This window comes from Salvia splendens, chromosome 2 (genome assembly GCF_004379255.2).
Source record: "Salvia splendens isolate huo1 chromosome 2, SspV2, whole genome shotgun sequence".
Classification (NCBI taxonomy): domain Eukaryota; kingdom Viridiplantae; phylum Streptophyta; class Magnoliopsida; order Lamiales; family Lamiaceae; genus Salvia; species Salvia splendens.
Window position 1 is genome coordinate 17,455,417 of NC_056033.1, and position 125,741 is coordinate 17,581,157.

Genomic DNA, 125,741 nt, shown 5'->3' on the forward strand with positions numbered 1-125,741 from the left:
CATCTTGGACTCGGGATCGATCGTCCCTCCCAAGACCTCAATCTGGTTGAGGTGGCCCATCATCTCGAGGACATGGTCCCTCACAAACGAGCCCTCCTTCATTGTCTTCGTCATGATACTCGGAAAGGCTTGAGACTTAGCCGTTCGATTCTGAGTACCAAAGAGATTCTTGAGATTCTGCATGATCTCAGCGGCTGTTTCCATGGCTGAATGCTGATGCTTAAGCACTGATGACATAGATGCCAACATGTAGCACTTAGCCATCTCATTCGCCTTATGCCACCGTCTGTGTGCATCTCTGACTCCTGCCGCTGCGTTGGCCGGCGGCACTGGAGGTCGCGGGGTTGTGAGTACGAAGGTGTACTCTTCTGCTGTAAGAACGATGTCCAAGTTTTGTTTCCATTCTACGCCCTCAAGTTTGTTTTCTTTAAAAATTGTTGAAAGAGGATTAAACGACATATTGACGATTTGATTTGCATTGCAAAACAGAGTATTTACTATTTGCCATAAACTTATGAAAGAAGTTTGATTAGATTAACCATAAAACTTTTCAAAATCTTACAACTGTTCTTACAACTGCAAGATTAAAATTTTGTATCCTCCACAGGAGGTCAATACGCATTAAAATCGTACTATTTTACTGGTCACAATCATCGACGAATAGCCCAGAGACCACAAGTGTGGCATGTCCGCCTAATGTTGCCTAAGCAAGACCACCAAATTTAGCATTACAGAGTCTCATTCCTACAACACACTAACAATGCCCATGTGCTATCCCATAAATTATGTGTGAACTTCTGAATCTCGTAGTTTCTTAGGATTATTGTCCCTACAGTGCAGGTGTCAATAATATTGGAAACCACATTCTAGTTCATACTATTTATATTTGAGAAGTCCGCCTTATGAACTCGCTATTTCTTAGGATTATTGTCCCCACAGAGCAGGTGGCGATAATATTAGAAAAAAACTTCATAAATTGCAGACCAATTGATGGAGACCATATACAAACTTTGAGTTCGTAATTATAGCTTAGATATTTTGGGTTATGGTTTTTATTTAATTATCCTTAGCCTTGAAGCAGATTCAGGCTTGATTAAATTCTGTTGGTATTTAATATGCTGGATAATTAAATCTTTTATTCATAATTGGCGTCTTCCATTAGGAAAATAATGTTCTAGTATTTAATTCTTATGCATGTCTACTATAAGATATATCTAAAATAATTAAGTTATTTAATTTTTAATAAGACATGAAAAATTAAATTCAAATTATTTCCAAGTTCAAGATTAGGAAGAGAAGATTTATTATTTAATGTATCCATACATATCTATCCTAATTAGGATTTTAGATATATAAATATTATGAAACTATTAAATTATTCTCATCCATATCATCTAGTAATGAAATAAGATTAATTATTTCCATACATATAGATAATAATAAAATATTCCTAAAATCTAGGTAAATCTTCCAAAAAGATTTTATTTCTATTAAATAATAATATTCAATGATATCTTTTAATTAAAAAAATTAAATAATCATTAAAATAATCTTTCACCGTTATCTCACCGCACAAGGTTCGCACGAACGATGAACGACGAAAATCCGACGAGTTCGTCGCCGGATCATCACGGATTCGCCGTCTCGGCCAGCAGCGCGCACGTCGCGCGCCTGCTCTCAGCCAGGTGACGCGTCGGTTGCCTCATTGGGCGTCGCATCCTCTCGGCCAGGAGCGTACACGGTGGTGCCGCTCCACTCAGCCAGTCGCTGTCGCCTGTCTCGGCCGTCTTGGCACGTCGGGTGACGTGGTTGCTTGGCCAGGAGCTTGTGTGGAGGCGCGACTCCTCTCGGCCAGTGGCTCATCGCCCGTCTCAACCTACCGAGACCTGAAGCTCCCACTGCTTCGGCCAGCTGCGCGCACAAGGGTGCGTCGCTCTTAGCCTCCGCCTGGATCCTCGTCTCGGAAACCTTCCACCTAGGGTTCGGGGCGGTGTCTCGCGGGGTCTCAGCGGTTCTCGGATGAGCCACCACGCCGCAACAGCCACCATCGTGTCGAGCCTTTGGGCGAGAGCCACCTAGGGTTAGCGGTCTCGGTCGGCGGCACGCACGAGCCTACACTCGTCTGCGCGTCGCCCCGTGATCATACACCCTTGGCTCCCACTCAATCGACAACCCACTCTCGATCGAGCGTGGTGCGATCCGTCTCGGCGCAAGCGACGACGGATAGTACGTCTCGTACGATCGATAAATTCAAGTTCTTTGATTCGATTGTTCTTGAGTTCTACTATCATAAAATATTAAAAAAAGCAACAAGTATATGCTTCGAAATCAAATAACACATGTATAAATGAATTTCGCGAAATTTAAATCCAAATAATCAAAGCCAAAGACTGGCTCTGATACAAATTGAAGGGGTTGGCAGCGGAAGCGTGCAAGAATAAAACCGATCACATGAATTTGATCTATTTAGCAGATTATTTAGACAAATACTATTCGCGTAATTATCACACGTATCATGCTCATAACTTGAATCATAATCATGCTTTAGAACAAATAAATCCTAAAACATGTATACTACGGTGTTAGCCAGTCAGGGATCTAAGGAAGAGTTTGGACATGGCCTTACCCAATTAGCTTTTACTAATTAAATTGAACCCACAATTTAATATAAGCTTATATTGGAATATTACAAGCAGCCACTACAGAAGTAATATTGCACTGCCTTTCCAAATCCGAAATTACAAGTATTCCGGGTTTCCTTTAATTTGTTTAATTTTATTTCCCGCGCTTAAGATAGAAATATCCATTAATTAATCAATGTCTGCTATGGACTTAATTAATTAAAAAATTTTAATTTCCAAGAGTGGACTTAGCAAGAAACTCTTATTTATTATTCATGGAGTAATCAAACTCCAACTAGCTAGGCTGCGGATAATAAAACCTTGTTTCGAGCTCCGCTTGTGGATGTTATCAAACGAGAGTCTCCTCGCGCACGATTCAACATAATAGCAATCCTAGCACCGCCAGCTAATGATCACCACTACCCAATATACCTGGATCGTTGGGTGACGAAAAACCCGCACCTATGGTAAGTCAAAGTAGTAGATACTCGATATCGTATGCTCAATGCTAACGTACATTGATTAAGAAATTAATTATTAAGACCTCATCTTTCAGTAGATAGCATAAAGACTCGTCTCGCTGTTAGATCCATTCAGTGCTATACCACACCAACATCATCATATTTCAATAAATCTTAGAAATAATCGGACTGACATTGCAACCTTTCACGATAGGTAGTCTAGGCCTATCTAGGTTGTCAAATTCTTATTTTTATTTGTTCAGGACTGACCGCGTACCTTAAATTGAGCGCAGCCCACATCCGGTCTACTAAAACAAAGACTTAGACTTTGTTATGTTCACTTATGCATTTAAATATGCAATAAACATCCATTAAATATAAAACATAACAACATTACGACAAAAATAATATGTTGCATTCATTGGAAAATAATAATTAGAGTTTTACAGTATTCAATCACTCAAAAGGTGATTTCTAGTATACAAACCCTAACACCAGGTTGATCAAGTTAAAAAAAATTGTGTGTAGAGAAAAGTTCGAGAAAAAGCGAGCATGAAAAAGTTGTAACCTGACCCAGGAAATCGAAAGTTAGGAAATAAGCCAAAAGGCTAAAGGTCAAATTTTGACCAAGTATCCAGTAGGAAAATAAATATCCCACTCTGATCCAGCGAGTTTAGTCAAATCTTTAGTCTTTTGACTCATGTTATTTTCTTTTTACAGTTTAAAATATTAATTTTTTAACTTAGAACCCCTATGACCCTACCTCAATACGCTACTACCCTTTATCCCCATTACACCTGAAACAAAGAGCTTAAGGAACTATCTTGTGCAGTCTGATTCGAGGTATTAAAATTGTGGCAATACCGAGAGAGCAGTCCTAACATCTATGGTGATAAATGAGTGACTGAGTGAATCCACAGTGGTTTAAATTGAGCAATCTTGACAAACTGACACCTTGATCAAGAAAACGCGAAAGAGAAGAAACATAAGCTACTGACAAATGGATTGACATCGACCTCGGGTATGATTGTTGGAAATTTATTCGGTCTAATGCATACATGTAAATATGTGTATGTCTTCTTTTCGTTTTCTTTTTTTTACTTTCTTGAAATGATCAAACCGTACCTGAATTTTGCCTTATCTTTTTCTTTCTTTTTTCTTTATACTTGGGGACAAGTATGTTTTAAGTGTGAGCAGTTTGATAAGGCCCATTTCATGCATCGGTTTAAGGGTAAAATGTACGCTACTTGATCGGTTTATCGCGCAAAACAAGTGTTAAATGTGCAGGAATGCCACTTGACCAAGACAACAAGGCCAAACTGATCAAGTTAGTACAAAAGGCGAAAAAGGTTGGATATCGGGGGAGTTGATCAAAGGGGGAGATCAAGCAGTTAGGAGGGGACCGCTGGCTTCTAGAAGAAGAACACGTGAGGAAATGAGTTGGATGTGGCACACCGTTTTGTTATCAAGGACGACGTTCTAGAAGGGGACACGTGCCTACATATGAGACGCAAGGACTAGCTGAGTCATAAATCTGTTACAGAAAAAGCGTCGTCATTCTAGAAGGAAAGCACGTAGCAATCAATGAGTCGCTCACTCTCAGCGTGAGCGAATATTCCCTGCCAAGATCGTTATCCAGTTGGAGGTCATGCTGCGCCTATAAATGGAGGATGTGCCACCACAAGGAGGGGGGATCCTTTACTTTCCATCTTAGTTTATCTTAGTTCAGTTCTCTAGCTTAGTTCAGTTTTCTAGATAGCTTAGCTTAGCTTAGATAAAGTGTTGCTTAGATAGAGAGGGCAATTGAAGAAGCGGTGCAAAATACTTGTTATCTGTCGGCGTATTCTTAAGTTTCCCGCCGAGGATCTTCTCGGTTTACTTGCTTTCTTATTTTCCGAAGTGCTAGCTTAATTTAAATTTCACGCTGTACTGTTCTAGTTTAATCAAAGTTGTTTTCGTTTTCATCCTCGCATTTACTGCTTTAGTTTCAGTTTCGTTACGATGCACTAGACCCAGTAGTTAAAGTTACCTTGATCAAGTTAGCAAGTATAATCCTGCCTAGAGTAAAATCAGTAGTTAAAAACTCCCAAGTTAAAGCGTGGCAGCAGCCAACACCTGTTCACTATTCACACACTTGATACACCAACTTCTCTGTGGGATCGACCCTGAACTTGCCGCTTTACTGTTAAATTAGTGCAAAATTGGGAGTTTACAAATTACATTGGTAGAAAACGAGTGAGAGCGAGTTTGCATCGATCAAGTGGCAATGACATTTGCTAACTGATCCAATCGGTTCGGTTATCTTCAATATAACTTGGTCTGAATTCGCGCCCCTCTCGAGGCCTTCCAGTTAGCATGGAAATCTCTGCAGATCTGATTATACTCTGCTTTGTATCGATTGTATGAGGAAGATGGGTTTGTTAGTAAAGTTTTGCTTTATCGTACGTTTTACAGGGTTCTGACAATTGGTTCGTGGAAGGACTTGGAAAGAGGTCGAAAACACGAATAGAATGCGGATCAAGTTATATGGAATGATAACCGAACCGATTGGATCAGTTAGTAAATGTCGTTGCCACTTAATGAATGCAATCTAGCTCTCGCCCTTTCCGCCATGCCAAAGTAATTTATAACTCTCAATTTTGCACAACTTTAACAGTAAAGCGGCAAGTTCGGGGTCGATACCACAGAGAAGTTGGTGTGTCGAGTGTGTGAGTAGTGAACAGGGGAGTTGGCTGCTGCCACGCTTTAACTTGGGAGTTTTTAACTACTGGTTTTAATCTAGACAGAATTAAACTAGCTAGCTTGATCAATGGAAATTTAACTACTGGATCAAGTGAATTGCAGGTAATAACATAAAAGTAAATGCGCGGATTAAAAGTGAAAATAACTTTGATTAAACTAAAAGCTAAGTACAACGTGAAATTTAAACTACGCTAACACTTTGGAATCTAATAAAGCGATAAAAACTAGTAAAAATCTCAGCGGGAAACTTAAGATAACGCTAACAGAAATGAGTATTCTGCAGCGCTCCCTTTCGGTCGCCCTTTAAACTAAGCTATCTAACTAAGCTAGAGAAGTGAACTAAACTAAGCTAGAGAGCTGAACTACGCTAAATAACTAAGCTAAGCTAAAGTAGATGGAAAGTAAAGTCTCGGATGCCTTCTTGTGGTGGCACACCCTCTATTTATAAGCTCGATTCGGCCGCCAACTGGATAACGATCTTGACAGGGAATATTCGCTCATTCTGAGAGTGAGCGACTCATTGATTGCTACGTGCTGTTCTTCTAAAATGACGATGCTTTTTGACAACAGATTCGTGACTCAGCTCCGTCCTTGCGTCTCATATTCCAGCACGTGTCTCCTTCTAGAACGCCGTCCTTGATAACAGAATGGTGCGCTATATCCAGCTCATTTCCTCATGTGTTCTTCTTCTAGAAGCCAGCGGTCCCCACCTAACTGCTTGATCGCTCCCCCTTGATCAACTCCCCCGATTCTTGGCCTTTTATCGCCTTTTGTACTTGCTTGATCAGTTCGGCCTTGCTGCCTTGGTTAAGTGGTATTTCTGCACATTTAACACTTGTTTTGCGCGATAAACCGATCAAGTAGCATGTATTTCACCCTTAAACCGATGCATGAAATGAGTCTTATCAAGCAGCTCACACTTAAAACATACTTGTCCTCAAGTATAAAGAAAATAAAAGAAAAAGATAAGGCAGATTTCAGGCATGGTTTACTTATTTCACTAGTAAAGGAAAACGAAAAGAAAAACAAAACTTTAAGATAAAAACACGTATTTACATGTATGCATTAGACCGAATAATTTTCCAACAATCATATCCAATGTCGAGGTCAATCCATTTGTCAGTAGCTTATGTTCCTTCTCTTTCGCCTTTGCTTGATCAAGGTGTCAGCTTGTCAAGATTGTTCAATTTAAAAACCACTGTTGGATTCACTCAGTCTCTCCTTTCTCACCAGAGATGTTAGGACTGTTCACTCGGTGTTGCCACAAATTTAATACTTTGAATCGGACTACACAAGATAGTTCCTTAAGGTCTTTGTTTTGGGTTGTAACGGGGCTCAAGGGTAGTAACGTGTTAGGTTAGGGTCCTAGGGGTTCTAAGTTTAAATATAAATTTTTTAAAGAAAAATCACATGAGTCGAAAGGCCAAAGATTTGACTAAACTCACTGGATTAGAATTGGGATATTTATTTCTTGGTGCTCTCTCTTGGTCAGATTTCGACCTTTAGCCTCATAACCTTCGGCTTATTATTATTTTTACTTTTGATTTCCTGGGTCAGGTTACAACTATTTCATGCCCTCTTTTTTTTATTCTTTTCATATGATCAACCTGATTGTCTAACTTGATCAACCCGGCTACCCTTTATTCCGACCATTCTTATTGCTATCCCCCTTTTGTTTCCCTTGACAAACTTCATTTCTTTGATCATCTTTCCTCATGTGATATGAAACTTTGAATTTGGTTTTAAGGCTTTAAAGAAAGGGAAAGAGTGTATGGGCTCGAATTGGCTACTAGGGGGTGCCTTGACTAATGAGGCGGGTTTGTGGAACGAAAGAAGAGCACGGCTCAAATGGTTAAGTCCTAATGCCTTTAGTCATTACTACTTGTGCAATTTTCATCTCAATATTAAAAGTAAGCCTCTCGTAATTTTTTTTTCTTTTGTAAAAATAGTAGAAAGTGTTCTAATTTTGGCTTATAACTCACATATAGAGAGGCTTCACAGTTGGTTTAGAAATTGAGCGTTTCCATCATACTTGCGTCATTCAAATTGATCAAGTTTTTGCAATCAAGTTTTACATGTGAGCATACTGAATCCTTTTTCTAACTCTCCAAAAAAGTAATCAAGTCTTCCATTTATCCAATTTCATGCATATTGTCTATCTATTACTACCTGAAATTTGTTATTTTTGAGAAAAATTTTGGCATGTATGATTTTATTGTAACTAACCCGTCCCCCCTCCCCACTGCATATGAACTCGTCCTCGAGGGACTTGATGCAGTGGAAAGAAGGGTTAGGCACAGGCGATGGCATAACAACAATCAAGGGAACTTCTCACACTTAGACCAGACACTGGGCTAAGTGTGATGTAGTGCCAGCAATCAAAACATGCTAATAACCATACAAAAAATAAAACAGATATAGGCAAAACAGAGAACAACTTCCATAAACTTCTCACACTTAGTCCAGACACAGGACTAAGTGTGAGAAGGGAGTCAAAAACACAATTTACACAAAGAAACAGGGTTAAGGGAGATACTACTGCCTTCTAGATTGTTGAATCAGGGGAATGTTGCGCGTCTTCCTTATCGCCTCCATTACACAGGCCTTCCTTATTGCTTCTAAGGCTTCGTGTTTATCGGAGCTCCTCCTCCTTAGTATATTTTTTATTCTTTTTTTCCTTCGGGGGGGGGGGGGGGAGAAGCATGCTGGCAGCGTTAGCAAGCCTCATACCTTGGTTGGTATGGTGGGCTAGGGTTTTCTATATGGGCTTGTGAGGAGGTTTCTTGGTTATCACTATCAGCACGGGTACTGGAAGAGGAGGATGAAGTCGAGAGTTGTTTAAGAAACATTGTCACTGGTAATGTGGGTAGGTCTTGGTAGAGAAAATGATGTTCTTGAAAAAGGGATTTTAAAATTAGGGAGAATTCTTGATGAGAACAAAAGGACTGATATGTAGGCGGCTTGGGTAAAAGTGATATACGAATCTGAAATCTGCTTTTTATAATGAAATTGCGGCTATTGGGATCTTCTACTGTTGAGATCCTTTCGGCTGTTCAGATCTTTGCGACTCTTCACGTACGGGCACGCCTTTTCAGAGTGCCAGCTGGTAAATCTTTTCTGATATGTTTCGTCCTTTTAATGCAGCAGTTGGCGCTTCCTGGCACCACTTAAGTGACTGCGCACTCCCTTTCATCACCTACCCTGATCAACTCAATCATTGTACCACCAATTAAATTCGAATTGTACAGATCAAGTGGACAATAATTTTTTATGAAAAACTCTAATAGTTTCGCTTGATCAGATTCCTTCCTTACTTTCGACTTTTAATTATAAATTAAGAAAATAAATTAACATGATAAAAACTATTTACACTAGCTACTTAAGAAGTTGATCAGGCTCTCTCAGGATGACACTTGATTAAGTCTTTGTTGCCTGATCAAGCAGACTTCCCATAAGTGCTCAGTCAACCCTTTTTACCTGTCTACTGGAGAGAGTTAGGCATTAGTAGTGGAATATCGTCCACTACAAATGCCTCCATTCCTTCTCTGTATGGTTTAACCCTGTGTCCATTCACTATGAAAGAAGGTGAATCAGGATCGCCTCCTTGGAGTTCGATTGCTCCATTCGCTCGGATGGCGATAATGGTATAAGGACCTATCCACCTAGATCTGAGCTTTCCTGGCATCAATTTCAGTCTGGATTGAAACAACAAAACTTTCTGGCCTATCTTTAGTTCCTTCTTGCGAAGGTTCTTATCATGCCATATTTTTGTCTTTTCTTTGTACCACATGGCAGAGTCATAGACGTCCAGGCGAAGCTCTTCCAGCTCCTGTAACTGCATTCTCCTTTCTGCAGCTCCAACCTCAGTATTCATATTCATATCCATTCGGTATGGGGACATTTCAATAGGCATTTTGAACGTTGTTCTGTAGGCCCAGAGTGCGTCCTCCAGTCGACGGCTCTAGTCTTTCCTCGTGGGATTGACCGTCTTCTCTATAATCGCCTTGATTTCTCTATTAGAGATTTCAGCCTGGCCATTGGATTGTGGGTGATAAGGTGTAGATAGGCGGTGGTGGACTCCATATTTTCGCATCAGAGCTTCGATAGTTCTGTTGACGAAATGAGTCCCTTGGTTAGAGATAATAGCCCATGGCACTCCATATCGGGTAAATATGTTAGATTTCAAAAACTTCGCCACTTCTCTGGACTCACACGTCCTAGTTGCCTTCGCCTCGATCCATTTGGACACATAGTCCACTGCCACCAGTATGTAGAGATTACCTTTAGATGCGGGAAAGGGTCCCATGAAGTCCATTCCCCATACATCGAATATTTCACAGACAATAATGGGGATCTGAGGCATCTCGTCTCTAGTAGATATTCCTCCAGTAAGTTGACATCGAGAGCACTTCTTGCAAAATTCATAAGCATCTCTATGGACAGATGGCCAATAAAACCCACTATCAAGTATTTTCCTTGCTGTTTTCTTTGGCCCAAAATGACCCCCACAAGCTAGTGTGTGACAGTTGATCATTACGTCTTCCTACTCCCATTCTGGTATACCAGCGTCGGATTACTTGATCTGCCCCCATTTTCCATAGGTAAGGATCATCCCAATAGAAGTATCAGGAATCGCTTTTAAGCTTTACCTTCTGTGCTCTTGAAATTTCGTCACTTCTGGGTAACTCTCCCGTTACCAAGTAATTAGCCATGTCCGCGAAAAATGGCTCCTTTCACGTGTTCTGTCCTTTGCTTCCTTGGTTGGCTTGAGCAATTTCTTCCGCTTGGTTGATCCACTGGCGCTCAGGTATTGACTTGATCAGGCAGAGATGCTCTTCAGGGAAAGCATCTGGAATGGCTTCACCATTATCTTCTTGCAGAATTCGACTTAGGTGATCTGCCACCTTATTCTCACATCCTTTCTTATCCACTGCTTTCCAATCAAACTCCTATAGAATGAGTACTCATCTGATCAACTGCGGCTTTGACTCTTTCTTTGCCAAGAGGTATTTGATGGCCGCATGATCTGTATAGACAATCACCTTAGACCAAAGCAGGTAAGGCCTGAACTTCTCAAATGTGAAGACTACTGATAGCATCTCCTTTTCGGTCACATCATAGTTCTTTTGTGCCTGATTTAGAGTTTTGGAGGCGTAAAAAATGACGTAACTTTTCCCTTCGATTTTTTGACCTAATATCGCCCCCACAACATAGTCACTAGCATCGCACATCACCTCAAAGGGGTGATTCCAGTCGGGAGCACGTATTATTGGAGAGCTTATTAATCGGTCCTTCAGAAACTGGAATGCGGCCTTGCAGGCATCTGAGAATTCAAATTCTACATCGTTCTGGAGAAGTCTTGTTAGAGGCTGGACTATCTTTGCGAAATCTTTGATGAATCTTCTGTAGAACCCAGCGTGCCCTAAAAAGGCTCGGATCTCCTTCTAATTGGTAGGATATGGGAGTTTTGCAATGACTGCTACCTTTGCTGGGTCGACCTCTATTCCCCTGCTTGATATTACGTGGCCCAGAACTATTCCTTCAGTAACCATAAAATGGCATTTCTCGAAGTTCAGAACTAAATCCTTCTGGCGGCATCTTTCCAATACCCTGTTCAGACTATGCAGCCCTTGATCAAAATCATCCCCATAGACAGTGAAATCGTCCATGAAGATCTCAATACAATCTTCCAACAGATCCGAGAAAATGCTCATCATACATCTTTGGAAAGTGCCCGGAGCATTGCAGAGGCCAAAGGGCATCCTCCTGTAAGCGTAAGTGCCAAAGGGGCAGGTGAACGTCGTCTTTTCTTGGTCATCTGGGTTTACAGCGATCTGGAAATATCCACTATAACCATCCAAGAAACTGAAGTACTGTTTCCCTGCCAACTTCTCCAGCATTTGATCAATGAACGGCAGAGGGAAGTGATCTTTCTTTGTGGCTTGGTTCAGCTTCCTATAGTCTATGCACATTCTCCACCCAGTAACTGGCCTTGTCGGGATTAATTCATTTTTCTCATTTTTCACCACTTGAATCCCTCCTTTCTTAGGCACCATGTGTACTGGGCTGACCCAATTACTGTCGAGAATGGAATAGATAATTCTGATTGAAACTAGCTTGACAATTTCTTTCAGCACCTCTTCCCACATGTTGGGGTTGAGTTTCCGTTGTTGGTCGCGGTGTTGCTTGGCTCCTTCCTCCAGCCGGATGTGATGCATACACAAATCCGGGCTAATTCCCACCAAGTCTGTCAGCTTCCAGCCGATAGCCTTCTGATTCCTTCGTAATACTTCCAGTAACTTGTCTTCCTGCCCTTGGGTTAATCGACTGTTTATAATGACGGGCATAGTTTTGTCTTCTCCCAGGAAGGCATACTTTAGATGCGCTGGAAGGGGTTTCAACTCCTTCGCGGGTTTTGGCTCTTCGGTGGTCAGAGGGTTTTCTGTAGCTTCATCGCCCAGTGGCTTTCCTTGATCAAGCTGCTTTGCTAGGCTGGATACTTGAGTTGTCTTACCCGACCCAGTTGGCCTTGGACGTTCGCAATATTCTGTTATTGCTTCTGCGACGGCTTGGTCGTTCATTTCTCCAACCTTATTTGTCTCAAACAACTCTTCTACTTCCTTTTCGACCTCTTCATCTACAGCGGAGTCTGTGAACTGCCTATTTAAAAATTCTTCTTCCAAAAACTCCTGTACCAAGGGCTCAGTTACATCCACGGAATACACGTTCTCTCCGTCGGCTGGCCTTTTTATGGCCTCATCGATATTGAATGTATACTGCTCTCCCTTGAAGTCCAGACTGATCGTCCCATTGCGGACGTCTATGATAGTGCTGGCCGTGGACAAGAATGGTCGTTCCAGTAGGACTCCACTCGACTCTTTTGCCGTGGGTTCTGTCATCTTGATTACGAAAAAATCAGTTGGGTATACAAAGTTATTCGCCTTTACAATAACATCTTCCAGAATTCCTTCGGGGTGAATACATGATCTGTCGGCCAACTGTATCATTATATCCGTGTCAACTAGCTTGGCCTCTCCCAGCTTCCGATAGATGGAGTATGGCAGAACGTTGATAGATTCCCCCAAGTCGCACATGTCGTGCTCTACCTGAATGTCTCCAATTGAAATTAGGAGTGTGAACATTCCTGGGTCAGTTCTCTTGGAGGGAAGATCACTAGGTTGGATCATACCGGTCACTTCCTCTGCTTCAACCTTCCTCCTCTTTTCAGCACCCTGTTCACAGATGTTTGACTCTTCTTTCGCTATGACTTGATCAAGGGCTCTGGATTCAAGGCTTTTATTAAGACTTGTCCTGGATGCTAGAAAACTTGCAGTTGAGCTCTGATAAACTCCTTCTGATTTTAGAGAGACTGTGTTGACATTCTCTCACCCTGTTGGAGGTTGCACTGTAGCCGGAATCTTTCCTTCATTACCTCTTAGCTTGCCCAGTGACATGGCGACCTGAGATAACTGCTTCGTAAGCATTTCTAATGCAGGTCTCTGTTCTCTCTGGGCTTCCTGCATTTCTCACACAACATCATGGGACTGGTGTGGAATCATATCCCCTGGACCTTCATTTTGCTGCCTGTTATTTCTCTGATTAAATCGGCCTCCTCCATGGCCTTGCTGGTAAAAACCGGAAGACCCATACTGCTCTGGTTGGTCCTGGGACAGATGATTTTGTTGGTTTCCTTGGAAGTACTATTGGTTCCCTTGGGATTGCTAGTTTCCCCTGTGGTACTGCGGGACATAACTCACCATTTGATTACTTGGTTGCCTACCATGGTTACTATACTGAGGGGCTTGGTGTTGGTACCCCCATTCTCCTTCCTGTTGTTGGCTTCACCAGTTAGGCTCTCCTCCACTTGACCAGTTAGGCTGTCCCCCACTTAACCAGTTCCCTTGAGGTCCACTTGACCAACCTGTCTGACCTCCTTGCATTCTATTCCCTCCAGTGTTTGGTCTATCCAAGATTCGAGCTGGCCAGTTGGACTACCCGTCAGAGGGCTGTACCTGTTGTGGTTGGCTTTGATTCTGATCAGTCCATCTGAAGTTGGGATGGTCCCTCCACGGGGCATCTCTCTGCTTCCCCTGGATCCAGTTGTCAATTGTGTTCCAGTGGCCTACGGCGTTTACTTGCTCTACCTCAGGGGAAAACTCGCAGTAATAGTAATGATGTTCTTCTGGCGGTGGCGGCTGCGGCACATACTGTGTCGCCTTCGGTGCAGGTGGTGGCAGCGGTCTCATTTTTTCTACTGCTTCGAGCAGTTTCTTCTCCATCTGCTCAAATCGAGCCTCCAGCTTTTCATCGTTGCGCGCCTCAGCTGCATGCACTGCTCCTCTTCTGTACTGCCCTCGAGATGTTTCGTACGACCGCTTAGCCTCAATCAGCCTCTCCAAAATATTCTTAGCTTGGCTAAAAAGGGTTTTTGAGAAATCCCCTTGTGCTGCGAGGTTGAGGTCGTTCTTGCTGTCCACCGTGAGTCCGCCATAGAAGATCGAGTAGATCTCCTTCTCTCCCAGCTTGTGGTTAGGGCATGCTTGAAGCAGCCCTTGGAACCTATCCCAGTACTGGCCGAGGGGGCTCGTCATACTCTTGTCTGGCTTCTGTAATTTCCCTTTTTAGGGCACTTGTTTTTTATTTTGGAAAGAAACGATCGAGGAATATCATACGGAACTCAGCCCACGTCCTGATGGATCCTTCCGGCAGCCTTGACAGCCAGACATCCGCATCGCCCTTCAAAACGAAGGGAATAGCCTTAAGCCTGTAATCTTCGGATGTGGATCCAGCTGGCACGAGCTGAATATCACAGTATCTGCAGAATTCTTCCAGGAAAGCATACAGACATTCCTTCGAAAGGCCATAGAAATGGGACAAAACGGCCAGTACTCCTGATTTGATTGCGATGGTCCGCATTCCAGGAGTAGCGGCGCTGGTATGTGTGGGCTCTTTCTCATCATGAGCGTGTAGAGAGCCGTTTCCCGAGTCGTCGGCGACACCGACCATCTCTGCTTCCGTTCGTTCTGGTGGTGGTGGTTGTGTTTTCGGCTCGGTGGCTGCTGCTGCTTCTAATGCGGCTCTGCGACCAGTGATGACAACGCCGGTTTTCTGGACTCTCCACTGAGTGTTAGTTCTTCTGTATATCAAGGGATGATTCCAGTAATCGCCTTGGTGGTACCTTCTCATCAATAGCAGGAAAAACAAAAAAAATGAGAAACAAAATTATATACACCTACGCACTACGCACAAACATAAAGTAACCGAACTGATTGGACCAGTTAGCAAATGTCGTTGCCACTTAATCAATGCAATCTAGCTCTCGTCCTTTCCGCCTTGCCAAAGTAATTTATAACTCCCAATTTTGCACAACTTTAACAGTAAAGCGGCAAGTTCGGGGTCGATCCCCAGAGAAGTTGGTGTGTCGAGTGTGTGAGTAGGGAATAGGGGGGTTGGCTGTTGCCACGCTTTAACTTGGGAGTTTTTAACTACTGGTTTTAATCTAGACAGAATTAAACTAGCTAGCTTGATCAACGGAAATTTAACTACTGGATCAAGTGAATTGCAGGTAATAACAGAAAAGTAAATGCGCGGATTAAAAGCGAAAATAACTTTGATTAAACTAAAAGCTGAGTACAACGTGAAATTTAAACTAAGCTAACACTTTAGAATCTAAGAAAGTGGTAAAAACTGAGAAAAATATTAGCGGGAAACTTAAGTTAACGCTAACAGAAATGAGTATTCTGCAGCGCTCCCTTTCGGTCACCCTTTAAACTAAGCTATCTAACTAAGCTAGAGAACTGAACTAAACTAAGCTAGAGAGCTGAACTACTCTAAATAACTAAGCTAAGCTAAAGTAGACAGAATGTAAAGTCTCGGATGCCTTCTTGTGGTGGCACACCCTCTATTTATAAGCTCGATTCGGCCGCCAGCTGGATAACGATCTTGACAGGGAATATTCGCTCATTCTGAGAGTGAGCGACTCATTGATTGCTACGTGTTGTTCTTCTAGAATGACAACGCTTTTTGGTAACAGATTCGTGACTCAGCTCCGTCCTTGCGTCTCATATTCTAGCACGTGTCTCCTTCTAGAATGTCGTCCTTGATCAACTCCCCCGATTCTTGGCCTTTTATCGCCTTTTGTACTTGCTTGATCAGTTCGGCCTTGCTGCCTTGGTTAAGTGGTATTTCTGCACATTTAACACTTGTTATGTGCGATAAACCGATGCACGAAATGAGCCTTATCAGTTCACTTTTATTCTGTTTGGTCTTTTCAGGAAATTACCGTACAAGTGTCTCAGTTCAAGCAAAATGATCAGTTTGAGTTTACCAATGTAGTCATAGTTTCATGAGTAACTCAGTTTAGTTAGTTAGTCCATCAGTTTACCCAATCAATTAGTTTTAACTTAACCCACTTGAATGCGTGGCAGCAGCCATCTCCATCCTGTCCTCAACAAATGAAGAACACATTGTCTCTGTGGGATTCGACCCTTACTTCTCTTTACTAAATTATACTCCCTCTGTCCCATAGTAGATGTCAAACATTCATTTTTAGTTTATCTCACAAAAGATGTCACATTTCCTCTTTTGGAAAAAGTTCCTTCTCACATCAATTATAAATTTATATTTTCTCTCACCACTTAACACACAAAATAGCATCTCCTAAAATTTTGTGCCATCTCCCAAGTGTGACATCTACTATGGGATGGAGGGAGTATTAATGTGGGTTAAGATTTTGAAAGCCTCTTGAGTTCCTCCGTTCGCATACTCACAGAACAAGAGTAGGTTGAATCGAGTTGATCAGTTAAGGTTTACTACTGGATCAGTTCACGAGGCATTTGCAGGTAACGAAAGATATCGAACAGCTGGATCCGTTCGGTACTTCGACTTGATCAATCCACGACGACCTATTTGCGATTCAATTTACGCGAGGGATTAATAACGACACATCGTGGAGAAACACAAATGAAACACAACAAGCTTTCAGTATACTATGGCACAAGAAGTAGGGGAACATTATGGTCCTCTTGCCTCTATAGTGTTAAATTTTAATTTAATATTACCCATCAGATTAAGATGTTGGACGGCCTAGATGCTGAGGAGTGATCATGGTCCGCGTTACATTATTAGGTGGAATCGGTACATTATAGGGGTAGAAATGTAAACAAAGCATTTATATCACACGTTTAATAACTGTAGGTCCGATAATTAAGCTAGAATTTAAGGAAACCCGATTGACATTCTCTTCCACACTCTCTCTCTGTCATTCCAAATGCCTCCCCCATTTCCAATTTCGATCAAAACCCTTTCCCCCAATTCCACTCTCAGTCTAAAACCTAGCCGCCAGAAAGAGACCACCAAAACGGTTTTCTACGCCGTTTATCTCCATGAAAACCTTTCGACCAAGTGAAACTCTATGTTTCTCAGTCGTTTCAGCCTTCTTCGTCGTTGTACGGTTGCTTTGGCAGTGCAGATCTGGTGGAAACTGAACCAAAGCCGGTGATTTCGGGTAAGTGATGAAGCTTCGACATTTTTAGCAAAGTTATTATGGTGGGTTTTTCTCTAAATCAGCACTTCATGTTCATTGTTGTTAGGTTTTTTCTGTAAATCAGCACTTCTGTCAATTTACAGCTTTCGGTTTGGCGATGGATTTCGATTTTGGTTTGCTACATTGTTTGATTGATGCTCATACATCACTGCTCTATATACATTATTCACAAAAATTGGTACATTGTTTCACTCTAGTGTTGTATATTATTTCTGTTACATCATGTAGCTAGATATGTACATCGTGTTCTATTACATTATTTAGCCAAAGATGTACATTAGATGTTACTGTCACATTATTTTGATAGGAAATGCTACATTATGACGATCTATTTGTACATTACTTCACTATGATGTTCTATCCATTTCCCAAGGGGCAGAAGTTATATCAATTCCCCCAAGGGTTTAGCATTCCATGAGGCTATGATGTAATACTAACCAAGTAGACGTTCACTAAGGGCAGGGAGTTAGAGTCATTCCCGCAGGGTTCAATTATTTCTTGTTTGGTGTAGCAGTCTCTATTGTATTCTTACACATATTAGGTTACGTTATTCAGGTTAATTGTTACATTTTTTGCTACTGATGTACTACATTATATGTGATGACATATTCATTAATTGATGTTGCGTGTACAATATTATGTTATATAGCACTCTAAAATTTTTGAAACCGTCTTCTTTACACAACATCAAATCTGCCAAGGGTAGATTACTAAGAGGTGTTGGACGATGTTGTTCCGATAGCAATTGCCCCGCATTTCTGGCATAGAATGGCAGAACCAAAAGAGGAGCCTCCTAAAGTGCAAGCTGAAGGGCCCAGTAGATCAAAGAAAGGGAACCTCCTTTACTTCAGGAGGGTTTAATTGATTATTTGGTCATTCACCGTTTGTTGTAATTGTATGGTTGTTTTTTATGTGTACATTAATTCTTTATTTAGTTACATTATTAACAGATTAGTATACATTAATTGCTTGATTTTGTACATAATGCATGTCAAAGGATGTATACACTACATTAGATTTTGTACATATTGATACCGTTGTGTACATTACATACTTTGGTACATTATATGTGATGACATATTCATTAAATGATGTTGCATGTACAATATTCTGTTATATAGCACTCTAAATTTTTTGAAAACGTCTTTTACACAACATCAAAGTTGCCAAGGGTAGACTACGAAGAGGTGTTGGATGTAGTTCTGATAGCAATTGCGCAGCGTTTCCGATAGAGAATGGCAGAACAAAAAGAGGAGCTCGCTAAAGTGCAAGCTGAAGTAGGTGAACGGCCTAGTAAATCAAAGAAAGGGAACCTCCTCTTCTTCAGAAGGGTTTAATTGATTTTTTGTCGTTCACCATTTATTGTAATTGTATGGTTGCTGTTTTTTCATGTGTACATTAATTCTTTATTTAGTTACATTATTAACATATTAGTATACATTAATTGCTTGATTTTGTACATTATGCATGTAAAAAGATGTATACACGTAATTAGATTAATTACAAACTAAGTAATGTAGATAAACGATTAAATAATATACACGTGTTATGCTACGGTTGTGTTACAGAGACGGTATTAAAGCATCCGCATCGGCGTCTCGAATCTCTTGATGCAGGCTCGATGTCGTTCAGGCGAGACGAGACCGCATCGAGACGCCGATGTGGAGACTCCGTCTCGTCGCTTAGCCCCGAGGGAAGGGGGGTGGCGGGTTGTCTTGCCACGCGCCAGCGCGACGTGGCGAGCGCTTGCGAGCGGCGTGACGCCCACTCGCCGGCACTCGAGTGGGCGTCGTCAGGCTGACGCAATAAATTTTTTTTTTAAATCAATTTTCTGAAGAAAAAAAAATTAAAAAATTAAAAAAATTAACGTTAATATTACCGTTTCAAATGGTATTATTTTATTTTTTTATTTCATTTTTTTATTCTATAAATACTCCTATTAACCTCTTTCATTTTACACACAAACACACTATCTCTCATCTTTTTTTCTTCTCATCACTATCATATTATCTCTCTTTCCTCTCTATTTCTTCTCCCAAATTTAATCCATTCATGGATCCATTTGAGCAAATGGGTCGAATGATGGAAGAATCGCTAGAAGAAGATCGACTTAGGGAGGAGGAGGAAGCCGCGGCGCGTCAAAAGCGACCCTGGAAATACATCCATCGTGACCGAGAGGAAGCCGCCACATGCTTGGTACGAGATTACTTTTGTGTGAACCCGGTATGGGGAGATACCTATTTCCGTCGCCGTTTTCGCATGCGGCGGGAGCTATTTATGCATATCGCAAATACATTGGCGGCCCAGGAAGAGTACTTCCAAGAAGGGTTCGACGCTACTGGTCGTTCCAGTCTCACGAAGCTCCAGAAATGTACTGCAGCAATCCGTCAGCTTGCTATTAGACAAACGACGGACTTGTTCGACGAGTACATGCACATTGGGAAAGCACTGGGAGACTGTGTTTGATGAACTTCTGCAAAGGCGTCCGGGCAGCATTCACCGACAAATTTCTCCGGAAGCCAAGCACCGCAGATTGTCAGTTTCTGCTCCGACTTCACGAACAAGTGCACGGATTCCCCGGGATGCTTGACAGCGTCGATTGCATGCATTGGCAATGGAAGAATTGCCCTGTGGCGTGGAGGGGATCATACGCGAGCGGCCACAAAGGCACCCACCCCACCGTTATACTCGAGGCCGTTGCCGACTATCGGCTATGGATTTGGCATGCGTTTTTCGGGGTCCCCGGATCGAACAACGATATCAACATGCCTAACCAATCCGACCTCTTCACCGAAGTTTTGAATGGTAAAACGTCGGCCATCAAATTCACCGCTAACAACCACCACTTTAAAATGGGGTACTATCTTGCCGACGGCATCTATCCGAAGTGGCCAACCTTCGTGAAGACATTCAACAAGCCGATAGACAACAAACAGGCTCTTTTTGCACAAAAGCAATAGGCTACTCGCAAGGATGTGGAGAGAGCGTTCGGGGTTTTACAAGCTCAATTCCACATTATCAAATCTCCGTCTCGTACGTGGTTTATGGAGAATATGGTCGACATCATGTATACGTGCATAATCTTGCACAACATGATTTTCGCCGACGAAGGACCTAAGGCGGGAAATTGGTTCGACCCTGAAACCCCGGGAAGCTCTTCCGCAAGTAGTCCGCCTCGTAGTGGAGTGCATCCTTCTTTACAAGAGCGGCTGTGTGTTCGGGCAAGGATATGTAATTCTATGGCCCACGCTCAACTCTAGGAGGATCTAATGGAGCACATTTGGGCAAAATTTGACAACCGTTAGACGATCACCGCATAACTTTCCATGATTATGCGTATTTCAATAAATTGTAATATAAGGATTTCAATTATGTATTTTTGTATTTTCGTATGTTGTAATTTTCATGATTTTTAATAATTTTATGAATTATTAGTGTTAATTTAATATTTCAATGAAATATTAATTGAATTTGTTGGAAATAAAAATAAAAAATGAAATTGAATTAATAGTTAAGGAATGAGATGGTTAAGAGATGGAGGGATGCAGATGTTGTCTCTTAGTTAAGAGATGGGGTAAAAAGTGCAGTGGGGCCCATGAATAGTTAAGAGATGAGACGGTTAAGAGACGGTATTGAGACATGGATGTGGATGGCCTCAAACCCCTAGCCCCAAGGATTGATAAACCCTTGGGGAAAGCATATAACCTCCACCAAACATTCCACAACTGCGAATCTTACATTACTTACTTAACCATCTTACGTGTGAGTATTACACCCTAGCCCCATGGACAACTAAACCCTTGGGGAATGGATGTAAATTTTGGCCCTTAGCAAACCTTAAGATTCATGAATACAGAACACACTAAGTAATATACATCTTTACAGAAAGTAAATCTACATTAAATCACTAAATTCGTACATTATTTATTGCAAACTTTTGAGTTGTCCATGAATCATGTTATCTACATTACGCAAACACAAGATCTACATTATAAACACGAACACATACTTTATAACTGTAAACTTCGTATGTATTCTGCCATAAAACATACATCGCGATAAAAGCTAAACTAACTAATCAATAACCTAATCACATGGTGCTTATACATACAATTATAAATCTGGATGAACATTCAATACATGGAGTCTGTAAAAAATAAGTTCAACTGGAATGAATCCTAGCGACTTACGTTTGATCATTGTGAAATAAAATCAAACTAAAAAACCTTTTTCCATAATTGAAAACACCAAAACCTATGAAGGAAATCGATAGTAACATCTCAAAATTGTGGCAGATGAATGGCATTATTTAGTGATTTGCAGCAATGTAAACCATAAAGATGGATGAGAGAAGAACTAAATATGGAAAATAAATTATAAAATATAATTACCAAACTTAGTGGACAAAATTAAGGAAGTAAAATAACCGCCGCAAAAAACTATCAACTATATTTAGTAATTATTGTTATTTTTCGATATCAAATTATTCACAAAAATCCCTAATTCTCCAATTTCTGAATTGCAAATTTCGTATAGGGCCATTTTTGGGATGTTACATGATACCCGTCCTGCACTGTGTCGAGTATAACATGATACCCGAGTCGGGTATCCTGCACCGACGCTGCGGATACATGACCCGACCATGGTTTTTTTTAAATCTTATTTTTTGAATTTGTACTAATATTTTAGTACTCCCTCCGTCCGCGAATAGGAGTCTTGTTTTTCCATTTTAGTCTGTCCGTAAATAGGAGTCCAGGTTCACTTTTACCATAAATGGTAATAGGGTCTCATCATTAAGTAGCACATTCCACTCACATTTCATTTAAAACAAATATATACAAGTGAGACCCCTATTCCATTAACTTTTTTTCACCCACTTTTTTTAACATTACTTAAAACCGTGCCGCCAAGGAATGAGACTCCTAATAACGGACGGAAGAAGTATATGATTTGAACACTTCCAAAATCCAAAATGTAATCTATCTAAGATTATATGATCAACTATAAATCTATATTCAATCGTTTAAATTTTTAACATAATTTTATCAAATAATATACTTATATGGCAGTATTTAATTTTATCAAATAATATACTTCCTGGGATCTATTATATCTTTTTTGTGAATATAGTTCATTTTCCAACCAAATCTCAGCCCCACGATTTGGAGATCTGATGGCCGAAATAGACGAAGTAGTGATAAAGAGAATCGTAGTGGAAGAGCGCGTACCTTTCGGCGGGATCTTGCGGATGAACTTTCTATGGCCATCCAAGCAAGTTTTGAGACAGCGAGTGATACACCACCAAATAGTCGGGCTAGCAATGATCATGGAGAAAATGCTGATGTTGACTCACTTATTTCACCTCTGGAATCTCTAGGTACCACAGACCCTGAGCTACCATCAAGATACCGACAGGCTGTGTCTCAAAGTTCAATGAGTGGAACATTGGGAGACTCTGCATTTCCTCCTCTTGCAGCGGGCGCAGGGGTAAACCAACAGAGTTCTCAAACCGTTGCTTCCTCTAACAGAACTATGGCTGCTCATTTGCGCCGCCAGAGCAAGAAGCAAGCGAGCTCCTCAAGCTCAGCTCCTGCTTGGCCAGCAGCTAGTCGTACACCTGCACCGCTAGTCAATATTGTTAATTATGGAGCCTAATTTATCTCCTACCATGTTTAGGATTTGTTTCCTTGAAGTATTTTTTCCTTGTGATATATGTTTCATAGTTTGACTAGAATTAGGGCCCTCTAGTTGCTTATAAATAGAGGTGCTCCCTCATTGTTAAATTATGCTTATTCTGAAATTATATAGTGAAATCTCTGGCTTGGCATCGCCCCCAGACGTAGATACACATTGTATCGAACTGGGTAAACAATTTCTTGTGTTCATTCTCTTTCATATTCGTGATTGCCTGTGTTTATTTCCCAACAACTGGTATCAAGAGCCTAGGGTTTAAGAGGCAGAAATCACGATGGGGATCGATGAGAAAATTGTTGTAGAGAAGTTCGACGGATCTGATTTCGGATTTTGGATGATGCAGATTGAGGATTACCTGTAAGGTAAAGATCTCTGGAAGCCTTTAAAAACCAAACCCGAAAAGATGGAACAGGAGGAGTGGGAGCTGCTGGACAGAAAAACGATGAGCGCGATTAGGCTATCGTTGTCCAAGGATGTGGCTTATCACACGACTGCAGCAAAGTCGACAAAGGAGATGATGAAGATCTTGGAGGACATGTATCAGAAATCATCAACGGCAAACAAGGTACATCTGATTAGACGATTGTTTAATTTTAGAATGCAAGAGGGAAAGCTGGTGCAACAACATCTCAACGAGTTCAACATGATTACTTCGCAACTGAACTCGGTTGATATAAAATTCGATGATGAAATTCATGCCCTGATTTTGCTATCATCTCTGCCTGAGAGTTGGGCTGGCACAGTGACAGCAGTTACTGCTGCAGAGACAAACCTAACAGTTGACAGAGTAAGAGATCTGATGATTGGTGAGGAAGTTCGCCGGAGAGAATCAGGATCTTCTACTTCGGGATCAGCACTGAATACAGAACAGAGAGGCAGATCGAAGGGAAAGAAAAATCGTGGAAGATCAAATTCCAGAGGAAGGAGCCAATCCAAGAAGGATTTGGATAAAATTAAATGCTGGAATTGTGATGAGTTTGGGCATTTTAGAAATCAGTGTGAGGCACCGAAGAAGTATAAGAATAAGGATCAGAAGAACAAGAAGACAGCAAACGCTACCATGTCTGATGACGATGGCGAGGCGTTGGTCTTGAGTGTCAGTAGTCCGATGGAATCGTGGGTATTGGATTCTGGAGCGTCGTTCCACTCCTGCAGCAATGTGGAGATAATGGAAGACTACGTTTCTGGCGATTTTGGGAAGGTACATCTGGCTGATGACGAGCCCTTAGATATCGTGGGAAAGGGAAACGTGAAGGTAGTGACGTCCAATGGATCCGTGATAAAACTGAATGGAGTCAGACACATTCTTGGATTGCAGAGAAGTTTGATTTCGATTGGGCAGCTTGATGCAGAAGGGTACACCGTGACGTTTGGCTGCAACAATTGGAAGATTACCAAGGGAGCTACGATAGTAGCTCGAGGTAAGAAGGAGGGTACGTTGTATACCACAACTAACTCCAAAGATTGCATTGATATTGCAAGTGAGGCAAATAATGCAGATTTGTGGCACTGTCGTCTTGGCCACATGAGCGAGAAAGGGATGAAGATAATGTGCTCAAGAGGTTTACTGCCTGGCCTGAAAACTGTTGAAGTTGGCCTGTGCGAGGATTGCGTGTTTGGGAAACAGAAAAGGGTGAGTTTCTCAAGAGGAGGCAGAAAATTGAAGACACAGAAGTTGGAGATGGTCCACACGGATCTATGGGGACCAGCACCTGTGATGTCCCTAGGAGGCTCTGAATATTATATGACTTTCATCGACGACTCTACTCGAAAGCTATGGGTTTATTTTCTGAAGAGTAAATCCGATGCGTTTGACGCTTTTAGGAAGTGGAAAGCCCTTGTTGAAACTGAAATCGGGCTGAAGGTGAAGTGTCTAAGATCCGATAAAGGAGGAGAATATGAACTTGCAAAGTTCAAGGAGTTCTGCGCCGAGAATGGAATCCGCATGGAGAAAACTGTGAAAGGAACTCCACAGCAGAATGGAATCGCAGAGCGCATGAACAGAACGTTGAACGAGCGAGCAAGATGCATGAGATTGAAAAGTGGATTGCCAAAGAGTTTTTGGGCAGATGCAATCAACACAGCTGCATTCCTAATTAATAGAGGTCCATCAGTTCCCTTGGAGTTTCGGATACCCGAGGAGGTTTGGACAGGAAAAGAGGTAAATCTATCTTTCCTACGCATCTTTGGTTGTGTTGATTATGCTCATGTTAGTTCTGTTGAGAGAAGTAAGTTGGATGTTAAATCTATTAAGTGTACGTTCATTGGTTATGGAGGCGATGAGTTCGGTTATAGACTCTGGGATGAGCAGAACCGTAAGGTTATTCGCAGTAGAGATGTCGTTTTCAATGAACAGGTATTGTACAAGGATAGATTGGAGGCGTCGAGTCCCAGCAGTTCTGAGCCACAAGTGGTCGAGCTAGACATCTCAAACTCGAGTGGGAGCAATGAGAGTCAGAATGCTGAAGAGGTGCTTGAAGAAGAACCAAGCACTCCACCACTAACTATTCCGCTGCCTAAATGGACTAGAGAGCGATGTGCACCTGATAGGTACTCGCCCTCTAATTTCTATTTGTTACTTACTAATGGTGGTGAGCCCGAGTGTTATGCAGAGGCTGGAGAAGGCCTTGATAAACGAAGGTGGAAAATTGCCATGGATGATGAGTTTGCCTCTCTTCTCCTGAATGGCACATGGGAGCTTGTGGAACTTCCTAAAGGGAAAAAGGCATTGCATTGCAAGTGGGTCTATCGAATCAAATGTGAAGCTGATGGTAGCAAGCGCTACAAGGCTAGGCTGGTTGTCAAGGGATTTGAGCAACGATACGGTATTGATTATACAGATGTGTTCACTCCTGTTGTGAAACTAACTACTATTCGTTTAGTGTTGAGTATGGTAGTTGCAGAAAATCTATTGTTACATCAGATGGATGTAAAGACGGCATTCCTTCATGGTGATTTGGAGGATGAGTTGTACATGACACAGCCTGAAGGATTCGTAGTAAAAGGAATGGAAAATCTTGTGTGCAAGTTGAAGAAGAGCTTGTATGGTTTAAAGCAAGCTCCAAAGCAGTGGTACAAGAAGTTTGATGGATTCATGATGAAGATTAGCTATAAAAGATGTTACGCTGACCATTGTTGTTACTACAAGAGGTTTGACAAGAGCTATTTTATCCTGTTATTATATGTTGATGATATGTTGATAGCAGGAGGTGATCAAAAGGAGATGGATAAGTTGAAAAGGCAATTGTCTGAACGATTCTCCATGAAAGATCTTGGAGAGGCTAATCAAATTTTGGGCATGAGAATCGAGCGTGACAAGGCGGAAGGAAAATTATATCTTTCGCAAGCTGCTTACATTGGTAAGGTTTTGGAAAGATTCAACATGGATAATTCGAAGCCAGTAAGTGTGCCTTTAGGCAGTCACTTTAAGCTGTCAAAGAAGGAGTCGTCGAGTACAAAAGAAGAACGTGCTGAAATGAAGAAAATTCTTTATGCTTCAGCAATTGGCAGTATTATATATGCAATGGTGTGTACGAGGCTTGATATTGCACAAGCAGTGGGAGTAGTGAGCCTGTTCATGGGTGATCCGGGCAAGCAACATTGGGAAGCAGTTAAATGGATCCTTCGATATTTGAGAGGTACTACAGAAAGTGTCTTATGTTTCAAGGGCAAGAATGTCGAGCTGGCAGGTTATGTGGATGCAGACTTGGCGTCCAATGATCTTGATGGGAGAAGAAGCACAACCGGGTATATATTTACTTATGGTGGTACTGCTATTTCATGGACTTCTAAGTTGCAGAAGACCGTTGCTTTGTCTACTACGGAGGCTGAATATGTAGCTGCGACAGAGGCAAGCAAGGAGATGGTGTGGTTGCAGAGTTTCATAGATGAACTTGAGAAGGAGAACAAGAGTAGCATACTCTACAGTGATAGTCAGAGTGCTATTTTCTTGGCGAAGAATCCAGCGTTTCATTCTAGGACAAAGCATGTGGAGTTGAAGTATCATTACATCCGACATCTAGTGGAGATGAAAATCCTGCAATTTGTGAAGATACTTGGAAGTGAGAATCCTGCAGACATAGCTTCAATTGGCCTTGGAACTTGAAGAGAAGGTTAGGCGATGCTAAGCGGATGAAGGGATGAGATCACGAGGAAATGGTTGTTTAGGAGTTGTTAGTCTCCAAGTGGGAGATTGTTAATTATGGAGCCTAATTTATCTCCTACCATGTTTAGGATTTGTTTCCTTGAAGTATTTTTTCCTTGTGATATATGTTTCCTAGTTTGACTAGAATTAGGGCTCTCTAGTTGCTTATAAATAGAGGTGCTCCCTCATTGTTAAATTATGCTTATTCTGAAATTATATAGTGAAATCCCTGGCTTGGCATCGCCCCCAGACGTAGATACACATTGTATCGAACTGGGTAAACAATTTCTTATGTTAATTCTCTTTCATATTCGTGATTGTTTGTATTTATTTCCCAACAAATACTTCTCACGCGTGGCCTCCAGTAACTTCGATATCCGGATCAGCATCTAGTTCAGGACAGAGCAGAGCAGTTACAGAAATTGTATCTGTGTCTTCTGGTCAATCAACTCCAGCTCAGATTCACCCACCATCAGCTGCTACTACGTCCTTTGCCAGTTCTCTGTTCTTCATCAGCCCCTAGTCTTTCAGATCGCATGCCTTTTGATTCAAGTACCGATTTTCCTCCAGTTTCAGTAGTAGCCCAGTCACGCAAATCCAACCACTGATGACCAATCTGATAGGGTGGAAGGAAATGTTCATACAGCAAACAAATCACTGGTGGAGAAAATGCGTGCTGCTCTAGGATCTGATGAAGACAAATCCTCTGCTTTCAAAGACATTTCTGGTCAATACCGCCTTGGCTTAATGGATGTCGAGACATACCTAACAAACGTAGATCAGTTCGGTTTGTCTCATCTTGTTCTTGAATTGGCCGGACTCCTCCCTAATCCTCAGAAGCAGAAAGAGCTGACAGATGCTTACAATATGCGTATGGTTTCAAGAGAAAATGGATGGAATAATGGCACTAGAAATGTTAACGGCTCCAAAAAAGGGCAAGGGCAAAGGCAAGTATGTAGATTCTAGCAACAGGTCCTCCGTTACGAACAATCTAGCTGAAAATGTTATAAGCACTGTAAGAGCGCTGCAATCGAGCTACAACACCCCGGAGGAAGAGGTCGAAGTGTTGTCAAAAGATGGATATCGAAGTGCAAGGGGGAAACCAGCGGCTACAGTTGGTACTTCACCTTCACAATTAAGTGGACCTGCTGAGGTAACAAAACCTAAGATTCAGATGGAGTCCTTACATGCTAATGGTGGAACTAATCAGAATCCATCCAATGGCGGTGGGAAAGGCAAACAACGGAAGAAGGCATCCAAGTTTATCCGGGGCCGTCTTGGCGATGGCTCTGTCGAAGCTCTGTTGGATTTGAGAAACTCTGACCAGGAGCCAGATCCAGATGACGCTGAACCTTCATCAAATGTGCCGGTTCGTGGTGTGTGGAGAAACGGTGGAGAAGCTACTGTCGACAAAGTTGGGGTGAAAAAGTGAGCGTGGATGGAAGATTTTAGCCAAGACCAAGATCAGTTGTATTGATTGTATGTATTTTGGCCTTTTTTGTGCATCTTCGTTTGTATACTGAGAAAGGTTTTTTTTTTTTGGCACAAAGCTGTTATTTTGCATAGATTTGGACGTAGTTGTTTTTGTGCGAGTGTACTGAGATGCAGGGATGCTCATTCCCAATACACAATAAAATATTGATCATCAAAAGAAATGCTCTTGCTTTTGTCTTAATATTTCATTAGTTAATGAATAACGTCGAATAAGGGAAAATTTTATATGCACGCATTTAATCTATTTATTAATTGTTTAAGAATTATATATATAGGGGGTCATGATCTCCTAAAACAAAAACTAATAAAAACTATGGACTAATCCGATTTTATACGGTAATCTTAATTATTACCTCCGTAAATAGGAATCCCGATTAATTATTATTAAAAATTGTAAGATACCTCGCATTATACTAACTTATTTTACTCACATATTAACTTTCTTCCAGTCACTTTTCTTTACATTTCTTAAAACACGTGCCGAAAAAAAATGAGACTCCTACTTACGGACGGAGGGAGTACAATTGTAGGCGATATGACATGTCATTGTCAGCCATTCTTCTCATGTACTCCCTCCGTCTAATAATATGAGTCTTATTTGGTTTGGGCACGAATTTTAATATGTAAAGAAAAGTGTGTTGAATAAATTAGTGGGATGTGAGTCCTACTTATATATATTAATTTTATAATGAGTTGGTGGTTGAATATAAATTCTATTTACTATTTATAATAAAAGTGAAATAAGATATTTATTATGGAACGGACGAAAATGACAAAGTAGGACTCAGTACCGACCGTGGAATGGAGGGAGTATTTTACTCTTATTTCAAAGCTTCATCATTCATCTACTTAAAAGGCATATTTGTTCCATATAATTTGTACTTTTTTAAAAAAAAATTTATAGGGTGTACGAATATTTATCATACTTCTATTTTGGTTCGAATCTAAATTGCCCATGATGAGGTTTCGTCTCGTGTTCTAATCTATTTGGCACGGTTGGTTTTTAAATTTGATGATGCAAACACAATAGCATAAAAATACATAAACTGCACAGCTTGATGCTTATTATTCTCCATGCAGGAAAAGAAAAGGAAGAGAGTGATTTCACCATAAGAAATCACACCAAAGTAGAGGAGCAAAAAGACATGGCAAGTATCAAGAAGACAACCAATTTCCCAACACTCCTACTTTCCCATCCCCATTCCCGCAATCGAAACCGCACCCACACCGGGGGCACTCCTCGAAATTCTCCACCGGAAAATCCGCAGACTTGAACCCAACAGAGAACTCGAGACTCTCACCGTTGCGCTTGACCTCGACCACATCCAGCCACAGCAACACCACTCTGACGCTCACCCCGCTCAGCTTCTTAAGCCAGCCTCGGGATATCAACCCCTTCATCACCGGCTCGTACCGCAGCTCGTACGAGTTCTCCAGCGTGAAGCTGCACGACCCGTTGAGATGGGCCGAGAACTCGCCGCTGGACTCGTTCAGGGTGTAGCTGGTGACACCCTCCGGCAGCAGCCCCGCCGGAAACTTGTACTGCTGCAGAGCTTCGTAGGGTGAATTGGGCTTGTTTTCGGCTGAAACACACAGCAGAATTGCTGAGAGATAGATGCTCATAATTCTCCAACCCATTTTTGACTCTCTCTCTCTCTCTAAATGTGAAATTTTGTCAAGAGAAACGGTGGAGATTGTTGGGATTGCACAGGTGTTTTAAGAGGTTTTGATTATTTTTTGGTGGAGCTGTACACGTGCTGATAGCTTTACTGTATTATTGCAACATTAATATCAAACTATAATATGAAAAGTAGGTGTCTATTCTAGGGGTGAGAAAAAACCGAAAACTGAATATTCCAACCGAGTCAAACCGAAATTTTGAAATTCGGTTCGATTTTTTTCAGTAAAATTTTGGTTTTTCGGTTCTGATCAGTCCGGTTTACTTATGTGGCGCACAAACCATAAAACAATAATGAAATTTTTATACCAATATGAAACAATGATAAAATTTTTTGTACTAAAATAAACATTTGTACTTCACACAGACACAGAGTTAACGATATCCAAACAAAAATGGAATGTACTAAATTGAAATACGAATGAAACTTTTTGTATAATTTATTTAAACTTCAAGCTAATATGAAACAAAGATGAAGCATTTTGTATGATTAATGTATTTACCCCGTTTTCTGAAGAATGCAATGTACAAAAATAACATGAATGGGTTCAAATTTCACAAGAGAAAGCAATAACTATGCAATCAAAAAGAAACAAGAAATCATCAAAGGCACAAGGAACATACAGCTGCAGAGTGACTTCAGTTAGCATCCTTGAGCCGTTTAATCAACGTATCGAGCGACTTCTTCTTCGGGTTCTGCTTCGCCCCTCTCGTTCCGAACACACGATCCGATTGATCCCTCAGCTTCTCAGAGATCGTAACCACTTTCCTGTAGTCCAGCGCACCGTAACTCCTCTCCCTAATAACAGGATTCAAGAAGTTCTATGGGTGATTGCTGAGAAGCAGATTCACCATCTGCCTCGACTCAACAAGTGCTGATTTCAACTGACTTGCATCTATCTCAGACTGATTCTCTGCAAATGATTCCAATAACCGCACATCAACATCAAGACCCATAACAGCATTCACATTGAATCTCTTAACCGACTCCCCAATTATCATCTCTGATATATGAGACAGGACGTCTTTCATGGTCCGCTTCAGCACCTGCACCGGCAAGATCTGCTGAGCGGTCGAGGCTAAGGTTTCCAAGAAAATGACCACCTCGTTCGCGTATTCATTCCCGCCTTGAGGTGGCTCGTCAGCGACCCAATTCACGTTCTCCATCAAGGTTAGGAACCCGTCAACCTTCTGCTTCAGCAGGCCCGAGAGCGCCTCCTCAGCTTTTGGTCAGAGGAAACTGCCTCTTCCCCCTCTCTGCTGCCCTTAAAGGGACGCCCGAGAGCTGTGCAGCGTGTCGGAAAAAGAAATCACAAGCGCGTTCAAACACTGCCATGTTTGCAGCCATCTGCATAGCCTGAGTGACTCCACCTATCGAGCTGTTGATGACTTTCGACAATGCCCCATCCAACACCTCTGTCAAGAGCCTGTCCAAGTACTTCTTTACGACGTCGTGAAACTCAAGCTGCCCACCGTGGGACATGAAACTCACGGAATCCTCAATGAAAGACCTCACTATTCTACAGCAATCAGGAACAGTAGACGAAAAGGGCGCTACATAAGGAAACGCAGGCATGATGTTTGAAGTCTGTATCTGAAACGAAAGGACGTTCATCGAATATTGATACTCCTTCATGTACATCTGCTCGAATTTATCAGCAGCCAAAGCCTCAGCCATCTGCTTACGACAATCCGACAGCAATAGCTCGTGATACTTATCCCTGTGTTTGCTAATCACATCAAGCAACGCATCAATCGGATACCCAAATCTACGCAACGTAACTCCAAGCAACCTATTGTTGAAAATAATGGGAAGAAATTCTCAAGCCGTGTACAGGCGGTACTCTAACTATTACAATCGAAAGGAAGCTTGCAGCAAATAGAGGAATGAAAATTACAACGAAAATAAAGCAAACCAAATTTATAAGTCGAGTCGAGGAAAGCCCTCTTTCCGCAAGACAAATTACGCCCCGGCTAGTGCTCACGGAATGGCGTATTGCCCCCAAAGATAAAACGACTTCCTCCTAGCGTGTAGAAGCACCTCAAACCCGCTAGGCACCGGCGAACTTGATGGAGTTCCGAGAATCGAGCTATGCAATGCTCCTAGAATGTGAACTAGGATGTAGAGAGCTAGAGAAGAGAGAATGCTTGTTGTAGTGTTCGTCTTTCTCATCTCTCAAACCCACCTATTTATAGGTAAGGAGAGACCACTTCAAAAGTCTTGGCATTAAGGATCCCCATAAACTACATGGAGGTTACCTTAAGATGAAAAGCCAAAAGACTTAAGAAAATGAAAGGCTTTGAGACCCTTCTAATTTCTCACATTTTCCACATGATTCCAACAATCCCCCACATTGGTTAGAGCACTGCAAGCTCAAACCAACACAAGACTTGAATGCATGTATGCAGACCCTTTGCTCAATTCTCGAGAAACAATATTGCATTTGGAATAGTAGCTTGGGGCTTTGAACTTTCCATAGTCAACACTATCGGGCATACCGGCGGCCTGGTGGACGTGATGCCTTGAACCATTCCTCCTTAGTGTATACCGAGACAATAATATTGACACAATATTATTTACAAACTCATCAGTTCTCACGTTTGTGTCCTTTACTGGCCATGGAACACCACTTTGGATTCATAAGTGATTCACATGTTGAAGCGGCCCACACTTCTTCACTTACATAGGTGATTCTTTTCCAGGTATCCTGCAATACCCACCTCCTCGAGGTTTCTCAGAATCATTAAAAGTCAAAACTTAGCCTCTTACCACATGCAGGTAACAACACTCAATGCTTTCTAAAGAATGGGCGAAGATTAAAAATCTTCCGAGTGTTACAACTAGATTCATATAGCTTCGTTTCCCATTGAACCAAGCCCATGGGATCTCCAATCGTATGGTTGGGTTACCACTATAATCATCTTTTAAGATGTGGTTTTCAGTCCCATTCCTTTTAGCAATTTATGCATTTGATCACGGTTTAAACCTTTTGTTAACGGATCCGCTAAGTTATCCACTAACCTTACATAGTCAACTGTGATAACACCACTTGTGATCAATTGCCTGACGGTATTATGTCGCCGACGAATATGTCGAGACTTACCATTGTATAAGCCACTATGTGCTCTCCCTATAGCTGCTTGGCTATCACAGTATATCACTACTGTCGGCACTGGCTTCTTCCAACATGGAATACATTCTAGGAAATTTCTGAGCCACTCGGCTTCTTCCCCTGCTTTATCCAATGCGATAAACTCAGATTCCATGGTGGAACGAGCAATACACGTCTGTTTCGTTGATTTCCACGAAACAGCACCACCCCCCACAATGAACACATAACCACTCGTCGAGAACGAGTCTTTTGAATCAGAGATCCAATTTGCATCACAATACCCTTCAAGTACTTGGGGATATCTTGTGTACTGCAGCTCAAAGTTAAGAGTATACTTCAAGTATCTCAAAACCCTACGCAGAGCTTTCCAATGTTCCTTGCTTGGGTTGCTCGTAAATCGGCTCAGCTTATTCACCGTACACGCAAGATCTGGTCGGGTGCAGTTTGTGATAAACATCAAACTCCCTATGATCCTTGCATATTCTTCTTGAGCTACAGGCTCACCCGTGTGCTTACTCAAATGCACGTTGGGTTCCAATGGAGTCTTAGCTGGCTCACAATCGAATGAGTGAAATTTCTTTAGCACTTTCTCAATATAATGAGATTGTGTCAGAGCAATTCCCTCATGATTCCTTTTAATTTTGATTCCGAGAATCACATCAGCTAAACCCATATCTTTCATGTCGAAATTTCTCTTCAACATGTTTTTGGTTTCGTTGATAATGGCACTATTGCTGCCCGTAATCAACATATCATCTACATAAAGACACACAATAACAAAACCGTTATCTGTGTTCTTAATGTAAACACACTTATCGCACTCATTGATAGTGAAACCATTTGCCAACATCACGTTGTCAAATTTTAAATGCCATTGTAATGGTGCTTGCTTCAACCCATATAATGACTTTACCAGTTTGCATACTTTACGCTCTTGCCCAGGCACAACAAACCCTTCGGGTTATTCCATATATATTTCTTCTTCCAGATCACCATTCAGAAACGCAGTTTTCACATCCATTTGGTGAATCTCAAGATTGTGCAAAGCAGCAATCGCAAGAAGCACCCGAATGGAAGTGATTCTCGTAACAGGTGAATAGGTATCAAAAAAGTCATGCCCTTCTTTCTGCTTAAAGCCTTGGACAACTAGGCGAGCTTTGTACTTATCTATAGTACCATCGGGCTTATATTTCCTTTTCAGAATCCACTTGCACCCTAAAGTCTTACAGCCTTCAGGTAAGTCTACTAACACCCAAGTGTTATTTCTCATGATGGATTCAATCTCACTGTTGATAGCTTCTTGCCACCACGCTGCGTCTGGGCCAGACAAAGCTTCCGCCACTGACTTTTGTTCGTCATCCAACATAAAAGTTATGAAGTCGGGACCAAATGTCTTAGCAACTTTAACTCTTTTACCACGTCTTGGTTCAACATCCTCAGGACTTGACCTCGTCCTTTTTGGAGGATTAGAACTAGTGGATTCATCCATCATTCTTTCACTAGAACGATCCTCTTGCCTCTTACAAGGGTAAACATTCTCAAAGAATATAGCATTCCTTGACTCAATCGTTGTTCCTTCAGCCACGCCAGGCACAGCTGACCTATGGACTAGGAAACGATAGGCACTACTATTAAGTGCATGGCCAATAAAGATGCAATCGACTGTTTTAGGGCCTATTGCAACTTGTTTCGGAGGTGGCACTTCTACCTTCGCTAAACACCCCCACACTTTGAGGTATGAATACGAATTAATCAACAAAGCATTCATCATCTCTTTTAGTGTTCGATTTTTGCGTTCAGCAACACCATTTGATTGAGGAGAATATGGAGCTGTGGTTTGGTGAATTATACCACTTGCATGACATAATTCTGCAAACGGAGCTACATACTCACCACCTCTATCACTTCGAACACACTTAATTCGACAATTAAGTTGATTTTCGGCTTCATTTTTGAAGTCTTTAAACGCTTCAATTGCCTCATCTTTACTTCTTAATAAGTAAAGGTAACAATACCTTGTGCAATCATCTATAAATGTGATGAACTACTTTTTACCACCTCTTGTTTGCACAAATTTCAAATCACATACGTCTGTATGGATCAATTCAAGAGGTTTTGTGCTTCGCTCTACCGAATGGAACGGCAGTTTAGGCATTTTGGCTTCAACACACACTTCACATCTTTCTTGTGAGTTAAACTTATCTACTTTTAGTAAATTAAGATTTACTAATCTTTTTATAGCATTTAGATTTACATGTCCCAATCTATTGTGCTATAAGTCAGAGCTTTCAAGCAAATAAGAGGATGTGTCATTTTCCTTATTGCTTATTCCTTTTCCACGGTGAATGACCGTAACATTCAGCTCAAAAAGCCCATTCACTAGGTGACCTTCACCTATGAACTTTTCATACTTGGTCAATATAACCTTTTCACACTCAAATTCTAGTGAAAATCCATGATTTACTAGAAGTGAGCCTGACACCAAATTATTTCGGATGTCTGGGACATGCAGCACATCCTTAAGGGTAAGAACTTTTCCAGATCCTAATTTTAGGAACACATTACCCACACCAACCACCTTAGAAGAGGCTTGATTTCCCATACGTATTTTTCTACCTCCAACAGATTTGTAGGTAGAAAAAACGCTTCTTTCGGAGCACACATGACATGTGGCACCTGTATCAACAAACCATTCATTTGGATTGTTACCATGGTTCACATCGGAGACCATTGCGATCACCTTGTGATCTTTGTTGTTTATAACAACACGTTCAAATAATTTGCCCAATATTGTCTCCAACAATAAGTACACAATTATATTGAACCATATGTGCATTGGTATATTCAACAACCCATGCATCCCAATTATTACTACCAAGTCAAAATTGGTCTTGCTTGTCAACTGACAAACGATAAACACAATTCTCAAGAGAATAGATCTCAAGGAATTAACCATTTCGTAGCTCATGAACATTGGTACTGTTCGTTTCTTCATTCCAGCTTTGGTGCTCATGTTTCCTCCAACTTCAATTGGTATAATCCTATCTTAGAACAGTACAATAATTTGTCTTGCGATTGTTGAAAATAATGGGAAGAAATTCCCAAGCCGTGTACAGGCGGTACTCTAACTATTACAATCGAAAGGAAACTTGCAGCAAATAGAGGAATGAAAATTACAACGAAAATAAAGCAAACCAAATTTATAAGTCGAGTCGAGGAAAGCCCTCTTTCCGCAAGACAAATTACGCCCCGGCTAGTGCTCACGGAATGGCGTATTGCCCCCAAAGATAAAACGACTTCCTCCTAGCGTGTAGAAGCACCTCAAACCCGCTAGGCACCGGCGAACTTGATGGAGTTCCGAGAATCGAGCTATGCAATGCTCCTAGAATGTGAACTAGGATGTAGAGAGCTAGAGAAGAGAGAATGCTTGTTGTAGTGTTCGTCTTTCTCATCTCTCAAACCCACCTATTTATAGGTAAGGAGAGACCACTTCAAAAGTCTTGGCATTAAGGATCCCCATAAACTACATGGAGGTTACCTTAAGATGAAAAGCCAAAAGACTTAAGAAAATGAAAGGCTTTGAGACCCTTCTAATTTCTCACATTTTCCACATGATTCCAACACCTAACATAATCCTTAATCAGCAACAGATGATTTGCTGTTTGCATCCTAGAAAACTGATCCTCTAACACATAACACATCTTCATCACAGCAGTATCCGATAAACTCTCCACTTCCATCTTCATTATCAGCCCTCCTCCCGTCCTCAAAACCCGATCTACCACTATGAAAAACCCTGCGATTTGCGCGAAAAACGTCTGGTGAGACTCCAGAAAAGGGGTCATCGACGACACTTGGAAATCAGAAGTCAATTGCAACTTCATGTTCTCGAAATAATACTGCCTAAACCTATCGGCAAAATTCCAAGAAAGGACGTCATGGGAGCTCTTATCCGCCATTTCTACCCGCAAAAAAAAATTCCAATGAAGGGAAAGACGCGAGCGCGTCTCGCGTGTATAAATATGATACACACGTCTCTCTCTCGCGTGTATAAACAAACACGCATCACCGTGTCGCGTCGTTGTTTATACACGCATGAGGCTCATGCGTGTATAAAGAAGCAGAGACCTGAGACAGAGAAGGATTGGCAGTTCCTGAGAAAATGCGGAGACGAGTATCGCTTTTAGGAACCAGGATGCCGTCAACGAACTGATTGGAAGTGGTCAAGAAGCTTGGAAGCGCAGCGACTGCCGACCGTTAGAATCGCGGCCGAGGACCACCGGTCTCCCATTGTCCTTGCACTTGAGTGACTCCGACAAATTGTTACAGTGCTGCAAAGACGAGCATAAACAAAACAATCGAGCACATTAATCATAAACAAGCATGAATTGCAGAGAGCGGAGCTTACAATGAAGGCCGTAAAAGCCATTTTTCTCCGACGAAATTCAAGTGTGAGGCAAACACGCATGAGCCTCATGCGTGTATAAACAACGACGCGACACGGTAATGCGTGTTTGTTTATACAAGCGAGAGGGAGACGCGTGTTTCATATTTATACACGCGAGACGCGCTCGCGTCTTTCCCTTCATTGGAAATTTTTTTTTTGCGGGTACAAATGGCGGATAAGAGCTCCCATGACGTCCTTTCTTGGAATTTTGCCTAAACCTATCCCCAATCCCTAGGGTTTGATGTATGTGATTACCCTTGTACAATGGCGTCAAATCGAATCCTAAAATACCATTTCCGCCATTTCCCCCCGTCAATTTCATCACCGTCATCTTCTTCTTCTTCAAGCGCATAAACGCAATCTCTCAAGCTAAGCCGGCTCTGCTCCTCGGCTTGGCGCTGCTTCATCCTCAGCTCTTCTTCCCTCTGTCGCCCCGCCGAGGCTTGTCCGATTGCGAGCTGGCCTAGATTCCGGCTCACGGTTCGGATCTCCACAAGCCAATCACCGAACTCCTTATTCACATGTCTCTCAATATGAGCCCTAATCGCCGGGATCTGCTTCTCCAGCATCCTCTTCAGCGTGATCGACGGCACTTGCTCCTGAAATTCCGTCTCAATCGAGTCCAAACACTGCAACGCTAGGTAGAAATTGTTCTCCGCCAGAAGCCCAGTCGTATTTGGATAGTGATCCTCTTGGGCAGTTACCATGGTGGCATTAACTGGAGGAACTTGCGGTTTACTCTTTTCAATTGCTGACAAAAGTGCCCTCTCGAGCTTGTCAATCCGACTCTCTAATTGATCATTATTTCCTACTGCTGCAGCATTTGCCATACCTCTTCTGGACGGGAGAGTACGTGGATTGTCATAGGCTCTTTTCGCATAGATAAGTCTTTCCATAATTCTCTTAGCCTCACTAACTCGTAGTTTGGAAAAACTTCCTCCACTTGATGAGTTCACTAAGTCCTTGCTCTCCGCATTCATCCTCTCATAGAAAATCGAGTAAATTTCTACTTCCAACATATGGTGGTTTGGGCATGCGTCCAACAGACCCATGTATCTTGACCAGTACTGACTCAGGGTCTCATCATAACCTTGTGTAACTCCTCGGATTTTATCTCTTAGTGCACTTATCCTGGCCGCTGGGAAGAACTGATCCAAGAACATCATCTTGAAGTCAGATCAGGTTCTGATACAATTTGGTGGCAGCCTCTTGAACCAAGTATTCGCCTCCTCTTTAAGGGCAAAGGGAATGACCTTCAGTCTGTAGTCGTCTTCGCTCGACCCCGCTGGCCGCTTTAGAGCCTTGCAGATTTTGCAAAATTCATGCAAGAACTCATATGGGCTGTCACAACTCCTTCCCAAGAACACATGCAAGATGGCCATAATGTGGGGCTCCACGTAGATTGCTTCTTGTCCTAGAGTCGTGACGATTACTTGCGGTGGTTCGCCATCCAAGTGAGCGTACAACGAGCTTATCTCGGGATCATTTTCCTGGTCAGCCATGTTGGCTTTCTCCTCTTCAGGTGCGGATATTGATTCCGATTTACTCTTGATGGCTGTGCTGCGATCCTCCTCACCGCTCGCATCCAAGTCAACAGGCAAGGCAGTGGTTAATTCTGAATAAGTGGTGACTGGATTTACCCCTTCTTCCCTTGGCCAGTTGGACTCAGTTTCATTTAACTGCGGAACACAAAAAATAAAGAAAAGTTTATCTACAATATTCACACCAAAATTCTTAACAAAACTCCTCATAAACTAAGAAACAAAAGAAAAGAAAAACAATTAACTATATGTACACCAAAGTGTCATGCAACAAATGTATGCAAAAACGCCATCCATCCCCGGCAACGGCGCCATTTGATAGAGGGAAAAGATGAGACTATGACTCTGTGTGTACGTGTCAACTGTCCAGGAGGGTACCTAGACCTAGCTGTGTCGTTAGGTCTGTATCTATCTTCCCTATCAACAAAAAAATACCTCAACCCACTTCTACTGGCTAGTATAGTGGAGTAAGGGTCGAATCCCACAGAGATGGATGTAGGTGAGATACACTTGCGATGACATTCTGGGAGCGGTTGGTTAGCTACCATGCTTTTTTTGGGGGTTGAGTTTTACCTAGTCGGAAAATGAAATGGAACCTATACCCCTCCTGACCAGTAGGTCAGGGTGGGCTCTAAATGCTGCGTGCTAAAAGAAATTAAAGTGCGTGTGTAAATTAGGGTACGAGTGTGCTTGTGAGAAGCTACTAGACAAAACTTACTAAAAACGGCTAGACAAAAGGTAAAGAGAATCAAAGGACATGCTGGCAGACTATCTCCTGGATGTGCAGAAAAGCTGAAAAAGTGCAAGTACAAAAGCAAAAAGCAACACAAGTGGTCCCATTCTTTGATTGTGACATTATCTTCTTCACCAAGCTAAACAAACAAGATCTAACAAACTCCATTGATGAATGATCAGGCTTGAAAATTCGTAAATGCTATATTTAACTTGAAATCGAGAACGAAAGCTAAGAAAACTAAGATCTACGCACACTGGTCAGCGGGACAAGGTGACAGAAGCAAGCAGAAACGATTCCCATGCATTTTTTAAGGAACTTAACCCGATTAAAACTTGTAAACACTCCAAGAAAACCTAGATCTAACTAAGCAAAGCAGATTCAAGCACTTAAACAACAGAAATCAACGTAAAACTACCAGATCTAGCAACTAGGCAGAGAGAAATAATAAGCAAGTAGAAACACAAAATAAAACCACAATAAACTTCATTGCATTAAAGATTATCACCCAAAAGATGTTCCAACTAAGTAGCTACTGGAATCCAAGTCAAAGGCAAGCAAAAACAAGTACTTAAACTAAGAAATCTTAAAAACAAAGCAAGTAGAAGATTGTTTGGCTCATCGGAAACTGAAACTGGAGGAATTTCTGGAACTACGACGGCTGGAATGAATCAGGCATGATACTCCTCGCCGGCAGGTGGCCGGAATCTTCAAGTCAGGCTGCTGGATTTAGATGGAACTAAGAGCTAGTGGAGCTATTCTCCTCAAAAGTGATGTAGTAGTGATGATAAGTCCTAAGTGAAGTGGTGTCAAAATTCTCTCTTTTTCTTTATATTCAGCTCCTATTTATAGGGTGGCTTGCCCTAATTTCTAGAGCTTTCTCTTCATGTGGAATGACAATTTTGCCCTTCTTTAGATAGGTGATTATTCCAAGCAAGTCCTTCCTTCTCGTGTCCAGTTCTGTAGCATCCACCCTGGCCAGTTTGCGTATTTTCTGCTCATACTAACCAGTTTGCACACTTTTCGCAGCTTTTTCACTCGAATTCTTTCTGAAGCTTTCCTCCTTATTTAGTACTTCAACCTGCACACTTTAACAACTATTTTGCAGATATTATCCAATAAAGCACTTTATACTGACCAGTAACCAAGGCCGAGAACGAGACTCATCATGTTGTCTCATGGAATCCACGAAACAGACATGTATAGCCCGATCCACTATGGAATCTGATTTCATAGCTTTAGATAAAGCCGCGGAAGAAGCCGAATGGCTTAAAAACTTCCTTGAAGATATTCCATGTTGGTCAAGCCGTGCCTCCAGTGTTAATTCACTGTGATAGCCAAGCCGCTATTGGGAGGGCAAACAGTGGCTTGTACAATGGTAAGTCTCGACACATTCGTCGACGACATAATCTAGCGGATCCGCTAACCAAAAGGTTAAATCGTGATCAAATGAATAAATTGCTAGAGGAAATGAGTTTGAAATCCACAAACTAAAGAATTGTCATAGTGGTAACCCAACCATGATGACTGGAGATCCCAAGAACTTGGTTCAATGGGAAAACTAAGCTATGAGAGTTCGTGTGAAACACTCATCTATATCTATTCCCTAGAGAGCAATAGAGTATTGAAAAAACTTGCCTAGTGGTGAGGTTAAGTCTATAACTTTTAATGATCCCTAAAAGGATCTCGTTGAGATGAAGTTCTCAAGGAGACAAAGTATGGCAAGATACTTGACGAGGAATCACCTATGTAAGTGTGAAGTGGGGCCGCTTCAAATAATACACTTATGATTCCAAAGTGGTGTCCAAGGCCTGAAATGGACACAATAAGTGAGAACGGATGAGGTTGAGGTGTTTAAGTGTTAGCATCATTGTCTCGGTGCACGCCGTGGAGGAATAGTTCAAAGTATCGCGCTACTAGTCCGCCTGTGTATCCGATGGTGTTGACTATGGATGGTTCAAAGCCAAAAACTACCTATCCTTATGCTTACATATCTCTTGAGGGTTGAGCTTGTGTCTGCATACATATGCATTTGGCAATTTCCACTCATGTGGGGGGATTGTTGGAATCGTGCTTGGTAAAATGATTTTTGACTAATAATAAATGTTACAAGACATTTAATTTAGTGAAATTAAATGCAATAACATCGATCTACGTTCCGAGTAGATGACCGTAGTATATTCATTTTCTCAAATCCGATTCCCAGTGAGTGAGAAATAGTATATTAAAGTTGGTCACAATAAAGCTAGAAATGAGCTATGTGAAAAGACTAAGGAATTAATTAACTAAGTGTTAATTATCCCACATCGGGGATGATAAACTTCTTTGAGGAAGTATTTAATTAGATGAATTACTATGTGTAATAATTATCGTGGAATAAGACGGGTGATAGAGTCCACACGCGCGCACACGCGCGCCTCCGCCCACCCGCGAGCCACGCACCGTGACCCGTGTCCCATGACCCGTGCCCCGTGCCCCGTGCACCGGGTGCCTGGTGCCTTGGACCTTGGTTTTTGGTTCTTGGCAATTGGTCTTTGGGTGGTCTTTGGGCTGTTCTTTGGAGCTGGTCGTTGAGCTGGACCCCGACGGTCCATGGTGTATCCCGTCGTGTAGCATGTACAGGTGCATCGTGTCTCTTCAACTCCCACTGGCTAGTGCACCAGTCTGTAATCCCTGGCGGTTACAGTCAAACCATCATGGCACACATGATGGCTGTTGACTCCATCAATGCTCCTGCGGGTGGACTTGGCCTATAAATAGGCAGTCACTTCATGCATTGCATACTATTAGACACACAACAAATTTGCATAGCTCTCTCCCTCCCCTCTCTTTGCATTTTTCTTCCCGTCGAAGCTCTGCCCTCGCTATCATCTAGTTCGCCGGAGCTTGTTCCGTCTGCGGTGCTGCAACAAACAAGACGAAGCCGTTTTATCTTTGGGGATGACACGCCAAACCGAGAGCACTACCGGTGCGTATCTCGTCTTGTGGAAAGAGGAATCCTCGACTCGGCTTACATCTTTACGGTTTATTGTTTCGAATTCTTCTTTGTAATTTCAATTCAGTTTATTCCGTTTAATTTCCCCATTCTTCATTGGGTTGTATTGCCCGGTTAGTGTATCTTTGTATCACAGTTAAACAATCATTTTCGACAACAATCGCAAGACGAGATATACTATCCGTTGAAGAAGGAGATTGGACTTTAAATTGAATCTAAAACTTTTGAAACTAATACCTTAGCGTAGAGATGGAACCCGTCGCTGCGTTCCCCGTCGCTGCTTTTCCCAACTCCAACACCGACGTGCCCACTGTTCCCCGTCGGGTCCCCGCCATGACCACGACTCCCGTGGAGTCCACATCATCACACTTGATTACCCTAGCGCCTTGAGCGCTTACTAACCCATTTGGGTCGACTTGTGCATCCACCTTTGGTGGCACCGATGGTTCCACATTAAGTGGTTCCATGGGATCCTTGATAGGATCGAGTGTTGGACCTTTCGAGGTCAACACGGGTGTTGGGGCCTTCGGGACCAACACGAAGAAAGACGGTTCCACTTTTTGTGATTCCGTGAGATCCCCGAATGGATCGTGTGTTGAGTCCTTTGGGATCAACACGAGTGTTGGGGCCTTCGGGGCCAACACGCAAATTGACGGTTCCACTATTAGTGGTTCCTTGAGATCCTCTAACGGATCAAGTGTTGAGGCCTTCGGGATCAACACGTGTGTGAGACCTTCCGGGTCCAACAAGAGAGTTGATCCCTTTGGGATCAACACGACTGACTCCAATGTGGGGGAGAGACCTTGTGAATGTGAATGGTCGGTAAGTCCTACGGGACATCTCCCGTCGTTCCCATGGATAGGGTCGTTAGGCGTGTCTCATTGGTATCAAGAGACGTCTCCCGTTCGTCGGGAGACGTGGGAGATGTTTTTCTCCCGTTCGTGCCTTAGAAAATGTTCAAAGACATTTGGCACACATTAGTCTCAGGGGACGTCTCCCGTTCGTCGGGAGACATGGGAGACGTTTTGCTCCCGTCCGTGCCTTAAAAAATATTGGAAGACATTTGGCACACGTTAGGTCCCAAGGGACTCTCCCGTTCGTCGGGAGGCATGAGGGATAGTCGACTCCCGTCCGTGGCATGGGAAATGACGGGAGACATTTCTCATCCGTTCTGCCTTCAAAACGTCAGGAGACATGTGGAGACATTTCGCTCCCGTTAGTGCATTAGAATATGTCAGTAGATGTATGGCACACATCTGTGACGTGGGAAATGTCGGGAGCAAATTTTGCACCCGTCGGTCTCCTGATTGTCGGGAGACATGGGCTTCCATCCGTGCCTTAGGAAATGTCAGTAGACGTGTTGCACCCATACATCCCATGTGAGATGTCGGGAGAAATTTTGCACCCGTCAGTCTCCCGGTCGTCGGGAGACATGGGGAGACATTTGGTTCCCGTTCGTGCCTTAGCAAATGTCAGGAGACATAAGACACACGTCGGTTCCTTAGAAAATATCGGGAGACGTTCGACACTCGTTCGTGTCTAGAAAAAATATCGGGAGACATTTGGCCCCGCCCATTCCATGGGAGATGTCGGGAGACATTTGGCACCCGTCCAGATGTCAGGAGAAAGATGAAGCCTCCAACCAAGAAGCTTAGTGTAGCCAAATTTATCAAACATGCCAAAGGCAGCATAGCCACCGTGGTAACTGAAGAAGTCAACCACGTTGAGAACAAAGGTGGTTAGTATATTGACACGGGCGTCACTGCCTACTTGTGTGCCGATAGAAGTAAGTTTTACACTTACAAGACTGTTGAGGGGAGGAAGCTCAACATGGGGAACCAAGCCTCGTCCAAATGTGTCGACTTTGGAGATATGGTCCTCAAGATGACGTCCGACGTGACAATCACTCTAAGAAAGTGCTACATGTCCCGGACATACGCAAGAACATAGTTTCTGGATCAATACTTGTAAATAAGGGTTTTTAACTTGTATTTGAGTCCGATAAGTTCTTTGTATATAAGTTTGGAAAATCCATCGGAAAATGTTATGTAACCGAGGGTCCTTTTTTAAACTAAGTGTATCGGCTATTCGCCGTGTTTGAAAAGCCATTGGCTAATAATGAAAATGCAAATACTTCCTCGTATTTGTAGAATTATAGATTAGGACATGTGAATCCTAATGCTATAAAAGTTTAGTAAACTTGAATTTAATAAAGACAAAAGAAGTCTATACCCAAAATAAATGTGAGATTTTTCTTAAGGTGAAAAATGACTAGATTACCGTGTCATTCTGTTGAACGGAACACGAAACCCCTTGAATTAATTCACACCAATGTATGTGATTTAAAATTCGTGCAAACTAGAAGTGGTATAAAATACTTTATCACGTTCATAGATGATTGCACAAGATGTTGCTATCTTTATTTTTTAAGAAGTAAAGATGAAGCAATTGAAGTGTTAAAAAATTGTAAGAACGAAGTCGGGAATCAACTTGGATTGTAAATCAAAATGATTCAAAGTGATAGAGAAGGCGAACACTTAGCCTCGTTTGGGGAATTATGCAACACAAGTGGTATAATTCTTCAAACGGTTGCACCATATTTACCACAATCTATTGGTGCTACAGAACGCAAGAAACTGAACTCTTAAAGAGATGATAAATGTGTTACTAATTAGTCCAGGGATGCCCAAGAACATGTGGGGGAAAGCTGTCTTGATAGCTAACTACATCGTAAACAAAATCCCACTCAAAAGTACGGATGTCACTCCTTATGAGTTGTGAAAGGGAATGAAGTCATCCTACACATACCTTAAAGTGTGGGGGTGTTTGACAAAGGTGATGGCTCCTTTGCCGAAAGAAGTTACAATCGGTCCTAACACGGTTGATTGCATCTTTATTGGGTATGCACTTAATAGTAGTGCTTATCGATTTGTTGTCCACAAGTCTGAAATACCGACTGTGACCATGAGAACAACAATCGAGTCAAGAAATGTTGTACTTCTTGAAAATATATTTCCTCGCAAAGACAAGGAAAATATTGCACCCAATTCTGAGACGAGAATTGAGGATGAATCCACTAGTTCTAAATCAGTGGATGAAGAGCCAGAATCGCGCAAGCGAACAAGGCATGATCCAAATGATGTGGTACTAAGACGTGGCAGCAGGGTTAAAACACCAATGACATTTGGTCCTGACTATATTGCATTCATGTTGGATGAAGAACCAACATCGATAAAAGTAGCCCTTGATGGCCCAGACGGGCTACATTAAAGAGAAACTGTTTCAAAGCGAAATTGATTCAATTTTGCTACCACACTTGGGTGTTGGTTGATCTACCTGAAGGTGCTAAACCTTTAGGATGCAAATAAGTCCTTAAAAGCAAGTTTAAGGCTGTTAGAACAGTTGATAAGTATAAATGGTGATTTAAGATGAAATCTATATGGAATAACCTTAATGTTTTGTAGTAACTAGACAAGTGAGAAAGGTTTGCAAACTGGTTAAGTCCCTCTATGGATTAAAACAAGCGTCGTTGCAATGACACCTGAAATTTGATAATGTGATATTATCAAATGGATTTAAAATCAACGAATGTGACAAATGTGTCTACATTAAGAACACTGATAATGGATACGTTATAGTGTGTCTCTACGTTGACGATATGTTAATCATGGGTAGTAACACCTAAGTGATTAACTATACGAAAACCATGTTAAAGAGAAACTTTAACATGAAGGATATGGGTCTAGCCGATGTGATTTTTGGAATGAAAAATTCTAATTCAAAGGAATCATCTTGACACGATCTCATTATATTGAGAAAGTACTAAAGAGATTCAACGCCTATGATGGCATCCCGGCTAAGATGCCTATAAAGCTCAAAGTTCACTTGAGCAAGAACAAGGGCAAGCCCGCTGCATAAAAAGATTATGCACGGGGCATTGAGTGCTGAAACGATGGGATTTCTCCTCAGGGTGCTTAGGTGTCGTTCAAGCAAGGATATATCCTACTGGTCAGGATAGAGATCCTAACTAAGCCTAGACCCTGGTTTCAAAAATTCCTCAACCCACTTCTACTGATCAGTATAGTGGTGGTAAGGGTCGAATCCCACAGAGATGGTGCGTTAAAACTATTGTGGTGATATTCTGGATGGTTTGGTTAGCTACCACGCTTGGGTTGAGTCTCTACCTAGGCAAGAACTTAAAGGTAATTTCCTACTGACTAGAATGGGGAAAGGAGTGTAGGGGTGCAGCTGTGTACGTGGAAATAGGGAGACATTTTTGTAACAGGAAATATTTGGAAGGTACGGGATTCTATTTTGGGCTAGACAGAATATTCAGAGGGTAGTGGTAGTCGAGGTGACTGGGCTGACAGATCTGCAGGTTATAACGAAAAGCAAAGGACAAAAAGTAAAAAAAAGCAAAAAGCATCTAAAAAGCAAGTGGTCCCCAACATTTGACAGGACATCATCTTCTTCAGCAACACAAACTGAAATCAGAAAATAATTCCAGATTCAACACGGAAACACAGTTTATCAATTCGCGAACACAGATCCACAAATAAGAACACCAAATCTGAAATCAAAACACAGAAAATGCAACTCCGCGTACTGGTCAGCAGGAAAACGAAAACGAACTCAAACAAGACTTCACATGCAGCGATTCACTCACGATCAATAGTTCCACATTTAACTAAAGGAATTTTGATGGAAACAAGAAAAGGAAAGTTTCAACACTTAAAACACCAAGGAACCTTAGATCTAAGCTAACTAGGCGAAATAGAAAGGAAAAGAAAATGACACAATATACGAAACGGAAATCAACTTCATAGCATAAACACGTTCAGATCTTCAACAAGTACTTCAAAAGCAGCAAATATCCAAAAGCAACAAAAGATCCAACGTAAAGAAAGCAAGCGAATTAAACTACGAAAGCGAGTAAAAGTGTTTTGCCACTCCGGGTGATGATATCTCTAACTACGGTTCTGCTGGGTGGAACGAACGATCTGGAATTCCGGGAACATCTAAATCTTCAAATGACCATGGCAGTGGCGAGAAACGAGATTCTGGACTGGGCTGAAGGACTGAACTCCGAGAGAATTCTACCTAAGAGTGATGATGATGATTCGATTCCTTTCTCTCTCTCCAAGTGGCTTCCTTTTATAGGGAGGCTTACCCTTGATTTTTAGGGTAAGACCTTGCGGTGAGATGACTTCTTTGCCCTTAATTGTGATTGAGCAGTCCCAGCTATCCTCCTTCTCCATCTCGAGCCATATTTGCATGTATACTGGTCAGTACGTAATCGTCCTGACGCCCTTTACACTTGAAGTGCCTGAAACTCTGCCTACTGGCTAGAATGCTTACCATGCACGCTTAAGCAACTAGTTTTTGCAGATATAATTCAATTACGCACATCATACTGACCAGTAACCTAGGCCTAGAATACGACTTATCAAACTGCTCACACTTACCACATGCTTGTCCTCAAGCGTGAAGAACAAACAAAAACGAATAAGTCGAATTCTAGCCTGGTTACTCCCCTGACCGACTCTACCTAAACTAGACTCGACGCAAGGAAAAACACTTGGTCAAACACAGAAAAAAAAAACACACAAACACACAAACACAAAAACACAAAGATTTGGGCTATATTTTCAACCATCCCTTACCTCGGGATCTGGTACAATCCGGCCTTAGACAGCCTTGAACTCCTGCCACCCCCCATTCCTTCCTGGTCAGTACATCCGTTTGTCAAGATCGCCCAAACTCTCGGCCAAACACTAGATTCACTCGGTCTCTCATACCTCACCAGGAATGTTACGACCGCATTCTCTCAATATGCTCAACCACACTTGCTTCGGACTTAGATCTCACGTGCAGCTATTGAAGGACTTAAAGGCTTGTAATGGGGCTATTGGGTTGCAGCATTTTGGGGTAGATGTTCCTAAGGCTCTAAGTTTTCAAAATTTCTATTTTATTAATGCGGGAGAACTGTGTGTTGTAGGCTTTTGATCAGTTGCTTTTTAGCTGGCGCTTCTGGCTTGGGTCTCCAACTGTTCAGTATCATCTTGTGGCTTTGCCACCCTTATTCCTTCTCTTTTTTTGTGGTCAAGTTTCTGACCATTTTTCTCCACATTCTTCTCTCTCTTTTTTTTTTTTTTTTTTTTAAATGTGGCTTCGCCACCCTTATTCCTTCTTCTTCTTCCCCCTTTTTTTTTCTTTTTGTGGACCCGGGATAACTCCCTGGTCGACTTTCTTCCGAACCTTCTTGCCCAGCTGGAGTCTGCTTTCATGTACCTCTTTCTGGCCAGTAGGCTTCATTCGCCTCACGCTTTGCACACACACAGTCCCAGTGGCTAGGGGTATTTATCTGGGTAAAAGAGTTAGGAAGAAAGGTTCTAAGGGTGGTTTTTTTTTTTTTTCAGATGGGGGGTTCCCTACTGCCTTCAGTATTTGCTACCCGTGGTCACTTCATCCTAGGCAATTTGTGGCAGCCTCTCTTTCTTTTCCATATATATGGAAAGTGGTTCCACTTAAAGCTTATAACTCACATTTTAAGAGGGCTTTCGCGCTTGGCTCTAAGTATGGGCTTTTCTCTCATACTTACATCATCTATCCTGACTAGGAGGTACTAGGGAGGGTGGTTTCGGTTTTCCAGCACGTCTTATCTCCCTCAGTTCCCTTCACCGTCAGCTCAAGACGGTTGAGTTTTAAGCTCAATCAACACACAAAAATAAAAAAACTAAACCTAACAGGACACTAACACAAGCACGAACACAAAAACTACACATATACACATACTCATCATACTGGTCATTGCGTCCCCCCTCCCACTTCACAAGTGTCTGCCCTCAGATAGGGCTGTGAAGTGGAAAAGGTAATGGCCAGTATGATGGACACATAGACAAACAGACAAAAACAACAAATTAAAACTAAAACTTCTCACACTTAGACTATGGAATAGGCTAAGTGTGAGATTTTGAAAACCTAAACAGCAACCAACAAAACACATATATATACAAAACTCCTCACACTTAGGCCGTGCAACGGACTAAGTGTGCGTCAATCATGCTTACGAAAAACAGAAAACACAACACATGCGTCAAAAGACAAACCATTAACTTCTCACACTTAGACTATAGAATAGGCTAAGTGTTATGAACGGGGTTTGCGCACAAACAGAAATTATACTACCTAGACACACAAAACACAATTAAAACAAACGAAGAGATAAAAACGAGAAAATAAAAAGAAAAAAAAACTAACTGGTCAGATGGGGGTGGTCTTAGCGAAGTCTCCTGCTCCTCCGTGGGGCAGGTGGTGTAGGCTGCTTTTCCAGGGGTTCCTCTTCCGTTCCAGTGTGATCCTCACTCTCCTTCACCAGTTCCTCGGCTGCTGCCGGCACCTCGGCGTTCTCTTCCTCGGGCTCGTCTATCATTGTCTCTGGTGGATGGGTCTCATCGTCCTGGCCTCCATGGCCGCTTGTTCCTGTAGCTTGTTCTTTCTTCCGGCTGGTCACTTCTTCCAACAACACATCTATCACGGATGCCATCCGGCCCATCTCCGTGATCAATCGTTGGTTTTCCTCTCCCAAAGTAGTCACTAACGTCTCCATAGCGTCTTGCTTTTGAGCCAATGTCTTCTGCTCTGCAGATCTCTCCAACATCCTTTCCATCACTGCCGCTAGCTTGACCATCTCTGCTTTCAATTGCTTATTCTCCTCTCTAACTTCATCCATTTCCTTCTCCATTCTGGCTTGACGCTGTTCCTGGTCCGATGCCAATCCGATCATTTCTGCCCTTATCTGTTTGCTTCCCTCCGCTATCTTCTCTACAATTTTTTCCATCCCCTCTTGTCTCTGGTCGTGTGCCGGTGCTTCATGAGCTGCTGCCAACCGAGCAGTGGGTGTAGCTTCCTCTCCCATCGCGTAGAAGTGTGGCACGCCTTGCCTCATGTATACCGCATTCGTCCGGACGAATAGGGGGGTATCAAACAATCCTGGGGCGTCCACCATCGTCAAGGGGGTTAAGTCTTCGTCCTCTGAAACGGTGACGTTGTTTCTCACAAAGATTCCCAATATATGGCAGAGGGAAATATTCCGTGCTGGGTGGGTAGCGATGAGGTGACATGTGTATGCAGTCCAGAACCCTAAGTGCAACTTCTTGCCTCTCTTGGCACACCACATAAGATACAATTCCGTCATCGATGTCCGGACTGCCGAATTCGACTGTCCTAAAAGGTTGTAACCCAAGAAGAGTTGAACCAGGCGTAGATTAGGATCGTTGAGATGGATAGATTGGGAGATAGTGGACTGAAACTGTCCTGCCCCGGGGTGAGTAAGCTCTTCCCAAGCTACCTGGGGCTCAAAGTCCACATGCCTGCGGCGAATCCCCCGCTCCCTATCTCTCTACTCGGGCCCTATGGCCTCCTCCAAACTGCATATCCCTAGCCGAACAATCCATTCAATCAGATTCATCCTAATCTCTCCTCCAAATACTCTGAAACTGATGCACTCTACATCCAAATCCGTTGTGACCTTGAATCGAAAGGTCGCGAAAAATTCTTTGGCCAAATCGACCGGAACATTCAAATTCTCATTCCTTAACAGCCATTCAAAACCCAATTCGTGGAAAAGGGCGAGAAACGATTCCCGAACCTTCAATTCATCTAATGAGGGGAGATGAATTACCTTTCCACACTTAACCTTCTTGCCTTTTGCGTTCTTGGTGCGATAGATGGATTGGAGCTCCTTGGAGTCAAAAAATTGCATCCCCTCCACCACGTCATCTGTGAGCTCCACCGTCCAACGCTTATATCGGAGTGGTTCTGCAGGTGGATGCAATAGCTCCCGATGATCGTTAGGGAGTTGCTGCTCCTTGTACTCCTCATCTTCCATGGTCGTATCGCTATCGGATTCAGATTCTTCACTGATCTCATATTCACTGTCACTCTGTTTTTGCCGGTTTGATGGGGTCCTCTGGTCAGCCTCAGTGATCACGATGCATGTGTTCACGGTACGCGGTTTTTTGGTACTCGGCTTGTTCTTCACAACGGCTTTTCCTTTCCTTTTTCTTTCTATCTGGTACCTGGCTTCCTTCTCAGCTTCACTCAAGATTTCCACGGGATCTGCCTCTATGTTCGGCTGATCCCTACTAGCTGCCCACCTTCCCAAGCATCTCTGCGAAAATCTCCGCGGTTTGGGCGAGTCTGCCTTGGGGTCTGCTTTCACCACCAGTTTCCGCTTTATGGGCTTGGGCTTCACTACCGGAGGTGCCACCGGTTCTGGTTCATTGGTTTCTGCAGCTGTTTCCTCCTCTCCTACCTGCATTCTACCATCCCCTACTTCTACTCGGGGATCTACTGGCTCTTTTTCTTTACTCGGTGCTTCTCCTTCCCCTCCTACCAACTGGGAAGGGCTGCCTTCCGGTATGTCTCCTGATGTGGCTTTCTCCCTGTTTCCTACTGCCCCCAATGCGAGGTCTAGACCCTCAGCCATTGGTGCAGTGTCCTCTTCTCTCTGGTTGACCCTGTTCAGAATCGAGTCAAATTCTTCGTCTGTCATTAGGCCTTGTTTTCTGGCCGATTCATTCAAATCTATTTCCGGCCTTCTCACTTCTTGAACTACCGGCTCCGCTGCGGGCGTTTTCTCTGTTCCTTCGCTCCCCTCCGGAGTTGTCTTGCCTTAACTCGACTTTTTCGTACGCTCCTCAGAGTCGGAGTCGTAATGTGCGGTGATAGCGTCGAGCTCTGCCGAATTCGGCACTGAATCTGCTGCATGACTGTCCGGCGCAGGCGGGAGTTCACTGGGTGTGGTTCCTACGCCCTCCATTTGATCAAAACCAGTCAATGCCGCCGTCCAGTCCCGAGTAGGGTCCTGTTGACGAAGAAATGCCATCATGGCATCCATGGAAATCATAGGTGGTGGCTGAGCGGTCGGTGCTGGTGGCGGTGGATTTTGCTGTGGTTGCGCCTCCTGGGTTTCTTGGCGGCGCGGTTTGATTTTCCGGGCGAAAGCTTTCTTCCCCATGAGTGGAAATCTGCAATTTAGTGGTGAAAAGGTAGGGTTGAGGGTTGAGAATGATGTTTCCGCGAGAGAGATGGACAAGGATTTCTTGAAAGCGAATTGAAAATGAGGGTTTGTGAGGGAAAAGTGTTGGGACGGTAAGTTTAATTCGGGTGAGAGAGAGTAGTTGCAGGTGGTTGTAACCGGTTATCAGGGGTAGCCGGTCGCGATGTTTCAGACGGGAAGGGCGGTTGAGGTTGCTGGCCTCTGATTGGTCCGCGCGTCTTTTCCCTCTGCTCACGCGCGATTTCTCTTGCTGTCACCCTGCAAAAGCTGCACAAGCTTTAATTCAAATTTTCGTCCTTTCCATAATTCCTCCTCTACTTGCCTAAAAAAGAGACTAATTTAAATGGGCACTTAAATAACATTTTGAAATAGCACCAGATAAGCAATCCTTTAGTCTATGCGCACTTCAAATTAAAATTAAGGCCCGAAAATATTTTTTTGGATTTTTAGGAATTATCTAGCGTGCAAATATTAATTACGTATTTACAATATTTACAACTTTCTTAGGTAATTTGGAATTCAACTTGGCCAGTATATGCATACTACTCAAAGGGAAACTGGCCGCGCGGAATTCCAAATTCCTATCTTACTGATCAGTATGAAACCGATGTAAGTGGCTGTAGTGGAATTTCATCCACTACACCCACCTCGCTGTTATCCCTGAATATTTTCAACCTATGCCCATTTACTATGAAAGGTTCAGAGTTAGAAAAACTCCCTGAAATTTCTACTGCCCCGTTGGACCGGAGTGCAGTTATGATGTAAGGTCCTGTCCATTTGGACTTGAGTTTCCCTGGCATAAGCTTCAATCTTGACTGGAAGAGTAGTACTTTCTGGCCAACATGGAGCTCCTTAGTCCTCAGATTTCGATCATGCCATAATTTAGTTCGTTCTTTGTACCACATGGCGGAATCGAATGACTCCAATCTAAGTTCCTCAAGCTCCTGCAGTTGCAGCTTCCTTTCCTCTTCACAGGCTGTAGCATCCATATTCACTTTCTGTACTGCCCAGTATGCTCGATGCTCGATTCCAACTGGTAAATGGCACATCTTTCCAAAGACAATCCGGTAAGGGGACATGCCTATGGGAGTCTTGTAGGCTGTTCGATACGCCCAGAGAGCATCCTCTAACCTTACACTCCAATCCTTCCTAGAAGTGTTCACCGTCTTCTCCAAAATTTTCTTTATTTCGCGGTTAGAGATTTCTGCTTGACCATTTGCTTGCGGATGGTAAGGGCTGGATAGTCTATGGTGCACACCGTATTTCTTCATTAAAGCTTCAATTGTGCGATTACAGAAGTGTGTACCTTGATCGGATATGATCGCCCTGGGCACACCGAATCGGCTGAAGATATGACTCTTTAAGAATTTGGCCACTTCCTTGGCTTCACACGTGCCTGTGGCCTTGGCTTCCACCCATTTGGAGACGTAGTCTACAGCAACTAGGATATACAGATTCCCATAGGATGAAGGGAAAGGCCCCATGAAATCCATTCCCCATATGTCGAATAACTCGCAAACTATTACGGGTACCTGTGGCATTTCATCCCGGGCAGATATTCCACCGGTCAGTTGGCAACGCTCACAACTTCTGCAAAACTCGTACGCATCTTTGTTGAGGGTTGGCCAATAAAAGCCGCTATCCAAAATCTTCCTAGCCGTCTTCTTGGACCCGAAATGTCCTCCGCATGCTAACGAATGGCAGTGGGTCAAAACATCCCGCTGATCCCAGTCAGGAATGCACCTCCTTATCACTTGATCGGACCCTATCCTCCACAAATAGGGGTCGTCCCAAAAGTAGTATTTCGCTTCACTCTTGATCTTCATTCTTTGGGCTTTGGTAACACTTGGCACTTCTGGAAGCTCTCCAGTTACCAGGTAGTTGGCCAGGTCCGCGTACCAAGGCTCTTGCCCTACTTTCTCTTTTCCTTTTGCTGTATCATTCTGACCAGTAAGCTTGAACACTTCTTCCCAATCAATTTTTCTGGGCACAAAAATCACCTCACACAAATGTTCCTCTAGAAATTTATCATGCACTTCGTCACCGTTTCCATCTTGCACTATTCTGCTCAAATGGTCCGCCACTTTGTTCTCGACTCCTCGCTTATCTTCTACCTCCCAGTCAAATTCTTGTAGCAAGAGTACCCATCGGATCAAGCGTGGTTTGGATTCCTTCTTGGCAATCAGATACTTAATCGCCGCATGGTCAGTATACACTATGACCTTAGATCCCAACAAATATGGCCTGAACTTCTCGAAAGAATACACCACTGCCAGCATCTCCTTTTCAGTGGTATCGTAATTCCGCTGGGCTTGATTTAAAGTCTTGGACGCATAAAAAATTACGTACCTCTTCCCGTCGATCTTCTGACCCAGCACGGCTCCTACCGCAAAATCGCTGGCGTCGCACATTACTTCGAACGGATGGTTCCAGTCAGGAGCCCTTATGATAGGTGCTGATATCAACTTTTCCTTGAGAAGGTTGAAAGCAGCCTTGCATTGCTCATCAAAGATGAATTCCACGTCATTCTGAAGTAATCTAGTAAGGGGCTGGGCGATCTTGGAGAAATCCTTGATAAATCTTCGATAAAATCCGGCGTGCCTCAGAAAACCTCTTATTCCCTTCTGATCAGTAGGGAATGGTAATTTGGATATAACATCTACCTTGGCTCGATCCACTTGGATACCTCTCTCTGAGACCACGTGTCCTAAAACTATCCCTTCGGCGACCATAAAATGGCACTTTTCGAAGTTCAAAACCAAACTCTTTGCTTGACATCTCTCCAAAACTATATCTAAATGGTGAAGGCAAGAGTCGAACGAGTCTCCGTAAACCGTAAAATCGTCCATGAATATCTCTATGCAATCCTCAATCAAATCAGAAAATATGCTCATCATACATCGTTGAAACGTACCTGGAGCGTTGCACAGGCCGAAGGGCATGCGACGGTATGCATAGGTTCCAAACGGGCAAGTGAAAGTAGTCTTGTCCTGGTCCTCAGGATCTACGTAAATTTGGAAATACCCGCTGTACCCATCTAGAAAGCAGAAAAACTTCTTCCCAGCTAATCTCTCCAACATTTGGTCGATGAACGGCAGGGGAAAATGGTCCTTCCTGGTCGCATTGTTCAGCTTACGGTAATCGATGCACATTCGCCAACCCGTGACTAGCCTCGTTGGGATCAGTTCATTCCTCTCATTCTGAACTACTTGGATGCCCGACTTCTTTGGGACCATGTGGATCGGGCTGACCCACTCACTATCCGGTACTGAATAGATAATCCCTAGCGACAACAACTTCAAGATCTCCTTCAATATCTCTTCTCGCATGTTAGGGTTTACCTTCCTTTGAGCATCTCGATGTGCCTTCGCTCCTTCCTCCAACCTAATGTGGTGCATGCAGACGTCGGGGCTAATCCCCACTAAATCTGTAAGACTCCATCCAATTGCCTTCTTGTTCTTGCTCAGCACGGTCAGTAGCCTAGCCTCTTGTTCTTTCGTGAGGCTGCTACTGATGATCACTGGATAAGAGTTCTCCTCTCCAAGGAAGGCATACTTCAAATTTGGTGGCAACTTCTTCAGCTCAACTTGAGGTGGAAGTGTGTCTTCGGGTAGAGGGTTTTTCTCAATCTCTCCTTCTTTTTCTAAACCTCCCTTCGATGGTTCTTCTATACTGGCTGGTAGCTGAACCCCTGCGGCTCCAGTGAACTCCGATTTCTGACAGAATCCCTTGATTGCTGCTTCTATTTCTTCATCAGTCAACCCTTGGCTACTGATCATATCACACCATGCAGTGGCTTCGACGTCAGCCTGCTCATAAGCATCTAATGCTTGGAGTTTCTCCTGCAATAGTTCGGTCTCAAGAAAATCTTGGACAAGTGGGTCAATCACGTCAACATAACACAAATTTTCAGAATCAATCGGTTTCTTCATGGCTTCATTGATATCAAAAGTAAATTTCTCTCCATGGAAATCAATGCAAATTGTCCCCTCGGCCATGTCTACTATTGTCTTAGCCGTTCTCAAAAATGGCCTTCCTAACAACACTCCACTGGATTCCCTAGCTTCATGCTCACTCATTTTGATCACATAAAAATCAGCAGGATAGGTAAAATCATGCACTCTTACTAACACATTTTCTAAAACTCCCTCAGGACTTATGCACGACCTATCAGCCAGTTGGATCAACACCCTAGTATTAGACAATCTAACTCCTATAGTTATAGGCAAAGTGAACATACCTGGATCGGCTCTCTTGGGTGGTAACTTCTCTTGCACTATTGCTGACGCTATTCCTTCCACCATAATCTTGCCATCCTTCTGGGCTCTCCCGGCTATGAAGTCCTTAATGAATTTCCCGAGAGGGGGTAGCTTCACGGCTTGGAGGAATGGTATGGTGACATCCAACTTCCCAAAAATCGACAAGTAGTCAACCGGGTTCTCTTTCTTCCTCTTTGTAACAAATCGGAATGGGAACGGTTTCTCCCCTTTTTTTTCCTCTACTGGTTCTTCAGCAACCTTCTTGGAGTTTTTCTTGGGTAGTTCCTGGGTCTGGGCCTCCATTCTGGGTTCTACCTCTTGAGGGGGTTTCTTCCTGGTCAGTAGGGTGTCGGGTTCACCTCGTAAACTTGGTGTATCATCCAAGAAGAATGGATCCTTCATCCGAGGCATAGTTCTCTCTAATTCATCCACTGAAATGGTATCACCTCCTATCTTCATTCCATTAGATCCTCCACCAGGTTGTTTCGGTTGAGGCGCGTCATAAGTGGTTCCCGACCTCAACGTAACCTTACTCACATTTGCCTTTTCGGGCATTTGGACTGTAGATGGGAGTTTCCCTGCATTTCCCTTCAAATCACCCACCGAACTGGCCAGTTGAGCTAACTGCCTATTCATCATATCCATGTTCGCCTTATGTTCCTTCTGGGCGTTTTGCATCCCCTGCACGACCTCATTATGGGATTGCAATTCTCCTTTGATGCTCTGTTGTGATGCTAGCATTTCACCCATCATGTCTTCAACGGATCTCCTTGACCTGCTCGAGTTTTGGAAGTGACTTGGCCCTTGGTGTTGATAGTTCTGGGAGGTTTGCTGGCCTTGATTAGGCGGGTATTGGTTATACTGGGCAGGAGGGGTGTACTGATCTTGAGGATATTGATTCTGGTGCTGGCCTTGGAATTGATTTTGGTTCTGATGGTTTTGGGGTCCTGGGTTTGGCTGATTTTGGAAGTTTTGGAAGTTTCTCTGGTGGGGTGGCACATAGACAGGGTTCGGGTTCTGTGGGTTTTGGTTTTGGGAATGTTGGTTTCTTCCTGACCAGTTGGGCTGGTAGTCTGGGTTCGCTGGTCCACGGTTAGGGTTTTGGTTCGGATGGGGGTTATACTGGCTCTGACCTTGGTTCTGATTTTGGCTCCCGTCACCCCATCGGAAGTTTGGATGATCCCTCCATGGTGCATCCCGTTGCCTACCTTGAATCCAATGCCCACTAGAGTTGAAGTACCCCGCAGCATTAACTTGCTCCATATTCCCGAAGTCATTAGGCTTATCATAGTTCGGTCCTTGATTTCCCTGCTCTGCACCCTTGTAATTCCCAGCTGGGGGAGGTGGTGGAGTGCTCTTCTCGATCGCACTCAGAAGTGACTTCTTCAGCTCATCCATTTTCAAATCCATTTTCTGCTCCAGTGTATTTTCCTGATCAGTAACCGAGGCAACAGCAGCCCGCTCTCGGTTATATCCTTCCCTTGAATGGTCATACTCTTTCTTTGCATTCAGTAGCTTCCTTAGGACTCTCTTTGCTTCGCTAACCCGCAATTGCGTGAAGCTTCCTCCCGACGATGAATTTGCCAGGTCCTTGGTTACCGCGTTCATGCCTTCGTAGAAAGTATGATGTACTTCAATGTCCGCCATGCGATGGTTGGGACACGATTCCAAAAGACCCATGTATCTTGCCCAATAATCACTCAAGGGCTCATCATACCCTTGCTTCACATTAGTTATTTCCCTCTTCAGCGCGCTTGTCTTGGATGACGGAAAAAACTCGCCCAGAAATGCTGACTTGAAATCGGCCCAAGTCTCGATGGAGTTGGGGGCAGGCGCATGAACCAGGTGTTAGCTTCCCCTTTTAGCACAAATGGCAAAGCCTTCAACCTATAATCATCCTCCGTCGCTCCTGCCGGTCTCCTCTGCGCCCTACAAATTTTGCAAAACTCATGAAGAAACTCATACGGCCCTTCATAGCTCTTCCCACAGTATGTAGGCAGGATTGCGATCACATGAGGCTTCACATCGCAGGCGGTTTGGCCTGGAGTAACGACTATGGCTTGCGGGGGCTCTCCTTCAGTATGCGCGTTCAGCGTCCCGATCTCCGGGTCCTCATCTCCCTGGTTGGCCATTTCCCTTGGGTTGCCTTCCAACAGTGGTATCTCTTCTGGTATCGGTCCCTCTATGGTGCCCTTCTCCTCGTCACTACTCGTCCCTAGGTCAGACAAGGTGGTCGACAAGCCAGAACGAGTGGTTACGAGTATAGACCCTCGCTGAAGTATCTTCGGTCTCCTCTGGTCAGGAGCCGAACTGCTTCTCATAAACTGAAATGGAAAGAAAAGGAAAAGAAGATTATGCACAATATATACGCCAAAGTATCACACACAAAAGTAACTAGTAACGCCATCCATCCCCGGCAACGGCGCCATTTGAAACGATGGGATTTCTCCTCAGGGTGCTTAGGTGTCGTTCAAGCAAGGATATATCCTACTGGTCAGGATAGAGATCCTAACTAAGCCTAGACCCTGGTTTCAAAAATTCCTCAACCCACTTCTACTGATCAGTATAGTGGTGGTAAGGGTCGAATCCCACAGAGATGGTGCGTTAAAACTATTGTGGTGATATTCTGAATGGTTTGGTTAGCTACCACGCTTGGGTTGAGTCTCTACCTAGGCAAGAACTTAAAGGTAATTTCCTACTGACTAGAATGGGGAAAGGAGTGTAGGGGTGCAGCTGTGTACGTGGAAATAGGGAGACATTTTTGTAACAGGAAATATTTGGAAGGTACGGGATTCTATTTTGGGCTAGACAGAATATTCAGAGGGTAGTGGTAGTCGAGGTGACTGGGCTGACAGATCTGCAGGTTATAACGAAAAGCAAAGGACAAAAAGTAAAAAAAAGCAAAAAGCATCTAAAAAGCAAGTGGTCCCCAACATTTGACAGGACATCATCTTCTTCAGCAACACAAACTGAAATCAGAAAATAATTCCAGATTCAACACGGAAACACAGTTTATCTATTCGCGAACACAGATCCACAAATAAGAACACCAAATCTGAAATCAAAACACAGAAAATGCCACTCCGCGTACTGGTCAGCAGGAAAACGAAAACGAACTCAAACAAGACTTCACATGCAGCGATTCACTCACGATCAATAGTTCCACATTTAACTAAAGGAATTTTGATGGAAACAAGAAAAGGAAAGTTTCAACACTTAAAACACCAAGGAACCTTAGATCTAAGCTAACTAGGCGAAATAGAAAGGAAAAGAAAATGACACAATATACGAAACGGAAATGAACTTCATAGCATAAACACGTTCAGATCTTCAACAAGTACTTCAAAAGCAGAAAATATCCAAAAGCAACAAAAGATCCAACGTAAAGAAAGCAAGCGAATTAAACTACGAAAGCGAGTAAAAGTGTTTTGCCACTCCGGGCGATGATATCTCTAACTACGGTTCTGCTGGCTGGAACGAACGATCTGGAATTCCGGGAACATCTAAATCTTCAAGTGACCATGGCAGTGGCGAGAAACGAGATTCTGGACTGGGCTGAAGGACTGAACTCCGAGAGAATTCTACCTAAGAGTGATGATGATGATTCGATTCCTTTCTCTCTCTCCAAGTGGCTTCCTTTTATAGGGAGGCTTACCCTTGATTTTTAGGGTAAGACCTTGCGGTGAGATGACTTCTTTGCCCTTAATTGTGATTGAGCAGTCCCAGCTATCCTCCTTCTCCATCTCGAGCCATATTTGCATGTATACTGGTCAGTACGTAATCGTCCTGACGCCCTTTTCACTTGAAGTGTCTGAAACTCTGCCTACTGGCTAGAATGCTTACCCTGCACGCTTAAGCAACTAGTTTTTGCAGATATAATTCAATTACGCACATCATACTGACCAGTAACCTAGGCCTAGAATACGACTTATCAAGTGCATTATGCATTTGACTAATTGCACTAGACTTGACATTGCTTGCATTGTGAACAAGTTGAGTCGTTACACGAGCAATACAAGCAAAGAGCATTGGAAAGCTCTTGTAAGAGTTTTGAGGTATCTCAAGTATACTGAAACAGTGGCTTGTACAATGGTAAGTCTCGACACATTCGTCGACGACATAATACCGTGAGACATTTGATCACAACAAGGGTGATTACAATTGACTTCGTGAAGTTATTGGATAATCTAGCGGATCCGCTAACCAAAGGGTTAAATCGTGATCAAATGAATAAATTGCTAGAGGGAATGAGTTTGAAATCCACAAACTAAAGAATTGTCATAGTGGTAACCCAACCATGATGACTGGAGATCCCAAGAACTTGGTTCAATGGGAAAACTAAGCTATGAGAGTTCGTGTGAAACACTCATCTATATCTATTCCCTACAGATCAATAGAATGTTGAAAAAACTTGCCTAGTGGTGAGGTTAAGTCTATAACTTTTAATGATCCCTAAAAGGATCTCGTTGAGATGAAGTTCTCAAGGAGACAAAGTATGACAAGATACTTAACGAGGAATCACCTATGTAAGTGTGAAGTGGGGCCGCTTCAAACAATACACTTATGAATCCAAAGTGGTGTCCAAGGCCTGAAATGGACACAATACGTGAGAATGGATCAGGTTGAGGTGTTTAAGTGTTAGCATCATTGTCTCGGTGCACGCCGTGGAGGAATAGTTCAAAGCATCGCCCTACTAGTCCGCCTGTGTATCCGATGGTGTTGACTATGGATGATTCAAAGCCAAAAACTACCTATCCTTATGCTTACATATCTCTTGAGGGTTGAGCTTGTGTCTGCATACATATGCATTTGGCAATTTCTACTCATGTGGGGAGATTGTTGGAATCGTGCTTGGTAAAATGATTTTTGACTAATAATAAATGTCACAAGACATTTAATTTAGTGAAATTAAATGCAATAACATCGATCTACGTTCCGAGTAGATGACCGTAGTATATTCATTTTCTCAAATCCGATTCCCGGTGAGTGAGAAATAATATATAAAATTTGGTCACAATAAAGCTAGAAATGAGCTATGTGAAAAGACTAAGGGATTAATTAACTAAGTGTTAATTATCCCACATCGGGGATGATAAACTTCTTTGATGAAGTATTTAATCAGATGAATTACTATGTGTAATAATTATCGTTGAATAAGACGGGTGACAGAGCACACGCGCGCGCACACGCGCGCGCCGCCGCCCGCCCGCGACCCGTGACCCGGGAGCCACACACCGTTACCCATGTCCCGTACCCCGTGCCCCGTGCACCGGGTGCCTGGTGCCTTGGACCTTGGTTCTTGGTTCTTGGTTCTTAGTAATTGGTCTTTGGGTGGTCTTTGGGCTGTTCTTCGGAGCTGGTCGTTGAGCGTGGTTCGAGCCCCGCTTGTTCATTTTAGACCACTCCAAACTCCACGCTATCCCCGACGGGTCCGGGTCCACTTCATGGTCCCGCTGAACCCCGACGCATAACGGGAGACAAAAGGTCCCCGCTGGACCCCGACTCACAACGGGAGTCAAAAGGTCCCCGCTGGACCCCGACGGTCCATGGTGTATCCCGTCGTGTAGCATGTACAGGTGCATCGTGTCTCTTCAGCTCCCACTGGCTAGTGCACCAGTCAGTAACCCCTGGCGGTTACAGTCAAACCATCATGGCACACATGATGGCTGTTAACTCCATCAATGCTCCTGCGGGTGGACTTGGAATATAAATAGGCAGTCACTTCATGCATTGCATACTGTTAGACACACAACACATTTTCATAGCTCTCTCCCTCCCCTCTCTCGGCATTGTCTTCCCGTTGAAGCTCTGCCCTCGCCATCATCTAGTTCGCCGGAGCTTGTTCCGTCTGCGGTGCTGCAACGAACATGACGAAGCCGTTTTATCTTTGGGGATGACACGCCAAACCGAGAGCACTACCGGTGCGTATCTTGTTTTACGGAAAGAGGACTCCTCGACACGGCTTACATTTTTACGGTTTATTGTTTCGAATTCTTCTTTGTAATTTCAATTCAGTTTATTCCGTTTAATTTTTCCATTCTTCATTAGGTTGTATTGCCCGGTTAGTGTATCTTTGTATCACAGTTAAACAATCATTTTCGACAACAGCTCCATCAGCCAGACGCACGTGTGGAGCGAATCGATCGCATGAGTGATGTTGCCGCACTTGTTCCTGGCCTCGACGTACGAGTCGAGAGAGGTGAGGAGCGGGACGGTGACGTTCTGAAGCTGCGAGTTGGAGCTGGAGGGCGACAATTTGAGCGAATCGATGGCGGTGATGAAGTCCTGGTAGTGAGCGCGGCAGACGTCCTCGATCTCAGACTCCTTCGATTTGGAGAAACGCTTGAGGTGGAGTAGGATTTCCGGTTTACCGGAGGTGAAGACATTCCGGACGAAGGACCCGAGGTCTTCGCCGTTGCAAATGGTGGCGGAGAGGAGGAGCTGGTCCTACTTGTCGGCGGTGTCGCCGTTCTCCACTGCCGGAACTACCTTCCGGCGGGTGGTGATGGCATTCATGGTTTCTCGTCGTTGACAGTAACCGCTAATGTGACGGAGCCGTTAAATCGGAGAGGATTCTGAGAGGTAGAAATTGAAATTAAGTGAAAAATAGATTTTCCTAAAATCATAAACTTTACCTAAAATTTAGTATTTTCCACAAAATTTATAATTGTATATAATATCACAAACTTTATACTTTGTTTGGTATTTCTCATAATATGTCTATTACTATATTTGATTAACTTGAGGCTTTTTTATCACACTTGACACAATTAAATCAACGTGGTTTTCAACGTAACTTTTTATCCTACATATTATGAACTTAAAAAGTGGTTTAAAATATCTTAAAACGCATCACGGTTACTTACGTAAAATAAGATTTTGATAAAAATATCTTATTTCAGTGAGTTTGGGAAACACTAAACAAAATACAAAATTTGTAATATTATAGATCAATTTCAAAGTTAATGGGAAATACCAAATTTTAGGCAAAGTTCATGATTTAGTGACCAATATCCCAAAATAGTATTCCGTCCGTCCTTCTGAGTCGTATTCTGGTTGTCTGAGTCGTTTCCTTTTTTGGAAAAAAGCTAACAATTTTTCTTCTCTTTTATTTTACTCTATCTTACTTTATTTTCTCTATTTTTTTCTTTTCTACTTTATTATTCATTTACTTATCTCACTTAACACATCTTTTCTTAAATTTTATGCCAAAAAACGCCTCGAGAAACCTGGCGGGAGTAATTGAGAGAGACGAATTGACTATTAGAGCATCCACAACGCGCGCCGCCCGCGTTCCGCATTTTGTGCCGGAGGAACGAAATGGGCGCGCGACACGTTGTGGACATGCGTTCCGTGCCCATGTCGTGCCGTGTGCCGTCGTCGCGAGACGCGGCAAGGCCTGCGTCGCCACGCGCTTCGGCGACGTGGCGCGCCCCTGCGTCGTGCGTTACGCCCACTCGCGGGCCGGCGAGTGGGCGTCGTCATTTAAGACGCAATAAATCTTTTTTTAAAAAAAAATCAAATTTATAAAAAAAAATAATTAAAAATGTGTAAACGGTAATATTACCGTTTTATATCCGTTTTTTCTTTTTTAAATTTTTTTATTTTTTTACTCTATAAATACTCCTAATTCATCCTCATTTCACACACAACTACACATATATTTTTCCTAAAATCAACTTCATTTCCTCTCCAATTTTCATCTAACATCTCATCAAAAAATGTCCGGCGACGGCAACTCCGGCGGGTGGGATCTCAACACGTTACCGATTGGGATACCATGTACAACACACTTGGTGGTTCCGGTTCGTCGACGCTGGGTGGGTATCAACACCCACTTTCGACGTGGATGCATATGCTCGACCCTCCGCCCCGCGTTATTCGCATGTATTATCCCCATTGAACCCACTCTGGGAGGAGGCCGAGGCGGGCGAGGAGGAGGATGGGGAGGAGGCCGAGGCTGTGGAAGCTCCAGGGCGGAGTTGGAGGCGGGCAAGGAGGAGAAGGGGGAGGAAGAAGAAGAGGAGGATCTAGGCCGACATTCGTACAACAACGAAACTATGGCGGTGTGCCTATATCACTGTCTCGTACGATCCCATCGTCGGGAATCAACAAGCCCACAAGCGCTTCTGGGAAAAGGTCACCTAGATCTACCATCATATTAAGCCGAAAGGCTCCCGGAAGCGCACATATACAATGCTCCGCTCTCACTTTGGCCGAGTCGACACACATGTCAAAAAATTCTGTGGCATCAACTAGACCGAAACGGCGCACTACCAAAGCGGAGCTTCGAGAGCCGACATTCTGAGGGCGGCTTTGCGCGTCTACAACCAGGACACCGGCAAACAATTCAGATTTGTTGATGTTTGGCAGGCTGTCAAGGATGAGGAATGGTGGGCCGGCGGTGTCCGCTCCAGCTCGGGCTCAACCTCGAAGCGCACGAAGCACACGGCGAGTGGCCAATACTCGTCTGGTGACACCGGTGAGGGCAGCGGCGGACAAGAGGGTGCACCGCAGGAGTTTGCGGGTACGGCCGGCGATGACGGGGGATCCAGCCGTGAGCGCCGTCGGCCGCAAGGGCCGAGGCGAATCAAGCCAGGCGGGCTCGGGGGAGGCTCGAACACCCTTATGGCAGTGTACATGACCGCCACAATGGCAGACACTTCCCGCTTCTCACCCTCCCAATACGCGGCCTGGTGGAACAGAATTGTGCATATGGCAGCACAACTTGGCCTTCCGACTCCCCCTCCACCTCGACCGCCTTCGGGGAATGATTCGCCGACGGAGTAGTTTTTTTATTTTCTTTAAATTTGTATTTTAAATTATGCAACGTTTAATTTTTTAGGATTTTAATTGTGTGTTTTTTATTTTTTAGAATTTTATGTTGTAATTTTTTTATGTTGTGTGTTTTTTAATGAAGTGTGTTTGTTTTAATTGAATTGGGTTGGAAATAAAAATAAAAATGAAATTGAATGAATAGTAATTTAAGGAACGGTTAAGAAACGGATAAGGAACGGAGGGTTGCAGGTTTCGTTCCTTAGTTAAAGAATGGAGTTAAAAAGTGCACTGGGGCCCGCAAATAGTAGTTTAAGGAACGGTGGGGGAACATCTTAGTGGATGCTCTTATGCACAGAATGCATTTGCATACGATATCAAAATTGAGTTTATATATTTATACTTCCGTGCCATATAAATTGGAGAATGTAGTGACAAAATGCAAATTTATATATTGTATAAACTCCAAAGTTTTCAACATAGTGTCAACACAACGTCAACACAGTGTAAAATTTTAAGATTTTGATCAATGTCAATACAATGTCAACACAATATCAATACAATGTCAACCGTTGACACTGTGTTGATATTTTCTGTTGCTATTATTTTGTATCTGTTGACATTTTTTAATGGTCCAGATCATAGTTTGGAGTTTGTACAATATTTAGAGTTTGCATTTGATCACATCCCTATTAGGAGAAGTGATAGAATAAGATAAAGAATTAGAAAAGAGAGATAAATAAAAATAAATACTACTTACGTCTCCAAAGAATATGCACTTTGTGTTCGGCATGACTTTTAATGCAAAATTGGTAAAGTAAGATAGGGGTAAAGAGAAAAAGTAATTAAAGTATTAGTAGTCTGCATGCACATAGTCTGCATGTGCAGTGGCTGTCTTGTCAAACAGAATAGTCTTCATAATTCCATTCTCCTATTTTCTTTCTTCTTTCCCTCCCTATCCGTTTCATTTTCGTCTTTCATATTTCCCTCTATAACATAATAGGCGATTATATTTTGTTCGGCATCTGGTTCGGCATCTGGAAATTTGGGTTTTTCATCTGGATTTCGCTGAATTTATGGTATCCACAAGGGTTTATGTGATTTCAGTTGGAATTTTATTTTGCAATTGGTGGTTGATTTTTTTGTTGTAGGGTTAGCATCTGAAAAACTAATATGCAATTCTTGGTCGAATTTAATGGTTGTAGGGTTACAGTCGGAGCTTGTGGAAAATTTTGCTATTCTTGGTTGAAGTTTATAGTTGGGCGGAAATTTTAGTTTTTGTGCTATATGCTATCTTTTCGGCGAAATTGAATTCAGGTCGTGTTGAATTCTTGCATTGCTGATTTGAATTTTGTACTGTCGAATTGAATTCATGTCGTGTTGCAATGTCTTCTTCTTCTCCTCAATCTTTCGGCTCAAGCTTCAATTGGAATTGGCCTCGTCCCGAAATTATGAAATGTAATCACGATCTTGAGGCTGAGCTTGTGACATCTAGGACGGCTGCTAACCCGGTAGACGTTACTATCGCTGCCCAATATGGAAGGTTAAAACCATGTATTTTGGTCATTTTTCCATTAATTTTGTTGGCATAAAGATTAATGAGGAAGTATTATGCAGGAAGATGATTGCAAGTTTTTTCGATGGGTTGATGCGAGTCTATCCCCAAGCCAAGACAGTTACTTTCATAGAGTGAAACTTGAGCGAGACCAATTCGAATCTGAACTTCGAGCCAAATCGGTACTTGAAGGTGTTCTGCACGAGAAATTGCGCATGAAAACTGTGGAGGTTGATGCCTTGAAGTTACAACTGGGCATGAAAACTGAAGAGTGTGACGATTTGGCGCTAACAATTGGTAAAACGACAAAAACTCTCCGCCGGTTAAAAATCACAATCTTATTCTTATGTATTGTCATTTTTCTACTTTTATAACACAGCTATGTCGTGTTCACTCCGTCGTTATCTTCTGATGTGGATTGATTACGCTTTGCAAAGCTTTGTTTTAATCTATGCCTGAAATCACGCATGAGGTTACTCAACTATGACTGAAATCACGAATATCACGAATGAGGTTACTCAACTATGACCGAAATCACAAACCATGTACACAAATGAATACAAACCGATGAAGTACTCTATCAAATGCCTGATATTGATTGACCATGTTTTGTTTTAATCTATGCCTGAAATCACGAATGAAGTTACCCAACTATGACTGAAATCACAAACCGAACTCTTTCAAATGCCTGATGATGATTGTTTTCTCTATGCCTGAAATCACGAATGAAGTTACCCAACTATGATTGAAATCACATACTATGTAAAAAATGATACAAACCGACGAAGTACTCTATCAAATATCACCAAAATATGTCATGATATCATTTCCACCAAAATACTAGAGTAATTTGTTACAAACTAGTCTGTAACATACATAACATACATCACTGCCACCAAAATATACAAACTCGTAGTTACCATACACATCATTATTTGACGATTCAGGCAAAGTACTCTCACCACGTTCACGCGACCCGTTGTGCTGCAAAGTCTCCCCAACTTGAGAACGGGCATCTGTTCGAGGATCATTGCTGCATGTCCTCCTATTATGACCTTCTTGACCGCACCGCCAACATTTCATCACGAAGGTGCGACGCAATGACTCTCCTCGGTCCGCATGAAGACGAATATGGGGCTCCTCACGTCTCCGTTTCTTCGGCCTACCACGCTATCGTTTTATCTGCGGGGGCGCCAGTTCCAACACACCATCAGAAGTAGACTTGGGCCAATTGTCCACCCCATTGATGGGGTAAAGGACATTCTCGTACAGCATGATCATTGTTGACTTCAAATAATATCGGGAGACGAATCTCGTCACGTCGTCGCCATTCTTGTTGATTGTTGCGATAGCATGCGTGCACGGGATTCCGGTTAGCTGCCACAATCTGCAGGAGCATGTGAAATCACGCATGTTGACAACATATTGGCCAGACGGCCCAGCTACTTGGTACGAAGACTGTCCGTTCCATGTAGCCCTCGCGTACCACTTGTCAACAAGCTCTTTGATAACATGAGGGACTGCATGATCGTAGCTTTTGATCCACTGGCCTCTGATCTGAATTCTTTCCATTTGACTTGTTCGAATGTCCTCCAACATGCTGATAATTGCTTTCTCTCGAGCCAATGCAATCTTCGAATTGAATGTCTCACAAATGTTGTTCAGGAGCACATCACAACAAGTGTGTGGAGAGAAAAATGCCTTGACCCACTTTTCTTTGGGAGCAACTCCAGAAAGCCACTGATGTGCTTGGGGATACTCGGTCTGCAAAGCATCCATCTTGTCCACAGTTCGACGGTGGTACTCGAGGCAATCTCCCACAACCGGTCTTTTAAATTTTCTCCAACAAATCTCTTCTTGAAATTGTTGTATATGTGTTGAACACAAATCTCTTCTTGAAATTGTTGTATATGCTCGCTTTGCGGGAATTCCTCAGCAATCAACTTTGCAAGCCCCTGATGCAACACAACAAAATATTACTACAAAATACCAGTTCCAGTACATAATGTATTGATCAAATCACAGATAAAATAAAATCACATACCACGTACATTATGTAATATTGAAATCACAACGACCATACCTTTTGTTGGTCAGACATAAACACATATCGTGGCCCATTTGCATGCAAGTTTAGGTCATCAGACAAGTACTCCACGAACCACTTCCACCGGACATAACTCTCGGCTTCAGTCACAGCCCAAGCAATCGGCCACCAGCCATTATTGGGATCAATCCACATTGCTGTCACGAGCTGTCCTTTGTACATCCCTCGCAAGAAACAAGCGTCGAAGAAGATAATTGGCCGACATAATTGCATCCATCCATTTTTCAATGGTCCTAGGCAGCAGTAGAACCTCAGGAATCTCGGACCCACGGCGCCAGAATCTCTCGTATTCTCATGATGTATATGAATGCTGGAATCAGGGTGCGTCCGCTCCAATTCGGCTTTGTAGTAGAACAAGTTTCTGTATTGGGCTGCCGTAGAGCCGAATATGCCGTCCAGTGCGTGCTCTCTGGCCCGATATGCCTTCATCCTACCTATCTTCAGGCCAAAATCTTCATCGACACACTGCCGTATAGCTGCAAGTGGAATGTGAGGGTTGACTTTGATCTTCTCCATATAACGCTCACCTAGCCACTTTACCGTCAGCCACTTCGAATCCAACACCTGAGAGCATGTGTGCGCGTGATCGCGTTGCATATTCATCACAACGTAATCATGACCGTTGTGTATTTCATGCTTCCTCAAGTATACATACCACTCACAGCCTTGCCCTTTACAAATGGCTCGAAGTTTGTTGCCGCCATTTCTTTTCACGTGCACCCGCTTTCTGGTCATTATTGCGTACTGTCTCAACACGTCATAGAAGAAATCTCTATGCTTAAAAACATCACCCGGCTTCCACAACGGAAGCTCATTACTCTCGAGCTTGAACGGGGTAAACTTTATGCCGCTCTTCTTCAAACCCTTCAAACCCTCCAAATCCTCGAGGTCATCAACATCTTGTAGCTCGTCCACAGCTTCTTCCTCGAAAAGTGGGTTGTCTGTCATGTTCCTCTTATCCACATAAGACGAATACTTCCTCCGCTGTTTATCCTCTGACCCCGGTTGGTCTTCGCCTTCACCCGGCTGGGCTTCGCCTTGACCCGGTTGGTCTGCATTCTCTGGCTCCTGTCTCGCCTGTTGTTGGAAAATGGATTCGTAATATGAGGTGAAAAGCTGCTCATCTCGGCACATGTGTGCCAACGAGATAAAATGGTCCATCTCATCATCTTCATCATCAGTCGGCGGTCCCTCGTTATGTAGATGGCAGCCGTCCGGAACGTACTCAAACGATGGAATGTATATCTCCTCTTGAGGTTCTACTCCCGGACCATCATGTACTTCCGGAATACCTTGTACCTCGGGTCCAGCTTGCACTTCCGGTCCACCATGCACTTCAGGCCCATCATGCACTTCCTATCCTGCTTGTTCCACATCACGTTCAAGTCCAAACATTAGCAATCCATTCGGAATCTCCTCTATAATGGGAACTTCCGCCTACAGTTGACATTGCGGTTCGGCTGAAAAATCCAGGGTCGGGTTGTACACACTATCGTCAACATGCTGAACATCTTCACTATGAATAGATTGCCCCATCTGATTTAACATAAATCACAAATGAACACCATACATACAATCATAAATCACAACTATATTACAAAAGGTGTGCACTAACCTCTGCCACGCTATCAGGGTCTACAATTGTTTCATCTTCATGCAGGAGAATCTGACTAAAAGATGAATCACATATGAATACCAAACATAAACAACAAATCACAAACATATTCCATAGTGGTGTACTAACCTCTGCATGGTCTATAACTGCTTCAACCTCAACCTTAGGTTGTTTAACGTGTTTACCATTGCTACCTTCATCTCCACCTTCTACCTCAATCTCATCTCCATCTTCGCATTCATGGACATCTCCTTGTCCAATAACTCCATCGACTGCCTCATTCTCTTCAACCTCCACCACAACATCTTATGCTTGGTCTGCACTACATGATGCAAATGCATCCATCAAATTCTTACGTGCTGCCTCCTCTTCACTCTTCCATTCGCGACGTTTGTCTAATAAACTTTTGGTCAAAAACTCTTCAAACTCGACATCCCTGGGGTACCACTCAAGCATCAATAATGGTGCCAATGGTTTCCTCTGCTCCTCGTGTTGATGTTTCTTCCTTTTTGGTTTACTCTTACTCTTCGGCACAATTGGGTCCGGTTCGTCAAGCTCTTCAATGACCACAGAGGGTTTTTTACAAGCGTTCACAAATTTCAGAAACTCCTCCGCTTCTTCCTTCCGCTTCTTGAGCAGGGCGGCTGCCTCTGTCATCTCCACGAGATAAATGTAAACAAGCTTTGTGCTAGTAGCCGCGACTTCGAGAAAATGGGCCAGATGTTGATCGTCCGTAATGGGCAGCAATGGACTTCGTATTTCCACGCCCATACAGCCATAACTGTACATTGGATGAACGTAATAGAACTCACAGATGGTTTTCCTATTGTACCCCAACAGCAACACCATGCTGAAAAGATCTAAGAGCTCGAATTGGCGAATCCAGCAATAGTCAAAGAATGTCAATTGCCCCCCAACATACTTCTTCTGTCCATTGATTTCGAAGATTGGCCTCCGTGATGAAAAGCGACGGAAAACATCCCGACATGGTCCCCTGTTAGGGTTTGTATAGAATTAGAAAACTTCCAAATTTAAACCAACAAATTTCACATATAAAAGTCCTATTTCACATATAAAGTCCTAATTTCCCATCACGCGACGACATCAAAATAATTTCACAAAACAACCAATTTTCGGAGCCCTAAATCACAGTCAAAATCGCTTGCTTCGAATTTTAAATTTGAACTTACTATATTCTTCTTCCGGAACAAAGAAATCCAGCTGAGGATCGCGAATGCTCCACGTTTCTGGGTCTACGTCGATTATCTCCGGTCCTCGAGCCCTTCTACCGTATCTAGGTGATGCCGGAGGTGATGGTGACGAAGACGATGGCGTTGGCGGCTTCTTTTTGCGCCTTGAAGAACTACGGGCGGAGGACGCTCCTGCGGAACTTCGTCTCCGTTTTGGAGGCATTGATGAAAATGGCATGAAAAGCAGCGGCGTTTTCCGAGAATTAGTAGAAAATTGTGGTGAGATACGGGTATGCCAGACGAAAATGATGCAGTTAAAGTGGATTGGAGGAAAAAATGAAAGAGAAGCTACCGCCTAATTGTTTTGGTGAAATGGCTAAAAATTGGAAATTGCAATGCAGGTTCGAGAGTGGGAAAATAATAGGGGACAAGAACCATGCTTTGGTGTCACATCAATTACTTTTCGCAGGTCTCATCAACAGTGCATGCAGCAGTGGCGGCCATACAAAAGGGCGGTTTAGTAAGTCAGATTTTCAATCAAAAATTAAACATGGAGAAAATCCGGCATACCAATATCGAAGCTAACGGCGTTAACATCCACGTTGCCGAGATCGGCGACGGCCCCGCCGTCCTCCTCCTCCACGGCTTTCCGGAGCTCTGGTACTCGTGGCGCCACCAGATGCTCTTCCTCTCCTCCAGGGGCTACCGCGCTATCGCCCCCGACCTCCGCGGCTTCGGTGACTCCGACGCGCCTCCCTCCCCCGCCAGCTACACTGTTTTCCACATAATCGGAGATTTGGTCGCCGTCCTGGACTCCCTAGGGCTCGACAAAGTTTTTCTCGTCGGTCACGATTGGGGAGCGGTTATGGCTTGGCATTTCTGCTTGCTCCGCCCCGATCGAATTAGGGCTTTGGTCAATACCAGCGTTGTTTTCCAGCCGAGGAATCCGCGGCGGAAGCCCCTAGAAACTATGAGAGCTCTTCTCGGCGACGATTACTACATCTGCAGATTTCAGGTATTTCGTTTCGATTCAACTTCCAATTTATTAGTAATTTTTATTTCGTTTCGATTCAACTTCGAATTTATTAATTTTGATATCTATTGATCATTAGCATATCTCTACAGTATGATCGGAGCTGTTGCTGTAAATCTCTCTTATCCTTTTTATTAAAATTTTCAGATGTAAATTTCTGCTTTCCAATAATTTCTGCTTTGTCAAGGTCGCTACCAGTATCTTCATTGCTTTGATCTTAAATGTAGGCTTCAATGCTTTCATTGAAATTGTTCTGGTTAACAATACTCATAGTTTCCTGAAACAGAGCTTTATGATCTTACGATCTATTATGCAGCCTTTAACTGTTAGATGCTGTTATATTACGTGAATTTTCCCGTCTGTTCAATTTTGCTCAGATCACTCAGCTATGTGATGAATTTTGTTCAATTTTAAGAAAATTGTGCCCTCTTGTGGTTGATTATATACTATAGATTCATTTATTTAGGAACCTGGGGAGGCCGAGGAAGAGTTTTCTCGCGTTGACACTGGAAGATTGATCAAGAAATTTTTAATATCAAGGAATCCGGCTCCTCTTCGCGTTCCTAAAACAGTTGGCTTTGGGGGATCGCCTGATAAACCAATCACAATGCCATCTTGGTTGTCAGAAGAGGATGTCTCGTACTATGCTAGCAAATATGACCACAAAGGCTTCACGGGTGGATTGAACTACTATCGAGCTATGGACCTGTAATGCCTGCTTGGTTTTTTGTTGGCTTTGCTTGATTTGCATAGAATAGAATTTATTACATCCAACACAATACATTCATAGTTAGTGGTGTTATCTCCAATACTTTTGATGAGAGATTTTGCTTGCATGGATCTATTCTTGGAGCATGGTGCGGATAAAATGGGGATATGAATTATTATAGAGCATCGGTTCAGTGTGATGGTTTTAAAGTCAAATCTGTGCAGGCAATTCTGACATTTTCTTGTTTACGTAGGAATTGGGAGGTCATGGCTCCATGGACAGGAGTGCAGATAAAGGTGCCAGTAAAGTTCATTGTTGGAGATCTCGACCTAACTTATAATACCCTAGGTGTGAAGGAATATATACACAGCGGAGGCTTCAAGAAACACGTTCCGTATTTGCAAGAATTGGTCATCATGGAAGGAGTGGCTCACTTTCTTAATGAAGAGAAACCGGAGGAGATCAGTCAGCACATCTACGACTTCATACAGAGGTTTTGACATGTTTCCCAATTTTAGGTAAATCTGTTTTAAATTTTTTTTCATCCCAGTTATGAATCAGATATTGTTTGTATATTCTTATAAAGTTGTTCTTGTTGGTGCTGAAGCTCACTGATATAGGTAGAAGGTAAGACACTGTTGTTTAGCCTTTTTTTCCATATATATTATATACATATAGGTATATGAGTTTGATTTGTTAACTATAGATCGCATCGCATGTTTAGTCTTGTATACAGAGGTTGGAGAATTAGTAGCTAAAAAGGTTTCTAAATTGCATTATCCTACTTCTTTTGGCCTTGGTTTTACTTATTTATGGAGCAGAATAAAAAATTCAGGATTATACATTTAAACTGACGAGTCTGATGTGCTTTTTTATTAATAGTGTTGGCCTTTTGCGAAGATTTCATTAGAAACTTTTTGGAATTGTGGGATTTTCGCTGGGAATCTCCCATGTATTTCTTGCCAAAAATGCAAAACTTAGGACAAGAAGAGATCGAAGTTGTGGATTTATTATGCCATTACTCTTCAAAAATGTGCTAAAGACTGCTTCTTACCTTTGTTTCTGTTTTCTGTTGCTCAACTGGTGTAATTGCATTTCGAATCAACAGTTCTATTAGACAATATGTATCAATAATGATCTATCCAGCTGATTAACTATTTTACTTATTTTCAAAATAAATTGTGTAGTTTTGTTACTTTTCTTGAAAACCCATCAGACATCTGTAGACTGTAGTTAGAAGTAGACTCTACTGGCAAAATACACCAGAATTTTTGCTTCCAAGAAGAATCGGAGGCTATACAGTGCTTGGAATTTTGGGTTTTGAATCACTCAAGGGCCCGTTTTTTAGTGTGGATATGGATGGAAAAGCCCATTTATCACTCTATTTCTCCTTGTTTTGTACGATGGATTATGTTTCCTAAGAGCATTAGCAATGGATGGCCGATCTCCCGAGGCCATCATAGGCATGGAGATCGGCCATCAGTGCGGAAAAGGCACCGACGATCGGCCCTCTCTTACCTCCCCCAAAGGGCCATTCCAACGGCCATGGCCGATCTCCACGGGGCCATGATCGGCCCATCATTGCGGTGAGAGGGCAATGAGCCGATCATCGGCCCTATTGAAATATGCATTTTTTTAAATTTTTAAACCTTATATATATACCTCCATACCTCATTATTTTCACTAACCCCTTCATTCTCACTCTATACTTCTTCTTTTTTCTCTATTATATTTGCTAAATGTATGATAGTTTCTTTTTTTAAATTAAGTATGTTTTCTTTTTAATTTTTGTCTTGAATTTATGTTTTGTACTATTTTATCATATTACTTAACAACAATTATAAATGAAATATAGAAATAATGTTGACTTGGAAATGAGATGGTTGTGGGACAAGCCCTGAGCCTAGGCCTTTCCATTGCAGGGAGATATAGGCTCTGTGTATAGTTGTCAATTGGGCGGGCTATCTCGGCGCACCAGTGATATGGAGCGGGCCTGGATTGGGCTCATTAGTTGAGATGGGCTCCTATTGGGCAATTTTGTAAACCCAGGCTCGGGGCCCATCAAAGGCCCACCTTCTATAGTTAGTTTTTTTTTTAAATATAATTAGGTGATTAATCACTAATAATAGTATATTTCTCTATTTATGCATGTCATCTTGTGCATGAGAAATGTTAATTTTGTCTATATCATTTCAATTTTTTGGATGTCTCCGATGGACTCAAATAGTAATAGTTTAATATCAACATAAATTTCCAACTAAATTATGAATGCAACATTCAATCTTGACTATATCTAATTTTGTTCTTATATTTTTTTATTCAAGATGTAAAAAAGATGTTCTGAAGTTTAACTTTAAGAATATTATGTATTCAAACCATAATATTGATTAATAATTATAGAATTCTTTGAATTTGTTAGTTAGTTCATATGCTTGTAGTTTTAAAAATACAACACCAACTCATATGTTATCATCTACTAACAAAACTAACAATATTGGTTATTTCTTTAGTTATACACTTACTTTTAAATAGAATAAAAAAAACATGAAAAATATTGGTAATACAAAGTCAATAAATGAGCTTAAACACAATATTTAAATTTAGATTTAGTTAATGAGATATAGATACAAGTTATATGTTTTATTTAGGATATCTTTAAAACACAAAAATAAAAAATTTAAACAAAGCCAAGCCCAGCCAAGCCCGGTCCAACCCAGCTTGGGACCACATGGCAAGTAGGCCTAGGCCGGACTTAGCAAAATTAGAAAAATCCCAGCCCAGCCCGCCTTAGACATGGGTCTCGGCCGGACCGGGCCTCAATATAGGCAGGCCTCAGAGGGCCAGCTCGGCCGACTTGACAACTTTACGTCTGTGGTAAAATGTTGATGTAGTAGGAAGAAATGGAGATAGGTCTTGAGATAAGCCCTGAGATCCACTGTAAATGCTCTAAGGACCCGGGAATAAAACGTTTTGACTCGTCCTTTTCTAGCAAGGTTTTTAATGATTTGCAATCCATAAAAATGACTAGGTTTAATTTCCTACTTGGGGATGATTGAATGAATTATATTTCAGCATTCTTATCTACCTCCCCGTCGTTTATCCTTTGTGCTGAACCGTGTGGTGTGAGAATGAGCAAATATGCGTTTTTGCGAAGGACCTGACTTGGTTGGACTTGTGGTCATAGACTCTACGGTGCATCTTCATACAATTTTTGCCCAGTTAATACATCACCAAGTATGCAAGCTGATTTATTGTCACCGACGATGCCATTAATGTAAAGTACACTCTGCAATCAACCGCGCAAGAGTAAATAAGAGGTCGTGCCATAAATGACCCACAAAAAGGAAGAATCCTAGAACAAAATGAGAGGTAGCTAACCAACTTCTAGGGGAGACATAATTGACTGCATTAATCTCAGTAGCTACACCACCCACAGAATTTAAAGAGCCTAAAGGAGCATGAGTCATACATTTTGCAACCAACCGCGCAAGAGTAAATATGAGTTACCTCTAGAAATCCAAGTCGATGATATGTCTCCTTGCAGGAATACGCTTGTGGTTGTCTATGAAGTTGGTAAAGTAAGGCATAGAGAGAAAGAAAAAGTGATTGAATGTATTGACTGCATTAATTAGGGTTGTGACTTGTGAGGGTATTTTTGGATTTTCAGTATAATTGAAGGAATACTTTTGTCCACTAAGGGCATGTTCACAACTAGAGATGCCCAAGGTTTACCGAAGCGACGGTTAAAACTGAAACCGCAACCGCCGGTTACGGTTACAAACCGAAACCGCGAGAAATATCCCAATCTGAAATCATGAATTTTTGAACTGTGGTTCGGTTCAGGTTCTAAATTTTTCGAACCGAAACCGTGACCGAACCGCCGGTTCTGGACGGTTCCGAACCGCCGGTTAACCGGCGGTTTCACGGTTCCGAACCGCCAATGCAATGATAAATTTAAACATAGTTAATCCTTAGATTAAAACTATACTCCATTAAATAAAACATTGTTGAATGATCCGGTTTTTGAGTTTTATAATTTTATAAGTAACTTTCATTTTTGGTAATTTGGAAAACATAAGAGAAAAGATATTAAAATAAAAATAAAATCAATTACAAGATGGAGTCTATGGAGTATGGACCATTATGGTAATAACTTTATAATACTATTTCTGATTTTATTAATTAACACAATTTTTTACGTACGGAGTCTATGGAGTATGGATCATTATTTATAAATATTTATCAATATTGTTTAATAATACTTAGAAGAATTAATTACTTTAAATAAAATGTAATACTCTAATTAACATTGGTTAATGAATCTGTAGTCTTCAAAATTGATAGGTTGAGTCTTTAAAATTGATTGTTAGCGGTGGGTGATGGCTGCACTATTCAAAATTGATTGCACAATACATCATTTCTTTAATTTTTATTTATTTATTTTTGTAAATGCTAATTTTAAATTCAAATTGGATCCAATTTCCCCCTATTTTTATCTATAAATACTCTCATATATCCTCACTTACGCTCAACCCATTATTATGTTAACGAGAATTTCTCTCTTCAATCTCTCAATCTCTCTCTTTGCCTCATATTTCTCATTTGTGCAATTGTGCTTACATTTTGAGAATTCAAGTGCTAGTGCTACTATTATTTACGTATTGATTGTTATACTTATATTAGTTACTCTTTCTCTCAATTGAAATATATATATATATATATATATATATATATATATATATATATATATATATATATATATATATAGGGTCATGCTAATGTCCTTTTGTATCATTAGATATATATATATATCTAATGTCCTTTTGTATCATTAGATATATATATATATATATATATATATATATATATATATATATATATATATATATATATATATATAGGGTCATGCTAATGTCCTTTTGTATCATTAGATTTAAGTTCCAATTCGATTAGGGTCATTGGATTAAGGAGATGAACGACCAGGATTTGAGTAGTAATTAAGCACCCCGAAGTTCATTATTTAGACTATTTCGTTCATTACGGGGGTGAATTAGTAATTGTATAGTATGAAATTTTGGAGAACACGAGGGGTCGCGAATTTAGCGGGATACACCCGCTGATTACAATCTGCCGCCTCATTCTTCACAAACCGCATTTACTCCGCTAATCTCTCCACTATCCATCTCAAAATCCATCGGACTTGCAAAACCCTAGCCGCCGTGGACTTTTTTGGCGACGATTACACCGGTTTTTCAGTGGATTTGTATTCTCGTGGTGGTTCCGAACATTACTCCGCCGCGTTCTAAGTAGAGGTAGGGTTTTTCCGATTGGTATTCAACTGCTTCGGCATTTTCGAGTTTCAATAACCCTTTCTCCAATAATCTATAGGAACACAACACCCACACCACAATTAACCCGATTACCACCATTCGACCGGATTTGATATTACAATCTAAATCCCTGTTGTTTGGTTGTATTCAGACGCAGATCTTATAATGCCGAAAAGAGGACGGCCAAGCAATTCGCAGCAAACCCAGCAAGATGGTGAGCTTTTGTGTTTCGCGTTCAACTGTAATTGCCTTGGATGTTTGGATTGTAAAATCAGTCAATGTTGGCTTGTTCCAACATTACTCGATATTAAATCTGCATTATTTGACAAAATAATTACATTATTTTAGCATGTGAATGCAGTTTGGGCATATGTGATTTCAATTGGCAGATAACGAAAGCATGTTTGTATATTCATTTATTCACATGGTCTATGCATTGTTTTAGTATGTGGGTGCATTTTGTTTCCTATATGAGTACATTGTTAATGTTGTTGCTGTGGTCTTAGATTGTGATTAATTAAATTGAAAGTGTGTTTGTTCATTGCAAGATAGGATCTCTTCATTATTTGTAAAATATGCCTACATTATTTGAATATGTGAGTGCATTATTGTGGTTGGTTAGGTGGTTACATGTATATACATATCATGTATGTCGCAGCATGCTTTTGTTATAACTGCATTATTCACCTATATGAGTGCATTATTTGCTGATGTGTTTGAATTATTTGAAAATGTGATTGCTTTATGTTGGTGCCTGTTTTAAATCTGTTTTTGCATTACTTGTTATAATAGCTTCATTATTTTATTATGTCAATGCATTATTTGGATGGTTAATTGGTACATGTATATATATATCTTGTATGCTGCAGCATGCTTGTGTTGTAAGTGAATTATTACACTATGTGATTGCATTATTTGATGATGTGATTGAATTATGTGAAAATGTGATTGCATTTTGTTGGTTCCTGTCGTAAATCTGTTTTTGCATTACTTGTTATAATAGCTTCATTATTTGTTTATGTGAATGCATTATTTGGATGGTTAATAGGTACATGTATATATATCTTGTATGCTACAGGATGCTTGTGTTGTGAGTGAATTATTACATTATGTGATTGCATTATTTGCTGATGGGAATCCATTATTTGAAAATGTAATTGCATTATGTTGTATCCGTTGTAAATGTGTTTTTTCATTACTTGTTATAATATCTTCATTATTTGATAATGTCATTGCATTAATTGGATGGTTAAGTGGTTACATGTATTCATATCTTGTATGCTACAGCATGCTTGTGTTGTCATTGTTAATGTTGTTCCTATAACTTTATGTAGGAAAGAGCTTTATATGAACATCATACTTGTAATTTTAATGAGGTGATCATCTTTGAATTGTGAGTTTATATTACAGAAAATTCAGTCGTGGGTTCAGCTTCCTGATGGTAACTGGGAGCTGGGGACAGTTCTTCAGGCTACTGGTAATGATTCAGTGATAACATCGCCTGAGGGAAAAGGGTGCAAAATTTTGGTTTCCATTATTGTTTTTTCTTGAACTGTTACCTTGTGGCTTTCATTAACAATTTTCCTTGTGTAGGTACTGAAAGTGAGTTCAGAAACTCCGATACCAGCAAATCCTGATATTCTTGATGGTGTATATGATCTCATGGAATTAAGTTACCTGAATGAATCATCGGTATTGTACAATCGCCAGTATAGCTATGATCGTGATTTGATTTATGTAATTTTGTATGTTAGTGATGAAATTTAAATGAGATTTCCTGGTTTTCTAGCTCAAGTTACGGTTCTCACCTTTTTGGAAATCTGTATTGGGTTTTGTAAATTGGTGGATCGGTGAATGTAATATTCTTTTGTGCATTATTTGATTGTTTGTGTACATTATTAATTAATGATTACACATTATTTATCATGTATTATCCATTATTTGACTGCGTGTGTACATGAGTGATTGAGTGAATGCAATATTCATCTGAGCATTATTTGATTGAATCTGTACATTATTTATCTAATAGTATACATTATTCATCATATATTAGGCATTATTGAACTGCTTGTGTTATGTACACTATTTATTAAGTATTATACATTATTTATCAAGTATAAGGCATTATGTGAATTTTGTGTACAAGGGTGAATAGGTGCCAACCAGAACTCCTCAATTTGCATGTATAATATTGTTTTGTGCATTATTTGAATGAATCTATACATTATTAAACTAGTACTATCTATTATGTATCAAATATTATGCTTTTTTTTACTGTTGTGCACATAGGTGAATGGGTGAATGTAATATTGTTTTGTGCATTATTTGATTATTTGTGTACATTATTTATCAAGGATTATACAATATTTATCATGCATTATGCATTATTTGACTGCTTGTGTACATAGGTGGATGAGTGAATGCAATATTCCTTTGTGCATTATTTGACTGCTTGTGTGCATTATTTCATTGCTTCTGTACACTATTTATCAAGTATTATACATTATTTACTAAGTATTATGCATTAATTGACTGCTTGTGTACATGGGTACAACCACCACTGTATAAAATCACAAAAAAAACGTCTCAGCCAACATTTACATTATATATCATAAATGGTCCATTACATAAACTAAAATAATCATTATAGAGTAATATATGTACATTATGTGTATCAGTAAAAACTACTTCCCTACCAGAGATGATATATAAACCCTAGATGAATTATTGAAACACGTGGACTTTGGCGATTGTTTTGTAACTTAATACATACTACACCCTGGCCCCTAGGATTGCTAAACCCTCGGGTAATACATGAAACGTGCTAAGCAAACATTTACATTACAGATCATAAATCCTCCATTACTGAAAAAGTAATATATGTACATTATGTGTATCGGTAAAAACTACTCCCTAGCCGAGATGATATCTGAACCCTAGATGAATGAGTGAAACTCGTGCATTCAATTGGTCATCCTCGTTCGACTTCTTCTTGCCTTCACTATTGCATACAACATAACCACTTTACAAAAACGAAAATAAAAACGGCTCAGCAAACATATATATTACAGCTCATGTCTCGACCATTACTGAACCTAAAACATCCATTATTTAGTATAATATGTACATTATGTATATCAGTCAAAACTACTCCCTAGCCGCGATGATATCTAAACCCTTGTTTAATAACTGAAACTCGTGGACTTTGGTAATGATTTTGTCAATTAGTACATACTACATCTAGCCCCAAGGATTGCTAAACTCTTTGGGAAAACAAGAAACGTGCGGCGAACAATAAAAGATGGCAAAACTTAAATTAAACTGGTCATGAAAAATGTATATTATAGATCACAATTGATGCATTATAGAACCTAAAACAACCATTATATTACAAAATATGTACATTATGTGTATTCTCTGATACTCTATAACCTCTCCATCTAAATCCACAAAACTGGAATATAACAGTAGCCTGAAACAAATCGACGGGTAGGATTGGACCAAAATAAGGACCCCAAGCCCACGCACGTAAATAAAGCTAAGTAGCTAACAAATTCGGCATTATTATAGAATCATCAACACAACATAGCACACAAAGAAAGCAATACCAGAATAACATGATAATATGAAAAACAAGCATCTTTGGACTCTTTATCACCTCTAATCCAAATCCACAAAACTACTCAAATCTAACACAATTAGAAAAGGGAATAACCGCGAAATACAGACGAAAAAAATTCCTAAATAGCCATAAATGCACTGAGAAGAAGTCATCGGTACAAAAACAAATCTACAGTTTTGAGTAAGAAAAAGAACATGCACACTAACTTCTCACACGAAACCGTCTTCACCTAAAATTGTCAGAACCAAATTCTTCAAAAAGAAAACTTACAATTGAAAACTAAACATTCAAGATTGAAACAACTCATACAACAAACTGCTGAGGCGTGGAATTTTAATTTGCAAAGAAAGGACCACTTTCAGATAAATAGAAGCTAAAAAAGCACACCGAAACCTATCAGATAACATATGAAATTGGCAAATCTAAGATTAACAAAACACAACTAATTTAACCCGGACTAATGGAAGAAGAATTCAGCGAAATTTGCATAAAATATTAGGATAAACTGCACAAATCCTCCCCGGCTGAAATCATGGAGCATTCCATAACTAACTCCAATTTTTAATCACTATTATGCCCTTTACACGTTAAAAATTAAGGAAATTAAATAATTTCAGCAAAAGATTTAAACCATTAGATCACTACAAATCCACGGATGAGATTAAGAAGGAGATTGGATTTAATAGGTGAAAAGGATTTGAACACAATCCTATATATATATATATATATATATATATATATATATATATATATATATATAGGGGAGCGTTATTCTCCTTTTCACATCTTAGATCATTTTTCCTTCTTAATATTACGCGTTAGATCTAAGGCATCAACGGATCAGATTGATTCTATAAAACTGGTTCCGTGTTGCATTATAGAAGGTGGTTGTATGCATTACAGGGTTATTATTGACATTTGACGGAAAAGTAACTGCCACATTTTGGTATCTGCGAATAATGCACCACATGGTCACGAGTAATGCATATAATTGACTATATAATGCACAATATGTGAACTGCAATGCATACGAATAAGATGTACCATGTTATGATGTTTGGACACACGTTTCTTGTTTCCCCTAAGGGTTTAATAAGCTTAGGGGCTAGGGTATAGTACGTAGACACGTATGTAATCTTCACATGGTAACAAGTAATGGATATAATTGACTATATAACGCACAATTTGTGAACTGCAATGCATACGAACAAGATGTGCTGTGTTATGATGTTTGACACACGTTTCTTGTTTCCCTTAAGGGTTTAATAAGCTTAGGGGCTAGGGTATAGTACGTACGCATTAATAACAAATTATAAAACGATACGAATAATTCACCAAATTGTCACGAGTAATGGATGTTATTAACTATATAATGCACAATATGTGAACTGCAATGCATACGAATAAGATGTACCATGTTATGATGTTTGACACACGTTTCTTGTTTCCCCTAAAGCTTTAATAAGCTTAGGGGCTAGGGTATAGTACGTAGACATTACTAACAAATTGTTGTTATTGGAATATATGTATGTGCATTATTTGGTTTAGGTAGTGCATTATGTAGCTGTTAATTGTCATTATCTCAGTATATTATGCATTATTAGAGGTATTGTGTATATGGGTTAATCAACGGATTGAAGATTACATACGTGCATTTAGTAATGTCTATGTACTATACCCTAGCCCCTAAGCTTATTAAACCCTTAGGGGAAACAAGAAACGTGTGTCAAACATCATAACATGGTACATCTTATTCGTATGCATTGCAGTTCACATATTGTGCATTATATAGTTAATAACATCCATTACTCGTGATAATTTGGTGAATTATTCGTATCGTTTTATAATTTGTTATTAATGCGTACGTACTATACCCTAGCCCCTAAGCTTATTAATGCCTTAGGGGAAACAAGAAACGTGTGTCAAACATCATAACACAGCACATCTTGTTCGTATGCATTGCAGTTCACAAATTGTGCATTATATAGTCAATTATATCCATTACTCGTTACCATGTGAAGATTACATACATGTCTACGTACTATACCCTAGCCCCTAAGCTTATTAAACCCTTAGGGGAAACAAGAAACGTGTGTCAAACATCATAACACAGCACATCTTGTTCATATGCATTGCAGTTCACATATTGTGCATTATATAGGAAATTATATGCATTACTCGTGACCATGTGGTGCATTATTCGTAGCGGTTTCCAGCCATTATTAGATTACTATTGTACCCTCATAATGCACAAAATAGGACAAATAATGCAACACGGGATTAATTACCCAATGTTGATCTTGACCGTCCATTTCTCTAATCTAATGGCTGATATTAAGAAGGAAAAAGGAGGAAATATAGGAAAAGGAAATGAATACATCCATATATATATATATATATATAATTCTATATTACTATCAAGATGTCTTCATCTCGTGAAGCTCTGTCGATAAGGGAAAAGGAAAATCTAAGACTAAGAGGCCAAGTCGGAAATCCGTGATTGATGAAATTTCCCAAATGAACGTTTGGGAAATTTCATCTCGTCGAGCTTCATCTCGTGAAGCTTGTATTGATGAAATTTGCCTCATATATTTTCATTTGAGAAATTTCATCAATCACGGATTTCTGACTTTGCCTCTTAGTCTTGGATTTTCCTTTTCCCTTATCAACACGAGCTTCACGAGATGAAGATATATTGATAGTAATATAGAATTATATACTATTTTTTTCAATTGAGAGAAAGAGTAACTAATATAAGTATAACAAACAATACATAAATAAAAGTTGCACTAGCACTTGAATTCTCAAAATGTAACACAATTGCACAAATGAGAAATATGAGGCAAAGAGAGAGAATTTGAGAGATTGAAGAGAGAAATTCACAAGAATGGGGTGAGTGTAAGTGAGGATATATGGGAATATTTATAGATAAAAATAGGGGGAAATTGGATCCAATTTTAATTTAAAATCAGCATTTACAAAAATAAAAAAATAAATAAAAATTAAAGAAATGGGGTTTTGTGCAATCAATTTTGAATATTGCAGCCATCACCCACAGCCAACAATCAATTTTGAAGACTACATATTCATTAACTAATGTTAATTAGAGTATTATGCTTTATTTAAAGTAATTAATTCTTCTAAGTTTTATTAAACAATGTTGATAAATATTTATTAATAACAATCCATACTCCATAGACTCCATAAGTTAAAATTGTGTTAATTAATAAAAGAGTGAACTTCTAAAATGATCCCTGGACTATGGGTTTACCTCGTCCATAGTCCTTGGACTTTAAAAATATTGCCAGACATCCCTGGACTAAGGGTTTATCTCGAAATTGGTCCTTTTGCCATGTTTTGATGCGAAAATACCCTTTTGAGGTTTGAGTAATTTGGTCTTTTTACACTTTTAACATTTTAAATCTGATATTATTTGAGTGGTGTATTAAATCTGATATTATTTCAAAATTTTCATTCTTCTTCCCTTTTGCCATCCTTCACTTTGTTTCTTTATTTCAATATTAGATTTAATTTTATAAAATTAAATTTTAAATTTAGAATTTTAAATATCAATAATTTTTTATTAATTAAAAATATTATTTCACGGACACTATAAATATTGATTAAAACTATTAATTTTTGTTATTTAATATAATATTCAGTTGAATCGAAGAAGTACAAAAATAATATTAATCATGATGGAAAAATAAGAGCTATTTGATGGGGTTGGCAGCGGAAGCGTGCATCAGATTGATCACATAATATCTTGATCTATTTAGCAGATTATTTAGACAAAATCTATTCGCGTAATTCACACCTGTATCATGCTCATAACTTGAATTTAATCTTGCTTTAGCGTAATTGAAAACTAAAACATGCTTACTGCGGAATTAGCCAATTTACCTCGTTGATTCTCCAAAAAATCAAAGTTGGCTAGCGCCTTCTCCTCGTGAAGATCTTGAGTACTAAACCACGGATATTCTGACTGGTTCCCGCACCGTAAACTGATATCAGTGTGGGCTGATCTCAACAGAATACTAAGACTTGAATAAAGAAGACGAAAACTGCTCACGGGGGGAGCTGAAAATCGTCCCTCTTCTAGAAAAAGAGGGGGACGAAAATTATGATAATAATTAAGTTTATTTTATGTCTCTTTTATTCTCCTATTTATATTAAGTCACATATTGGGCCCAGTCAGAGATCTATGGAAGAATTTGGATATGGCCTCCCCCAATTAGCTTCTTACTAATTAAATTGAACCCACAATTTAATATAAGCTTATATTGGAATATTATGAGCAGTCACTACAGAAGTAATATTGCGCTGCCCATCCAAATCCGAAAGTACAAGTATTCCCGGTTTCCATTTGTTTGTCGTTCATTTCCCGTGCTTAAGATAGAAACGTCCATTAATTAATTAATATCTGCTATGAACTTAATTATTTAACATATTATTGACTCCAAGAGTGGACTTAGCAAGAAATGCTTATTTATTATTCGTAGAGTAATCAAACTCCAACTAGCTAGGTTCCGAATAATAAAACCTTGTTTCGAGCTCCTCTTATGGACGTTATCACACGAGACTCGGCTCGCGCACGATTCAATATAATAGCAATCCTAGCACCGCTAAATATTAATCACCACTACCCAATATACCAGGATTCTTGGGTTGCGAAAAACCCGCCCCATTTGGTAAGTCAAAGTAGTGCATAATCAATACTGTATGCTCAATGCTAACGTACATTGATTAAGAAATTAATTATCAAGACCTCGTCTTTCAGTAGATAGCATAAAGACTCGTCTTGCTGTTAGATCCAATTCAGTGTTATACCACACCAATGTCATCTTATTTCAGTAAGGCTTAGAAATATGCCGACTGACATTGCAACCTTTCACGATAGGTAGTCTAGGCCTATCTAGGTTGTGAAATTCTTATTTTTCTTTGTTCAAAATTGACCGTGTTACCTTAGAGTCCGCGATGCATTTCTGCTTCACACTCTTCCAAATTACGGCTCCACCTCCTAAGGTTAATACATATCCAGAAGTAGATTTTCTCGAGTCCTAATCAGCTTGAAAATCTGAGTCGGTATATCCCAAAGGACAAAGCTCGGCTGCATTGTAAACTAGACCATAGTCCTTAGTCCATTTAAGGTACTTGAGTATGTTTTTACGGCAGTCGAATGCCCTTGGCCAAGATTCGACTGAGCCACCATGCCAACATCAAAGCAAATATCAGGCTTTGTACAAAGCATATCATACATGAGCCTTCCAACTGCCGAAGCATACGGTATCCTTCTCATCTCTTCTATCTCAGATGGCGTTTTGGGGCACATCTCTTGAGATAGATGGATGCCATGTCTAAAAGGTAAGAAACATTTCTTGGCATCTTGCATGCTAAAGCGACTAAGTATAGTGTCGATGTAATGTTCTTGAGATAAGCACAACGTCCTCTTCTCACGATTCCGAAGAACCTTGATTCCGAGGATGTGTCCCTCGTCACCCATATCCTTCATCTACATATAAAACTAAAAACACAACATTCCCCTTTCAACCTTTTTGTAAGTACAGCTTTCATTTGGGCACTTTTCGAATCCAAACTTATTGACAGTCTGATCGAAACATTGGTTCCATGATCTAGATGCTTGCTTGAGGCCATTAATGGCCTTCTTAAACTTCCAAACCATGTGTTCCTTGCCCTTCAAGACTCCTGTTCAAAAACGCAGTCTTAACGTCCATCTGCCACACATCCCAATCCATGTAAGCTGCTATAGACAAAAGTATCCGGATCGATTTGAGCAAGGCTACCGAGGAGAAGGTCTCGTCGTAATCGACTCCTTCCCTTTAGGTATGCCCCTTGTATATCCACGTTTACGCTTGTATATCCACACATCACAACTAGTCTTGCTTTAAAGACTTTAACTCGTCCATCGGGTCCACGTTTACGCTTGTATATCCACTTGCTCCCAATGACAGTATATCCTTCGGGTAGGACGGACAAATCGTATACGTCTTTGTCTATCATAGATTGTAGTTCCAAATCCATTACTTTTACCCATTCGCAATGATCGACATCCGTTTGCGCCTCTGCAAAGTTCCAGGGATCTAATACATTGCTGTCCGAGGAGTGATCCATAGATTTCCCCAAACCAATGTATCTACCGGGCTCATGAGAGACCCTCCCACTGCGGCGCGTCACTACAATACTTGGAGTAGAAGTTGAAATTTCAGGAATTGTTTGTACACTAGGTACCGGTTCTTGGTTAATGGAACTTGTGACAGAAGTTAGCTCGTCAAGAACCACTTCACTACTGGGTTTATGATTCATTACAAAGTCTTTCTCTAAGAATGTCGCGTGAGTACTCACAATGACTTTCTTGTCCCGGAGACTATAGAATTCATAAGCTTTCGATCCTCTAGGGTACTCAATAAACACACATACCTCCATCCTTGATCCCAGCTTAGTTAGATCATTTTCCAATACATGGGTCGGGTAACCCCAAATCTTGAGATGTGCTAGATAGGGCTTGCGCCCAGTCCACAACTCATAAGGAGTAGTAGGCACGGATTTTGATGGTATGTTGTCTAAAATATGACTTGGAGAAAGCAAGTCATGTCCAAAAAATGAAATAGGTAGTCGTGCATAACTCATCATCGATCGGACCATGTTTAACAAGGTCATATTTCTTTTTCAGCCACGCCGTTCTGTAGGGGCGTGTGGTGGGTTGCGAAACGAGAGGCGCGAATGGATCAAGTTATATGGAAGATAACCGAACCGGTTGGATCAGTTAGCAAATGTCGTTGCCACTTGATCAATGCAATCTCGCTCTCACTCGATTCCTACCAAAGTAATTTATAACTCCCAATTTTGCACTATTATAACAGTAAAGCGGCAAGTTCGGGGTTGATCCCACAGAGAAGTTGGTGTATCAAGTGTGTGAGTAGTGAACAGGGGGTTGGCTGCTGCCACGCTTTAACTTTGGGAGTTTTTTTAACTACTGGTTTCACTCTAGAAAGAATTTAACTTACTAACTTGATCAAGGAAATTTTAACTACCGGGTCAAGTGCATTTCAGACTGGAATGAAAATTAACTACGCGAAACAGTAAACACCATGATGAAAATGAAAGCAACTTTGATTAAACTTTAAACTCAGAACATTACAGCGTGAAATTTAAACTAAGCTAACACTTCGGAAAATATGAAAGCAAGTAAAACCGAGGAGATCCTCGGCGGGAGACTTAAGAATACACCGATAGAAATCAAGTATTCTGCAGCGCTTCTTCGATCACCCTTTCTAACTAAGCACTACTTTATCTAAGCTAAGCTATCTAGAGAACTGAACTAAGCTAGAAAACTAAACTAAACTAAGACGGAAAGTAAAGGATCTCATCGTCTTTGTGTGGTGGCGCATCCTCTATTTATAGGCTCGGCACGACCTCCAGCTGGATAAAGATCTTGGCAGAGAATATTCGCTCATTCTGAGAGTGAGCGACTCATTGATTGCTACGTGTTTTCCTTCTAGAACGACGACGCTTTTCTGTAACAGATTCGTGACTCAGCTCCGTCCTTGCGTCTCATATATCAGCATGTGTCCACTTCTAGAACGTTGTCCTTGATAACAGAATGTTGCGCACCATCCAGCTCATAGCCTCGCATGTCCTTCTTCTGGAAGCCTGTGGTCCCCTCCTTGTCTGCTTGGTTACTCCCCTTGATCAACTCCCCCGATTTCTGGCCTCTTTTCGCCTATTGTACTTGCTTGATCAGTTTGGCCTTGTTGCCTTAGTCAAGCGGCATTCCTGCACATTTAACACTTGCTTTACGCGATAAACCGATCAAGTAGCGTACATTTTACCCCTAAACCAATGCATGAAATGAGCCTTATCAGCATGCCCGGCACGGTCAGTTGGGATTCAATTCCCGCCACCTGTAAGTAGTCCAAAAACTCGGCACTGAGGTACTCGCCTCCGCGATCAGATCGCTGGCTTTGATACTCTTTCATTGATATGTCTCCACATATGGCTTAAACTCTTTGACTTTCAAAAGATTCAGACTTGTGGCGCATTAAATAGACATATCCAATTTTCGAGAAGTCATCAATAAAGGTGATGAAGTAACGAAAACCACCTCTTGCCTTGGTTGACATTGGTCCACACACATCGGTATGAACTAGCTCAAGTACTTCCTTGGCCCTATTGCCCTTGCCCTTAAAAGGCCTCTTGGTCATCTTGCCTTCTAAGCAGGATTCGCACGTATGAAACGGCTCCTTCTCTAGACCTTTTGATAAGGTCTTGGTCCACAAGAGAATGGATCCTTCTTTCATTGGCATGACCAAGTCTAAGGTGTCATAAGTACGTTTCGTTCATTGAACTTGAAGGTTCTTTTCTTTTCCTTGAAATTTTCGATGTTGTATTGAGTTCTGATTTGCGATTATTAAACTGTGTAGATGTGATTGTGTACAGATTGTTTTCCATGATACCACGCCAGATATAAGAACCATCTTTCTTAACAACGCAATTGTCATTAAAAGAAATCGAATATCCATAAAAAATCAATTTAGAAACTGAAATTAAATTTCTTCTAAACGAAGGTATCAACAAAACATTCTTCAAAATAAAAAATTTATCACTACTAAAACGCAAATAAACGTCTCTCAATGCAACGACCACCACTTTAGTAGCCCCCCAGCTGGACCTCAATCTCACCATCATATAGCCGTCTTGTCACCTGCATTAAGTCGGGATCAAAACAAATATGATCAATAGCTATAGTGTCAATAACCCAAGTATGAGTAGATGTCGAAGCCAAACATGACTCGACCACTAGAGCTTGGTGCATACCTGTAGCCTTGCCCTTTTTAGGACAGTCTGGCTTCCAATGCCCCTTCTCTCTACACTTGAAACACTTCCCCGAAGGCTTCTTGTTAGCCTTCTTCTTCTATCCCTTAGCATTCTTAGCCGCAACCGCGTTCGGTGCCCACTTCTTTCCTACGCCAGGCTTAGAGCCAGAGTAATGATGCGCCATACTTGAACCATAAGGTCCTCCGCCGACTGAAGTTCAGTCAACAATTCTGCCAAGGTGTAATTCCTTTTGTTCATCTCGAAGTTGAGCTTGAACTGCTGGAAGCTAGGGGGAAGACTCTGAAGGATAATAGTCACTTGGGACTCGGGATCGATCGTCCCTCCCAAAACCTCAATTTGGTTGAGGTGGCACAGACGTGCCTTCCTTCATTGTCTTCGTCATGATACTCCGAAAGGCTTGAGACTTAGCCGCTCGATTCTGAGTACCAAAAAGATTTGTGAGATTTTGCATAATCTCAGTGCAGTCGCCATGGCAGAATGCTGATGCTTGAGCACTGAAGACATAGAAGCCAACATATAGCACTAAAGACATAGAAGCCAACATATAGCATTTAGCCATCTCATTCGCCTTATGCCACCGTTTATGTGCATCTCTAACTCCTACCGCGACATTTTCCGCCGGCACCGGAAGCTGTGGAGTAGTGAGCACAAACTTGTACTCTTCAGCTGTGAGAACGATGTCCAAATTTAGTTGCCATTCTATGTAATTTTGGCCCTCGAGTTTGTTTTCTTTAAGAATTGCAGAAAGAGGATTGAATGACATTTTGACGATTTAGTTTGCACTGCAAAACGGAAGATTTACTATTTTTCATAAACTTATGTAAGAAATTTGAGTAGATTAACCATAAAACTTTTCAAAATCTTACAACTGTAAAATTATAATTTTGTACCCTCCATAAGAGGACAATACGCATTAAAATTTTAGCATTTTACTGGTCACAACACCGACGAATAGTCCAGAGACCACATAATGGCATGGCCGCCTAATGTTGCCTAAGCAACACCACCAGATTTAGCATTACAGAATCTCATTTCTACATCAAACTCTCATAACAATGTTCATGTGCTGCTAATAAAATCAAGCTATCTCATAAATTATGTGTGAACTCCTGAATCTCATAGTTTCTTGGGATTATTGTCCCCACATAATGGGTGGCTATAATATTAGAAACCACATTCTAGTTCATACTATTTATATTTGAGAAGTCCGCCCTCATGAACTTACTATTTCTTCGGATTATTGTCCCCACATAATGGGTGGCGATAATATTAGAAATTAGCTTCATAAATTGCAAACCAAACGATAGAGACCATATACAAACATTAAGTTCGTAATTATAGCTTAGATATTTTTGTTATGGTTTTTCTTTAATTATCCTTAGCCTTAAGGCAGAAAAAGGCTTAATTAAATTTTGTTGACATTTAATTAACTGGATAATTAAACCTTTATTATCTTTTAGTATCTTATTTTAGGAAATTAATTATTCTAGAATTTAATTCTTATTCACGTCTACTATAAGATGTTTCTAAAATAAACGAATTATTTAAATCTTAATTAGACATGAAAAATTAAATTCAAATTATTTCCATGTTCAATATTAGGAAGAGAAATTATATTATTTAATGTATTCCTACATATCTATCCTTATTAGGATTCCAGATACATAATAATTAGGAAACTATTAAATTATTCTTGTCCATATCATCTAGGAATCAAAATAATATTATTTATTTCCATAGATATAGTCAATAATTTAAATATTCCAAAATTCGAGGGAATTTTTCCCAAAATATTTTATTTCCATTAAATAATAAAACTTTAATGATATCTTTTAATTAAAGAATTAAATAATCATTAAAATAATCCATCATCGATATCTCATCGTACGAGGTTTGCACGAACGATGAATGACGAAAATCCGATGAGTTCTTCGTCGGAACCCAACGCACCTAGCCGCACGCGCATCTCGGCCAGCGGCGTGCGCACAGGGTGTCGCTGCTCTTGGCCACGCATCGCGCCTGCCTGATTCAACGTCTCGGCACGTCTGGCATCCGCGCATCTCGGCCAGGAGCACGCACGGTGGCGTGACTCCTCTCGGCCAGTGAGGCGCCTGACGTCTCGCCTCCCAGCCGCTCCCACTGCACCAGCCAGCACCCGCGCTTGGGCACGGTGTTCTCGGCCGCCGCTGGAAGCTGCTGCCGGGACTTACGCCTGGGTTCGGGACACGCTGGTTCAGCGTCTCGGTGGCTCTCGGTAGAGCCACCACGCCTAGCATGCTCCCTCCGTCGATCTTGTTCGAGGGTTTCGTCTAGGGCGTGCGGTCTCGGCCAGCGGCGCACACGAGCCCACGCTCGTCAGCGCTTCGCCCCATGATCGTGAGCCCTCGGCTCCCACTCAATTCGACAACCCTTCCTTGATCGCGCATGGCGCGATCCGTCTCGGCACGAGCACTGACGGATCGCACGTCTCGTACAATCGAAAAATTCAAGTTCTTTGATTCGATAGTTCTTGAGTTCATCATGGATAAAATATAAACAAAAACACAGAGAACGTGCTTCGCAATCTAATAACACATGCATACATGAATTTCGCGAAATTTAAATCCAAATAATTAGAGGCAAAGACTGGCTCCGATACCAATTGATGGGATTGGCAGCGGAAGCGTGCATCAGATTGATCACATAATATCTTGATCTATTTAGCAGATTATTTAGACAAGATCTATTGCGTAATTGTAATAGCCAAGACTTAGATTCTCGAGGATTCGAAATTAATACTAGATTTTATTTAATGAATGGAGGAACACTTGTTTATTTCTTGAGTGACAAAAAAAAAACACAAGAATTTAGTATTGCAAGTTAAGCTTCAAATTACAATTTGTTGACAGAAGAAAAGTTCTGGAAATAAGCCAACTAAGTAGACTTTTCCTACACTATTACAATAGTAGAAGTGCCGAGCTAAGGGCCCTTCTGTAGGCCCAGACCGCGGTCCCATCAACGGCTCGTTGGGCCGAGACATCAAGGCGGCAGCCGACTGAAACCAACTCCCTTAACCCCTGCGGAACACAAACAAAACAAGCTAAATTAAACAAGAAGAACACATGAAATAAGGGCAAGCTAACACCCCATACTAGAAAGGGAGAGAGAGCCTTAACCTTTCAGAAAGGGGGGAGAGGTTGGGCCGAATGAGGCAAGCTCCAGCCAGCAAGCTCCCCTCCAACTACTGCACTGCAAAGCTGCAGGTAGCAGCCTTACCACCCCCATCCAGATCCTCCTTGGTCAAGGAAATTAGCCACAAATGCCATTCATTTTTCCACCTGCAATAAGGGACAACAACTCATAAATTCTCCAAGTACTAAACCCCCACATAGAGCCAATTACAGTTAATATGTGCAGCAATGGGGCATTGAAATAAAGCGCCAAATTCAGTTAACTATCAGAGCATGCCCAGGAGCTGTAGGCTCAAATAAATGCACGAGTACACCCTGCGAATTTTCTGCAGAGTGCAGCCACTGCCATGAAACACCAGAAACAGCCACCAGAGGAGTCAAGGGACTCAGAGTACATGCTCTGCAGAGCTGCAGAGTAAGGCAGCCAGCTGCACAGCCATGAATCCCTTTTCTCAGCCAAGTACACCAGCCTTAACAGTTACAGAACCTCTATAAATGCCATCCCTCGGTTCCATTTTTCCTCCCACCACCACATAATCGCTCAGCCTTATAGCAAGCTGTGAGGTGAAAGGAGATCGAAGCTAAGGAGGGGGAGGAGCCGAGTTGGGGATCAAGGCCAGAAGTAGAGAGCGACATAACAGTAGCAATGAAGGTAACCTCTTTCACTCTCGAGACAAATTAGCATCTCATGTCATCATATAGTTAGAATCCAACATAGAAACCTTAGGAAGCATGCTCACACTAAGGCTTCCACCTAAAGAATGACAGTAACACAAGCATGCTAGGATATCATAGTTAGAGCTCAAGTACGGTAATCACATCAGAATAATGATGCATGGAAATGAGATTTGTAGAATACAAACCGAAGACGAACTGAATAAAAGCCGAAGACGAACTCAAATAGAATAAAAGCCGAAGCCGAGAATGAGATTAATAGAATAAAAGCCGAGGACGAGCTGAAACAGAATAAAAGCCGAAGACGAGCTGAAAGCCGAAGACGAGCTGAAATAACACGTAAAGGCCGAAGACGAGCTGTCATGACATGTGTGCACTCGAGGGAAGCGGAGAGAAGATTGACACGTGGCATGAAGATTAGTTAGGAATGAGTTAGTTATAACTGCCAATTCAAGTTAGTTAGCTAGCTCATAGCTTTATAATCTGTAACTTCTTCAATTTGTAGGGCATCATCGAAATTAATGCAAAACACTACTTCTTCTTCATCCTACTCTCCTTCTCGAGGTTCTGTACAAGTAGGTGCAATTCCGGTCACTATTCCGATCATCGGTGACCCCAATTCCGCACCAAGTGGTATCAGTTGTCAAGTTCGATCACCAGCGATGGTCGAAACACGTTCTGGCGACATGCGTCGCTGGGAAGAGATGCTGACGGCCGCTTTGGCCGAATTCTCGACAAAAATCTCGGAATCCGATCGTCGACGTGGAGAACTCGACGCAATTCGAGACAATGCTGATCAGACGCGCGATACGTCGATGAAGGAACTACGCGAAGCAATCCTTGCTCTGCAACTTCAACATACTGAGATTATCAATCGATTCGTGCCAAATTCTAATGCATCTACTGGAAATCAATTTGGAGGTGGCATTCCTCATACTCAATTCGCCGGGAATGGCCTCCAACGTCAACCGTATTTTGCTACTCGCCAATCTAAGGTCGGCTTTCCAATTTTCTCTGGTGAGGACCTAGCCGGCTGGATTCTCAGATGTGATCATTTTTTTACGGTGGATCTAACCCCCGAGGAAACCAAAGTGCGATTAGCTGTGATTAATTTTGAAGGACGCGCATTGCAATGGTTTCAAAATTGGTCTAAGTACCAGGAACGAGCAATGGCTACACCTTGGCCACTATTCCTTCAAGCACTCGAAGGAAGATTTGGAGATCAGCTTCTCGGTGATCCAATGACAGAGTTACTCACCTTAAAACAAACAGGTTCCTTCTCTGACTATCATGACCATTTTGAACTACTCTTAGGCCGTGTCTCTATATCAGAATCCTATGCTGTTAGTCATTTTATCAACGGCTTGAAACCTTATGTGCAAAAAGCTGTACGCATGTTTATGCCGCAAACTCTTGTGCATGCCTATGCTTTAGCTCGCTTACAAGATATGTCTACACCTGTTAAAGAAGGAACAACTCAACCTAGTAGACGATTTAACACATATGAGGCTAAACCTGCACATACACATACCTCTGCTCCATTACTCCCTACTCCTATCACACCTGTTTTTAAATCTAGACGACTTCTTACTGAAGAGGAAATGGCTGACTTGAGAGCTAAGGGTTTATGTTATGGATGTAAGGAAAAATTTGAAAGGGGACACAGATGTGCAAGGAAACAAATCTACTTACTTGAGATAGATGATGAGTTGCAGGCTGTTAATGATGAATCTGAGTTCATTCCTGAAGAATTAGGTGAAGATGATAATCCATTAATCTCTATTCATGCTATACATGGCTCTGCTACTAGAGGCTTTCGTACCATGAGAGTCACTGGTCGAATTGGGAAGAAAGATCTGCACATCTTGATAGATTCGGGTAGTACTCATAACTTCCTTGATTTGCAAACAGCTAAGAAACTAGGATTGACACTCACTGGGGTGAATCCTGTATCAGTGGATGTAGCGGATGGTAATAGATTAGAATGTAAATGGCTGTGTAAAGGCTTAAAGTGGTCACTGAGGGGTACTACCTTTGTTACTGATGTACTTCTCTTACCATTGGGAAGTTGTGATATGGTTTTGGGAATCCAATGGCTAGAAACTCTGGGTGACATTCAGTGGAATTTCAAAAACTTAACCATGGAATTCACATTGAATGGAAGAAGACATGGGCTGAGAGGGGGGCATAATGAACAACGGGTACAAGCTGCTTCAGAAAAAGCTATGAACAAAATTCTGAGTCAGAGTGATGGAGTCCAGTTATGCTGCATACAGATGAATAATGAAGGCCATTCTGAGCTGTTTGCTGTGCAAAGTAATGAAGTACAACAGCAAAACCCTCAAGCTATTCAATCATTCTTAGATGAGCATCACTCTGTTTTTGCAGAACCAACCACACTGCCTCCTATGAGATCTCATAACCATAAGATATCCTTAGTCCCTGATGCGTCCCCAGTAAACTCCAGACCATATAGACACTCGGCCATCCAGAAGAATATTATTGAAAAGCAAGTAGCTGACCTATTGAAGCAAGGTTTCATTCAACATAGCTCCAGTCCCTTCTCCTCTCCAGTAGTGCTGGTAAAGAAAAAAGATGGCACATGGAGAATGTGTGTGCACTACAGGAGGCTCAACAAGCTCACTATTAAAGATAAGTACCCCATTCCTCTCATTGATGAATTATTAGAAGAACTTAGAGGAGCTACAATATTCTCAAAAATCGATTTAAGAGCTGGGTATCACCAGATTAGAATGGAGACTCAAGACATCCCTAAAACTGCCTTTAAGACACATGATGGACACTATGAATTTGCTGTCATGCCTTTTGGTCTCACAAATGCCCCAGCTACTTTTCAGAGCTTGATGAATGACATATTTAGACCATTTTTGAGGCAATTTGTGCTGGTCTTCTTCGATGATATCTTAGTCTATAGCAGAGACTTGGATTCTCATCTGCAACAGCTTCGGTTAGTCTTCCAAAAGTTGCATGAGAACTCCTTATTTGCTAAAGCTAGCAAATGTGAGTTTGCCAAACCCCAGATAGAATATTTGGGGCATATAATTTCTAAAGAAGGAGTCTCTACTGATCCAAAAAAGGTCCAAGCTATGCAAGAATGGCCCACTCCTACAGATGTCTCTAAATTAAGGGGTTTCCTTGGTTTAACTGGATATTACAGGAAGTTTGTGAGGAATTATGGCATCATATGTAAACCCTTGACGGATCTCCTACGCAAAGATGCATTTCACTGGGATGCAACTGCTGATAAGGCTTTTCTAGCATTAAAACAAGCCATGGTCTCTCCACCAGTGTTGGCCCTCCCTGATTTCTCTAAACCATTTGTGATAGAAACTGATGCTTGTAGCTACGGTATTGGTGCAGTACTCATGCAAGATAAACATCCCATTGCTTTCATAAGCAAGGCACTCTCACCAAGAAATAGAGGCCTCTCTGTCTATGATAAAGAACTCTTAGCTATTGTGTTTGCTGTGACTTACTGGAGTCACTACCTGAGTCTAATGCCTTTTGAAGTTAGAACGGATCATAAGACATTGAGCCATCTGATGCGGCAGAAGCTAACTACCCCGGGTCAACTCAATTGGCTCTCTAAACTCATGGCTTTTGATTTTGAAATCACCTACAAGAAAGGTGCAGAAAATGTGGTGGCTGATGCATTATCTAGGGTGCATTCCTCTGAAATTTTGTGTATGGCTATCACTACAGTGGATACTGATATCTACCCTATGATCAAAACCTTATGGGAAACTGATCCAGCTTTACAACTCCTTATTAAAGAAATGCAGCTAAATCCTACATCAGCTTCAAAATACTCTTGGGTAGGAGGCCAACTACGAAGGAAAGGGCGTTTGGTGGTAGGCAATGATGAGGTTCTCCGCTTAAAAATCATCAACCTATTCCATAACTCAAGCAGTGGCGGACACTCTGGAGTCCTTGCTACATATAAAAGGCTATCTTCTCTGTTCTATTGGTCTAATATGGAGAAACAAATCAGAAATTACATCCGGGAGTGTGATATATGCCAACGTTTCAAGTATGATAACAGTGCTTCTCCAGGGTTGCTACAACCACTACCCATTCCTGAAGCAGCATGGTCACAAGTCAGCCTCGACTTCATTGAAGGCCTCCCTCTATCTCAAGGGAAATCAACTATACTTGTAGTGGTAGATCGGCTAACCAAATATGCTCATTTTATGCCACTCACTCACCCATATTCAGCTCTATCCGTAGCTCAAGCCTTCCTTGATCAGGTGTTCAAGCTCCATGGTCTTCCCACCATTCTCATCAGTGATAGAGATAAAGTTTTCCTCAGCCAATTCTGGTCTGATTTCTTTAAATTGCAGGGTGTGGAACTCCATATGTCTACAGCCTACCACCCTCAATCCGACGGCCAAACCGAAGTAGTAAATCGATGTCTTGAAACTTATTTGAGATGTATGTGTGGAGATCAACCGACACACTGGAGTAAATGGTTAAGTCTAGCCGAGTTCTGGTACAACACCTCCTTCCACTCAGCTATTGAGAGCACTCCCTTTGAAGCTTTATACGGGTATCCACCTCCACTCCACATTCCCTATTTCAGGGGTGATTCAACGGTACATGATGTGAATGAGAGCCTTTTAGCCAGAGAAGCTATGATGGAGGTGCTTAAATTTCACTTGACCCGAGCCCAACGTCGCATGAAACAGCAGCACGATAAACACAGATCAGACCGACGTTTTGCTATTGGAGATTGGGTATATTTGAAGCTCCAACCCTATCGTCAAAACACCTTGCGCGATAGACAATTCCATAAACTTAGTCCTCGCTTCTTTGGACCCTTCAAGATCGTCGACAAGTTTGGTGAAGTGGCTTATAAACTAGCTTTACCGGCTGATGCAAAGATTCACCCTGTTTTTCATGTATCTCAATTAAAGAAGAAAGCAGGTCCTTTATCTCAACTCCACGGCACGCTCCCAGCCGTGGGTAACTCCACCTTTCTCGAACCAGTACAAATCCTTGAGCGACGCCTGGTTAAACGGGGTAACAAACCAGCAACGCAAGTCCTAATCCATTGGGCCAACTCCTTCCCGGAGGATGCTACATGGGAATTTCTTCATGATATCCAAGAACGCTTTCCGCATTTTCAACCTTGAGGACAAGGTTAATTGAAGGGGGGGAGATTTGATGCATGGAAATGAGATTTGTAGAATACAAACCGAAGACGAACTGAATAAAAGCCGAAGACGAACTCAAATAGAATAAAAGCCGAAGCCGAGAATGAGATTAATAGAATAAAAGCCGAGGACGAGCTGAAACAGAATAAAAGCCGAAGACGAGCTGAAAGCCGAAGACGAGCTGAAATAACACGTAAAGGCCGAAGACGAGCTGTCATGACATGTGTGCACTCGAGGGAAGCGGAGAGAAGATTGACACGTGGCATGAAGATTAGTTAGGAATGAGTTAGTTATAACTGCCAATTCAAGTTAGTTAGCTAGCTCATAGCTTTATAATCTGTAACTTCTTCAATTTGTAGGGCATCATCGAAATTAATGCAAAACACTACTTCTTCTTCATCCTACTCTCCTTCTCGAGGTTCTGTACAAGTAGGTGCAATTCCGGTCACTATTCCGATCATCGGTGACCCCAATTCCGCACCAAATAACGAGGATGAACAGTAGCCACAACAACTGAAATTTTTTCGAACTTAAACTTGGGGAAGAACCCCTAACCAACAAAACACAACTACAATGAAAGCCAAGTAAACATAGCAAGTTTATCCGTTTAAACTGAGCCGAGGGAGAAAACTTAGCTGAGGCCGCAGAGGCAGTCGCAGAGCTGTCAACGACGGCGCTGACCATCAAGAGGCACCGGCGTCAGTGAATGGAGCGACAGAGGTGTACGCCGAGCCTCGTTCGGCGGAGTCCGAGGCAGAGGCCTCACGGGTTGGCATCAGACCCTGTGCTCGAAGGCCGTTCGCGAGGGGACGGCGAGCCCTGACCACGCGGAACTCGCGGACGACAGGCGGTGATACACCGTAACGGCCGCGATGGAGGGTGACGCCGGAGGCGGCGCTGCTTGAAGGCGGTGTCGGAACGAAATGGAGGAGAAAGGACCGGCAAGTCTAGGGCTCGACACTTCCGATTTAGGGAAAATGTGAAACAGGGAAATAGCGGACTAATTGATGGATGATGCCACCGGAGCCTCGACGCTCACCGAGGGAGACGATGGAGCTGTCGTCGAAAGGGGTGGCGAAAGGGGGGGTAGGGTTTCCCGTTTCCAGTTGTTTCTTCAATTTGGGGGAAAGTTGTGAAAATGAAAGATAAAGATGGAGGGGGTGCCGATGCAGAAAGGGAGAGTAATTGGGCCATGCCCAATTTATTTCCTTTGGGCCTAGTGAGTAAATGGTCCAAACTGGATCAGTCATCTATTTTGGGCCGATTTTAATTAAGGAAGAAATGTTCTGTGCCCGAGAATAATTTTTAGGACCATTAATTTGGTTGAAGTATAATGAGATTTATTTCCTAAGCCACGGAAGAAAAAAATATTAAGCCGTGTGAAAGATAATTAAAACGGACTTTATTAGTCACATAAAGTATTTTAATATACTTAAGATAATTCGGGAATTTAGTATACCCGCACAATTCAGCCAAATCTCCGAATAATTTAAATCGCCGATTTAATTAAAGAATTTAGATTTCTAATTTTTTAGAAAGATGGAAATAAATGAGAAGCACACGTTTAGGCATGCATTCATGCAGGATAACTAATTACTTAAAGCCTAATTTAAGTATATTATTTCTGTAAAGGAACGTCGTCGCTCGACGCGTAATCTCAGGACAGGAAAGCACCGTTTGCAAGAGTTTAAGCAATCGAGGTGTGCTTCTCTTTTTTTTTAAAGCATCTTTTATGTGAAAACATGATTTATTTTGAATGAGTTGTCATGTCATGTTTTGTTTTATGATTGCCTATCTGTTGACTATGCCAACCAGATAAATCGAATTCGGGTCCCAGTAGGGCCGCAAACCCTGCTCGGACTAGTGTACACATAGGGACCGTGTGCTAGCGTCAGGTTGGCCGGTCCGGTGATTGTGGAATGTGGCAACATTCCCGGTTCACACAAATTAGATATGGTATATCATCAGAAGTTTAAATGACTGCAGTCTATTGTCAGAAAGAAATAACAGTTTTAGAGACCGGGACTTGTTTTCAGAAAAACCCCGCGTTCACTCAGCTTGGATGACAACTAAAAGAGAAAATATTTTCGGTATGAGCCCACTGAGTGCATCAAGTACTCAGCCCTGCATATTGTTTTCCTTAATGTGCAGGTCGATCGATATCAAAGCCGAGGAGGTGTTGGGACAGAAGATTGAATAAGTAGGAATATAGTTGATGGAGTATGTCTTCATACATATTACATTTGTCTTGATACTCTTCCGTTGCGCAAAGAGTTAGAACTTGTTTTTAGCAAAGACAATTGTCCCATAACTACTCTGATTCAGTATGATTTGTACCCTCAACACATTTCAGACAATATTTCCTTTGAATTAAGCATCTTATGATGAGTTGAGACAGTTTCAGTAAGATTTAGTCGCGATATAGCTACACTTTCTTTGACTATGGAGATGTGGTCGTGACAGTAATTTTCACATGTATCATGCTCATAACTTGAATTTAATCATGCTTTAGCGTAATTGAAAACCAAAATATGATTACTGCGGAATTAGCCAATTTACCTCGTTGATTCTCCAAAGAATCGAAGTTGGCTAGCGCCTTCTCCTCATAAAGATCTTGAGTACTAAACCACGGATCTTCTAACTGTTTCTCGCATTGTAAACTGAAATCAGTGTGGGCTGATCTCACCAAAATACTAGGACTTGAATAAAGAAGACGGAAACTGCTCACGAAGGGAGCTGAAAATCTTCCCTCTTCCAGAAAGAGAGGGAGACGAAAATTATGATAATAATTAAGTCTATTTTCTGTCTCCTTTATCATCCTATTTATATTAAGTCACATATTGGGCCCAGTCATGGATATATGGAAGAATTTGGATATGGCCTCCCCCAATTAGCTTCTTACTAATTAAATTGAACCCATAATTTAATATAAGTTTATATTGGAATATTACGAGCAGCCACTACAGAAGTAATATTGCGCAGTCCATCCAAATCTGAAATTACAAGTATTCTGAGTTTCCATTTGTTTGTCGTTCATTTCCCGTGCTTAAGATAGAAACGTCCATTAATTAATTAATGTCTGCTATGAACTTAATTAATTAACATATTATTGACTCCAATAGTGGACTTAGCAAGAAACGCTTATTTATTATTTATAGAGTAATCAAACTCCAACTAGCTAGGTTCCGAATAATAAAACCTTGTTTCGAGCTCCACTTGTGGACGTTATCACACGAGACTCACCTTGCGCACGATTCAATATAATAGCAATCCTAGCACCGCTAGATATTAATCACCACTACCCAATATACCAGGATTCTTGGGTTGCGAAAAACCCGCACCATTTGGTAAGTCAAAGTAGTGCATAATCAATGTCGTATGCTCAATGCTAACGTACATTGATTAAGAAGTTAATTATCAAGACCTCGTCTTTCAGTAGATAGCATAAAGACTCGTCTTCCTGTTAGATCTAATTCAGTGCTATACCACACCAATGTCATCTTATTTCAGTAAGGCTTAGAAAGATGCGGACTGACATTGCAACCTTTCACGATAGGTAGTCTAGGCCTATCTAGGTTGTGAAATTCTTATTTTTCTTTGTTCAGAAACTGACCGTGTTACCTTAAAGTGGACGACGCCCACAACCGGTCTACTACATTATGACAAAAATAATCTGTTGCATCCATTGGAAAATAAAATATAGAGTTTACAGTATTCAATCACTCGAAAGGTGATTTCTAGTATACAAACTCTAACACTCTTCTACTTAGCCTCCGTTTGATTGTTGTAATTGTTTGTGATTATATTTATGAAGTTTACTAAAAATTTGATACTACTAAGAATTTTATATAGGAGTATTTTGTTTAAATTTTCTAGTTAATTTTGATTGTTTTCAAATAAATAAATGAAAATTATATTTATCTTACATTAGTTGCATATTTATTTCAGAATAATCGTGTTATGTGATCTATTTATGATTAAAACTATTAAATATTGACTAAAACTAAGTTGGCGTCGGCATACCTTATTGATTAAATATTAGACACTATCAAATATTGATTAAAACTATTAATTTTTGTTATTTAATAATTTTAATAATTAATAAAAATTTATTGATATTTAAAAATCTAAATTTAAAATTTAATTTTATAAAATTAAATCTACTATTGAAATAATATCAGATTTAGTACATCACTGAAATAATACTCCCTATGTCCCACTTTAGGAGTCCCAGTCACTTTTGCACACCTGTTTTGTAAAAATCATAATAAATAGATAAAGTGGAGAAATGGTAAGGTAAGAGAGAGAATAATGCAGACAAAACTCTTCTTCTCTACCTTAATCTCTCTCTTACTTTTTCATTTATTCACTTTAACTATTTATTATGATTTTTACAAAACGGGTGTGCAAAAGTGACCGGGACTCCTAAAGTGGGACGGAGGGAGTATCAGATTTAAAATGTTAAAAGTGTACAAAAACCAAATTGCCCGAACCCTCAAAAGGGTATTTTCGTATCAAAAAATGGCAAAAATGACCAATTTCGAGATAAACCCTTAGTCCAGGGATGTCTAACGATATTTTTAAAGTTCAGGGACTATGGGCGAGATAAACCCATAGTCCAGGGACCATTTTTGAAGTTTACTCTTAATAAAATCGAAAATAGTATCATAAAGTTATTACCATAATGGCCCATACTCCATAGACTCCATCTTGTAATTTAGTTTATTTTTATTTTATTATCTTTTCTTATGTTTTCCAAATTACCAAAAATGAAAGTTACTTATAAAAGTGTAAAACTAAAAAACCAGATCATTCAACAATGTTTTATTTAATGGAGTAGTTTTAATATAATGATTAATTATGTTTAAATTTATCATTGCATTGGCGGTTCGAAACCGACGGTTCGGTCGCGGTTTTGGTTCGAAAAATTTGGAAACTGAACCGAACCACGGTTCTAAAATTCACGGTTTCGGTTCGGAACCGTAACCGGTGGTTACTGTTTCGGTTTTAACCACCGGTTTGGTAAACCTTGGGCAACTCTAGATATGGTGATGGTAGTAATGCTCCCAACGACTATTATGAACAATCAATCTCAACCGTGGTGAATTTTGATGATGATGATGATGATGAAGAGGAGGAGGAAGAGGAGGAAGATGAACAACAAGAAATGCCGCCGCCACCACCACCAACAAAAAAAACCGCGAAATCGAACTGAAACCGCTACGAACCGTCTGAAAACCAACGGTTCAAAAACCGGCGAAACCGAAACCGAAACCGTGAAACAGTTAAATATTTTGGGCTTGCACGAATAATATTCTTTGGCATGATAAATTCTTTTAGTTCTTTGTGAACTTTGTGAAATACGAAATCTTGATTTATTAATCAAGTGGATATCGAGGAATGATTATAGTACTTGACGAGGCTGGGCGAGGGCAGCTCGGTGCCGGCTTCGTGCAGACATCAGCGTTGGCGAGGAAGCGAACCAGCCACCGAAGGTGGCGCTGAATTGAACGGAGGAGGAGTGAATTTTGGAAGAAGGCGGCGGTGACGGAACGGTGTGATGATGTAACGCCGGCGGCGTGTAGTCGCGAGGAGGAGGGCGACGGTGAATTAGGGATTTTGGCGATTTGGGGATCTCAATTTTGTTGAAGAAGGGAGAACGAGGGAGAGGGAGAGGGAGAGACGGTTGACCGAGAAGGAGAAGTGGGTATATTTGTTTTCTGTGGACTTTGATTGTCATGCCGTATTTTGGATTTTGTGGAATGCCTATCTGCCTGGCGTTTTGTTGGTTGTCTGGCTCTGCCAGATGTTAATCGAATTCGGGTTTAAGTGTGGGCCGCAAACCTCGCTTAGACTAGTGTACACCATGTGGGGACCGTGTGCTATTTATTTGGCCGGTCCAGTGACCGTCGTGGAATGTGGCCACATTCCCGGTTCACGAGGATATTTCAGATAGTGTATGGAAAACGGAAAAAGGTTGTGCGACTGACTTTTATAGAAAAGAAATACTTTTTGTATACTTGGGTTATTTTGAAAGCTAAAACCCCAAGGTCACTCGAAATGGGCTTGACAATTATTTTTATGCAAATATTTTCGGCAACAGCCCACTGAGTATCTTTTCAAGTACTCAGTCTTGCATGTGTTTTCCCTATGTGCAGGTTGAGCTATGACGAGTCGTGGTGGGTGTTGAGTGGAGCCTCTGAAGTATGCTTGCTATCTTGTACCGAATGAATCATGTCTTCATACATGAAGTCATTCTTTTACTCTTGTTTGCTTCCGCTAAGACAATTTACTATTTTGAATAATGCGTTGTGCGCCGAGATACTTTAAACTCGATCACTCTAATACATCTTTTGATGATTTAAATAAATTGTTATTCGGTCTATTTCTGTCCAAGTATGATATTGCTTCTCCCCCTTTCTTCCCCGCTTCTTATATCCCTCCCCAGTCGCGATAAACTGTTCTTTCTATCCTTATAAAGGGCGGGCGTGACAATTTCACAATTGCCCCTATTGGATGTGAATTTTTATTTTGGATGAGGGCATTTTAGTCATACTACTTATAGGACCCCTTTAATTGAATGATAAATAATTCATGGAATTCTAATGCTTGGATGATGAACAGCAGAGACTCTTAAAAAATAACTTGGCTGAACAGCAACTAATGTGATCAAGATTTATTTATGGGCTTCCCATATCAATTAAAATGGACACACCCTAAAAGTTAATCCATTTTACCTACCACGATACAAAATATTGTATAGGAAACTTATATATTTAATCCTCCCTACAAAACATCCAAGCCATATGTTAATTAACATTCTTAATTTACGTAAATGATACTCCCTTCGTCCGCCAAAACATGACACGTTTTGATATTTTGAGGTATCCGAATTTTAAAGACGCATTTACCTTTCTTTCACTTTTAGTAAATGAGCATCATACTCCACTATCTCATTTCACTCAAATTCTAATACTCCCTCCATTTTATAGTAACAGAATCATTTTGTCATTTTGGTACGTTCCATGGTAATAGAGTCATTTCATTTTTTAGTAAAAAAAATCAACACATTTTTCCACACCTACTTTACTCTCTCTTACTTTATTCTCTCTTCATCTCTCTACCTTTTTCATTTTCCACTTTATTCTCCATTTACTTAACTCACCTAACACAATTTTTCTTAATCTCCAAGCCGAAAAGAAATGCATCCATTACTATGGAACGAAGGGAGTATAAAATTAAGAATAAAGGTCAATTTTAGTCCTAAACATATGACCGAAATACAAATTTGGTACAAAACATTTACTTTTAGAAAACAGGTCCATGATAAATGAAATCCTTGTCGGAGTGGTCCTTGTTTGACGATTCCGTCAAAAAACTAACGGTCGTGCCACTGTGCAGTTAGTGTTGACCGTTAGTTTTTTGACGATTTTGTAAAAAAAATGACTACTTAATCGACATTTTCATTTGTTATGGACCTATTTTTCAAAAAGTGAATATTTTTGTAGCACCCCGGAAAATTGTGACTTTTTTAATTATTATTATTTTTATTTGATGGCTTATTTTATTTTAATTAATGGGGATGTTGAATGAGAATTTCTTTTGTGGAAATTGAGTTTCTATGTGTTTGAGTTAATTATGTGAAATTAGTTGTTGTGAGTTATGTGAGTTAATGTGATTAACCTTCCAGTGTGTGAATTAAATTAAATGGGATAATGCATAATCATTCTAGCAATTTTATTTGAAATTTTCGGCCCTTTCTATCTATTGGAAGAAAAATTCTCTTTCTTGAATTTAATTAATTGTTTTGGGATATTTATCCAAATTAAATCCTACCATACCTTGCCAAATCTTTTCTTATCCTGTTTAAATTAGGATTTAAATTATTTTCTTGTGGAAATAATCCTCAAAATTTGACCCCTCCCTATTTTCTAAAGGGATTAATATTTTGTTCCTATTTTGAGGGATTCTTTCTCTCCAAATAATTTTATTTGAACCATATCTCCATTTAATTAGTCAAAAATCCCACAACCCCTTTTTCTCTCTAAAATACACGCCTACCTTTCCTATTTTTCTTCCACAAATTTTTATTGTTTTATTTAAGTGGGGGAATAAATCCTTGAATATAAATAGAAAACCTTAACCCTAATCCCTCATTCACACGCCTCCCACTCTTCCTCTCCTCCCCCACGTTTTTCTCCTCCCCCCCATCTCTCTCAAGTGATCCAAATCAATTCTTCATTCTTGCTTCGATTTGGAGTTTGAAACTCAAGATTCGTTGAGGAATCGAACCACTCGTCGTTTCTACCGATTGTTTTCAAGAGAAAGGTATACTTTGAATCATCCTTCTCATTCTTATCATTGAATCCATAAATTTTGAACCTCTCATCATATAGTGAGTGTAGAGATCATAGATCTCAAAGTTAATCGGTTGGGATTGAGGGTTACATGAGAAAATATATGTGTATGCATTTATTGATGTGGATGATTCGTTGTTGAATGATATGTGAATATATGAGAACATGGTGGTGAGATCTTTTTAAAGCATGATTATGTGTTGGAAGCATGAATATATGTGTTTGGATGAATGATAGATAAACCCTAATTCGAATTTGTGAAGTATGAAAACTGTGGTGTTCGGACAGTAGATTCCGACGTGTGTTTGACCAACCAAACGATCTTATTTTGGCACGAATTTTTTCTGTGTTGTGTGTAAATTTCAGCCTCTTTTGACGAAATATGAATTTTAAATGAATTTTTAAAGTTAACTGCGCAGTTTTGTCAGAAATTATATTCTCGTCCAGTGAGTTTCGTTTTTGATTTGACCGACCTAAAGATGTGATTTTGATGTGAAATTGTAATTGGATAATCTTTGATGTGTCTACTGTATCGTGGTAAAATTTCAGCCCCAACGGAGGTCGGATGGATTTTCAATGATTTTTACAAAACGACCGCGCAGTTCTGCCAGATTTCTGTCATGTTAAAATAATACTTGTTGTCAAGTTTTGAGTGAATAAATGATAAATGTGTGATTAAGGAACGTATCTTATGGCGTGGTTATGTGTTATACGCTGAGGTATACTATGGGGTGTTTCCTTATGTTGGTGAACGTTTGGGATGTGTAATTTAAGAAAACGATGAAAGGAACGATATGACATGCATGATAAATTATATTGATGGAAGGCTGATTGTGTTGTATTATGTGGTTATGATGTTGATAAGGGTTGTTGAGTGTACGTGGGTACGAAGAGCATGGATTTCAATAATGTTGTGAACCGTGTTTGTAAGCAATCGAGGTGGGCTTTCTTTTACTAAAATTCTTTTATGTTTCGAAATATGATTGTGGAGCTATAAGGGTGGCTTAAAGTGTTATGTCATGCCATGATTGTTTTAATGTTGAGATTGTTGTCTGATGCCTAGTTCGTTTGAGCTTGCTCCGTTAGGCTATAGGGCTATGTTGAGATTGTGCTTGATGCCTAGTTTGTGAGTTCGCTCCATTAGGCTATAGGGCTATGATAAACGAATTCGGGTCTGAGTAGGGCCGCAAACCCTATCAGGCTATGTACACAGAGGGGATCGTGAGCCGTCCTTGCTAGTCGGCCGGTCTCGTGGGCGAATAGTGTGACCACACTTTCGTCGCACTATAGTAAGAGGATGTGATTGATTGATGAGAAAGTGGGGAGATTGTTTTGTCTGGCCAAACTATGAAAATGTTTTTGTGTTCTCGATAATATTTCTTAACTATATGTAAAACTCGAGTTCACTGGTATGGATGACATAACTGTTATAAAATATTTTCGGCATGAGCCCATTGAGTACAACAAGTACTCAGCCCTGCATTTCTTTTTAAAATTTTGCAGGTTGAGCGGGATGTTGCGATGGATGTTGAGTGAGCTTTAGGAATTCCCGGAAGCGTCGTGTCTTCATACATGAGCGTCATCCTATGACTCTCCTTTGATACTTGTTTTTCCGCTGCCTTGTTTCGATCGTTCTTGATAAAGTCTTTCATTTTTCCCACACTACGTTATGACATTATTTACCTTGAGACATTAATCCGTTGTTTAACTATTCGATAGACCAAAATATTTCTTTTTGAAGTTAATTGGGTTGTCATATTCAATCTCGTCCTTTATTGTTGTCTTTCATTGCGTCCCCCTTTTCTTCCCCGCTCCTTAATCCCCCCCCTCGTCACGTTTTCCCCGTCTTCACTATCCTTAGTAAGGGCGGTCGTGACAGTTTTGGACCTAATTTGTATTTTGGTCATATGTTTAGGACCAAAATTGACCTTTACTCTGAAATTAATATACTATAAAAATGGGACCACCATTCTACTAGTAACTTTTTTTCTTTATAAAGTCAAACAATTTATTTAAACCTGTCATGAGTAAAAATTGTGACTTTAATTGGTGGATGGATAAAGTAATTGCACTAGGGGTGTGCATTCGGGTTTCAGATCGGTTTTTCACCCTAACCGAACCGAACCTGAAAAACTGAATTTCGCCAAAAACTAAAACCGAACCGAAACCGAAAAACTGAACTTAAAAACCCGAACTAAACCGAAAAACTGAAATTATATAAAAAACTGAAAAATCGAAAAACCTTAAACCGAAAACCGGCGACGGCTGGAGGGGCGACCGACGACGGAGGACGATGGAGTTAGTGGAGGGATTTAGGGTTAGAGGGAGAGGAGAGCCGAGAGCGGCGGATCTGATTCAGAATTCAGAAACGTGAGTTTCCAATTAGGGCTTTTACTTTTAGTTATAATTAAATAATAGTAACATATATATAATAAAATAAATAATTAAATAAATTCGGTTATTCAGTTTTTTTCTTCACCCGAACCGAACCGAACCGAAAAACAGAAATTTTTTTATTTTCAAAACCGAACCGAACCGAATTTCAAAATTTCGGTTTGGTTCGGTTCGGATATTCGATTTCCAGTTTTTTTGCTCACCCCTAAATTGCACGAATTCACTCCAACTTAATCGAATCCTCTCTAAAATAAATGACCCTAAAATTATAGATAATATGAATTTGGCCCTGACCTAAACGCTTTCTTAGGTCTAGTGGCAGATACTGGGATTCCTAATTCGGGATACTATTTATATTGATTTAGAGCTTTAAAATTCGATCAATCATTTTTCTTTCATTTTGTTAATGGTAAAATGTCTTATATATAGACATGCAAGAGAGTACTATGGTGACACTATAATTTAAATGATAACCTAGACAAATAATCTGTTATAAATAAGCAAACAATCTGCGGTAGAAATCAGAGCACTATGGTGTCTTAAAATGACAACCTGTGTAAGAAATCTGCTATACATAAGCAAGAAATATGCGATGCATAGGTAAGCAACTCGCCATATGGTAGCGATCTGCGATACGGAATTAGAGATAATCAAGCAATTTGCGATATATGGGCAAGCAAGTCAGCTACATGACAGACTAAGGTTGAATCTGCTCTTAAATCTAAGAGTTCTTATTAATGGTACATTGTTATTTTAATTATGGTTGTCATTTCAGTATAACCCTATCAATCCAAATATAATAACTATAAAATAAATAGAAATAAAATAGCTATGAAATAGAAAGAAGAAAAAACAAAATATAGCAAAATACTCGGCAATCTCATATAAATAAGAAGTGTAATAGCTATGAAATGGAATACAGAAAAAATTAAATGCATCAAAATACTTGGCAATCTCTTATAGACTATAACTATAAAATTTTGAGTGAACTACAAAAATGGTCCCTGGACTATGGGCTTACCTCGCCCATAGTCCCTGGACTTAAAATATCGTCAGACATCCTTGGACTAAGGTTTATCTCGAAATTAGTCCTTTTGCCATTTTTTATACGAAAAATACCCTTTTAGGGTTTAGGTAATTTGGTCTTTTTACACTTTTAACATTTTAAATCTGATATTATTTCAGTGATATATTCAACCTAATATTATTTCAAAATTATCATTCTTTTTCCCTTTTGCCATCCTTCACTTTATTTCTTTATTTCAATATTAGTTTTACTTTTATAAAATGAAATTTTAAATTTAGATTTTTAAATATCAATAAATTTTTATTAATTAAAATTATTAGTTCATGGACACTATAAATATTGATTAAAACTATTAGTTTTTGTTATTTAGTATAATGTTTAGTTGAATCAAAGAAGTATAAAAAAATAATATCAATGATGATGGAAAAATAAGAGCTATTCTACTTAGCATTCGTTCGATTGTTATAATTGTTTGTGATTATATATTATGAAGTTACTAAAAAATTGATACTACTAAAAATTTTATATAGGAGTATTTTGTAAATTTTCTAGTTAATTTTTATTGTTTTCAAATAAATAAATGAAAATTATATTAGTCTTGTATTAGATGCATATTTATTTTAGAATAATCGTGTTATATAATCTATTTATGATTAAAACTATTAAATATTGATTAAATCTAAGTTGGCGTCGGCATACCTTATTGATTAAATATTAGACACTATCAAATATTGATTAAAACTATTAATTTTTGTTATTTAATAATTTGAATAATTAATAATAATTTATTGATATTTATAAATCTAAAAATTTAAAATTTAATTTTATAAAATTAAATCTAATATTGAAATAAAGAAACAAAGTGAAGGATTATAAAAGGAAAAAGGAAAGAAGAAGAATAATTTAGAAATAATATCAGATTTAATACATCACTGAAATAATATCAGATTTAATACATCACTGAAATAATATCATGTTTAAAATGTTAAAAGTGTAAAAGACCAAATTGTCCAAACCCTCAAAAGGGTATTTTCGTATAAAAAATGGCAAAAGGACTAATTTCAAGATAAACCCTTAGTCCATGGATGTCTGGCGATATTTTTAAAGTATAGGGGCTATGGGCAAGATAAACCCATAGTCTAGGGACCATTTTTATAGTTCACTCTAAAATTTTACTCCATTTATTAAAAAAAAATTAGTCTCACCTGCCTCTCTGATGTGTTCATAAAAATAGTCTCATTTTAAATGGAAACTTTCTCTCATACTCCAAACTTAAAAGACAATATTGCAGTTGGGATTCAAACTTATGTCAATGACCCCACGAAGTAGCTTTCTACTGCTGGGCTAGTATAATGTTATTTTCATTAACGCAACAATATATAGTAAAGAACTCAATTTTTGAGGGTACTACACTAGATTGACCAATGCTTAGGCTATCTCCAATTATATACCAAACCTCATTTTTGACGTAGAAAAATTTTCCAATCATAATGCAAATCTGAATCCGTTTTTGCATTTTTCAACGGAATAACACCAAATATGGTTATGTACTGTAGCTACTGCAAAAGCTTTGTGAGGTATACACAAAAAATTGGTGTAAAATTTGAGTTTAGTGTAAATGATTGTAGTAAAATTATTTTTCGGTGTGATTTATACTAAAAATGAGTTTGAATTTGATGTAAATGAACTTAAAGTGAAATTCTCTTTGTTTTCTCACCAGCTTCAGCTCTTTGTTTTCTCACCAACTTCTGAAGCCTGCCTCATTTATTGTTCGTTTCTATTTGGGCAAACCATCAGATTTTCGTTTCAAAGAAATGATTTCCTTGTCATTTTCAATGAAATAAAATCCTCAATATTTCTCAACCCTTTATCGTTGATAGTGGCCAAAATCTAGATTGAGATGTATCGCCATACACATCACCAATTAAACTTTATTAACATCGTAAAAAATTTTAAGGTTCCATTTATTCTTGGCAAAATACATTTGTGATGCCGAAGCTAGCAACGCAATATTATCCAAATTTGCAAAATATGCATGAAATGCTCATAGGACAAAAATTGGACTTTAGTCCAGTGTTTAATTAATACTCCTTTGTCCAATATTAAATCCTATCTCCTATTATCATTTTGGGATATCTATCATTAATTATCTCATTTTTGCGTTTACTAATTTTAGTGAATTTCAATAACTCATTCTACACACATTTTGATGTACTAATACTTTTGCATGAACCAACATTTCAATAACATTTTGCACTCATTTTTCATTATATTTCTTAAAACATATGACGATTTAGAGACAAGTGCATCGGTATGCAGTAACATTTCAATAACCTTTTGCATACCGATGCACTTGTCGTCCTCGGCGCCGCGGGCATAAATTCGGGCGTCGACGGTGTGGTGGGCGGCGAAGGGATGGTGGAGCCACTTGGAGGGCTCGGTGGAGATGGAATCGAGGCGGCGACGCCTCTGGACGAATCCCGAGCGACGGTGAGCAAAGTGTGAGCAAGCGGTGGTGATTTGCGCCTCGTCGGAAATTGGGAAGACCGACTGACACGAGATAGAGTGAGAGTGGAACGGTGAAGTCGGAAGTGAGAGTGGTGGCGATGGTAGGGATAGGAAAAGGAGGACCATGGCAGCAGAGAATATGTTTTGTATTTTTAAAATCAATAAATGATTGAATAAATTAATGAATAATGTTTTGTATTGGGTTAAAATAGCTTTACAGCCCGCTGACTCTTTATTTTTCACGGCGTCATCTATTATGGACTCAGTCCAACCCGAGTTCAAGTGTGTAGGATGCAACAATTAAAAACATAATATTTAAAATCAAAATTGTCATATGTTTAGGATCACATTTAGCTTTATTCTTATAAATTTGTTAATGTATGTCTCACTGTTTATACATGGTGCAATTGATTTGGATTTACAAAATTCATAAGTTTCTAATTCGAATCACACATTTTTTGATTGAATCAAGATTCGAAATTGTTTTCTTCATTTTCGTTTTCATTCCAATCTTTGTATTTTATTCTCTAGATTATGTATTATTTATTTTGTGGATTATTATAGCTGGAAAGTTTTGGGGCATTTTCCATTTTCAAGTTTTTAATATTTTATTTAAATTGTTTTATTTTCAGTAAAGCCGATAAACTTTTGAGAGAATTTTTTTAAAATTAGTTAGAAAAAAGTATCTACGTTGAAGGTTGGTGATTGATGTTGGGATGAAATGGACTCCATGATGTAAATGTCGTTCTATAATTGTTTGAGTTTGACAATGTTTGGTTTGCAATATTATATCCGTGATTAAAAGTGTGTTTGGTTTATGAGATTCAATTCCACAACTCAATCCTAGATGAACAATTATGGATAATTAGTCATAGCTAACCATCTATGACTAAAATAATCTCACAATTAAATCCTACTATATCACATTTTAGTATTATTTTATCTTGGAAATTGAACACTACCTAGGTGGATTTAACCATTCCACATGACATGACATTTTGATTGATTTGAAACGGGAAATTATGATTCCACAATACCCGTTTCCTAGATTCATAATTATGTTTATGAAAAAAAATAACTTTAATCTATCTAGATATTTATGTACTAGGGAGATGATCAAAGAATAATTAATATTAAGTGTATAACTAGAGAACAAATCTCAGCTACACATTATCTTAATCCAATGACTAAAATAAGTAAACATTTTTAGTTAATAAAAACTGCACGAGGGTATTTTAGAAAATCAACTTTGTTCTCATATTTAGATTGACGAAAATCCTCTGTGAAGACGTTGGATTGATGAATCGATTATCTTTCGCATAATATCTTCTTCTATCTGAATTGTCTGAATTGATTAAACCCTAGCGCGACGGCGAGCTTTGTGTGTTGTGAACGCGGAATTCACGGTTGACGTCGGGGAAGGCGATTGCGACGCCGTCGATTTCTTCGTATTGTTGTGGAGTTCTACTTCCTCGTCGATCCACATTTCGATTGTTTTGTAGTACTTGAAATTATTTGTGATTGATTTTTTCCGGTGTCGGAGTTGATTGGCTGCGACAGAGATGATGGCGAAGGGCGGTTGGTGGTGGGAGAAGGTGAGGAGAGGAGTGAGGACGGTTTATTTCATGGTGGCGATGGTTTCGTCGTTGGTGGTGGTGGCGTTGCCGGTGGTGGTAGCGATCGAAACTTGGGTATAGGACTGGTGGTCGCCGAGAATTCCAAATTTTGGGTGAATTGGATTTGTGATGATGTTGTGCTTAGTGAAAGAACATTTCTGAGAAGTTGTGCAATTGGGAGAAAGAATGATGTGGAGTATGAAGATGAATTTCTGAATTTAAAAAAAATATCAGAAGGAAGTGGATTGGTGTTATTGGAAGGAGACATGGATGTGAGAATAAGGAAAAAAGGAAAAAAAAATCGGCAAGCAAGTGATGTAAAAATGAAAGAGTCGCTCAGCAGATCAAATCTCATAGTTTAATTATATTACTTAAGCATTCGTGTTTTGTTCGATAAGGTTAATGAAGGCCAGCTCCACATTGATTTTTAATCGAAAGCCAGAAGATGCATGAATATGTAATGTAGATATGTTTTTCAATTTCAATGTATTTTGTTAACATCAGTGAAGTAAGTACATGCTTATAGTGATGTGTTCCAATGCTAGAGCAAAGTCTCTGTGATATATTCATATATGCTTATAGACATGGATTTTTACTTCACTATTAGAATGATTTTACTTCACGGTTGTTAAAAAAAACATCACTATTAGCATGATTTTACTTCACTTTTGTTAACAAAACACATCACTATTAGTATGATTTTACTTCACTGTTGTTAACAAAACACATCACTATTAACATGATTTTACTTCACTGTTGTTAACATAACACATCACTATTAGCAGTTGTTAACAAAACACATCACTATTTATATGATTTTACTTCACTGTTGTTAATAAAATACATCACTATTAGCATGATTTTACATCACTATTGTTAACAAAACACATCACTATTAGCATGATTTTACTTCAATGTTGTTAATAAAATACATCACTATAGAACTACACAGAAATTACACATAATAAATTGTTGGATTCAGTTAACCTCTGCAGAAATCCAACTCGCCATCAATCATCATCACTACACAGAACTTCCTTCATTGCCACCATCGCCGTTCCCCAGAAGAAGAAGGGCGATATCAGAAGCCCCCATTCCAACGCCAATTCAACCAACGTATCTGATACGAGTATATCTACAAGATATTCTCATATCTCTATTATTTTATATATTATTGATTTAGCATATCTTTCCTATTTCTTGATCACTAAGTTAGGTTATTAGGGAGTATTATAAATATGAGCCTTTGTTATCTTTTGAATCATTCATTGAAGAAATACAATTTATCTTTTTATCGTCTTTTACTTTTAGTTATTTACTTTCTCTGCAAATTCATCTCGGCAAACCCTAATTGGCCGAGAAATCTAGGCTGCTCGACGGGGAGACCCCGCGAACGAACCTACCCCTTTGCCGGCAATCTCTCGCTGCCGGAACTGATACGAGTGCCCTCGTATCATCTGGTGCTTTCATTGTGATCTCATCCTCCGTATTTCCGCCATCATATCATACACCTACACTGACTACGTCCATCACTAGTTCGACAAACAGTTCTCCTTGCCACTGCCACGCCTCTGTCCGTCAACATGTACCAGCAACGACAATTCTGGGAGTTGCAATCGCTCGACCAAGGATTGCAATATGATATGCCGTCGTTTAGCGCGGTGGATCAATTACAACCCGATCCCTACCACCAGGGCCATCAATTCGACCACCACACACAACCGCCGCAGCCATGACCCTCTTCCTGTTGGGACCCGCCTTGGTATCACTTGCAGCAAGAGTACAAATCATGTGTTCAAGAATCCCCAACCGGCTGGCCATCTACCTGCTGGGACTTGCCGATGCCCTATCAAACATCAGAGTATCATAACCGCCAATTTGAGTACCAGCCCCCACTAGTCCAGAATCAGTTTGCTCACGACGCCCACTACCAACTAGAAGCGTACCAGTGCCTCGTCTTGAGATCTTTCACTCTGTTCAATTTCATCGCTCACATCCACCCCGACAGCAGTGTTGATGGCAACATCGGTGATGCTGTTGGGAACATCGTGAATGTCTTTGGGAACATCTGCACTAAATACCATCGTGAAAGTGTTATCAATGTTCTCCTCAGTTATATTTTCATCATCAGTGTTCCCCTCAAACCAAGCGGTCATACGGGCGAGCAGGGCGGCTTGGTCCAATCTATACACACGTAACTTCTCGTTGTAATCATTTACGGCGGCTAGTTGAGCAGGGGAGAACGATCGAGCCATGAGGTCAGGATTATTGGGGTCAGAACCCTGGTATGTCGCTTCACCATAGGTGAGGTATGGGCCGTGAGGCGGGGACTAATCATAGGTCGAAGAACTCTGTTGCATGCGCCCCCATGGCGGGTCCCAGCAAGTGGGCTGTCGGGTGTGGTAGGGTTGATATTGTGCGTGGAGGTGCCTATCATGTGGATAGGATTGTTGCAGATCTAACGATCCAATCAGATGGTGTGGTAGCTGATATATGGGTTGCGATGGGTGGTGGTGTGGTGGCTGATATATGGGCTGCGATGGGTGGTGGGCGAATTGCGGTTGACGCTAGTCGAATTGGCGATGGTAATAGGCAGCATAGGTAGATGATGACATGATGGAGCTAATTCGGAGGAAGAGATCAGATGAAAGCACTAGATGATACGAGGGTACTCGTATCGGTCCTGGCAGCGCGAGGTTGCCGGAGAAGGGTTAGGTTCGTTCGCGGGATCCTCCCGTCGAGCAGCCTAGGGTTCTCGGTCAATTAAGGTTTGACGAGATGAACTTGCGGAAAAATAAAGTACGAAAAGATAAAAGAACGGTACAAGATAAATTGATTTGATATTTCTCCAATGATTCAAATGAATAACAATGTCCACTATTTATAATAGTGGATACCCTAACTTAACGAACAAGAAAATAATCCTAATAAATATTAAAAGATATGGTAAATCAATAATATATAAAATAATAGAGATATGAGAATATCTTGTAGATATACTTGTATCAGTATCTCTCGTCTCCCCTCTCACCTGCTCCGATTCTTCACTGATCACGCATTCCACTCATTATCATCTAGTGTTCTGATTCTTCACTGATCACGCATTTCACTCGTTATCATCTAGTGTTACAAATTGCTTAATGCAGCTTTGCTTGAATATTAAGTAGTGGAGTATGCTATTCTTGACTTATACTACATGTAGTGGCAGACATTTGAGGATTAAAAAATACTCAGATTTAAAGATTCAAATAGCTAGATGGGAACAATTAAGTCAAGTATATTTAATTACTGAAAGTTGGACTATCCATACACACACAAAAATTCTACAAATCATCATACATCAGTAACTATTTCCACTGAATTAATCCCAAATAATCTACATATATCGATCCCTTTTCTGTGAAAAGAAAAAAAACATGAAGAAGTCAGTGGAGTTGGAGTTAGAAGCATTGACCAAGATGATCAGCCATACAGAACAGCATTCCATTTCCAACCACCTAAAAATTGGATGAATGGTGAAAAATCAATATCATAATTCGACATCCAGCCCGGTGCCTATGCAGTCGATCTCGTCGGAGTCGGTTTTGAACTCCGATTCCGTGGCCTTGCTCTTTGCTAAGAAATTGGACGGAGCGATTTGATTAATAGGGTTCCTAATCGATTGTGAGAAGGCATTCCGCCTCCGGAGAGTGATTGTGAAGGTGTTGGGAGCTCTGGCGGCGGCGTAAATGGCGGTGGTGGCGGCGAAGGAAGAGCTGCAGCAGCAATTCACCACCATTTTGTGTGATACTAATTGATTTTGGAGAAGAGGAAAGAGGAGAAGAGAAGAAGAGGAGAAGATGCGTTTCTCTCAAATGAATTGAATTTGCAATGACGTAATCCAATTTTGGCTGTCAATGACCATTATACCCCCGCTTGGTTATTGTGGAGTAAATTTGTGAGAGAGGGAACTAATTTCTCCTTTAAATTCTAAAATTACATGTATTAATACTAACCATTGATTTTCTTAATCTTATGACTGTGATTTGTTCTCTAGTTATATAGTTAGTGGGCACTTACCCTATATCACTACTCTTATGTACCATAACTAACTTTTCTTTTTCAACCATCCGCGTAAATGTAAAACAAATTAAGAGGATTTCATGTTTATCCATTTTTAATCAGAATGGTTTTACAATTATAATCATGTAAATTCGCATCGATACTATATCGTTCCATACACCATATAAATCACATAGCAATAAATAGCCAAGAATCTAGTCATTCCGAAATCGTAGGAAATTTACTAGAGATCTTTATATCAATTCATATAATCTAAATCGAATAATTATCCAGGGAAACCACTACTTAAATGTGTTATGAGAACACGAATTTAGTTCAAGCGATTTAGTTCACTATAAAAGTGATTTTATTTTCTACACGAAGGAGTAATGAACTAAATCTTTCACGGAGTAAATATTTCACTATAATGATATTTTGGTTTACTCCTTGTTTTCAAATTCATATTGTGAACTAAAACGTACATATAGTGAACTATATCATTTTCATCTAATGGCTGAGATACGTTATCTAGTTATGTACTTAATAATACTCCTTCCATCCCACAATAATTGCCACTCTTTTCTATTTTGATCTGTCCCAGAATAATTATCAGACTTCATCTTTACTATAAATAGTAAGTAAGTCTCATATTCCACTAACTCACTCACTCACATTTTATTATATAACCAATATAAAAAAATGGGTCACACATTCCACTAACTTTTCCAACCAACGTTTGTTTGCATTTCTAAAAACTCGTACCCATGATAAGAGTTTCTTAAAACTCGTGCCCACAATAAGAGTGACAATTATTGTGGGAGGAGGGAGTAGTTATATTTTGATAAATCTCCCAAATCTAAATCTCCGTTAATCACAAAACTTTAGCATACACAAGTAAAGTAACAAGTAACAACCCCACAAAAATCTCTACTCTCTCTTAGAGTTTGGATTCGATAGAAAAAAAACAATGGACGAGAAAAATGAAGATTCAATTGGCTGCGCCTTCAAGGGCAAGATCATGATCTCCTCCATCACCATTCTCTTCTCCGCCTGCTTCGCCATCGTCGCATTCCACGTCTGCCGTCGCCGCCGCTCCGATCCCCGTCTCCGCCCCGTCCCCTCTCCACCACCACCACCCGCCGCCGTGAGCACGTTCCCTGATACGATTATTATTATTAATATTATTTAGTTAGTTAGTTAATTATGGATTTGCATATCTTTTCATATCTTTTGTCTTGCTCATTAAGTTAGTATCCACTATTATAAATAGTGGACATTGTTATTCATTTCAATCATTCAAGAAATATCAAATTATAATAATTTCCCTATTTTTATCGTCTTCTTTATTTTTCGCAAACCCTAGTTTGGAGCTGATCCCAGGGAAAGCCCGAGACGTCCACTTTTATTCCTCCGTCGCCGACCTCTCATCGTCGCCGGAATCTTGTTAAGGGATTGCACACTTAACAATCGGTGCTTTCATTGTGATCTCACCCGCCAGTTCATGTTGTCATGTCCTACAACTACGCCGCCCACCACCGTACACAACCACTGCCCGATGCGGAGTTTCCCTACTGGCTAGCCCAGCCACACAGCTTCCACAGCGCCGTCCAGCCATGGCAGCAGTCGTACCAATTCGGTGTGCCCTTGTGGGAGGAACCGACGCTGCACAACCAGCCCCCACGCCCGAATACCCAACCTTGGCAGCAACCACCCGATCCGCTGGATTGGCAACACAACCCACAGCCACAGCAGTCAGCTTCACAAGAGCAAGATTGTCAGTCGTTCGGAGGTCGTACGGAACCGATGTGTTCCCTTCCGGTGGTAACAGACCCGGTGCTGTCGTCGGTCGTCGAATCACCGCCCCTGGACCCAATTAAAGTAATGTTCGAACATATGATGGCAGGTATGGCGAGATTGCAGTCGCGTATGGACGAGATTGACGGACAGCAGCACGCATACCACGAACAGCCATCCTACTGGCCGGTTACAGCTGCTGCCCTGCAGCCGCCCTTCACCTACACCGATCCATATAGTCAGTCGCCGTCCTACACTGATCCCTATAGTCAGCCGCAGTACTACACTGAGCCCCACACGCAGCTGAGTCCAGCACCGCCCTCAACCGGCTGGCTGCCAACACCCCCGCAACACTCACCGTCCTGCTGGTGTCCACCGACAGCCACGCCGCTGCCCACTGCTGTTATCCCGATCTCAACCCCTGCCAATGGGTTTGTTGAAATTCAACATTTGTCGCATCCGCCGCAGCATGCCCAATTTCAGATTTTCGCTGAACCTATCTCTGTTTCCAGTGACGTAGAGATGCCGATCATGGAAGAGGTTCGGACAGAAGAATTGCCTCCGATTGAGGTGATAGACGAGGAGGATGGCTCCATTGAGGATGAATTTGATTATTCCACCGAGAAGATTCTAGATTCTTCTGATATTTTGATAAAACTCCCAAATCTAAATCTCCGTTAATCGCAAAACTTTAGCATACACAAGTAAAGTAACAACCCCACAAAAATCTCTACTCTCTGTTAGAGTTTGGATTCAATAGAAAAAAAACAATGGACGAGAAAAATGAAGATTCAAGGGCAAGATCATGATCTCCTCCATCACCATTCTCTTCTCCGCCTGCTTCGCCATCGTCGCATTCCACGTCTGCCGCCGCCGCCGCTCCGATCACCGTCTCCGCCCCGTCCCCTCTCCACCACCACCACCTGCCGTCGTGAGCACGCTCCCTGATAAGATTATTATTAATTATAGATTTGCATATCTTTTCATATCTTTTGTCTTGATCATTAAGTTAGTATCCACTATTATAAATAGTGGACATTGTTATTCATTTCAATCATTCAAGAAATATCAAATTATCTTATTTTCCTTTTATCGTATTTTTATTTTTATCGTCTTCTTTATTTTCTCGCAACCCTAGTTTGGAGCTGATCCCGGGGAAAGCCCGAGACGTCCACTTTTATCCCTCCGTCGTCGCCGGAATCTTGTTAAGGGAGTGCACCATTAACACTCCCCACCTTCCTCTACAAATCGGAAATTCAAGAATCTCCGCCGGAATGCGCCGTGTGCTTGTCGGAGTTCGAGGAGGGAGAAACGGGTCGGATCCTACCCGAATGCAACCACTCTTTCCATGTTGATTGCATTGACACGTGGCTCCGATCTCACCCGCAATGCCCGATTTGCCGAACCCGGGTCACGGGTCAACCCAATTGCGGTGCGGTCTCGAAACGAGTAGAAGAGGGCTTGGTTCACCAGTCTGATTCCGGGTTGAGTCCGGATGTGGGTCGGACGGGTGGATCCATTATGGTTGTAAAATAGCATTCCTTCCTTCCCATATATAGATGTTACGCGTTTAATTTTAGTTTGTCTCATAAAAGATGTTTAAAAAAACTCTCTTTCGCATTGATTAAAAGATGTCGGCATCTCCTAAAATCTCGTACTTTTTTATAAGTATGACATCTATGATTGATTGCAAGATGGAGTAATTTTTTTTAGCATTACATGGATGAACGAATGTGAAAATGTGAGCCATCAAGATATTGAAGAAATGGAAAAAGCTTCACTATTTCGTTACACATATTTAGTGACATGGTTACGCTAGTGACAAGAACCCATACAAAAATGGTTGTTGGATAGATATATATTTAGTGCCGTAATTAATTAGTGGAGTAATTACTAAGTATACTCATAAAAACGGTTGTTAAATTAAGTGCTATCATCAGCTACTAATTAAATACTATACTTGCGAGTTAGTAGTACTAAGCAGTAAATGAACGTCCTAATATACACTGTGTGCTATCAAGCTAGTGTTCAAGAAATGGTAAGAGAGCTACACTCTTTTATTATATCTACTACACATAATTCTATACGCTTCATAAAATCTACTATTAGTAATTTAAATGACGTAGGTAGCCTGATATAGTGGAATGAATCGTTACTTTTGTGAATTGCTTAATACACTAACATAGTAATATTCACATGTATAGCATGACAAGTTAATTTTTATAATAAATAGGTACTAAAACTTTATATTTATATTATTTATAAATTAATCTAATATACTTACTTATTTTCATTCATATGACAAATATAACATCACATAACGTTGTCTATTTAAGTTCATTTTATAATTACACATCATGCATTTTGGAGCCCTCTAATTCAGTTGACCGGATGATATGATTGATGCCCAATCTAGTGAGTTCTCTCGGCTAATTATTTTATGCTAATTCATACCATAATCGTTTGGCGTATTAAGTAAATTCTTATGTTCAAGTGAGTATTACTTTAAACTAATTAATGTGTTTTTGTCACTTTAAATCCTTTTAGGGTTTATATTACAAACTAAGTGTCCATGTGAGAAAGTAATATGCTCGAAGAGTTTTGACGTGCAAAGAAATACAAGGAATTATCCAATAATTGTTCGTGTACAATTAGTTCAAATG

The 125,741-nt window shown here is 40.8% G+C and overlaps 4 protein-coding genes, 1 non-coding gene and 2 pseudogenes across 8 annotated transcripts; 2 read left to right on the forward strand and 5 right to left on the reverse strand.

Moving 5' to 3' along the window:
- Window positions 1-9,305: 9,305 nt before the first annotated feature.
- LOC121775071 lies at window positions 9,306-9,737 on the reverse strand. Its single transcript, XM_042172037.1, has one exon. The coding sequence runs from the start codon at window positions 9,735-9,737 to the stop codon at window positions 9,306-9,308; it is 432 nt and encodes a 143-aa protein (XP_042027971.1).
- A 17,813-nt stretch (window positions 9,738-27,550) lies between these two features.
- LOC121775079 lies at window positions 27,551-28,639 on the forward strand (annotated as a pseudogene).
- A 1,217-nt stretch (window positions 28,640-29,856) lies between these two features.
- LOC121775087 lies at window positions 29,857-30,339 on the reverse strand. The gene has a single exon (XM_042172061.1). It carries the CDS (start codon window positions 30,337-30,339, stop codon window positions 29,857-29,859), a length of 483 nt encoding a protein of 160 aa, XP_042027995.1.
- A 679-nt stretch (window positions 30,340-31,018) lies between these two features.
- LOC121771405 lies at window positions 31,019-64,046 on the reverse strand (annotated as a pseudogene).
- A 4,984-nt stretch (window positions 64,047-69,030) lies between these two features.
- LOC121775097 lies at window positions 69,031-69,639 on the reverse strand. Its single transcript, XM_042172071.1, has one exon. The coding sequence runs from the start codon at window positions 69,637-69,639 to the stop codon at window positions 69,031-69,033; it is 609 nt and encodes a 202-aa protein (XP_042028005.1).
- Window positions 69,640-73,322: 3,683 nt separating this feature from the next.
- Window positions 73,323-81,774, forward strand: LOC121790401 (epoxide hydrolase A-like). 4 transcript variants are annotated; one of them, XR_006048275.1, is made up of 5 exons: window positions 73,323-73,787; window positions 74,272-74,513; window positions 74,768-75,032; window positions 81,255-81,358; window positions 81,438-81,774. XR_006048275.1 is itself a non-coding variant. In XM_042188638.1 (4 exons), the coding sequence occupies exons 1-3, from the start codon at window positions 73,323-73,325 to the stop codon at window positions 75,012-75,014; spliced, it is 954 nt and encodes a 317-aa protein (XP_042044572.1). In that variant the 3' UTR covers window positions 75,015-75,032; window positions 76,437-76,804. The 4 variants fall into 4 exon arrangements, 3 of the variants coding, with proteins under 3 accessions (XP_042044572.1, XP_042044573.1, XP_042044568.1); XM_042188638.1 differs by lacking the exons at window positions 81,255-81,358; window positions 81,438-81,774 and adding an exon at window positions 76,437-76,804; XM_042188639.1 differs by lacking the exons at window positions 81,255-81,358; window positions 81,438-81,774 and adding an exon at window positions 75,397-75,825.
- On the reverse strand, window positions 76,634-76,733 carry LOC121793179. The gene has a single exon (XR_006049019.1). It is a non-coding gene; the product is annotated as a U6 spliceosomal RNA (small nuclear RNA).
- Window positions 81,775-125,741: the final 43,967 nt, after the last annotated feature.

What these genes read in the sequence shown, in the direction of transcription:
- LOC121790401 (XM_042188638.1), top strand. Translation starts at nt 73,323, where the DNA reads ATGGAGAAAATCCGGCATACCAATATCGAAGCTAACGGCGTTAACATC. An exon ending in ACTACATCTGCAGATTTCAG is followed by an intron (nt 73,788 to 74,271) that starts GTATTTCGTTTC and finishes TCATTTATTTAG; the next exon opens with GAACCTGGGGAGGCCGAGGA. An exon ending in TACTATCGAGCTATGGACCT is followed by an intron (nt 74,514 to 74,767) that starts GTAATGCCTGCT and finishes TTGTTTACGTAG; the next exon opens with GAATTGGGAGGTCATGGCTC.
- LOC121775087 (XM_042172061.1), bottom strand. Translation starts at nt 30,339, where the DNA reads ATGGGTTGGAGAATTATGAGCATCTATCTCTCAGCAATTCTGCTGTGT.
- LOC121775071 (XM_042172037.1), bottom strand. Translation starts at nt 9,737, where the DNA reads ATGCCTATTGAAATGTCCCCATACCGAATGGATATGAATATGAATACT.
- LOC121775097 (XM_042172071.1), bottom strand. Translation starts at nt 69,639, where the DNA reads ATGGATGCTTTGCAGACCGAGTATCCCCAAGCACATCAGTGGCTTTCT.